The sequence below is a fragment of the Schistocerca nitens genome, chromosome 7 (genome assembly GCF_023898315.1).
Source record: "Schistocerca nitens isolate TAMUIC-IGC-003100 chromosome 7, iqSchNite1.1, whole genome shotgun sequence".
Taxonomy (NCBI): Eukaryota; Metazoa; Arthropoda; class Insecta; order Orthoptera; family Acrididae; genus Schistocerca; species Schistocerca nitens.
The window spans coordinates 447,801,573-447,945,751 of NC_064620.1; the positions used below are offsets into that span (position 1 = coordinate 447,801,573).

The window sequence follows — 144,179 nt, forward strand, 5'->3', positions numbered from 1 at the left end:
TGTGGGTCGGGAGAATAATTTTGGGTATTACAGCTAGTTTTAACTTGCTTATGAGAGCATTTGGTCTTAATAATTTGCATGATTCTTGTAACTTGTCTCACTTCACGGTGTGCCTTTGCATAATTTTACTGAATTTGGGTGCACTCATTAGCACTGCCCTTGTAAGTTCCAAGATAGCTGTATTAGACGTGTGCCAACTTTACCAGGATTTACTGTTCAACTTTTCAGGACCACTTATTACTATGACTTGTTCTTGTTTTCATTTATAGTGTTTAAATTATTTAAGGACTTGTTGTTGTTGACTGGCCATTCAAGAGTTAATCGCTCTATCTGTAACACATAAGCACTGCCGCTTTAACTCGTTCTTGTTTCATCTGTGGGTTTAAAATTTTTTATTGATACTTTGAAAGTTTATTCTAAAATATGTCTGCCTTCAAGTAATGTAATATCGAGATATGGGCAACTGGAAATTGCCATTCATCTTGTAAACTGGTTACTGTGTGTTTGCAAAATATATTTTAATTCTATGTTTTAGGAGTGCCAGTCACTGCGCTACTTGGCCAGACCGTCTAGAAAAGTATGCCTGTTTTTATGAACTAGTGACTGGTTTGAGTCCTGCTGTAATCTTACTCTCCCACACATCACCATTAAAATTCAGTGTCTTAATTAGTTTCAAAAGCTTCGAGAGGCGTAAGTCATATAAAAGAGAAACTTTTTACTTACCTCCATTTTCTCTTCTTGTTGTTGGCTCCACTTCTTGCGTCTAGGAGTACATTCTTGCGGCTGAAATTTTGACTTTTTGGCTTCCTGATGACTAAATAATTGATGAAGTACCATCTATTTTATTTTTATTTTATACCATTCTTCTATATCACACTTGTTTCACAATCTCCATTTTCATACAACCATAAACTACATTGCTGTAGACAAAATTAAAAACAAAACGTGCTTTTCCATCACAGGCATGCCTACTACTACTAACATTCTGCGGTACTCACAACATTCCAAAGAGTGTAAAAAACAAAAAAGTTTACAAAATTTCTTGATAAAAGAAGAATCTTCAAGTCATATCATTATTTTATAAATGAGTCCAGGAATAAATTTAATAATTTGCGTTAGATTAGACAATTAATAATAAGAATTTTAAGTATGCCAGAAATTTGGTAATTTCAGATATTTATAAAAGAAGAATAATTTTAACTGTACATACAGAGTATAATAAATTAATTTCTTTTTATTAATTTTAGTCTCAAACATAATACATCGTATACAAAATCTTATGAAATTCTTTTATTTAAACAGCTGACATAATGTTCACCTATAAAAGAATCGAGAGTACAAATGCTATCGATTATTTCTATACGAAAAGTAATGTTAGGGGAGGGTGTCCAGTTACACTGTCCATGTTTATTTCTTTGTAGAGGCAATGTAACTGGGCGTTTGCTTGCATTTAATTGTATTGTTAACTGTTATTTTGTGGAGTGCTAGTTTGCTTAAATAAAAATTTTTTGATGGTGGAAATGATGTTTATTTGAATACCTGTTCCTACCACCCTCGAAGAACCCTGCGCTGTGCTATCTCACAGGAGGTTTGCTTAAAGTGTAATGTACCAACAGGCAACTGTATCAGTGTGCACCAGACTATGGACAGGTTTTCAGGTGTATCACATCCACCGCTAGGATGTGAAGCACATGCATCTATACGGTGACTGAAAAATCGAGGTAATCAATGCAAAATTGATGGAACTGGAAAGTCTTATCGAAACACAAGCTAAAAAAGGTGAGTGCTGAATGACAGAACTGAAGAAGTCAACGCGGTACTAATGGGGTACTTTATATTATCAGGGCAATAGATATGGAAGTTGCATCCTGTCACCACCAGTAGTCACAGAGTATGTGTAATTTCTATGTCGTCACTAAATCAGTTTGGTATACTGCAGCGTATCGATGACAAAGCGTACAGTTAGTCTGACATGGAAGGCTATTTAACAGAAATTACGATTGCTACAGTTAGGACAGTTGCATCAAGTACAGTCTCTCTCGATCTCTCGGTAATGTTTAAACCAGTAACAGAAAGTCTGAAAAGTCTCACAAACTACGAAGACAGAAGAGCAGAAGGAGAAGAGGAGGGAGATGAAGAAGAAGAATAAGAAGACGAAAGATTAACCCTAGCAATACCAAGACATTGTCCATAACACCCTTTACGAAGAGCAGGTGGCGTACTTGATGGCCAGCCCTCCTCCCCCCCCCCTCCCCGCAAGAAAAGAAAAAAGAAACCAAAATTAGTTAGCTGTTGCTCAGTTACATTAAAAACTAATTTTTTAAAGACGTACAGATTTGTAAGTAGGGCCCATAACCGGAAAATACCCTTTAGCACACTCCTAGCAGTAACGTCTCACAGAAACCCGTACCACACGCTTCATGATGACCACAATAAAAGATTTTAAAAATTCAAATTTTGTATATTATTGTTCACTTTTATTCGCAACGTAGTTTCTAAAGAGATCCTGATGTGTAAGCAAGGCCCTGAACCTGGAAATACCGAATACGACATTCACTGGAGAAACTGAAATTTACTACTGAGGCTTAAATTCTTGGGTTAAGTTTAACAGAAAAATTTGGAACATGCATGGAATCCATTAAAAGAATTCAATAAAAACAATAAGTACTTTTTCTCAATATTTTAAAGTATAAAGAAACTAAGAAGAATACAATATTTTCAAAAAGTTGGCATAAAGTACCCCCCCCCCACCCCGCCCACTTCGTCTTCGGTATTACGAGAATTAACTGTCACATTGATAGTGGGTTACACATAACATACGGGGTTATTTGGAATAAACCAAATAGCCCAGGTCAGTGGTTCCCAACAGGAGGTCCGCAGACTCCCAGGAGTCCACGAGCTATGCCAGAGGGCTCCGCAAGATGCTATTAGAATTAAAAATATATTAAATGTATTTCGTATGATAACAGAATTTTTTGTTTCGGCTGCTTCCTGCATGAGCAGAGCTTTAGCGAACGCTAACTTCTGCGTGTAGCGACTTCCTAGAGCCAACTGCCACTAGCACACTCTAGCGCAAAACTAGAATTAAATACAGGCAAATAGTTAATAACAATTATGGCTAAATTGAAAAAGTTTTAAGCTCAATATTTTTTCAATACTGAATATGTCAATGTTTTTCTAAGTACCAAAAATAGAAAACGTACAAAACGACTCTTAATTTGGTTTTTTTAGGTACTTGATACTGTGATATGACAAGGTACCAATGATGCTCGATGAAGGGGTCCTCGAGAACATTTTGTTGGGAACCCCTGGCCTAGGTAATCACTTTATACATTTAGCCAAGGCTGCAATATAGGTCGGGAATGTGAAATATGAAGGAACACCAAGGTTATGCGCACTAATATCTTTAAAAACTTTGAACCTTAGCCAGCACTCATTGAAAGAGACCGAACTGTATGTCGAAATACACTGCGGGGACGAAAGTCATGGGATAGCAATATTCACATACGCGGATGGCAGGTAATACCGCGTACACAAGGTATTAATGGGCAGTGCATTGTGGGAGCAGTCATGTCTACTCAGAAGAGTCATGTGAAATGGTTTTCGCCTTGGTTGTGGCCGCACGACGAGAATTAATAGTCTCTGAACGCAGAATGGTAGTTGGAGAGAGACAAACGGGAACTTCGACTGCGGAGATCGTTAGGAAATTTTCGGTATTCTGAGGTCCACAGAATCAAGATTCTGCCGAGAATACCAGATATCAGGCACACCCTCTCAGCATGGACAAGAATGGCCGACGGACTTCTCTTAATGACCGTTTGTATAAAGTTATCAGTGCTACCAGACATGCAACAATGGGTGAAATATTCACAGATATCAATATGCCACGTATGAAAAACATATCCGTTAGGACATTGCGGCGAAATCTGGCGTTAATGCGCTATAAGAGTTGACGACCAGCGCGAGTAGCTTTGCTAACAGCGTGACATCACCTGCAGAGCGTCTCTTGGCCTCATGACCATATCGGTTGGCACGTAGATGACTAGAATACCTTGGCCTGACTTGATGAGTCTCAATTTCGGTTGTTGAAAACTAATGATAGGGATCGAGTGTGGTGCAGACCCCAAGAAGGCATGGGTCCAAGCTGTCAACAATTCACTGGGCAAGCTGGTGGTGGCTACGTAATGGTTTTGGCTGTGTTTTCATCGACTGGACTGGGTTCTTTGGCCCAACTGAACCAATAAATAACTGGAAATGGTTATTTTCGATTACTTGGAGACCATTTGCAACGACTTAAAGATGGGATTTTTATGGGTGACGATGCACTATGTCACTGGGCCACAGCTGTTCGCGATGGATTTGAAGAACAGTCAGTACAATTCTAGCGAATGATTTGGCCAGCCAGATCGCCCGACATGAATCAAGCCGAACGTTTATGGGATGTAATCTACAGGTCATTTCATGCACAAAATCCTGCACTGGCAACACTTTCGCATTTCTGGACGGCAGGATGGCTTAATATTTCTGCAGGGGACTTCTAACGATTCGTTGGGTCCTTTCCACGTCAGTTGCTGTACTATGACGGGCAAAAGAATTCCGACACGATATTAGGAGGTATCGCATGAATTTTTTAACCTCAGTGTATTATGTATGACTAACAAACACAGACAAAACAACAAATCAAAGGGATGAGTAAAAATCTCGAAAAGTAATAAATACAGGAATATTATTTGATTTTCTCTTTTTTTTTATCATCGGTCTCCTGATTTTCTCTACCTTGTGAAAATGGCAGCGGCGAAGGCACTGACATTCAGCTTAAAAGACTGAGTTCTCTACCTCTCGAGTATATACACTATTATGACCCAAGCAAAATCATAGAATGGTTACAGTTACTCACAGCATTGCTCACAGCAGGGGAAAAGGCTGATGTGTATGAAATATTAGTCACTTCAGAGCTTCAAGAAAGATGTATCGTCGTATACCTGTGGAGACAATCGTTCATGAGCTTCACAAACTTCCATGTACAACACTGCCACGTAGTTGTGTTGCTATATATCAGTTTCAGATTATACATGGCAAGCCGAGCTCATAGATATAAATATGAGTTTCAGATTATACATGGCAAGCCGAGCTCATAGATATAAATAAATATTCTCATTGAAGTAAAGGCCCGAATTATATTTGGTCATTGACGCATGTTCCAAATTCGCCTGGACCCTATGTAGCCAAAAACAGAGACGAAACTACGCAGGGTTCTGAACACTTGCTGCAGAGGGGTTAAACTGTACTACTGACAAACTTCAAACTGTTTATGAAAGAGAATTTTACAACTGTCATTTCAAGTCGGCAACGGAACGATATGGAATAAGAAACAACTCTACATACTCCAACAAGAAGGTGAGTATTGTGTAACATTTGAAAAGAACGATTAAACACCATATGTTGATGAAATTTAAACTTCAAGAGTCATACAAATGGCAAAACATTCTCCCACAAATAACTTAGCTGTGTAATCGAGCTAAGCACCATACTGTTGAAATAAGACCTAATGATGTACATAATAATGGACTTCGAAGTGCTGCACACAAGGGCTGAACCCAAGCAAGCAGATATTTGGTACACGTAGTATCATACTTATTGATAAGGTATATATTCCGAAATCCAAAACTACGTTTTAAAAATGTTTGGTGAACGGAGGTAGTCACTCTTTCCAAAATACAACGCACTAACCCGAAAAATTACGACTTAAAGGAAGGCGAAGTTAAAAAAATTGCCAGAAATCCTTACAGAAAAGCTCTGAACCACAAGTGTTTCTTTTGTAGCATGTAATTAGATGTCTAGGGAGCAAGGCTGAAGTCACTTGACCTTCCATTAAAAAACAAATGTTACATTAATGTTCACAATTTGTTGTATAAACACGTCACATAAACCTAAAGCCTCGCAGTAGTGTGACGCTAGTGCTAGGAAGCACATCAGATTGGTGGCAGTATTCTTGACGAGTTACCACTTGAACTGCATATACTTGGATACAACAACTATGGACGTGGTAGAAGCCTGAAAAAGTGTCTAGCTCATGGCTATAAGGGAGTTAATACAGTATACAGGATCACATCTGTTAGGATCACGATGTTGCTTACACTACAAATAAAGATCATCGTTGTCAGCTATTGGCTCGCTGGACAGCTGCTGCTATATCCCAAACAGTAAAGAATGCAGAGAACGATAAAAGAACAACTACTGGAATATAATATGCATAATAGGATGGTTGAGGTCACCGCTATCAGTAAAAGACTATATTTAAAACTACATGCGATACGACTCGGACAGTTTATAAAAAAAGAAAGCCTTCTGTATTACATTACACACCGCTTACTAATACAGATCTATTTAAATTCGTCAGGAGAATCAAAACGCCTTAGATTTCATGGAGTGTTTATGGGGAATAAGTTGCCAAAAACGATGTTGAAATGCAAGGAATGTAGGATTGTCAAATTAGAGGCCAATTTCGTTGCAGGAGCACATGGCTACCTTTATTTTGCGATTGTTAAAAAGCTGAAATATCATATAATGCTGGCTCATAGCGTGATTTAAGATCGTCTGTTGAACTGCCTCAATACTTTACTGACAAGTACCTGGTGTTCTACAATTTTCGGCGGTACCAAGTGTTCAGTTCATATCTCTGCAGTTATCTTTGTCTAGTGTTTCCCCTCGGGAATGGATTAAAACAGGCAGTATGCCCATCACTGTAACAGTTGAGCTTTCAATATGATAACATACACTCTTACTTTAAAAGAGCAGTCATCGACAGGGTAGCTAATAAGGCATTAGACAATGGAACGACATTACGTAGTATGTACATATCCGTTTTATTCCTGCATTACAAATTCTAAGTTGTACATACAGTATGACTGCACATCTGGCATCTTTTGTAAATTCTCTTGTGCACCATACATTTTCCTATAGTGACAGAGTGGTGTAAGTCATACTATAACGTAACTACCACTGCTTGGTTTTATGTATCTGAAGATGGTAGTTTATATAGCCAGAACTATTAATCCATTAATGTGTTAGCTATCATGGCAAATAAGCAAACGGTTTTCCTAAGAAGACTACGGCATAAATTTATAGATCACCAGCTGATTATGTGTGGTAACCATAACGAACTAAATCTTGGAAGGAGTGAATCTGTAGAAATACTTCACGGTTTATATGAGTTTAGTACTTTGAATGCTTGTATGGAGCGAACTGTACAGGGCTTTTTATTATCATTCATCATGAATATTTCTCACACAAGCTTATTGCTTTGATAACCTTTATTAATAAACATAAGAATTCTCATTCAGCTTCAAGATGAGTTAACACCCTCAAGCAATAGTTTCCTTTATTCTGAAGCAAGATTGGTGGCTATTAAGAAGGGCAGAAACACTTTGCCACCAACAGCTTCACAGTTTACATACGAGGGCCGTTCAGAAAGTAACCTCCGGTTGATTTAAAAAAATACACCAAGTTAAATAAAAATATTTTAATATATACATCTTACAACTACATCTTTGCACTATTTTTCTACATAGTCTCCATAGCGATTGAGGCACTTATCGTATCTCTTCACAAGCTTCGAAATTCCTTCTGCATAAAAATCACCCGCTTGTGCCTGGAGCCAGCCTGTGACCGCATCTTTGAGCTCTTCGTCGTCATCAAACCACTGTGACCCGAGCCATTTCTTCAAATGCATGAAGAGGTGATAATCACTTGGCACCAGGTCTGGGCTGTAAGGTGGATGGTTGATAACGTCCCACTTGAAGGACTCAAGAAGGGCCGTTGTTCTGCGAGCAGAGTGAGGAAGGGCGTTATCGTGCAAAAAAACGATACCGGAAGTCAGCATACCACGGCGTTTGTTCTGTATAGCCCGTCGTAACTTTTTTATTGTTTCACAGTACACGTCTTCATTAATGGTCGTACCACGTTCCATGAATTCAACCAACAACACCCCTTTGGCATCCCAAAACACCGTTGTCATCAGTTTTCTGGCAGAAAAATCTTGCGAGGCTTTTCTTGGTTTGGTAGGCGAATTTGAATGTGCCCACATCTTTGATTGTTCTTTTGTCTCAGGGTTCACGTACTTAATCCAGGTTTCGTCACCGGTCACGATTCTGTTTAACAATGGTTCTCCTTCGTCCTCATAACGTGACAGAAAGTCTAATGCAGAGGCCATTCTTTGAGTTTTGTGGTGGTCGGTAAGAATTTTGGGCACCCATCGTGCACAGAACTTACGGTAACCCAATCTTGCTGTCACTATCTCGTACAAGAGAGTCTTAGAAATCTGTGGAAAACCAGTAGACAACTCCGACATTGAGAAACGTCGATTTTCACAAACTTTTGCATCAACTGTCTGAACGAGTTCGTCAGTCACCAATGATGGTCTACCACTCCTCTCTTCATCATGAACGTTTTCTCGTCCACTTTTAAATAAACGTACCCATTCACGGACAACTCCTTCACTCATAACTCTTGGTCCGTACACGGCACAAAGCTCACGATGAATAGCTGCTGCAGAATATCCTTTGGCTGTAAAAAACCTTATGACAGCACGCACTTCACATTTGGCGGGGTTTTCTATTGCAGCACACATTTCAAACTGCCACAAAAACTAAACTAGCGCAGGTACGACGTTCACTCGACCACGGCTTGATGCCAACTGACCTGTTGAGTGCGTGAACGCACAGATGGCGTCGCTACTCCCCCCACAACCCGCACTGTGACCAATCGGAGGTTACTTTCTGAACCGCCCTCGTATAATGCAATCACCTTTCAGTTTCAAGAAATAAAATACAAACTCAATGCTATCGAACTCAATTACACAAGAAATGTTGTAATCTCATCAAATCTCAATACACTTGTCTTTGCATCAACTTTGGACCTGAATACATTAGAAAATGCAGCATGGTTCATAGATGGATCAATAGATGGCAACATTAGCACCTGGATCCCACTCAAATCGTTAATGGGATTCATTGAGGACAGTAAATGTGTTATTTTGAAAGCTGAACAGTAACTAATTCTAGTTTGATGTGCTTCTGATAATAGCTCATACACACAAGGAGACCTAGAAGAAGAGACTGAAACTATGATGGATAAATTGGTGTAGAAACTACCTCACCTAGTAGTAACAGACGAAGAGTATCTGAAACATTGCCTGTAATGAGTATAGATCCTCAGCTACCATTAATGTTTTGTTCTTGGGAACTTGAAAAGTATCCAGTCTTTCCAGTGATATCAACATAATCATAGAAGATTAAAACAAAAAAGGATTCAAGTGTATTTGACTTGTGTAAGCTAACCATTGCTAGACTGCACCTAATTTCTACGTATTTCCCATATACTTACTTAAATCTCGACTGGGACAATAATACTGTTGGTCTGCTATGTGAAATATACGCAAAGTTACGCTCTTCCTAATTTTTTGAGGCCAATGAATTTGGTTGTATGTTCTGTCCTGAGAAGTTAAAGAATCAGAACCCTTAGTGGTAATTAACTGTTCAAAACAAAATGGGGCCATCAAGACTGGAACTGTAGATGTGCGAAAAGAATTCGAACCAACACAAATCTTCTCTGCAGGCAGCGCAGCATATCCGTTATTGCCGCATAGTTGTCTCATAAATTACACTCCTCTCACAGGTATTGTACAATGTATAGCATAAATAGATATATGTTGGACCATATGCATCATGTCTCACAATGATCTCTTAGAGTCAGTCATTGTTGTGGATGTTCATGGGTTCTCTGATAATTGTGGACAGTTTGTGTTCAAAGATGTTTTACTCACTGCTTTCCTCATTGCTTCGCCCAAACCATTTAGTACAGTACACTGTGCTAAGACTGGTCGAACCATTACGTGGCTTACTCAGGAGATACAATAAATGACCTGTATTTATTTATTAATTTAAGGGTTTCACGTACGCATTTAACATATCTTGAGTCGTTCTCTTTCATGATATATCCTTCGCAGATGCAGTGCCCTGTCACAGCAGACTGTGTCAGCTGAGTGTTGTCAGAATGGCGTTTATACTTACTGCAACTCTCCTGTATAGTCCAAATAGTCTGGCATACATACACTGGCAAAGTATGTGGTAGACATCCGACTTCTGGAGTCATATGTCATTCTTGTCTTACCCAAGTAAAGTTTTTATCTTGGATGGTGGACAGAACGTGCACTTGATGTTGTTTTTCTGGAGTATCCTTCCGATTTTTGCTAATGTGTTCCCGACGTAGGGAATAAACACCATCGGAACTGCTTCATTTTCCAAAATTGTTGAGGCTTTCGTGGCCACTTGTTGACAAACTGCCTATTGGCTTCTGTCTCGGGTTCTTCGGCCGACGTTCATCTAATGATTTTTCTGACGTTTCGCCAGCACGAGTGGCTGGCATTGTCAAAGCTTCACCCTCCATTGCCGGTGGTGAACTGGAGCCGAGCTCGCGGGCGCAGACTATATGTACCTGGCGCGCCAACGTCCGAGGGCTTCTCCGCGGTCATTTCCGGTGCGGTTCTCCTCTTGCTACCTGCGACGGTCGTTCGCTGCAGTACGGGAAGCCAGGATCCGTTGACCTTAAGGCTTTCCTCTTTCTTGTTCAAACTGTTCGCGTGTTTTTGTATTTCTACAGCTTCTCTGAACAAGCGCGTGTGATAGTGGTTCTCTACAGCCAGAACTTCCGTGTCGGCGAATTTTATTACGTGGTCGGTCTCATTCAGTGCGTGTTCTGCCACGGCCGATTTCTCCACCTGCCCCAACCTGCAATGTCGCTTATGCTCCTTGATCCTGGTGTTAATGGATCGTCCAGTCATCCCGACATAAACTTTTCCGCATGTGCATGGTATGCGGTATATTCCCGACATTGAAAGTGGGTCTCTTTTCTCCTTCGTCGATCTAAGACACTCTTTGATCTTCCTTGTCGGTTTGAAGATCGTCTTTACGTCATGTTTGCGCAATATACGGCCGATTCTGTCCGTCACTCTGGGAATGTATGGCAGAAAGGCCGTACCCGACATTTCTTTTTCTGGTTCCTTACTTCGCCGAGTGTTTGGCTCAGTTACACTTCTAATATAATTTGTGGAGTACCCATTGCTCCTCAGGACTGTTTCCAGGTGTTGCATTTCTCGTTTGAGGTGTTGCGGCTCACATATTCGTCCTGCTCTCCTTACGAGCGTACTAATCATGCCCCTTTTCTGGCTCGGGTGGTGGTTTGACAGTTTGTGCAGGTATCGGTCCGTGTGAGTCGGTTTTCGATACACGCTGTGTCCCAGGTTTTCGCCGTCCCTTGTGACCAGCACATCTAGAAATGGCAGTTTCTTGTCCTTTTCTACTTCCATGGTAAATGTTATGTTGGCATGGAGGCTGTTCAAGTGTCTTAGGAAGTCACCGAGCTGTTCTTCACCATGGCTCCACACCACGAAAGTATCATCGACGTGTGGTACAGGACGAATATGTGAGCCGCAACACCTCAAACGAGAAATGCAACACCTGGAAACAGTCCTGAGGAGCAATGGGTACTCCACAAATTATATTAGAAGTGTAACTGAGCCAAACACTCAGCGAAGTAAGGAACCAGAAAAAGAAATGTCGGGTACGGCCTTTCTGCCATACATTCCCAGAGTGACGGACAGAATCGGCCGTATATTGCGCAAACATGACGTAAAGACGATCTTCAAACCGACAAGGAAGATCAAAGAGTGTCTTAGATCGACGAAGGAGAAAAGAGACCCACTTTCAATGTCGGGAATATACCGCATACCATGCACATGCGGAAAAGTTTATGTCGGGATGACTGGACGATCCATTAACACCAGGATCAAGGAGCATAAGCGACATTGCAGGTTGGGGCAGGTGGAGAAATCGGCCGTGGCAGAACACGCACTGAATGAGACCGACCACGTAATAAAATTCGCCGACACGGAAGTTCTGGCTGTAGAGAACCACTATCACACGCGCTTGTTCAGAGAAGCTGTAGAAATACAAAAACACGCGAACAGTTTGAACAAGAAAGAGGAAAGCCTTAAGGTCAACGGATCCTGGCTTCCCGTACTGCAGCGAACGACCGTCGCAGGTAGCAAGAGGAGAACCGCACCGGAAATGACCGCGGAGAAGCCCTCGGACGTTGGCGCGCCAGGTACATATAGTCTGCGCCCGCGAGCTCTAACTGTCACCACACAGAGAAGCCGTACCGTACACTGCATGCAAACAAGCTCCACACATCCCCACACAGTGAGACGATCTATGGCCGATCTCCCACTACTGTATAACGATCTTGATTGTTCCAGGAATGTAGCAGCTGCAACCACTGGGATACATCGCCATCGCTTGTCACGGTAATGATGCATGATACCCATACTAACAAATCCAACCTTGCATGAGCTATCGCAGCTAGTAAGCCACTACTGCTCTTACTACCCATCCCACTGTCGCAGAGGTTTTTTTCCCACGGCACGAGCCATGGCACTTTTTTCCGTCTGCTCTTCAAATCGCTACCCTCACTCGCGTTTCGTCCACTATCTATCACCTGATGGACCGTGTTAATGCGTAGTCTTACCCAGACGCACGGACAACATCACAGCCCAGCATTCTGTGATCCACTTACTAGATAACTAACATGTTTTACGGAGGTGACAGTAGAACTTTTGGTTTGGTCACCACGTTGGTGCGGGCGTGGAGGGGCCCCATCTTACCAGCTCGGCTCCAGTTCACCACCGGCAATGGAGGGTGAAGCTTTGACAATGCCAGCCACTCGTGCTGGCGAAACGTCAGAAAAATCATTAGATGAACGTCGGCCGAAGAACCCGAGACAGAAGCCAATAGGCAGTTTGCTTTATTTTCATCTTCAACAGGCTGTGGTCTTGGCTTTATTAATCTTAAGGTTCAAATGGCTCTGAGCAATACGGGACTTAACATCTGAGGTCATCAGTCCCCTAGAACTTAGAACTACTTAAACCTAACTAACCCGAGGCAGGATTCGAACCTGTGACCGCAGCGGTCGCATGGTTCCAGACTGAAGCGCCTAGAACCGCTCGGCCACACCGGCCGGCTGATCTTAAGGAATGTTGTATCTGGTGACTGCTGTAACAGTTCGTACAGAACATGGCATGTAATTGTTGAAATTCATCAGCTATACTGTCACAGCCCGGAATTTTGTGAGCTCTGTGCGCTAGTGTGCTTAGGAAACTTTCTCATTTTGAAGAGTTATGACAGTTGGAGCCATAAAAGTACAGATATTTATGAGCCAGCTTATGGTAGACACTGTGTTCTAGTCTCTAGTCTTCGCTTGACAAGCACGTCCAGAAATGGGAGGTGACGGTTTTCTTTTAACTCTATCATGAATTTTCTGGTGCAGCGAGTACAGGTGTTGCAGGAAGGCTTGTAACTGATGTCGTTCTTGTGGTCAGGCTATGAACGTATCGCCTAGATATTTAAAAAAGCACAAGGACTTTTAGACTGCTGACTCCATCCTTCTTCTTCACATGGCTCCATAAGCATATTGGCCCCACCAGTGACAGCGAGCAATCCATCGTTACTCTGTTTGTTTGTTGGTAAAACTTTCCCTCAAATAGAAAGTAGATTGACGTAAGCACAAATTCAAACAGTTACGTTCTTTGACATACATTGCTTATGTTGCTCATGAAGAACTGGAACAATAATTTTAGATGTTTCTTGTATATGACGTTGGAAATGGAAGCGGTACACATCAGACAATTTTCCAATTTTGGCCTGCCTGTATATTGGAAAATTCCAATAATTTAATATGTGAATTGATGTACACATGTCATCTAAAAACTGTACTACGAGGGCTATTCGGAAAGTAAGGTCCGATCGGTCGCGAAATGGAAACGACTATGAAAATCCGATAAAGCTTTGCACAGATGTGTTGGGTAGTGTCTCTAGTATAACCCCAGTTAGCATCACGTCGCTCTTCTCATTTCTGAGCTCGCAGTGAGTGCGTAAAGATGTCTAGAAAATAGTGTCTGCCGCCAAGTACGAGGGCCTGGTGAGAAATTTCGCCTGAAGCTATGCAGCTAACATTACATAACTGTCGTGCTGTTTCTTCTTCAAGACAATTCCCAGCCTCATTCTGCAGGGGCAATGAAGATGCTCCTGCATCGTTTCAATTGGAAATGTATGGTTACCCACAATACAGCCCGTAATTGTCTCCCTCTGAGTTTCATCTCTGCTCACACGAACCGCTGGCTATGAAGACAAGATTTTGGCACAAGACAACGAGCCGTAGGCCAGCGTAGAGAATTGGCGGAAAGCACTGGCGGCTGCCTTCTATAGCGAGGGTATTGGAAAGTTGGTACAACGCTACGATACACGTCTAAGTCGGATCGGCGACTATGGCGATAAGTAGCTGCAAGGTGTATCTAACTGTTGCAAATAAAACATTTTTGATTTTTACCGTGGTTTCCATTTCGCAACCTATCGGACCTTACTTTCCGAATAGCCCTCGTACTTTTCTAACCTTCCATGTTCTGCACTGACGCACCCGAGCATGTGGAACGTGTTTAGCATGAATGCTGATGGGTCAACAAGCCAATGACAATTAGTCACAAGCAGAGGCCATGATTTCACTTTCTAGGCAGACGTCACAGTGGATGATGCTGGATGTTGAGCAGCAGATATGTGAGCATTACTATTCTAGCACTTTTGCTACCAATATTAATAATAATTAATGCCTTAATAGAGTGCTTATGATTTTTTTTTTATTTTTAGACGTACTTGATGACAATATAGCCACAGATGTGAGTGCTTTATTTAGCAACAGAAAAAAAATTGAAATGTACATGTGATATGCGAAACGATGAAAAGAACGAAATGCTAAAATCACTTATTGGCGTCCATGAAGTGCAACACAAGTCTCAGAATTTACTATTACGCGGTGATTGTGGATGACTATTTCTATTGTTTGTGTTCGATACTTATCAACCTAACTTCTTCCTTTTCAGAAGTATTGGAGCCATGTGGAAGTGGACTCTGCACACTGCAGCTAGACCCAATGATGACATGTTCATCCCACATTGATAACACTAAAACAGGCCGTTGAGATACAGCTACTTTCCTTGGTGGCTGCACAGCTGTATTTGAAAGGAAGCCCACCGAGATAGTCAATTACCCCAGATATCGCACCACTGGGAAAAGCAGTCTGTACTCTGTGCTGACCTCCGCCCCCCCCCCCCAAAGAAGGCATTAATGCTGTGGACAAAAACATTGTCGAAATATGGGGGAAGGATGACGTGATAATATGGGGCGAGTGTCTTTTACTGAGAGCATCATACTGTGCAGTTTTCTTGACAGACAGGAAAGAGGGCCTGGTAATGCGCTCAGCTGTGTATTCCGACTTGATATTTAATCACAAGTTTTCGATTCAGTTTATGAGGAGTTCATTTTCCTCCCGCTTCAGAAAGATAGTTACGTGCTGCATTGATCAACCTCTCGGTAACCGTTATGATGTGGAACGAGTCAAGTGCATAAAAAATACACAAATGAATGAAGTTTTTTTTTAAGAAAAACTTAAAATTTTTGTTACCTACGCCATGCCCTTAAATGGCACAAAATACATGTATTATACCTATAGATTTATTTATTGCTATTCAAGAATTCATCCATGGTATAGAAGGAGTCGGCTGTAAAGAAGCGTTTACTAGTCTCCTGAATGCTAAAGAGGAGAAAGAATATTGCTCCGCATGGTAGTGGTAAATTGTGTTTTGTAATAGAAAGTACTTAAACCATGCGTATCTCAGAGATATGTGAGAAACAACTAACTTCTGTGATCATTATATCTTCTAAGGCATCTAATTCCCCATCACAATCCGGGATCTACCAAAATTCGAGAGGCAGAACCTTAATTGTTCACTTCACATTCACGGTTTGGCCATAGATGAGAAAAAAAGCAAACGAGGAGCGGTAAAGTAGTCAGACCCCTTTACTTTTCCAAAGTACCCAGTAAGCGTCTCAAACAAGTGAATTCACTGCTATTCTTTGAATGTGCGACGCATCATTGGGTCTGGATTAAAAGCATGTCCTGCCTACTTTCCTCCCAACTGAGCAAAAATGAATATAAATGATAGTTTTGCTGCAGATGCCTCAACTCTTTCATTACAAGGAGTATTTAGAAAAGCATCTAATTGACTGGTCGAGCCAGGAGTAGGTGAAAATACCCACAGTCCATAAGAAGTTCTTAAAGTTTAAGAACACCTACCACCGGGAATCCTGTCCCCGTGCTATGCACTGACTTTGAATGGATACTAGTTCCTGTAGCACATGGGAAGCTGATCTTGCTACATCTCACGCCACCTTACAGAATGGCATGTTCTGCATACAGCAGCCTATCTAGTTGTTTGATCATATGATCCCAGTCTCAACAAATTCGAAACAGACGTTGTGGGTAATCCTGCGAGATGGTTGCTCTCTGAATAGGAAAAGCTTGTGCTGAATGTGTAAGTAGGCTGCTTAGGTTTTCTCATTGGTAACGCCACGTAGCGCTCTGTATGAAAATCACTGGCTGTGCTGTGTGCAGTCTGTGGCTAGTCTGCATTGTTGTCTGCCATTGTAGTGTTGGGCAGCTGGATGTTAACAGCGCGTAGCGTTGCGCAGTTGGAGGTGATCCGCCAGCAGTGGTGGATGTGGGGAAGTGAGATGGCAGATTTTTGAGAGCGGATGATTTGGACAGAGACAGTAAATTTGTAAGAATGGATGTCATGAACTGCTATATATATTATGACTTTTGAACACTATTAAGGTAAATAAATTGTTTGTTCTCTATCAAAATATTTCTTTTGCTAACTGTGCCTATCAGTAGTTAGTGCCTTCAGTAGTTTGAATCTTTCATTTAGCTGGCAGTAGTGGCGCTCGCTGTATTGCACTAATTCGAGTAACGAAGATTTTTGTGAGGTAAGTGATTTGTGAAACGTATAGGTTAATGTTAGTCAGGGCCATTCTTTTGTAGAGATTTTTGAAAGTCAGATTGCGTTGCGCTAAAAATATTGTGTGTCAGGATAAGCACAGTCCTGTATAATTTTTCTAAGGGGACGTTTCAAATGTTACTGTTCTTTATAGCAACAAGGTGTCTGTAATCGAATCACATCAGAATGATGCTCTCTATACAAAGGGAGCTGAATGTGATATTTATGGGATGTCATTGTATAGAAAATCATAAACTCCATGTAGAGACTAATGTCATCTAACAGGTTTGTGCAACAAAGACTGTATTTATATTTCAAATTTTACATTGGTTGCCATACCAGCCACAATGACAGAATGGAAGAACTTTTTAACAGGGAAATTCCACATTGTACATCTAAATATATACAACTTGAATTATCAACTTTCACAACAAATAACCATCTCCTTCCATAATATGAACGTGATTTTAGGTTGGAGAATGGCAAAGCCACTGCCATACGTGACATTGTCCCAAACTGCATATAATTCTCCAAGTATGTCATGAGCCTCTGCCTTCTGGATTCCTTATGCTTCATGCAAGCACCTCTTCAGAGAGTCACTGAGACAATACTTCAGGCGATATGCATATAATTCTCCAAGTATGTCATGAGCCTCTGCCTTCTGGATTCCTTATGCTTTATGCAAGCACCTCTTCAGAGAGTCGCTGAGACAATACTTCAGCCGATATGCATGTCACCAGAACCACATATCCAGACGATGCAGAGTTTGAGCTTGTGACAAAGAAGAAGGCGCCTTTCCTTAAGAATACTTGGATTTGATGGAGAAACTCCCTGAAACCACACTGCCCAATGTAACTGCATTCATTAGCAAGCTCACAGGCACTCCCATAGTGGATCCGGATTGTAGGCATTTGATGAATGTTTGGCAGGTTAACAGGGATATACTAAACTGTACTTAGAAGCAGATGTGCAACTGCTTGCTGACATTTTTTCAGAAAACTAGAATGTAGGCCTGAGCACGTACACTCTGAATCCTGCTTTCTATTACACTGTGTCAGGGTTTTGTGGGACGGAATGTTAAAAAAGACACATATCAACGTCGAACTGTTTAACAATATAGACGCACTGATTTTTCTCAAACCTCATTTGCAGGGGACATTTCCCGCGCATGCAGAGGTCCACCAAGCTGAATAACCCGTGAATGAACGAGGAGTGGTGGCCATCAGAGGCTTAGATTTAAATCCTTCACTTGGAATCGAACAGTCTGACGACAACACGAGAGAAAAAGTAGAGATACATCTACACTGTAGAAACATCTTGCAGTATTTCAGGTTGGGGATGAGACTTGGATTTCTATAAATTAATGAATAATTCTGTTTCCTGTAAATCAGTGGAATATGTAATGAACCGTTACGAAATTCGGTCAGTTTACTGTTGGAAGCGGCGTTACGGCACGTAAGATTACATCACCATGCCAGATTTTAAGCAGGCCACAATGTCCAATTAAGGAGTATTAGCAATGGAGGTGGCTAAGAGCTCAACGGAGTTTACAAAGTCTGTCTTTATAGGTATGTATAATCTGGACTCTCCAAACTCCTCATGTACCAGTTCCACTCACGAAAGATCAGGTGAGTGGCTTGCACATTGTGGATTTTGTGGAGTTAAGACCCAAAATGAATGTATACCATATAGACAGAGTTGTCACCCAAAAGGTAGGCTAGGAGACTGCACTGCATGGCGCCACAGGATCTCATGATTGTGAACAACAAGGAGTGTCTGCACAGTAGTGATGTATCTCTGCATATGGTGTGCCAAGTAGTCTTTCAGCTACAGGGTCATGGGGTACACAGCACACTACAGTTGAAAGATAGCCTGTCGTTTTGTGCTGACAAACACTTTATCTGTACAGTTGGACTCAGAACCCTCCTTTTCTCACACCTGTTGCTTGAGAGAGATTGAGTTTCCATATTATTTGTGCTTGAACATATGCAGGTGTGTGTATATGAGCATTTATGTGTAAATTTGGGAATAGATAGTGGAAGCATTTGTTGTGTATATATATATATATATATATATATATATATATATATATATATAATATGCACAATATTATTTTGTAGGGTTACCAGGCACACATAGTGTACAGTCCTTCAGTATATATATATATATATATACTGTTTAACAATATATATATATATATATATATGTGTGTGTGTGTGTCTGTGTGTGTGTGTGTGTGTGTGTGTGTGTTTGTGTGTCTATACAGTGTAAATACACTATATGACTATATGAAAATCTGTGTTACAGTATTAGTGTGATTTATCATACCATATAAGCAGTTGGTCGCTGTTATCTGCGTAAATAATGTATACACAATGAATTTCATTATTGTGACATATCTCTGAGTATGTAAGCATTCAATAGTCCTGTAAATATTATATCAAACAGTGAATGTATATTAAGTCCTCCTCCTATTTCTTAGTATTTGTGTGAAGCCTCTCTGCATATGTGAAATACTTTTTAGAAAAAAATTTCTAAGTAGAATAACTTCGAAAAATGTATTGTTAATGGCAATGAACTGTAAGTTACTTCGTTGTCTCATTGTAACTATTTACAAAAGACGCTGATTGTGACAGTATGAAAGGTAATATTGATCGAAACAAATAACAACAAATTCATTTTTTACAGAACATATTTTTACACATATATCTATATAGTCACTCAGTTTTACAATATTGTCCAAATAACTGCTTTCTATGTACCTTAAATTCCTCCTGAATCGTATCAGATCTATAGGTGCAATTACATACACAAACAGTCTTTCAGTAACATTGGCTACCACCGATTTTATGCTTACAGGGTTTTTCAGGTAACATGTTTCTATGTTGAATGAATACAAGCATCTAAACAGTGTTCTTATTGGTACATGTCACACTCTGCTCCTACAGATAGTCAATTAAGTCACGGAATGCAGCTCTAATGTAAGAACACCAGTGGCTCAGTCAGTCTGTCTCAGTCAGTAAAGGTTCAGACATACCATTATACACCAAACTTACATATTCAATGAATATGGCTGCACCATATGATTATAACTCAAGTACTGCCTCTCATTACATGTCAGCGGTTGATGTTAACAGGAGTATGTGATGGGTTTCATCTCTTTCTCTACAAACTGTATCATACTGCTGAGATAGTCCAATTCGAACCACATATGTGGCACTCTAGTACCAAGATGTTGAACAGTCCGTGTTTCAATTACCATGTCGACGTCTCTATGGTGTTCTAGCCTTACATTCACATGTTTATATCCACTTGCGGTTAATGTGTATGTACTGTATGTATCGCACTAATTTACTAACACCTAGCTGAGACAACTGTGCTACTGCATTGTCAAATGACAGCATGTCCCATAGGTTAGGAAGATATCCTGTTAAGAGTGACTGATGCTGCTGCTTCTGTAATTCCAGGTAGGACCATCTCCATGTCCTCGTCTGTAACAATAACAAAAAAGCCCTAAGTGTAATTCAACACATACATAATAATAATAATAAAAATATATTTTTTGAGACATCAGTCTTCTGACTGGTTTGACGCGGCCTACCTCGGATTCCTCTCTGCGCCAACTGTTTCATCTCAGAGTAACACTTGCATCCTTCAACCTCAATTATTTGCTGGATGTATTCCAATGTCTGTCTTCCTCGAGAGTTTTTACCCTCCACAGCTTCCTCTAGTACCATGGAAATTATTCCCTAATGTCTTAACAAATTCCCTATTATACTGTCCCTTCTTGTTCTAGTGTTTTCCATGTATTATTTTCCTCCGTGATTCTGTGCAGAACCTCCTCATTCTTTACCTTATCAGTGTATCTAATTAACAGTATCCGCCTGTAGCACCACATCTCAAATTCTTAGATTCTCTCCTGTTTCAGTTTTCTGGCAGTTCATTTTTCACTACGATACAATCCTGCACCCCAAACATACACTCTCAGAAATTGAATCTTCGGATTAAGACATATGTTAGATACTAGTAGACATCTCGTGGCCAGAAATACCCCTTTCGCCGGTGCTAGTCTACTTTTGATGTCCTTCTTACCACATCAATAACTGGTTTTTCTGCTGCCTATGTAAGAGAGTTCCTTAATTTCGTCTACTTTGTGACCATCAACCCTGCTGTTAAGTTTCTCACTTCTCTCATTTCTGCTACTTCTCATTACTTTGTTTCTTCGATTTACTCTCAACCCATATAGTCTTTATGCAATTCATTCCCTTCAGCCTATCTTGCAGTTGTTCTTAACTTCTACTGAGTATACCAATGTCATCAGCGAATCTTATCATTGATATCCTTTCACCTTGAATTTTAATTCCACTCTTGAACTTTCATTTCCGCCATTGTTTTATAGATATACACTTTGAACAGATGGGACGAAAGACTGCATCCCTGTCTTACACCATTGAATCAGAGTACTTCGTTCTTGGTACTCCACTCTTATTGTACTCTCGAGGCTCTTGCACGTATAGTATATTATCCGTCTTTCTCTATAGGTCACCCCTGTTTTTCTTAGAATTTCGAACATCTTGCACCATTCTACTTTGTCCAACGCTTTTTCCAGGTCGATAAATCTTATAAATGTGTCTTGGTTTTTCTTTAGTTTTGCTTCCATTACCAACCGTAACGGCAGAACTACCTCTCTGGTGTCCTTACCTTCCCTAAAGCCAAACTGATCGTCATCTAACACATACTCAATTTTCTTTTCCTTCCTTCTGTACGCTATTCTTGTCACCAACTTGTATGAATGAACTGTTAAACTGATCGTGAGATAATTCGGATGCTTGTCAGCTCTTGCATTCTTCAGAGTTGTGTGGGTATTATTTTTTTCGGAAACCAGAAGGTATATAGCCGAATTCTTACACTCTACTCACCAATTGAATAGGGTTTGTTGCCATATCACCCAATGTTTTGTGATATTCTGATCAAATATTTTCTATCTCTTCTGCCTTATTTGCTCTTAAGGTATCCAAAGCTATTTTAATTCTGATTTTAATACTGGATCCATATGTCTTCTATGCCGACTCCTGTTTCTTCTTCCTTCACATCAGACGTATCTTCACTCATGTAGAGGCCTTCAGTGTACTCTTTACACCAATTCTCTCTCTTCTCTCTATTTAACAGTGAATTCCCATTGCACTTTTAACGTTACACCCTTACTTTTAATTTCACCAAAGGTTATTTGACTTTTCCATATGCTGAGTTAGTCCTTGTGACAATCATTTATTTTTCGATTTCTTCACATTTTTCATGCAACCATTTCGTCTTAGCTCCCCTACACTTCCTATTTATTTCATTCCTCAGAGACCTGTCTGACTACATTCCAAAATTCTCCTGAACATTTTTTACTTCCTTCTGCCGTTGGTCAACCGAAAGTATTTCTTCTGTTACCCATGGTTCCCTCGAAGTTACCTCCATTGTACCTATGTTTTTCTTTTTAGCTTCTGTGATTGCTTTTTTTGTCCATTCTTCTTCAACTGAACTGCGTATGAGGTGAGATATTCCTCACCGCAGTGTCTATCGCCTCAGGAAACTTCAGACGTACCTCTTGATTCCTTAGTACTTCCACAGCCCACTCTTCTGGATATTGATTCTTCCTGACTGATAACTGAAACTTCAGCCTACGCTTCATCATTACTACGTTGTGATGTGAGTCTATATCTGCTCCAGAGTACACCTTACAATCCAGTATCTGTTTTCGGAAACTCTGTATGACAATGACGTAGTCTAACTGAAATCTTTCCGTATCTCCTGGCCTTGTGGCAAGTAAACCTCCTCCTCTTGTGCTTCTTGAACGAGTATTCACTATTACTAGCTGAAATTTGTTGCAGAACTCAATTAGTCTTTCTCTTCTCTCATCCCTAGTACCAAGTCTATATTCTCCAGTAACCGTTTCTTTTGTTCCTTCCCCTACAACCGAATTCCAGCGCCCATGACTATTAAATTTTCATCTCCCTTTACGTACTGAATTACCCTCTCAGTATCCTCATATACTTTTTACATTTTGCGACGTTGGCATGTATACTTGAACTATTATTGTCGGTGCTGGTTTGCTGTTGATTCTAATGAAAACAACTCTATTACAGAACTGTACACAGTAACTCATTCTCTGCCCCACCCTCCTATTCATAACGTACCCTACTCCCACTATATCATTTTTGACGCTATTGATAATACCCTGTGTTCATCGGACCAGGAATCCTTGTCTTCTTTCCATTTAACTTCACTGATACCCACTACAGATTAAGCCTTTGTATTTCTATTTTCAGATTTTGTGGCTTACCTACCATGTTCAAATTTCTGACTCAAAGCCCTCACTCGTACAACGTTATCCTTTCTTTGGCTATTCGACCTTTTTCTCGTGGTCACCTTCCCCTTGGCAGTCTCCTCTCAGAGATCCGAATGGAGGACTATGCCGGAATCTCTTTCCAACGAAGAGATCATCGTGTCACTTTTTCAAGTAAAGGCCGTATGTCGTGTGGATACACATTATGTGTCTTTAATGCAGTGGTTTCCATTGTTTTCTCCATCCTCATGCTATTGATAATTGCTGATTCTTCCACCTTTACGGCAGTTTTCCCACCCCAGGGCCAATAATTTGAAATCATCTGACCTCTGCTGCTGACGGCGTTTGTTTCTAATTATCTCACTAAAACGTAGAGACAGCCAATGGCGGTACTCACGCTCTCGAATTATAAAAATTAAAATTGCTTGAGAGATGGGTGTCTAACCTTGCACTCCAATGGCTGAAACGTCTTTGTTCTGGCGCTCCAACGCAGTTGGCAAACAGCATGGGGATGTCGACGTGTATGTGTGACACCGTTGGTAACAGTGGCAGAGGTGAAGAGATGAGGGAGAAGAATTTCCGGGAAATGGGGAGGAAGTGGCAGTGGGATTGCAATGACAGTGAGAAATTCCAGGAGTGCTGATGCTGCAGTCAGCGATTTTGGCCAGAAGTGGAAGAGGTCGTCTACTTTCGACTGTAGTTTGTTTTAAGCGAACATGACGATGACACTACATTTGTGAAGCGCTGATTACCGAACTGAACATAATCCTAAAATTGTACGTGAACAGATGAAACATTTTCAGTCGGAAACTATTTCCGTTTAATTCAATTTAATTTCCTTCTAATTTTAGAAACCTTTATTCGCAATCACATAACTGAGCATCGCTGAAAAAGTATTTTGTGTCCTGTCTCTTGCATTTTCGTATGTACGCTGTCAGGGTGTATCGCCCATTAAAATAGCTGCAAGAGTTTGTGAAACTAAGTTATCAATAACGACTTATTACTGTGTACAGTTCACATTCCTTTGCGCTACCTGCTTATCCTTCACTGAAGTAAAAACAGGGAATTTCCTCAATATTCACTTGAGGGGATAATAAATTATTTCATTGCTATATTTCTGCAACAAGCATTTTTTTTTCTTTTTTTGGCGAACGCTTTGGAAACCGAACTTTGATATTAGCGACACAGTGACTTCTTTTGGCTGCCGTTATATTGAAAGTAGGGTATGTTGTATTTTAGGAGTCTGTACAAGGATGCTGCATCATCAGTCTGAGCACCATTAAGCCCTGCCAAAGACGGTTATTATTCACTAATTTTCCAAAGAAAAATTAATGTAGTAGAGGAGAAAAAAGTTTTTAGCTAGTTCTAAAACTATTTCTCTTTCTCTTTACATGTTGGAATCCACGAGGAGTTAAAAAATGCGATACACAACATTGAAAATAAAAGAAAACATGGAGAAAGAGGCTCAGAGCGGAGTGCAGGGGTTGCTAAGCAAAGCTTTAGATAAAAGCAATTCTCTTGCAGGGCGCCCGGACGGCGGCTTTTGGACAAATCCGGAAGTGAGCCCTGAATATTGTACGCTGCTCGCAGACTCACTCAGTAGTACATTATTTCGGCGTTTGAGTCCAGTACAGAGAGCTGTCAGCTGCACTCTTACCTGGAAATTCTGGTCAATGGGCAGCTCCTAACTCAGATATCGTGACCTGAATTGCTTTTCCTGCTACTCCAACTTAATCCTAGTCGTACAAACTAGTTCGAGTAGCGGTCTGGTAAACCACAGAAGTTGTACTGTTAGAGGCCGCCTGTTGGAATTAGAGCTGGATCGACAAATTCAGAATTACCAAAACAGAATGTCGCGACCATAGAAACTACGTCTTCGAAAATATTAATGTGCGTAGGTTTCTGACTGTCTACAAGCGAATTTAGAAAAAAAAAAAAAAAACAGAAGGAAAGTAGCTACATCATCTGTCGTCGAGTTCCGCCCTTATGATAGGTACTGTAAACTGATCCCGTATGTTCTCTTTTTCCTGGCGTTAACGCAGTTTAAGGGAACGTCGCAGTATGAGCCTCATCTGCCCACTACTTTACTTCTCTGGCCCTGTGGTGCTTATATTCCCATTTTACTATTTACGACTGAAAGGGAATGAGGCTTGTATGCAGTATCTGTCAGTAAATATCGTAAAAAGCGATTTGTTTGTTTTCATGATTTTGTGTTATGGATAATGCTCTCGATTTGTGACACCAACACGACATGTTATGGATAGTTATCACTTATTGATGAAAAGTACCTTACATATAATTTATGCTTACTTTGTTAACATTAATGTTACATTGTAATTTTTTTATTGTACATAATGGATATTTTCTACTTTTGTGTTATAAAATTCTAAACTATGTATAGTGGAACTGTAACAATTGAACAGAAAAGGCTGACGAGACATCCCTGTGTTTCAGGAAGCCACAAGTGCTCCAGTAGTAAAGATGGATGGCGTGAAGGGAGCACGAAATCTGAGGTTAAAATACCAGCCCCTCCTTAGCAATCACAACCATACACATTCCAGTGCAGAGGCGAGGTCAAAGCATCTCCAGTTCCAAGGACTTAGAACTTCTGATTTGGAACTGTTTCTGCGTTTAAAAACGTGGAATACTCAACTTCAGTTCAAATGGCTCTGAGCACAATGGGACTAAACTTTTGAGGTCATCAGTCCCCTAGAACTTAGAACTACTTAAACCTAACTAACCTAAGGACATCACACACATCCATGCCCGTGGCGGGATTCGAACCTGCGACCATAGCGGTCGCGCGGTTCCAGACTGTAGCACCTAGAACCGCTCGGCCACTTCTGCCGGCGAACTTCAGTTCCACAGCAACTGGTAACTGGAAGAATTACTATGAAATGTTGAGGCAATATTAATAGTGTCTTAGTGAGCACACAAGATAACCTTGGCCCTGACAAAGCAATCATTCCGGGAATCCTAACACACTCATGCAGAACTGCTTCTCATAATTCACTGACATCAGCATCAGGGCTTTCGGGCATGTGCCAAGGCTATGGAAGTGGGGAGGGGGGGGGGGCGGAGCATGTGCCAAGGCTATGGAAGTGGGGAGGGGGGGGGAGAAGCGAAAGGTAGATGGGTCACTATGGCTCCTGCCACAAGCATTTCGCTGAGCAGCCAGTTACGATAGATCATCTGGATTGACTAAAACACCAAAAAGTTCAACTATGGTTAACCAGTCACATTGGTACATTTCATTTGAAGCTATATATCATTTGCAATGGTATATTGAAATGATTAGATAGCATATTTCTTTATAAATAAACAAAAATCAGCACTTAGGTACAAAATATAAATAAAAAATTAGCAATTCTTATGTGAACACGAGTTTTACCTTAAATACAATCCCACAAACCTTGAAAACAAGCAATAAAATCCTCTTTCATATCCCAGATCCAGACGGTTGCACTGAAAAAACGAGGATACTTCGATCTTCGCACTACGATTTTCTTTGAGGTTATTACCGTCGTCAACAGAGGGTTCCACTGTAGAAAACTCAGATTCTTAGTTTGTTGTACCACTGTCACGAACATATGGCTCAACTGCTAAAAAGCACAACGTACTCGTAATGTAATTTTTTACATCTAAGATGCTGCAATATTCTAAAAGTCTGCAAAATACGTCCGCACCACAAAAAATGTTTATATCAATGGTCTGGGACTTAGTTAACACGATGACAAGAAAAAACGCTTTAGGGCTTAAATCAAATACTTTACCAAAGCTGCTGTCAAAGTATTGTAAAATATGTCGGAAAGTTTAATGTAGTACCTCAACACCCTAATTCAATCTGAACATTTCAGTAAACTATGGCTCATGAAAATAAAACCTGTAACCACACACAAATGAATACATGACTATTTATGTACGATTAGCAACATACCAAGGAAACTGCCCGTTTAGCCTGGCAAGTATGGCATTAAAATTTGGGTTTGTGCTGATGTGAAGACATCTTACATATTACGGATCCAAATTTACACAGAAATGGTGGACAATACTCGGGTATTGAATCAAGGACAGAGAGTTGTTTTGGATCTGATGGAACTATTTCTGAATAACGGTCATGGTGTAACAACTGATAATTTTTTCACCAGTTTTCCATTGTCTGCTGAACTACTAAAACGAAACACGACATTGGTTGGTACCTTGCGTTCCAATAAGAAAGAGATTCCGAAGGAATTCTTGCCAAAACAGAAAGAGAGAAGTTCACTCTTCATTGTTTGGTTTCACAAATGACCTGACCCTAGTTTCCTATGTTACAAAGAAGGGGTAGCCAGTAATACTACTCTGTGCTCAGCATAATGAGAGACGAGTGAGTGGTGAAGAAAGTTAACACAAACCCGAAATCATACTGCACTGCAACAAAACCAAAGATGCTGTAGATAATGGGGACAAAATGACAAGAGAATACAGTTGTGTTAGAGGAACGAGGCGGTGGCCACTAAGAATCTTCATGGAAATGATAGATATTGCACACTGTACACTCAAAGATTCCTAATTGGCAGAAGAATAACCGAAGCCGACGTAAACTCTTCATAGCTGAACTGACATTTGGACTCGGAAAAGGCTACATGGAAGAAAGAGCCAAAAATATCAACGGTCTTCGTAAAGATGTACAAGATGCATGTGATATTGCTATTCCTGCAGCAGTGATCCAGACCCAGTGTTCCAAGTCGCCAACGCCACAACGATATCAAGATTGCAAGAGAAACGAAGATCTGAAAACTAGATTCTGTTGTGTAACGTGCAAGAAACCTGTTTGTAATATACACAGAGGATAAACTATTACTGTGAAGGGCATGCAGCGCAAAAATGTACTTGACTGAAAAGTTGAAAAACGTCTTGTATTATTTTACTGCAGTGACTGTTGAGGTACAATGGACCCATGTTGCGGACTCCGCAGAATAAACGGGGGACAAACACTGAAGGAAAAGAAGAAGATTAAAGTTGTCGCGCAAAACATAAACAAAGTTCTTTCATTTTTCAGCATTTTATCACTTGTATGGTTGCTCTAATAGTATCGGACATTTCCAGATTGATACGAATATATAGGTGCGAATATATATATATGAGTGATTGTACACATTAGCTGTTGTGAATAGCGTGTAAGCTGAACTGTATTAATGTATTTTACGAGATAGAGGAAAAACTTGTTTACTTGAAAATTTCTATCATTTTCATTTTTAAATTTTTTTTGTCATGTAAAGAGGTAAAAACAAAGCTACAGACACTACTATTTTCTATTTATGTGACGATGACGCATTATTTACTTCGAATTTGCAGCTTTTCTTTGGATATGTTCATATATTTCACTTATGTGTTTGTATGAGTCTTCAGTGGTTGTTGATAGTTTACTCACTGTACATTTCTTTCCATGTATCTGTGCACAATTTTGCGAACGTAATCATATTAATATACAGACAAATAAACATACACTGAGATGACGAAACTCAGGGATAGCTATATGCACATATGCAGGTGGCGGTAGTGTCGCCTGCACGAGGTATAAAAGAACGATGCATTGTTGAAACTATTATTTGCACTCAGGTGATTCAGTGGAAAAGGTTGCCGCCGTGATTGTGGCCTCAAGACAAGAATTAGCAGACTCTGAACACGGAATGTAGTTGAAGATAGAAGCGTTGGAAACTCCGTTTCGAAAATCGTTAGGAAATTCTATCTATATTCCGAGGCCCACAGTGACAATAGTGTGCCGAGAACACCAAATTTCAGGCATTACGTCTCACCATCGACAATGCAGTGGCCGACGGCTTTCATTTAACGACCGAGAGCAGCAACGTTTGTATAGTGTTAAGACACAAGCAACACAGCTTGAAAAAACCGCAGAAATCAATGTGTGATGTACGACGAAAGCTTCCGTTAGAACAGTGCAATGGAGTGTAGCGTTAATGTACACTGTGCAATCTAGTGATGGCTCCATAACTGTGTGGGTTGTTTTATTATGGAATGGACTGGGTCCTCTAGTACCATGGAACAGATCATTGCCGGGAAATTGTTATTTTCCGCTACATGGAGACCATTTGCTGCCATTCATGGATTTCATGTTTCCAAGCAACGATGCTCCATGTCACCGGCCCAAAATTATTAGCGATTGCTTTGAAGAACATGAAACATCCCATTTGAAAAATTATAAATGACTGTGCTGGTAAACTTCTAAGTTATTTGATTTTCAAACACCTGAGCAAAACTCAATGTACCCAAACAGTTTTCTCTTTACTTATTCTGATCATCACTAAACGGATAGACAATATGTTTAGCGCAATGCAGTCTGACTTTCAATAATCCCTACAAAAGAATGGCCCTGACTAACAATAACCTATAACTTTCAGGAATCACTTACCTCACAAAAATCTTCGTTACTCGAACTACTGCAATACAGAGAGCGCCAATACTGCCAGCTAAATAAAAGATTCTAACTACTGAAGGCACTAACTACTGATAGGCATAGTTAGCAAATGAAAGATTTTTATACAGAACAAACAATTTATTTACCTTAATAATGTTTAAATATCATCATATATATCTATCAATTCATGTCAACCAACTTTACAAATTCCTTTTTCTGGCGGTAACACGTGCAGATCGTCCGCTTGTAGTAACCTCTCAAAACTCTGACATCTCTGTCTCCACATCCACCACTGCTGGCGGCTCACGTCCAACTGCCCAACGCTATGCGCTGTTCACATCCAACTGCACAACACTACACAAGCGACTATTCCAACAATGAGTCCAACCAGACACAGACTGCACACAGCACAGTCAGTGATTTTCATACAGAGCGCTACGTGGCGATACCAACATAAAAACCTAAACAGCCTACTTACAAACATTCTGAACAATTCGAGCGAATGGTGTGGCCTCCCAGATCACTCGAAATGAATCCCACTGAAAATTTGTGGGACATAATCGAGAAGTAAATTCGTGCGTCGCCAACACATCCGCAACTACGGGCTGTTATATAGGTAGTGTGGCTCAAAATTTTTGTACGGGACTTGCAACTACTTGTAGAATCCATGCCAACGGGAGTTGCTGCACTAAGCCGGGTAAAGTTTCTTACCTTAACCAAAAATAAGAAACGACAGTCAATGAACACTGTGGAGGGAATGACTAGCGGGGAATACTTTGAAACAGAGAAATGGTGGTGTCAGTTTAACCAGTCAATACTATATTGACTTTAATTAACACACTATTGTGACTAGATTTCAACTTTACGCTTTACGGCTTTCAAACGTGAAATTTGTTTCCTCTCATACTTCGTTACTACATTTCCTGAACCTATGAAAAATTCAGCGCCTAGCTCAAGAACCATATGTCACCTGGAGGAGCACCAGCAGTAGTAGCAGTAGCTTGGCGGCGGCGGGGATATATCGTTGCCACAGCTCGGCTACGGTTTGCTACAGGCGCTTTGAAACATCTGCGCCAGCTATTGCGTGTGAATCGCCCCTGAAAATCTGGCGCTGGACACTCGATTCTCTTTCTGTTCTCTGGTCATATCGGTTGTGTGGAGAGGCTGGCTACACGTTCGTCATATTTTATTTTTTCGATTCTACGGTTTCCATCACGATGAGACGCATACAGCCTACACGTGAGAATCCAAATACATGTGCCAGACTAAATTTTCTGTTATGGGTAAAAGAATTACGAAATGGTAAGAGGACTCGCATAAAGGGTAGAAGCACTGAAGAAATCTAAATCGGAGACCTGAAATTTTAGCACAGCAGGATGTAACTTTCTGTATTACTTCAAATTTTTGTTGGCAACTCATGAAGTGACACAGAGACACTCCCAATTCAGTATCAGTTTAACCTGTTATTTACTGACACTTTTACTTTCTTCGGGTAGGTACACTGAAGTACGTTTCAAATCAAGATAAGTACAAATATTTTCAGAAAAAAAGTGTTGTACTGTATACTGTTGCAGTTTCACTGCAAAATCAGTGGCACAGTAACGACTGTTCAAGTCGGTGGTTATCTGAAAAAACAGGCATACAGAGCTGAACACAACATGTCTGCCGGCCGCTGTGCCCGAGAGGTTCTAGGTGCTTCAGTCCGGAACCGCGCTGCTGCTACGGTCGCAGGTTCGAATCTTGCCTCGGGCATGGATATCTGTGATGTCCTTAGGTTAGGTTTAAGTTGTTAGTCAAGGGGACTGATGACCTCAGGTGTTAAGTTGCGAGGTGCCGGGGCTAGTAGTGTATTTATCACTAAATTCTACTAGAATCCACATGTGTAAATCATGCTCTAAGCCCCCCCTATTCTAACTCCGACTTTTGCTGTTGCACAAGGATAAAACAAATACGCGAACTGACTCTAATCAACCCTGCTAGTGGAGTAGAAGAGAGTTTGGCACCTGCAATAATTTAATTTGATAAATAAGTTAAATAAACAAAGGTTTCATTAGCATAGTGAGGAATGATAGGGTTGCTCTATTGATTAACAGAAAGAAAGTTCTGTACAAAATAACAATATGATTTATTAAGATTAAACGCAGAATAGTAAAAGAGACACAGGAAATATAAAAACATCAAATCGGCTAAAATTGGAGATTCATACAAACACAGTAAAGGTGAAGTTGTCCCTAACTTAGATCGTGAGGTTTAAGACGAAGTGGTATGTGGAGCCAATTCCTTTCCACTCAAATCTCAAGAGAGACACACAGCTAACCCAATAGTAATTGCTGCTACTCGAAACTGAACAAAGTTAGAAAAGGATGAACAGGCGCGCTCTGCTGAGCTCTGATTATCACCTAGGAAAATCCCTATCTGCCGGTGCTGCGGACGTACATTACCAACAGTCTTCTTATCTCCCAGAACACGATCTGGCGTACCGCAGGCGAGGGCTGGTTGCTCAGACGTCCTCGACCGAAAGGCGACTGCCGACTACGCAGAGCACCCGTACAGGCCGAACACCGAACATTCCCGCCCCCACGACAGTGGCCGTGGTTACGTTCCAATCAGCAACTCGAAAACCGGCGGAAATTCCACTCCATTGCCGGAGCACTACCATTCCACCAATGGAGATTCTTGGCGCCAATTTCTGTGCTGATTTTGCAGAAAGTGCGGGAATTTTCCCGCCACAACTGCGTGGGTACACAAGTCATTCCCACGCCTCGCTGGTAGCCCGCCAGAAAGTGTTTTCGCAAAGTTTCTCTGAAGTAACGGAACCTCTAGCCCAGCCGCTACTTCACACCCCAGCGGGCGTGTCTCTTGACAATGTCGGCGTCTGAAAAGCATTCACTCGACTGCCTCACACACGTCGGCTTAACTCTCTCCAGTTCCACAGAGCCCGCCTGTCACCGGCCCACCCGGGTGACGAGAGACGCTGCGTGGGAAGTACGCGTGTTAAGGAAAAGCAACCCTCCACCGCATGCAACTAGAGAGGAGAATCGTAAGATAGAAATATGAGAGGGGGCTCATGCCACCTCTCATTGCCCCTACGCCATTTTAGATTGTAATTGGTGAGCGGTTGGCTCACTTAGGAGCAAGGTAGTGAGTCAATCGCCCAAGAACAATCTTACAAAGTGACTCCACATACCGCACTCTATAAAAAGATCATTGCAACTGAAAAATGCAACTCATAGAGGGAGGATTATTTATGATGTAGCCAACTTCACCTTCTTAATATGGAACACTAACACTCACATCACACATCCATACCCAGGGAGCCCCTTCCAAACACCGATTCACGCAGACATTCACGCTCTAAACATGGCCCGGGCATCTGAGCCAAATATGGAGCAGTTTATTCTTTACAATCAGAGTTGGAGTGCTCCGCAATTAAATGCCCAAGATGTTACAACAATTTTAATCATTAAACTAACCTGACCTCACTCACACATGATAATATTTAAGTTAACAATCTCTTTGTGAGTTTTCAGAATCTAGTTACAACCTCCGATTCATTCTGTCTCCCTGCAGCAAGAATAACCTTTACAAAATGTTCCCTGAACTGATGGTCCATTCACAATGACAGTGGTGGTATCTGCTTCAGTTTATGGGGACTTCAGGCACACTGTTAGCATACACACAACAATAAACACAAAATACAAAAAAAAACATGATGTGAAGAACAATACAGTAATCTGTAATAAGAATTACAGTGTAAAACACAAACGCATACAAGGTATAACATACATTACAGAAACAACATAAGAGAAAGAAATTTAAGAAAAACAAAAAAAACAAGGTTCATGGGGCATCAAATTGTGCGTGCACATTGCACAAAGTTCACGACTGTGCTGAGAATGAGGCACTAAATCACATTGTTAGAAATATCCGTGGCACTTCAGTGATTCCACTGTACTGACATCACATAAGGCTAAACGTCGGTTGTAGTTGCTACGTTGTGGCAACAGCAATAGGGAGTTCTGGAGTGTCTGCAGTACGCTGTTGAGATTGTAGTCAGACCCACGCATATGATCACGGCCGTATGGTAGGAAGACACAGTGATAGGCTCTCCTCACGTCGATTAATTGTCTCTGAGGTCTACTCGTTGGGATACATCACTAGTCTAGGTCTCTTCTCTCGCTGGACAGAACTTTATGTTTCCCAATATTGCAGTTCGACGAGGGATGATGGCACGTGGAGTGACTCCACAAGTGTGTGAGGTCATCCATACAGGATCGAACTAGGAGCGACTATTGTTAAAAACTGCTCTCTAATAGAGAGGAGAAGTAAGACATGAGACCATACATTTGTTAGTGTGGCACGATACTGCTTTGTGTATGCAGATCGGCCAATGCTAGTGAGTTGTAAAAACCCAAACAGGTGAGTATAGAGCGTCCCTTTCTGTCCTGAGGCACATGAGGCGCAGGTTCTGACACGATATGTGATCTTCTTCGTGTACTCACGACAACGTGGTCTGCCGCAGGGAATCCCTCCAAGCGGCTGCCGCGTCCGGAGAGCTAGCAGGCTGTCGCGTGTCAGGGTCAACGGCCAGCCCCACTTTCGCTTGTGGCGGGGCAAGGGTCCCGTGTAATCCCTCAGGTAGGCAGCCGGGTGACTGTCAGCGTGTAGGACGGGACGCTCGCCCTCTAGCAGGTAGCCGAAGACCTCTTGTTTTTGCGCTGGCTGGCCTCTGCATTGCCACGTTCCTCGTCATCTGTACAATTCTTACAAAAGTCTTATGCCTAACTTTTTCCCATGACCTTCTATGTTATAATAAATTTACCTAATGAAACATTGATGGTCTGTCATTTCAGACACTCTTATTTTACTTTTATAGTTATTAATCTATGGCAATCATTATAACATCTAATCAAGACATGGAAATAATTTATTTTGATATACGTGTAGAGACCGATCTCAGTAAGTACATGGTGTGTGATAACTGATGCTTTGTAATGGATGAACAACTAAATGTGCGGGCCCGCACTAATATTACTATTAATTATATAGATCGACAGTAGACATGCTTCAAGAATTAACTACCATATCCCAACGATCTACATTCTACGTCTTTTAATTAAATTATGTTGTTATGCAGGTCTAAGTTTTACTGTGCTATAAAGAACATGCAACTACGCTACTTTCGCTCGCCCGTCGTCCCTCCATCTCGGGTCTGTGGTTTGGTGACCTGAAAAATAGCAACTCAACAGGCGCGCGCCACACTTGTGGTAGAAAACCCCCACAATATTAATCTAGTTATTGTTAAATCCTACAGTTTAACTTATCCTAGTATCGTACTTTCCCTTTTATTTATTTATTTATTTATTTTATTTTATTTATTTATTTATTTATTTATTTATTTATTTTTTTATTTACCTTATACAATACCCTTACATAGTTCCTGTTACGCTGAGATGTCTTGCTGCTCGCCGCTATTGACGACAGTGATGTGCGCGCCGTACGACATGACCTCCGAGTTTTCATTACGCCTCACTGAAACTCCAGAGACTGGGTTAGCCATGGCTATACACGACAATAAATTTATAGTTGCAACTTCCTTCTCTATGTGAAGCGGTTTTCGCGATCGAAGTACACCTTTCCAGAAGCAATGTAATATGACCAAGCCAGGACTGGTTCCTGTTGAGGATTCAGACACCCAACACACGCCAGCTACACAGTATGTCACGAATATCCAAGTACAATTCCTTGGTGATTCATCTGTGACAAAAACGAGCAGCACGCTAAATCCCCAACCAGCACATTAGCATGGTAGGCTTTTATGCCCTCATTTCTCTCGTCTAGGGCACCATTAGGGTCAAATGCTCACAGGTTCACCCCGACTTGCAAGACAACGATACCGGCGCAGCTCTGCAAAAACTATACTGCCCATATTCACCCTCGAAATCGCGCAATATACCACAATCGTGCAGTGCACTGACGCGTGCCTGCAAGCATTGGTATGAACGTCTCACGAACTGGTTGTGGCCGCTATGGAGCGTATCACGACCTCTCAGAACGCTTCTAAGAGCACGTTCTTGTATGCGCCCGTTTGTGCGACGTCTCGTCACTCATCCTTATCCCTTAACATGGACACCAGATAGGAAAGGACAAAAACATTGCTCATGAAAAGGTAGTGTCTCCTACTCCATCGACATTGGAGATCGCAAACATAAACAAAAAGAGGATAGCAGCAGTAAATTCTTATGCAAGACAACGCAGCGTGTTAATACTTTAGCAATCTTAATCTATTAATGTAACGATTATTGTTCCCCGAACAAAGGTTCATATATTTGCCTATTCTACTATGTACATTTCTTACACTACTACTATTCTACGAACTCCTTTATGTGAGATATGTGGTGGAGTCCTATGGACTAGCGTCAATCCCTTCTTAGACTCCCCCTCCTCTGACGTGCATTAGGATTTGGAGGTCTAATTTCAATCTCCTGGTTCTCCTGTTGTCCTTGATTTCGCTCCCTCCAATTACGGTCGCTTTGCCGTTCGTCATTCCTCCTGTCCCAGATTGCTTGTCTGGATTGACCCTGTTCCCTGACGTTCTGGTTTCCGTGTCTCTGGTTTCCATAACCTTGAATAGCGTAACCTTGATCTCGGTAACCCTGGTTTCCTAACTGACCAGTGCGATTATGCGATCTGTTGTCGTCTTCCCTTGCTGGCCCGTGGTATTTGTTATTTTGCGCCTTCTTCCTGTCCTTTGCGTCTTGTTTATCGAAGACTACTTCGAGTTCGCGCAGTAGACTCTTGAATGCATCTATGTCAGATCCACACTTCCCGACAAGTGTCTGTTGATACCTAACTGGCAATTTCGAAAAGCAAAATTTAATAATTTCTCCGTTGCTGTATGGACTATCTAAAAACTGATTCTTCTTGAGTAAGTCATCAAAAAATTTGGTTGCGCTCTTATGCCCGGACACTTCCAGTTCAGGACAAAATATTATTTCCTCTTTAATCCTGTCTTGCGTTTCCTTTGACCAGTAGGTCCGCAGGAATGCACCAACAAATTCCTGATAAGTCCGACACGTCGCTGCCACGCCCCGCATCTTTTCCGCGGCTTGGCCTTCGATGTGTCCACACATGAATTCTAATTTGGCCTGGGTTGGCCATGACGACGGTAATGAATTAGTAAATTGCATCACCCAGCTCTTCGGATGCATCGACCCTCCATTATCTTTGAACTTCTGGAATTTGAGTATCGACAGGAAGTGATTGTGATCAAAATTCTGTCCGATCCTCGCACTGGTGTTGTCAGACGTTTCCGATACTTGCACGTCTGCGGAGTGTCCTGATCTATCTTGCTGATAACTGTGATGTGCTACGTCTGTATCACAGTGGAAGTGGCATTCAGCATTCACTCTTCTAAGTGGGCTGCAATTATTGGAGCTATTACTCGCTGTTTCTGCGTGTGCATTGTTTGTTCCGCACGCTGTCACTGGGCTAGAGCACGGCGGGCTTTTCCTCGGAGACACAATCCTGTGTGCTCCATCATTGGTATCCGAACGCGCAGTGCTCGTGTGCCCATTTCGCTCTAGTTTTGCTATCCGACTCTCTACTTCTTTCATTCGTTTCGTGATGTTCGTAACCGCAATATTACCTTGAGTCTTTAAGGCCGCTAGGGATTTCGAGTGGACTTGTGTCGCACGTCGCAAGCGCCCTGCGAGTTTAGAAGTTACTCTTGCGATTTTCATTGCCCCTGTTGCTGCAGTTTTGGCTAGGCCTGCTACTTTTTGTGCTACCATTGACATTTGTTTTGCTTCTCCACATTCTTTCTTTATTGTTAATAATTCCCCACGAATTGCCCCTATATGCGAGATTATTGCCTCAGTGTCCCTCTTACGCTGTTCGTCAGCTTCTTCCTTCTCCTTCTTACGTTGTTTCTCCTCTTCTTCCTTCTCCTTCTTACGTTGTTTCTCATCTTCTTCCTTCTCCTTCTTACGTTGTTTCTCATCTTCTTCCTTCATTGATCGTAGGAAGCTCAGTATTGGGTTTACGTCATCTTCTTGATCCTCTTCAAACATGGGCGATGTAACCCGGGACACCTGGGCGCTAGAGCTCTGACGTGACCGAGCTGGCCTCTGTCTGCACTCGTTCGTTTGACTATAAACTTCTGCTACCGTCTCGACCTGTGTGCCTGTCTCTGTTTCATCCTCTACTTCACTATCATAATCACGGCCGCAACGCTGCTCTGAGATCGCGTCCAAATCACCTTCCTCATCAATGCCCCTGGCGTCCTGTCCTGCTAAAAATGTGCCCATCTCATCTCCGAACCTATTCCCGTCAGTAAACTGCCCCTTATCCATTATGCTATCCTCTTTTGTTTTAGCTTCGCCCGATAATAGTCGTGCCTTACTTCTCGTTATCATTCATAAAAACAAATTCATCTAAAATGCACAATAAAATTAATCTACTCCATATATTTTTTCACATAAACATAAAATTTCAACAACGCTGTTCCAACGCTGTAATCACAAACACAATTTGATGTGGTACAGAAACCGCACACAAATCCGACAAAGTGCGATGCGGTACAGACACCACATCAGCGAAACACAAAAAAAACAATGAACAAAAAATATATACACTGAAAACAAAAACTGTAGTCATGCGCCGCTACTTAAAACTAAACGCGGAACTACCAAAAAAAACTTGGGTATTAATCATTAAAAAAAAATAGAGAGAAAAAAAATTGAATGTTCCTACTAAGAATCCTGTTTGTTTATCAGAGATTCACAGGAAAGATCCGAGGCCAAGGGTCGCCATATTATGCGAGGTGCCGGGGCTAGTAGTGTATTTATCACTAAATTCTACTAGAATCCACATGTGTAAATCATGCTCTAAGCCCCCCCTATTCTAACTCCAACTTTTGCTGTTGCACAAGGATAAAACAAATACGCGAACTGACTCTAATCAACCCTGCTAGTGGAGTAGAAGAGAGTTTGGCACCTGCAATAATTTAATTTGATAAATAAGTTAAATAAACAAAGGTTTCATTAGCATAGTGAGGAATGATAGGGTTGCTCTATTGATTAACAGAAAGAAAGTTCTGTCCAAAATAACAATATGATTTATTAAGATTAAACGCAGAATAGTAAAAGAGACACAGGAAATATAAAAACATCAAATCGGCTAAAATTGGAGATTCATACAAACACAGTAAAGGTGAAGTTGTCCCTAACTTAGATCGTGAGGTTTAAGACGAAGTGGTATGTGGAGCCAATTCCTTTCCACTCAAATCTCAAGAGAGACACACAGCTAACCCAATAGTAATTGCTGCTACTCGAAACTGAACAAAGTTAGAAAAGGATGAACAGGCGCGCTCTGCTGAGCTCTGATTATCACCTAGGAAAATCCCTATCTGCCGGTGCTGCGGACGTACATTACCAACAGTCTTCTTATCTCCCAGAACACGATCTGGCGTACCGCAGGCGAGGGCTGGTTGCTCAGACGTCCTCGACCGAAAGGCGACTGCCGACTACGCAGAGCACCCGTACAGGCCGAACACCGAACATTCCCGCCCCCACGACAGTGGCCGTGGTTACGTTCCAATCAGCAACTCGAAAACCGGCGGAAATTCCACTCCATTGCCGGAGCACTACCATTCCACCAATGGAGATTCTTGGCGCCAATTTCTGTGCTGATTTTGCAGAAAGTGCGGGAATTTTCCCGCCACAACTGCGTGGGTACACAAGTCATTCCCACGCCTCGCTGGTAGCCCGCCAGAAAGTGTTTTCGCAAAGTTTCTCTGAAGTAACGGAACCTCTAGCCCAGCCGCTACTTCACACCCCAGCGGGCGTGTCTCTTGACAATGTCGGCGTCTGAAAAGCATTCACTCGACTGCCTCACACACGTCGGCTTAACTCTCTCCAGTTCCACAGAGCCCGCCTGTCACCGGCCCACCCGGGTGACGAGAGACGCTGCGTGGGAAGTACGCGTGTTAAGGAAAAGCAACCCTCCACCGCATGCAACTAGAGAGGAGAATCGTAAGATAGAAATATGAGAGGGGGCTCATGCCACCTCTCAAAGTCTCATAGTGCTCACAGCCATTTGAGCCTTTTGGATCATGATAGTTCCACGAACTTTAACGATTGAGTCCTATATTTCTTACAGCCCAGCCACAACATGTCTGGGTCACCCACTTGCTTTGGTTGGTCTGTCTCACTGGGTTACGCAATGCACATCTTCTTGATGTTCCCTTTTGCAGCCATTTGACCCCTTTATCTCGCGAAAAAGGCAGTTTGCAACAGATATTTGTTATTGTCGGAGAATATATTGATGGTCCCAGAAGCCCTGCAACGTCAGCAGCTCAGGCTTCAAATCTATTCTATCTTCTACATTTATTTCGCTAGTGAGTTTGCTGGCATTCACAAAACATCCACCAGGAAAATGCCAATTTGAGCAGTACCACCACTTCACTTTCATTGTGATTGGCAGACGTTAGTGACTCGTAGTCACCTGTCAGTCCAGTAGCTGATGCACTGTGTCAATGGCCAGGTCATCATCGCACAGATTCCATTATTCGAGCACTGAGAAGAAACGATGATTCAACTCGTACTTCCCAGTGGTTACAGATAGAAACATGATTATTTTGTTCAGCAGTAAAGCAACTGGTAATAATGACTTGTGGCACACAAAACTTATTTTTAAGAACATAACAAGGCTTACCATCGATAAGAAATAAAAGTTCTTTGAAATTTATGGTCATAAACAAACAATTTACTGACAGCAGAGCTAATAAGAAACGTGAGTTACAGAGATAACTTCACATCCAGGGTAGGCAGGGAATATGAGCTCTTCAACACTGTGTAATGAAGGTGGCATATAGAGGTCAGTAGTTGACAGTAACTGTCATGCTTCCACTATATCACTACTGAAGAGGCCGCGAAGGATACAGTGGCCGATGCAGAGTGAACGGTTTTCGTCTAAAGCGCAGGGCGAGTTCATTCGTTTGTTTGGAAAGTTTTTTGCCCCTTTTCGGCCGGTCCACGATTACGGAATACGCTTACGCCCCACAATTTTCCTCAACCGATGTTATAGAAAATATTCGGTAAAACAATTTTATTTTTGCGTTATTTATAGCTTTATGATAATGTGCCCATCATTTCGTTAATGGTCATAGTTATTGTGATATTTGCATGGAAGTAAGAGACTGAAAGAAATTGGAAAACGTTTGCAAAGAAAAACAGGGATCGCTATAATTTTGCATTTGGTAACTACTACATAAGAAGTTGCTGGGTATGAAATTTATCTAACATACTGAATTTTTCTCTAGATTTGGGTGGATGTGTCTGTCACCAAACTCGAGATAACTGATCTGATGTAGCACGCTGATTTGCGATCGCCAGTGGCAGAGATAAAGCCACAATATTCCTCACATTTCATAACTGGTTTGAAATATCGAAATGAGATTTTGGCAAATGTTAGCATACAAAGAAGAAAGTATAAGAAAGTATTTTGTCGAATGATTATCATGCAAAACTTTATAATCTGCCATGTTATTACTCTAACTACGGCGTTTTTCGATGAAATAATGTAATTTGTAAGTGCCATCAATAGCTGGTGAAATAAGAAATGCTATGAGTTCTGGAACTATGCAAGTAAGGATATTGCACATTTATATTTCTACTGAGGATGCGCTTTTTGGTAGGCTAGTGGCCTTGTTTTTTCTCAGTTCCTCACTTAACCAACTTAATGAAGCACAGTTTCAGGCTACTCTTGGAACTACATCTGCACAACATATTAGTGAGGTGACACTGTGTAAAAGTTGCTGTGCTTTAGCAAAAGAAGCAGATTTGAATGTGGCAACAAGAGAAATGTGTAAGTTTTACTCAAAATTTGGCACTCAAACTACTTGTTACCAGTTGTTAACAAGCAACGAAAAAATAAATAATTGCTTTTGCGGTATTTTTCTCGGAATTGTTTGTAGTTGCCAACGAAATCAGATGTGATAGAACTTTTTGAATGATTACTATGCAACTGCGGGCGTAGAGGCACTCTACTTACTACATGCAAGAAAAAAAAATGTGAATGTGGACTTCAGTTCCAAATGGCGCTTCCCCTCCAGGGCTTGGCATTTCCCCTACAGTGCCTGCCCATAACCCCCACCACTATGGCTCTCCCCATACAAGACCTGTTGACAGCACATCTACTGGTCATGTTATTCTGTGTGGGCTCTTGCTGTAGGTAGTCGACCTAAATAAAGAAGTTCCGCACAATATCCACCGCTAAACAAAGGATTAAGTAAATTATTCATCATACTTATTATTGAAAATTGGATTAATGAACATCAATGCAGTCGGGTTTCTCAAGCAGTGAACATACCTTTACATTGGAAGAAAGTAGCTTGTCTTTGTATAATTGATTTGCATCGGTTACTAAGTAATGTGTTTGCAGTTTCCTACTTCATCCCCCAACTATAGATCCACACACAGCACAAAAGTTAGACGTCTGTGCCTCTCTGCCTTGGATCACATGCTGACACTTGCAGTTAGCCAATTCGTGTAAGAGTGTTTGACAATACTTTGCTCACAGGAATATGATTACTTTTACCACGTATTATTGTTTTCACTATTACATTAATGAAAACACTTGTTCTAATAATTTATAAAACCAAAATCATTCACACATGATTCCATTGTTTACGGTACACCATGAATTTTTTCACTTGTCAAATACATTCCCACATAATTGAGCTCTCCACGGTATATCGTGAGACATATGTTGACATGAAGGTCAACTTTTTATATGTTACTTTCAAAACAGGCTTGCCACGAAGGCCTCGATCACAACAAACTTCGCACCTTTGACGGAGCAGTGTGCTTCTCCGTTGGCTTTAGTTGGGCTGGAAAAACGTCCCTAATTCCCTAGCTTTGGTCTTGAAGCCTTACTGGATTTTCTGCTTGCCTGGTCTTCCCTTACAACCGTAGACAGGGAGAGAAACATTCTCCAAGAGATGTTCTACCGCAATGAGATGGAATTCTGGAGTCTCAATTCTTTTTTTTTCTTTTTGACCGGTTCTTTTGACTAGCAGCTTTTCCTTTCTGTTACATTAGAATTCAGACAGCAAAATACACTTCAGTCTCTAAGCTGGTCGTAGGCTGTGTTCCAAAAATGAACAGCATAGAGACAGAAGTGATCACACTTTCAGTAGGAACTGACCATCATTCTGCAGGACCATGTTCAAGCACGTACAGTGCAAGCTGTTACTGATTTGTTTGACTGATGGGGCTGCTAAGTGCTATACCAACTACTGCACTCCCCTGACTTAAGCCTTCGTGAGTTCAACTCGATTTTTAAACTGAAGGAGACACTTCACAGTATTTGCTTCAGAACTGCTACAAATTCGTTGGGCTATACCACCTACTGCACTCCCCTGACTTAAGCCTTCGTGAGTTCAACTCGATTTTTAAACTGAAGGAGACACTTCACAGCATTTGCTTCAGAACTGTTACAAATTCGTTGGGCAATAGACAGCGCCGCTCGAACTGTCAACGCAACTGGCACTGCTAAGAGTATCCTACGAATTCCACATCACTGGCAACGGGTTATACACAATGCTGGTGACTATTTTGAAGGTCAGTAAAACTTTGAAACACGTATCTATTTTGTATGAGCTGTAAATAAATAGTTGCCACTATTAAAGTTCCAATCCTCGTATCTGAGACGTGTATACACAGGCAAAGCCATGGGCGAAAACCTCATCCTAAACGTCTGGACCATTTCAACCAAATTCGCTACACATATTAATTACAGTCTGCAAAAGAAACAGTGTTAGGGTAAAACCATCAACATCCCATCTGGGTAGGTGTGATAATGCAGAGAAAGAAGAAGGAAAGGAGGTGGACAGAGGGGGGAGGAGGAAGGAGAGGAAGGTTACAAATGGGGGCTGTGGGGAGAGAGGGAGGGGGGAAATGGAAAGAAAGAGGGGTGCAGAGAGAGGGAGAAGGAGGAGACAGAGAGAGTGAGGGGTAAAGAGAAGTGGAAGGAGGAGATAGAATTGGTGAGGAGAGGAGGAGATGGGTAGAGGGGAAAGGACCAGAGGAAACGAAGGGGAGGAGCTGATGGTTGGTGAGAGAGGGGGGAGGGTAGGAGGAGATTAACAGAGGGAGGCGCAGAAGGAGGGTAGCCATTAAATCATAGAAGCATCCTTGGTCGGCCTTCTGGGTTGCCGAAGCGCATAAATGTTAAGTGTCCTCTAATTGACCATAATGGAAGATTGCTACTGAAAGGATAGCATATGAGAAGAAGACCAGTGTGCAGAAACCCAGATACCCCTGACGTCCTTCTGGAAGGGCGACGTCACTCACTGTTGAAATTATTTATTTTTGCCAATAACGCATTGTTGCAACGGACTGTGACGCATTGTTATATGAAGTAGGCAGAGTCAGTTGCGCGCCGCGACAGTTTGACGCTGTCGTTCATAGTGATTGAGAAACTGTGTCTTGAAAATAGGGCCGATTTTACCATGGACGAACTGACTGACCTTGTCATCGATGGGTACATATATTTTCTTTCATATTGCGTCAATAATTCTGAAACTTGTCATGTAATATCTTAAAGAATTATCCTATACTATTCATGGGTTCATATTACAATTGAAAGTTTTCGTCATCTGTAATTCAATAATGTTTTCAACCGTCCTTCCAGAAGGGCGTCAGGGTAATATGTTGTCATTTTGTATTCACAGAAAACGATGTACACTGATGGAACTTTTGGACATGTTAGAATCAAAAGATGAGGAAATACCTAATACTGTTGTGAATGTAACATTACACCCTCTTCTAAATTCAACTGATGACGTAACGGATGAAGAATCGGGTGCTGAAGAAAATCCAAGTGTAGATAAATTACCAGCAAGTCAGCACAATGCTACTGCGATTTGTGATTTGACCGTTTCTACCAATGGAAATGCTGTGAATGCAACAAGGAAACAATCTTTTACCTCTGATGTTATTCCAGAACCTTCCAGTAGTACAAAAACAGCAACAATAACAACAACAACCACAAACAAACCAGCAAAGCTATCGAAGAATAAAGTTCTAAACCTCCAGAAATATAACTGGAAAAGTGGTGAAATAGTTAATCCAAAACCTGTATGGCCTCTTATGTTCACAGTTGCAATGAAGAAAGGGCGAACACCGCTTGAATATTTCCAACAGTTTTTTGATAACGAAGTGCTTCAAATGATGGTCACTTACACAAATAAGTACGCAGCCAAGAACAAAAGAACAAGGGAACAAAAGAAAAGGGTTAGCGTGCCTCAACCTAACTTATTACACTCCCACAATACTCATATGGGAGGCATAGATAGAGCTGACCAAAATGTATCCCTATATATATGCTCTATAAGAGGGAAAAAGTGGTATTTCCCGATCATTGCACATTTTACAGACATTGCAGGCAACTGAACTAGGTGATTGTTCAGAAGATGAGATGTTGGTGTTTATTGCAATACTTCTGCTAAGTGGATATGTAACAGTGTCACGCAGAAAGATGTACTGGCAATCAAATAAAGACAGTCACAACGACCTTGTAACAAATGCCATGTCCAGAGATCGATTTGACTTCATCTTGCATGTACGCAACAATGACAATTTAGATAAATCAGACCGTTTTGGGAAAATCCGCGCATTACCGTGTATGTTGAATGTTAGCTTCAAACAATTTGCGCCTCACGTGTGGCATCATTCTGTCGATGGTCCCATACTTCAGAACACACGGGTGCAAACAATTCATGAAAGAGAAACCAATGCGATGCGGATTCAAATTTTGGTGTGAAGGCACAAGTGATGGATATATTATTTGGCTCGAACCCTACCAAGGAGCTGGCACATGTAGTAAGGATTATGAAACGAAAGGTATGGGGTACGGTGTGGTAATGACTTATGGTGACCAGTTACTTCCACATGTTCCATATCGAACATACACTCCTCGAAATGGAAAAAAGAACACATTGACACCGGTGTGTCAGACCCACCATACTTGCTCCGGACACTGCGAGAGGGCTGTACAAGCAATGATCACACGCACGGCACAGCGGACACACCAGGAACCGCGGTGTTGGCCGTCGAATGGCGCTAGCTGCGCAGCATTTGTGCACCGCCGCCGTCAGTGTCAGCCAGTTTGCCGTGGCATACGGAGCTCCATCGCAGTCTTTAACACTGGTAGCATGCCGCGACAGCGTGGACGTGAACCGTATGTGCAGTTGACGGACTTTGAGAGAGGGCGTATAGTGTGCATGCGGGAGGCCGGGTGGACGTACCGCCGAATTGCTCAACACGTGGGGCGTGAGGTCTCCACAGTACATCGATGTTGTCGCCAGTGGTCGGCGGAAGGTGCACGTGCCCGTCGACCTGGGACCCGACCGCAGCGACGCACGGATGCACGCCAAGACCGTAGGATCCTACGCAGTGCCGTAGGGGACCGCACCGCCACTTCCCAGCAAATTAGGGACACTGTTGCTCCTGGGGTATCGGCGAGGACCATTCGCAACCGTCTCCATGAAGCTGGGCTACGGTCCCGCACACCGTTAGGCTGTCTTCCGCTCACGCCCCAACATCGTGCAGCCCGCCTCCAGTGGTGTCGCGACAGGCGTGAATGGAGGGACGAATGGAGACGTGTCGTCTTCAGCGATGAGAGTCGCTTCTGCCTTGGTGCCAATGATGGTCGTATGCGTGTTTGGCGCCGTGCAGGTGAGCGCCACAATCAGGACTGCATACGACCGAGGCACACAGGGCCAACACCCGGCATCATGGTGTGGGGAGCGATCTCCTACACTGGCCGTACACCACTGGTGATCGTCGAGGGGACACTGAATAGTGCACGGTACATCCAAACCGTCATCGAACCCATCGTTCTACCATTCCTAGGCCGGCAAGGGAACTTGCTGTTCCAACAGGACAATGCACGTCCGCATGTATCCTGTGCCACCCAACGTGCTCTAGAAGGTGTAAGTCAACTACCCTGGCCAGCAAGATCTCCGGATCTGTCCCCCATTGAGCATGTTTGGGACTGGATGAAGCGTCGTCTCACGCGGTCTGCACGTCCAGCACGAACGCTGGTCCAGCTGAGGCGCCAGGTGGAAATGGCATGGCAAGCCGTTCCACAGGACTACATCCAGCATCTCTACGATCGTCTCCATGGGAGAATAGCAGCCTGCATTGCTGCGAAAGGTGGATATACACTGTACTAGTGCCGACATTGTGCATGCTCTGTTGCCTGTGTCTATGTGCCTGTGGTTCTGTCAGTGTGATCATGTGATGTATCTGACCCCAGGAATGTGTCAATAAAGTTTCCCCTTCCTGGGACAATGAATTCACGGTGTTCTTATTTCAATTTCCAGGAGTGTACTTTGATAACCTCTTTACCAGCGTTGAACTACTACATGACCTAAAAGAGAGGGGCGTGGAAGCAACAGGAACAGTAAGAGGAAACAGAGGTAAGAATTTTACTCTATAATCTGTAGATAAAATGATAAAAGAAAATAGAGGATCATATGAAGTTTGTTCTGACTCAGCATCCGGGATTTCCATTGTACGTTGGAATAACGACAATGTTGTTACTGTAGCCACCAACTTTGACAGACAGCAACACTATGCTCTGTAGCAAGATTTTCCAGGGAACAAAAGAAAAGGGTTAGCGTACCTCAACCTAACTTATTACACTCCTACAATACTCATATGGGAGGCATAGATCGAGCTGACCATGCTCTATAAGAGGGAAAAAGTAGTATTTTCCGATCATTGCACATTTTACAGACATTGCAGAGCAAAATGCCTGGGATCTTTACAAGCACGACGAAGGACCCATAGATCATCTGACATTTCATCGTCGAATTGTCTTTGCAATTCTTGAAAGCAACAAAAGACTCACTACCAGAAGAGGACGTGCTAGTAGGAGGGCAAAACTAGATTCTAGATCTGCTGGAAGATAACATTATGTTGCTGAATTACCAACGGACGAGATAACAAAAAAAAGAAGAAGCAATTGAAATGTCATAGTTGCCACCAAAAAAAACTACTACTATGTGCGTAAAATGTGACGAACCACTTAATGTTTGTTGCTTTCTGTCTTATCATACTAGTGCATAAAATATGTATATAGGTTATTATCTTTGTTTTTTTGTATTTATTAGCTGTTTTAGCCCGTAATTCAAATTTATTTATGTTTATTTGGAAGTATAAAAACCAAAACAATTGTGCAATGTCATATACTTTAAAAACATGTTCCGTTAATGTCCTGACGTCCTTCTGGAAGGACGCCCATTTTTGGAAATACAAATAAAAATAAATACTCAAAATTGTTTTTACTTTCTTTCTTACAACCTTGTGAATGAATGTAGATAAGATATAAATCAATTTTGAAAAACAAATAATTCAGGATCATCTGGATTAAGTTTGGAAGCTGTTTTTCACCTCGTGATGTGCACAGATCCAAAACGACTGCTGTTTAGTTTTTTGTTCATTCTGTTAATGACAGGAACGGCGGTGCACTGGTGAAGAAAGCATGCTACGGTATATGATTGTCTGTTCTAAAATTATACTAGTTGGTAAGCGTGTTTCTATCTTCGATTCAGCGTTTTTTCCCCCTTTGCCAATTGATTGCCACTTTGAATCGTCTGGTTTAATTTAAAACCAAACTCCGAACTATCGGTGTTTTTCCAAGGCGTAAGTTGTAGTTTTCTCACAAAGGACTTCAAATGTTTTGAAAAACAATTACCTTGCTGTCCCTTTCAATTTATTTACTTAAACTGAAACAGCAATTAAGTCTTACCGTGTTTCCCTTTCACTTTTAATTACGAATATTTGTGGAAAAATGTGTAAGTATTTCTTTTGGATCTGCCGTACTATATTATCACTGTATTTAATATATATATGTGTGTAGCTTATTCCCATTTTACTTGTGAAATGCCAGACCAGATGACATAGTAGAGAACTATATTTATTCGCTCTTAAGTGTGAAATCGTTTCTTTAATCTGTGATTTGAATGTTATTTAATATTTGCTCCTGAAAACCAGTTTTACTGTCAAGCTATCGTAATGCACATGTCCCACGCAAAATAATTATTTACTCTATAAATGAGTTTAATCATAGAATGATGGCCACTCCCTAAAATTTATGTATTTTGCAAGCAATAGGGTACTTCAAATTAATGTAACTGGAATTTGCTCGTTTTACCTGAAGAAAATTTCTTAATGAAGTCCATCTTGCCATGTTACTATTTTTTTCAGTTTTTATTTCCACAGATCATAAAAACTACGTATTCTTTAAACATTATATAACATGCACCCATTACATATTTTTCACAGGAGCCCTATCTCCTCTATTTCGCTGATTACTCCAATGCGCAAATATTCCCAATAACAAAATACCACCACCACCCCCCCATCCTTCCCGCACTTCCCCACATCACGCTTCCATCCTACAGTTGTTTACTGGTAACTGAAAGTTCCGCGCAGTAATATAACGTTGCATGGAAGGGAATCAGATAATACACTGACATCCTCGTGACCACCACTACCATGCAGTCCTGTACAGTGGATATATTCCTGAAATTTTGCAATATTGCAGTAGAAACGTCCAGCCTCTCGTAGGCCTGTTACAAGACCTCGTTCAAACTCAGTGAGATGCTGATAATGGCGTCTTTGGCGCCTAAAAGACGTTCTTAACTAAAATCAAGTCACCACGTCCAACCTCAAAAGTAACTGATACTCACGTGTGTTTAAAGCGAACTTGACTTGCATCCTCATAGTGGCGCTACTTGCGCCACTCTTAAGCTACTAGCCCTAAATCTAAATAGACATCATCATTCATACGTAGAAACATGGGTACCAACTTTTATTTACGTCGCACACCTCCTTCTTGGTGTACCGATTCTTTTTTCCAACAGTGTAGTACTATAGACAAAATTAAATTCAGACTCAAGCTTACTAGTGATAATACTATATCAGAATAATTAGTAATCGTGTAAACTGTATAAAAATAGAAAAAGAAAACCGTGCTGATGCACTCAACGCCGGCCGCTGTGGCCCAGCGGTTCTAGGCGCTTCAGTCGGGAACCGCACAGCTGCTATGATCGCAGGTTCGAATCCTGCCTCGGGCATGGATGTGTGTGGTGTCCTTAGGTTAGTTAGGTTTAAGTAGTTCTAAGTCTAGGGGACTGACGACCTCAGATGTTAAGAACCATAGTGCTTAGAGTCATTAGCACTCAGAATTTTGAAATAGTTCCCGTGAATATAACCATCAAAGAACGAAAAGTTAGTGTCAGATATCTATCGCTTGTGCAGAGATAATTTCATTAATCAACACTAACGTCCATGTGATTAGAAGAATGTTTAAGCAATAAATACACACTAATGATCATTAAAATTGCAACATCTTGAAGACAGTATCAACAAATGTCAAATGGGCAAGAAGTGTCCTGCATGCTCCATATGTAAATAATTAGCCCTTTAACGCAAATGTCCATCGGAATTAAGTAAGCAGCTTAAAATTAGCTTATGACCATGGTAAGTGGATAAAGGTGACCGGCTTAGTAAGTGAGATATTGCAACGGTATTATAAGGCTGCATGCTAACACTGAATTGGATTTACATTCCATTGTATTCAAAGTCACTGTTGAGTTTAAATACAGACGAATGTATTCTTATTAGACTCAAATGCAAACATCCACCCAACGGTCTCAAAAAGTAATGATGGTTAACTTCGATACAGGCAAAAACTGAAATATTAATCGCCATACCTCACGCTGGTGATACGTAAGCGGGCTATTCGTTTATTAAGATCCGATCGGCCGCGAAATGGAAACCACAGTGAAAATCTAAAATTTTACATTTGCAGCACATTGCTACACATTCCAGTTACTTGTGGACATAGTCACCGCCCCTACTTAAATGTCTGTCATAGTAAATAAAAACACCCGAAGAAGGTCACTTGCAACAGTGACCGAAACGTCGGTAGTCTTAGATTCTGACAATGCGGTCACAAAAACAGAAAAATTTTATTGACTGTGACAATGGCCGCGGACGCTTACGTTTGTATCTATCATAGTGTTGTACTAATTTCCTAATACACTCGTCACAGAAGGCAGTCGCCTGTGCTTTCCTACTTTACTACTTTCCGCCAATTCTCTACCCCGATCTACAGCTCGTTTCCATCCCAAAATGCTGTTTTCATAGCCAGAGATTTATGTGAGAGAAGATGAAAATAAGAGGGAGTGAAGTCCAGGCAGTATGGTGGATTATCAAACAATTCCCATAGCAAGTGCTGCAGGAGCTTTTTCATTGCTCCTGGAATGCGATGCCGACAATTGTCATAAAGCAGGAAATGCTTGAGAGTTATTTTATGTGGACTGCATGAAATCAGGCGAAGACTCTGAGCAGGCACCCATACTTAGTGGATGACACCAGTTTGAAGCCGTCTTTCCGTGCTCACTGCCCATCAGAACTGAGAAGAGCGAAGTTACGTGATTTACGGGAGAAGTAGATACACAGCCAAACGATCGCATAGCCGTCGGAGCAACCCAACACTCCGTTCCAAGGTGAACTGCAGCCCAATAATTACCATAACACTGCTGTAACATTCGCTCATACACTAATTACACAGTTCTTCTTTATTTCCACTCTTAATAAAAATGTACTTCAGCATTAAATATTGTAGTTAGGGCTATTGTTGAGTGTCTGCCCATGACGCAAGCGACGCTACTTTCGACCGGAACTCACACTAAGCTCCGCAGCAAGATTACTACTAAAACACAATTCCATTTTGCAATCTGACTGCTGCTGCTGAAAAGTCAGTGTCATTTAAACCACGATGTGCAGGTTTGGGCTGTTTGCCATTTTCAAGGGCATGCTTCTTTACTTGTAATTTTGCATTGCCATTCCTTGTGTCCCATACAAATCTAAATCTGTTATCTTAATACGGAACTGCTGTTGTAGTAAACAGAATGAGAGAGACGTTCGACATTCACCAACGCTATAAAATAAACTGCTGTCGCATTACCGTACCTATGTAACAATAAAAACACATGATGTATTGCACAGAACATTTTCCTCTTTGTGTGTCGAGGTCAACTTGCCAATATTTATCCTCAACTGCTTCCAACACTTATCTCAGGAGATGGCTTTTAAAATGGTTCAAATGGCTCTGAGCACTATGGGACTTAACATCTACGGTCATCAGTCCCCTAGAACTTAGAACTACTTGAACCTAACTAACCTAAGGACAGCACACAACACCCAGTCATCACGAGGCAGAGAAAATCCCTGACCCCGCCGGGAATCGAACCCGGGAACCCGGGCGTGGGAAGCGAGAACGCTACCTCACGACCGATGGCTTTTCTATAATGTATACTGCGAAGTGCAGTCAGTGGGAACCCTACGCTGAAATCAATATTTAAGGTGTAAGTAATGTGAAAATTTTATTTTAATTTCTATAATATTCACATTTTACAATTTTTAAGTGTTGTTTAAACATTCACAAACATTCATAATTGAATCAGTTGCATTAAAAATGCCTGCAGTATTTTACTTTTTACATCGCAAAATCACGCACTTTTTCACAATTTTTTAAACAGCACGCATAAACGAACATTTAGAGAACTAAATTTTACGTATTGAAAAATCAAAGTATCTCTGAGTACATTTTCACGTAAAACTCAATTCTAGGGTTAAATTTGCACATAGAAATTGCACTCGACGAGTACAAAACGGAAGGCTGTAAAATCGACTTTCAGTAATGGGATCTACAGTTTTCCTTACCACCACTCAGAACACACTTGATTTTATCCAACACATTTTATTGTAGAAACATGAAGCCACCCCCCCCCCCCCCCCCTTGGTCCGCTGAATGACACTCGTTCGCTGCAACAAGGGAGTGGTGTAAACAGTGGCAGTCTTTTCATAATTTCTCATGTTTTACTCTACTGAAGACAGTTTAAGGGAGGGGATGTTTAATATATCTTGTCTTTTGAATCGAGACGGCCCAAAATTCGGAGTTTCAAGTTGTTTGAACAACTTGTTCATCATAAAAAATAAAAAATCGTTACGCACGAAGAGCAAGTTCAGTCCCAATACTAATGTAGAAATATTTCTGACTGTAATTTTCCTGCAAAATTTAAGCTTAAGAGCCTTTGGTGTTTGTGAAGAGTGATAAAAGAACATGCAGGACGCTCAAAAATATCTAACATTATCTAAAAGTAAAGTTGAGGTTTTTGAGGGATCCGGGATTAACAGACCACTAGAGACGAATTATCTGCTCTTTTGTTGCTCAATGAAAACCTCAAATAGTAAATCTCATGAGCATGCTTTACAACTAATTCAATGAAGGAAGAAGGTAGATTAGGACTTAAAGTATCCCTTCGTGGCAGAAATAATTAGAGATCGGTTACAAACTTGGACAGGACAAGGATGGAGAAAAAATTGTCCGCATCCTTGTTAAATAAATCATTCCGACACCATTATTAGTCCACTGACAGAAACCGGGGAAAACCTGAGTCAGGTTTGTCAGGACTGGAATTTGATGCCATCTGCTGCTGAATACAGATTCACTGCCTCAATCACCTCGTGCTACTTATTTCAATAAGGGAGGTGAGAGGAATAATTCTTAGTGTGGCAACATATTTTGTATATATGCATTAAATTAGGTGATATTAGCCAGAGCAATTTGTGGAAGAAGTTTCCTCTGGCGACGTTGCTACAGTCATGGAAATCCTTATAGTCTGTACTCTGCATTCCGCATAACAGACAAAACACCGCTGCCAAAAGCCACTTTGTTAACCTGCCGGAACGAGTTTACTGCACCTTGCATGATATTCTTTAATTTGCGCGAAGGTATTGTTGGTTTAGTACTTTCTTTCGGTGGACAGAAAATTAAAATTCATTGTCAACGCAAGCCGTCCCAAGGAAAATCCTGCTGTGTTTGCAGAACCGTAATGAAGTTATTTCCGCAGTTGATTCTCTTGAGCTTATCGCCCGCAACACACTCTTCAAATTAGAAAAGAAATTCTGAATAAATTCCTCTCCTTAGGAACACGCAAATCTTCTCCAGACGCATGCTTCAGAAGGAGAAGTAGAGGAAAATTGCTGTATTTAGCTAAGTTACATTTCAATTGCATATTGAGCGTCATTTGTAAAGACTTTTCCTTAATACACAGCAGAACAATGAATTATGACTCAATGAATGGATCAGTTACATTAGAAGTTGCATCTTCCTCATTGAGAAAAGGTGGCTGGACGACGGACGAAGGAATGTTGGAAAGTACTGCCTTCTAATTGATTATGTGAAAGCTGTTAAGACTTTTGGAATAAAACATACTTACTAACATCCCGTATCATTATTCCTCATGTGTACATGTTTATTTGTCAACGAAGTCACCCTGGAGACGAATAAATTTCACACAACGAGAGACCAGTTGTTGAGACAGTTATTTTATAATGTTCGACTTTGTTCACGGAGCGGCAAGTGCCATCTACTTGCATCGCTTCATCACTCTCGAAGTGAAGTCCTCGAAAATGTTCCTCAAGTTTTGGAAACAAATGAAAATCAGTTGGAGCCAGGTCTCGACTGTATAGAGAATGATCGATGACAGTGAACCCAAGGCGCCGTATTGTTGCAGGTGTCGCAGCACTTGTTGTGTTGTGGCATTATCATGTTGAAGGTTAAGGTGCTCCATGTGTGAACGACTTCTTCGAAATCGTGAAACTCGATTACAGCACGGTGTTTCTCACGGGCCGACATTGTTACGTTACACACTGTCATATAACCACGCTACAGTCCGCTGCCCTCTAGCGGAAGATGGTTTCAACTTGCCCCAACAAAGCGGGAAAGTCAATTGAGTAACATGCATGACATTTAATACCTTACCCAGTATTGAGAACAGAATAAAAAATTGGTGGCACTATTTTTCAGCACACCCTCATCCAAACAAGACAAGCCTATGCATATTAATCAGTTCTAGGTCATAAACTCTCTATTGCTTTAGTATATAAAGGTAAGGAAAGTCCGTCCGAACACATCTTGGTAGGCCCAACGGTGCCGACCGACCGCCGCGTCATCTGCAGCTGAAATGCACCACTGGGTTAGATATTGAAATGCATGTGGTCAGCACACCACTGTCCCAGCCGTTGTCAGTTTTCGTGATCGGTGCCGCTGCTTCTCATTCAAATAGAACCTCGACCTCACAAGGACTGAGTGCACCCCACTTGCCAACGGAACTCTGCAGACCCGGATGGTCACCAATCCAAGTTCTAACCAAGCCCGACAGAGCTTAATTTCGGGGATGTGACGGGAACCGGAGTTACCATTGCGGCAAGGTCGTTGGAAAAGATAAAACAGATAATAAAAATCTATTACATCTAAATATTCGAGTAATGCATTTAGTCATAAAAGAAACATACAGATATACTGTAGCATATTATTTGTACTGCTGACCATCAAAACTGCAGCACCATCCTAGTGAATAACGAAATGTAACTTTTTGTACATATAGAGTGTAGTGGAAGAACACATGATTAAATTTGTTAGTGAACTGGATGTATAAAGTGTGAGAAACTTAGTATGAAGATATGCCACGTCTCGTAGTATGAACAGCTATAGTTGAGCTGTTTGTCAAGTCGAACTAAGTGTACTTGACAGAGTACGTTATTCCATGCTGACTCAGAGATCATAAATCGTAGTGACAAGCGAACGCTGACTTGCCAATTCCTGGGAAACTCATAACTAGTTATTTCCAGTAAGAGACATATTACAACATGCCACTCAAGGCAACAGTTGACAGAATAGACAACATGTGGTCTTGCAGTATCTAGTTCAAATCTAAGTTACAGTGACAGTTAAGATTATCTTAATGTGTCTTAAATGTAACGGTTGCTGTTCAGATTACCGCCTGTGTGAACCAGAGATGATCGTTTTTGTACCCAATGGAACCCATTCACGCCAGGTGCTGGATCTCTATGAAAATGACGAACGTCTGACAACTTTCGTTCACCAATGATTTTTGACAGATGGATCTACATCAACATCTACATTCATACTCCGCAAGCCACCCAACAGTGTGTGGCGGAGGGCACTTTACGTGCCACTGTCATTACCTCCCTTTTCTGTTCCAGTCGCCTATGGTTCGCGGGAAGAACGACTGTCGGAAAGCCTCCGTGCGCGCTCGAATCTCTCTAATTTTACATTCGTGATCTCCTCGGGAGGTATAAGTAGGGGGAAGCAATATATTCGATACCTCATCCAGAAACGCAACCTCTCGAAACCTGGCGAGCAAGCTACACCGCGATGCAGAGCGCCTCTCTTGCAGAGTCTGCCACTTCAGTTTCCTAAACAACTCCGTAACGCTATCACGGTTACCAAATAACCCTGTGACGAAACGTGCCGCTCTTCTTTGGATCTTCTGTATCTCCTCCGTCAACCCGATCTGGTACGGATCCCACACTGATGAGCAATACTCAAGTATAGGTCGGACGAGTGTTTTGTAAGCCACCTCCTTTGTTGATGGACTACATTTTCTAAGGACTCTCCCAATGAATCTCAACCTGGTACCCGCCTTACCAACAATTAATTTTATATGATCATTCCACTTCAAATCGTTCCGTACGCATACTCCCAGATATTTTACAGAAGTAACTGCTACCAGTGTTTGTTCCACTATCATATAATCATACAATAAAGGGTCCTTCTTTCTATTTATTCGCAATACATTAGATTTGTATATGTTAAGGGTCAGTTGCCACTCCCTACACCAAGTGCCTATCCGCTGTAGATCTTCCTGCATATCGCTACAATTTTCTAATGCTGCAACTTCTCTGTATACTACAGCATCATCCGCGAAAAACCGCATGGAACTTCCGACACTATCTACTAGGTCATTTATATATATTGTGAAAAGCAATGGTCCCATAACACTCCCCTGTGGCACGCCAGAGGTTACTTTAACGTCTGTAGACGTCTCTCCATTGATAACAACATGCTGTGTTCTATTCGCTAAAAACTCTTCAATCCAGCGACACAGCTGGTCTGATATTCCGTAGGCTCTTACTTTGTTTATCAGGCGACAGTGCGGAACTGTATCGAACGCCTTCCGGAAGTCAAGGAAAATAGCATCTACCTGGGAGCCTGTATCTAATATTTTCTGGGTCTCATGAACAAATAAAGCGAGTTGGGTCTCACACGATCGCTGTGTCCGGAATCCATGTTGGTTCCTACAGAGTAGATTCTGAGTTTCCAAAAACGACATGACACGCGAGCAAAAAACATGTTCTAAAATTCTACAACAGATCGACGTCAGAGATATAGGTCTATAGTTTTGCGCATCTGCTCGACGACCCTTCTTGAAGACTGGGACTACCTGTGCTCTTTTCCAATCATTTGGAACCTTCCGTTCCTCTAGAGCAGGGCCGCACATACACGGAAAACCGCACGCGTGCAAAGCGAGGTGCAGCGAGTGCCTGCACAGTGCATCGGTTCAACTCGGCATACTTCGCCTCAACTCGGCTTGCTAGGTGAGGCCGACGCTGTGCGCTGCCGAATGCGCTGCCAGACGGCTTAGTCAACATTGGAAAACGTAAGCGCAAGACAATTACCGGAATAATGGAACCATCTGCTCCAAAAAAAAGGGAAAATTGCCGAAAGTCAATTTAAACCGGAATGGGAACTCCCCTACTTTTTTGTGCGTTGTGACGGTAAAGCCAAATGTCTAATCTGCGGTACACTAATTACGTGTGTTAGAAAATCGTCTATTGAAAGGCACTACAGCAAATTCCATTCAGAAAAGTATAGTGATATAACAGGGGATGCCAGAGAGGAAGAATTAAGGAAGTTGTAAACTCTTGCAGAAGAGAATTCTGTATCTACAAACGAGGTTTGTTGCAAGTACTTTAGCATGTATATTTTGGTTAAAGGTCATGCGAAACGAAATAACATTTGTTTAGATTCCTTAGTTTTCGTTTTCACATAAATTATTTCTAACGTATCTTTTTTTTCTCTACTTTAGGTTGAAGAAGATGAGGGGTGTTGCGAAAGGACTCTCAGAGCTAGTTACAAAGTTGCTCTACGTTTAGCAAGACCTGGGAGGCCATTTATGGACGGGCCATTAATAAAAAACATTATGTTGGACGTAGTAGAAACCATGAATCCCACATTAGCTCCCGCGTACAGCAGAATACCACTTTCCAGAATGACAATACATCGGAGAATCAACGACACTGCTGAGAATTTGCATGAACAACTGGCAGCCAAAACTGAAAACTTCCTAGCGTACTCCATCGCACTTGATGAGTCCACGGATATTAACGACACGGGTCAGTTAGCAATATTTCTGCGTGGCGTGGACGACGACCTACATGTAACGGAAGAGCTCCTGGATATGATTTCGTTGAATGACACTGTTACTTGGGCGGATATTTTAGCAGCTGTTGAAATGGCAGCTGAAGGAATAGGACTCCCTTGGGAATAGCTGTTTTCCGTAACCTCAGACGGGGCACCAGCAATGTGCGGTAAAGCAAAAGTGTTTATTGGCCTACTGCGGAAAAAACTTAACATGCCGAATTTACCTTCCGTTCATTGTTTTGCACACCAAGAGGCTCTTTGTGCGAAAGTTATCGGTCTTCAAGATGTGATGAAGATAGAGGTGCGTATCGTGAACTACATTCGTTCTCATGGACTCACTCATCGCCAATTCAAAGAACTTTTGATTTCCTTTGAAGAGGAGTATGCAGATATTCCCTACCAGGCTGAGGTGCGCTGGCTGAGCAAAGGGAAAGTGATTTCTCGAATTTTTCGACTACGCCACACTGTGGCTCAGGTTTTGGAGAGCAAAGGACGTCCGGAGCCACTTTCTCATGACCCTGAATGCGTAGCTGATTTAGTATTTTTAGCACACATTATGGCTCTCCTAAATGATTTATGTCTGAAACTCCAAAAAGAAAACAATCTCATCAACGATATGATCAGCAAAATAAACGCTTTCCAGTATAAACTGAAGCTCCTCAAAAACAACCTTTCAGAGAAAAATACGCAAAACTTTCCTGAACTAGGTAAGCGAGATATAAATTGTACCTTTATTAAAACAGCCTGATTTTTATAACCGCTCTAATCAAAACGGTACTATGTTTTTGTTTGACAGCATCTGTGCAGGAAGGAGCGCGCTTTGAAAAATACGTCGAGGTGCTACAATCCCTTGAAATTTCGTTTAACGACCGATTCCAGGTAATGTGCCGGTATATGACATAAAGCTACATAAAGGAGATTGCGTTACATATGCAAGTGTAACATTACATTAAAACCAATAGTACACATTACATGTTTATTAAAATCTATCGCATTTTAGTACTTCGAAACAACGGCTTACATTACTTTCATTTATTAACATTGGCTTTGTTATTGTTTCAGGAAATTACCTACCTGCAGCCAATTCTCGATGTTGGTTCCACTTATGTATGTGAAAGATTTTTTTCTGTTTTGTCTTGTACAAAAACTTGATTACGTGCGAGTATTTCTAATTGTAATTTAAAAAATTCTCTCAGAATTGCTGTCAGCCAATCTCTTGTTCCAGATCTTAGTAGCATAATTGCAAATAAAATAAAGAACACATAGGAAGATACATTTGTGTTGAAACCAAATTTAAAATTGTTACCATTACAGTTATTATATAAATCTCTTTTGTACCCGTACACCAAACTAAGCTTTCCACCTAGTGAACATAAGTATTTGGCAATGACGAAGACAACAGGGTAAAGGCTTTGAGACAGGTCGAGACAGGCGGCGCGAGCGACACAAGCTAAGGCCCGTCTCACACGGAGCAAGGTTCGCTGTAAGTTCCCTTGCTGGCTCGCGCGGCGGCTTCCTTGCGGGCTCCGTCGTCTGCTAGCGGGCTACCTTGCTGGGAACCTTGTAAGATTTCCAGGATGGGTCCGGTGCTATTTTTCTTGCAAGGTTCCCTGCGTGCTACCTGCGTTGGCCAATCATGAGACGTTTCTTTTGTGACGTCAGTCGCGGAAAGCTTGGGCGGGAAGCCTTTGTTGATAGTCGCTTTTCTGCTGTTGTGAGGTGCGGTAGGAAGTTCGTATAATTATTAAATAATGGCACCGCAGTGGTCCAAGGAAGCGATTAAAGCATTGATATATACTTATAGGGAAGAACAGTGTCCGTACGTCGTGAAAAGCGCAAACTACTATAATAAACACTTGCGTGCAGAAGCACTCGGAAGAGTTGCAAGTGACGTGTGTCTTCTTCGACCATATCCATACATATAAAATTTGCAAAGGATGTACGATCTTCTATCCTATAAAATAAAGTCGTATATAACAGTCATTATTGGTATATTTATGAAGTCAAACAGTAATGAAATGGTGATACTTTTCAAACAAAAGTAGGTGTTATGCGAACTAACCTCAACTCTTTATGAAGCATGGAGAGCACACCTATTCCAGCGTTTCTCCTCTTAATACAGTTTTTCGTCAATTCTTTCTTTCTTCTTCTCTCATTAGCATGCATTTATGCATCGTTTAGCACCAAAACAGCTAATAATGGCAGTTTGCTCTGAACATCTGTACCTGAAGCAGCCATCTTCGTTCGATACAACATGCAGCTGATCGCAACACAACTAGCTGCCGATCTTGCACCGTGGGAGAGCTTCGACATGGAAGACAGCCGGCTCCCTTCCCTGCAAGCCGGCGAGCATGCACGCCATCTCGCAAACTTGCGGCGAACCTTGCTCCGTGTCAGACGAAGGAAGTGAGAGAGCGCAAAGCCGAGGAGTGGGGGGTCTGCACCGTCGTAATCATAGCGCAGCCGTCTTCTGCACTCTGCACCGGTGCATGCACCTTGTGCGGCCCTGCTCTAGAGACTTGCGGTACATGGCTGTTAGAAGGGGGGCAAGTTCTTTCGCGTACTCTGTGTAGAGTCGAATTGGTCATAAAAGTAACATATTATTTGTACTGCTGACCATCAAAACTGCAGCACCATCCTAGTGAATAACGATTGCGATATCGTACACACAACCAAAGAGTTGGGATGGCTTGTCCAGAATTCTACTAATGTGGTGGCCTGTAAGCTTTTCAATTAAGGGCGCACCGTAGTAATCATGACTTAATTGAATGAATTAGTTTGACATACATATATAGAACTATTTAAGTATATTTAACGTTTATAATTCGTCGTATAACATTGCGAGGAACAAAATAAAATGAAAGTAACTATGGTAGCAGCGAGAATCAAACCCAAGCTGATCAACTGCCAGCCGATGTCTTTGATCTCTGGGCAACCGCACTGATACATGAACTACTGCTCGAAAATCCCTCACTTTTAGAAAGCGTTTTACCTTTTTCTACAGTCCTCTCAGGGGAAAATTTCTACGAACTTGAAAAGGGCATCTATCTGCTTCTACTCACACAGTTTGAGTCAAATCGGTATGCCGGGTCCCGCGCCGTCCTGTCGTTAGATTTAAATGTGAAGTATACTTACATAATTCTTTAATATTCATTTTATTCTCCAAAGATTTTCTGGAAAGGGCCTCTGTAGTAGATTATCTACAGGAAACACCTTCGTACTAAATTTGATCTTATATTCGCTTGTTTACCACCATTTAGCCGGCCGCGGTGGTCTAGCGGTTCTAGGCGCGCAGTCCGGAACCGTGCGACTGCTACGGTCGCAGGTTCGAATCCTGCCTCGGGCATGGATGTGTGTGATGTCCTTAGGTTAGTTAGGTTTAAGTAGTTCTAAGTTCTAGGGTACTGATAACCACAGCAGTTGAGTTCCATAGTGCTCAGAGCCATTTGAACCATTTTTACCACCATTTATAGTCTTTTGACTTACAAGGGAAGTAATCATAACTAAACTGGATATATTTATTTTACATAAACTGAACTGACTGAATATATATTCACACCTGGAAATAAAATAAATGAAAAAAACTCGCAGCAGTTCCAATCGAATTGCCAGTGATTGGACTTGTAGGGCAGGGAAGAATGGACACACCCAGCTTCAGGATGGGTGGAACAAGGTGGGCAAAGGTCGAATCCCGAGGCCTGATCACAATTCCTCACACCGCACCCCCTGCCTGTCACTGTGCTGGTCCCTCACACGCCCTTTTTTGCTACTTTCTTATTTTTATTTACTTTTTTTTTGTTGAAACCTTACAACATGCTACGCAAAAGAAACAAAATTAGACTTGAATCTACATGGTTTCCAACACTTAAAAAAGAAAAAAAGTCAAAATTTTGAAAACCACAGCCCTCACTCGCGAACACAATTAATATGTAACCTAGGTTTCGGTGTCACAAGGAATACCTTCTTCGGACAAAATTAAAACTAAATGTTACAGCATAAGGTACCAAAAAATACAAAAGCTGCGATCATACCTGATAGCGTCAGATAGTCAGAATTAAAATAAAATGCAACAAAGGTGCAAGCCACTAGGGGCTGCCATGTGCCCTCTGCTACAGTCAACACAAAACAGTTTTGTGTGATGTCCTAGGGTTAGTTATATGTAATTAGTTCTAAGTCTAGGGGACTGATGACCTCATATGTTAAGTCCCATAGTTCTCAGAGCCATTTGAACCATTTGAAGTCCTCCTCCCTTCATGTCTTCCAAAAATCCACTATTCGTCCATCGACTGTGCCTGTCATTTCTCTATACCTATACTCAAATTTCGTATACCACTAAACACCTATTCTCCCTCGAACAACAGACCATTTTTTCCCATTGCAGGTCTTCCAAATTTTAATGAAAGTGCAGTACGTCGTTTTTAAAATCATCTTCGTTACAACTTGTTTTATTAGTTCTAAACGTATCCTCGCTTTAATTTCAACTATTCTGTTTTAATTTTTGTAAACGAAGAAAGGGTATTCTTTTCTATAAAAGCTTTACTATATTCATCCTATACAAATTTTAAAACAATTTGTTAATAATTCAGATTTTAGTATATTGTTTTCCGTTTTACCTATGTTCTCTATCCTTGGCTGAAAAAAGGGATCAGCTGTACAGTTAATAGTCCACCTCCCGCCAATGTGGGAAGAGGGCTGAAACACCAATAAAGGAAAAAAATGAGTTATCATTTGACAAGATGATCAAGGCATGGGCCGCAGTATTGTAGACATTTATGCACGTGAGTTATTTTTGTCATAGATATAAGAATATTTTTTGCTATCGCGTGTGAGAATGTTTTCTTTCTTATTCCAGTTTATAATTGTTTGTTGTTTTATGTTTCACATAGTTACAGTTATTTTAGTGTGTGGCAACAGTTGCCACACAATAAAGTTATTTCTATAAAAAGACGTCAGTTTTGAAAACAAAGGAATTTTTTAACAGTCGTGGTGAAATCTATTCTCTCAGGAAATTTAGTGTTAGTGTGGCATCCTGGTAAATTTAATTACGAGTAATTACTCTGGTCTATTCCTGTTGCATACTGCCTCAGTGCGGCTGTATATTATTAGTAAATGCGAGGGTATTCGTGTGACCTAAATTCATACCAGTTACTATCTGAACTACACCTTGTTTGTCAGTGTCCCTCTTGCCCGGTTGCCGTAGCTTTCTGCTACTGACAGTAGGTGACTACAGAGGAAAGTCGACGTCATTCTTAGGTTATCAAATGACACTTCAACGACACTGTATGCGATTTGAGCTCATATTTCACTCGGTCTCTGCGAAATAAGTATACACGCTTAGCTGATTGAAGAATATTATAGCGGACTTAATAAAAGAAATAATATATCCTGACAGATCCAACACGTAAAATGTTTTTATTGTGCGATCTCTTCATGTAAAGAGGTATCTTGGTAAGGTCAGCTGTGAAAAACGTTCCTACGATAATCTCTCTACTCTCTAATAACGGCATCTGCCTAGAATGTCTAAACTTGGTTGAGTCGTCATATAAAAAAGGAATACTATTTTAATACCTATTTACTTTTCTTTAAGTTCTTATTTCATTTATTAGATCAGGATCCTAATTTGAAGCTTACCGTATCTTTGTAGGGGTAAAGGAAAATCTTATCTTACTTGAATCATGCAACAGAAAAACCACCACGAAAATCTATTTTATCATTTAGTGTCGCATTAAGGATTTGAATGGATCGTAACATGTAAGAGCTGTTTGTCTTTTATGTGCTCCATTCAAATGTTTTGTCTGACATGGTTGATCTCGTTGAATATACACAAAGAAAAGATATACAACAACACAAAGCACATACATGGTCCCCACTTTAAATAATATATCAATAAATTTACCAATGTATGAACAATAAATAGCTAACATTTTTACGCACAATATGTATTATCACACAGGACATTGTGATATGGGAAGACCTGGATAAGATTACAAAGAAACATGGGGCTTAGTAAGGAAAATAATGTGACCCCGCACTCGTTCCTCATCAGACAATTAGAAACCTAAGTGTCTTTTCACTAGCCGTCTGTTCCAGGAGAAATATCACCCCAAATGAAGAAACCTACAAATATATTACATGATTGCTGAAGGTGCAAGTATTTACTGGCGATTATGAAAGAATTGTCTTGGTTTCTACTACCAGTGATATGCAATCGTTGCTGAACTGAGCCATCAACCTTCAGCTCTCCACAAGTTAAGAAAAACCTCAAGCCTCAACCTTGCGTGTTACACAATTCTGCTGCAGGTATTTACTCTGTACAATGAAACCAATTCCACTTTACTATCTGTACACAAGAATAAAGATTCTTTGTAGTGTACTCGATGTGACAGCAAACCGACTAACACGCAACGTAGTCCCCACCAAAAAAGTAATAATAATAAATAAGCATACAAAACTTACCCTACACTAGCACGATTTCCCCCTTGTATTCAGAATATCTGAGTTAATAAGTACAAATATCACACAGTAAGTACACACAAATACCTCATTCTGCAATGACGTAAGGACACATCAGTCGTTATTGGAATTCAGTGGCAGATTGTTCTACACCGGACGTACCACAACCGCTGTCGCTTTTCAAGAGGACCACAGCACCCCCTACCCAACATGCGTCTACTCGGTAAAGGACCTGCATTCACAGTAAAGTTACACTTCTTGCCTTTTCGCTTATGTTACCACTAGCTGCCAAAATTTGTCTAGCAGACTACAGATAATACCACCCTTTTGAATCTCCCATTCGCTCACCTCAGTATGCACACTGGATTAAATTATAGCAAAAGAATATAGGAAGGACACAGCTAAATACATATTAATGTAAAGACTGAGAGTAAAACGACGAACTTCCTATCAGAATGCTTAGTACCTTCGCCTACAGGTAGCGAATGGCATCACAAAACAGGTATGACTTAATGTAGCAGTAAAACATATGAGATAAATCTGACTGATGTGTTTCAATACCTTTGTCGAATGGCCGCCTTCAGATCCCGAACAGCTCTTTCTTTCGCACATTTTTCCTGTGCCGAATTATGACAGGTTTGTATTATTGTCCTATGGAACACCTTGACGAATTATTCTTTTGATGTTGTTGGTGTGCGGTTCGTCAACCGACCCGCAACTGTGGATGTAGAGCACGTATGAGCCCCCCTTGACAAACATGGAGCGTTTCTCCCTGGCATTCTCTTTGGAAATCCAAAGATATTTGTAGGAAATCTGCAACTGTTGCATAGAGTCAGTGGTTGTATAGAATTTTAGCGATACACACAATAAAAGCCTGTTTGAACAAAATCGCTTAATCGTACGTTTCAAAATTGAATTACTTTCAGAAAATCCTGAAATTATAACACATGGGGCATTATCTCGAAAGCATGATTTAAATAGTACTAGTAATTAGTGATATAATTTTAATTTCAATGCACTTTTTGGGTTTAGTAAAATATATCGCATTTGCAAACTTATCATGAGACAACGACTTTGAAAATTGCTCGTCACAAATGAGAGCTTCCAGCCTTTATCATTTTCCTTATTTTATAACTCGCGGGCAGCTTGCTGAGATACTCTGGTCGCAGTAATCGATGTCTGAAGTGAGGACACTCTTTGGCTGAACGTGAATGGAAGTGCAGGCCGCTTTCTTTGGCGATCAGATCTCTCCGTAGTGTAGTCCAGAGAGAGATTGCCTGAGCTTCCTGTTCAGCGCTAGAGATATGGCCCTGTGAGTGCAGCTCTTGTTGATACGTCCTTAGTGGAGGTGACTAGTGTGCAAACTTGCCATAAAATGGCTTTCCTGGAACTCTTGTTACGAGCTATGAGACACAGTGAGACAAGGTCCAGGGGTGCATTCACAGCACATTAAGTCAGTGGGACGAGGTTTGTGAAGAGTCATTAGGAATGGTAGGATTGAATATCTCGTGTACTTCGAGATGCTCCCGATTTCTGTGCGTAGTAGTACAGCCGACTCGCAGGCGAGCTAAGAAAATAACATTCTCCTTCATTTAACCATTTCCGATATCATAAAGTTATTGTACAGCTTGTGCGTCTCTTCTCTGTTCTATGGTGGTATAGAATGCCACATGGCTCATCTATGAATAATTTTATTCTTCCCAGGGTGACCCATATAAACCTGAACTACTTCAACGGGTCATAATTTCCTCTGAAAGCTCGTGGAAACGGGAATGTTGTTTTAATGATCTCAGTGGCTCTGGGAGAATCAGAACTATCGCCAGTTGTTGGCTAGTGGGTTTTTGTTTCTGCGCGTGAAGTCCATTGTCCGTTACAAAGCCGTGCTTCCTCGGCTTCTGTTCTCGTTTTAGTTCGTTCGTAGCCTCATCGGTCGCGGTTTGTGAAGTCTGTGAGTTTGTAGTTCCGTCTGTGTGGCAATAACCAGCAAAGTAAGTGATTCGTTAGCAGTCTGTAGCTGGCAAAAACATGCAATATACACATCGGGAGGTTTTTTTATTCAAATGCTTCAAATGGCTCTGAGCACTGTGGTACTTAACTTCTAAGGTCATCAGTCCCCTAGAACGTAGATCTCCTTAAACCTAACTAGCCTAAGGACATCACACACATCCATGCCCGAGGCAGGATTCGAACCTGTGACTGTAGCGGTCGCGCGATTCCAGACTGTGGCGCCTAGAACCGCTCGACCACCCCGGCCGTTGTTTTTTTTTTTTTGGGGGGGGGGGGGGGGGGAAGCGTATTGGAAGACAGGCTCATTGGTTACAACACAACGGGCACTCCGGAGAGATTACAATAGGCGCGATGTTCGAACAACGGCAACAATTTATTGACTATAAGGAAACTGGAGATAACAGATGTACTAAACAATGAGAGTGGTAAATATAAACCATCATTGAGTGCTGAGGTTACTGATAATGTTCGAAAACGCTTGAAGAACTTACTAAGGAAATCATTGCCTTGACTGAGCCAGAGGACAGGCATTTTATATGGCACATGTCAGAGAGTTGCGAAGAAATCAGTACTGCGACCATACAGAGTGCACATGATGCAAGCATTGCAAGAAACAGACCATGAGAAACAAATGCGTCACTGTCGATGGTTTCTTAGTCAACGTGCAGGCGTTCATTCCATGACTTGGTTTACAGATGAGGCATCGTTCCACCTGTCAGGTTACATCATTATACAAAACAGCAGATACTGGGCTGGTATAAACAACCATATCAATCACGAAAAACCACTACATGATGAAAAAGTTGGAATGTGGTGTGCGGTATCAGAATTTTTCGTCCCCTTTTGTTTGGTACGACCACAGACACTACAGTTCATACGAGCGTCTTTAACACACTTGTGGAGCAGCTGGATGACGAATGTTATTTCCAACAAAATGGAGCAACGTGTCACACGCCTAACGCTACCATGGATCTCGTTTCTTTGGTGAGCTTGCAGATTTAACAGCACGCAGTCACAATTCAAAAAGAGTCAAGAGCTGATACTCGGTGAAGCAGGACACTGGAGGGATCGTGGAGCGCTGCCCACATGTTGTCCCACGTTGGCAAATAGCCAATTCAGCCGACATCATCAGAAAGCAGGAACCAGAGTTCAGTTCCACCTAACAGGCAGCGGTTGTTTGCGAAAGGAATATGCAGGCAGTATTTTACTATTTGCCGTTATACTATGCATAGCCTTGTTTGTACTAATTTCAGTGATCCGATCCGTTTCTTGTGCTACGCTGAGGTCTTTTAATAATCTTGATTTCAGGCAAAGCACATTTTAAGAATACAAATTTAGTAATATGCTGATATCTGTAAGACTTCAGTACAAAACGTAAAACCTAATGGTGATCCTGTTTACTGCCTTCGAGTACCTCTGCCATTTTTACTTCCTTCTATTACCACACTGGCGATTCCCTGATGCCTCAAGATGTATCCTCTCAACAGATGTCAAGAAATGCCATCGATTTCGTTTATCTCAAAAGTGATTTGGTTTTCCGCACTATACATATAATCTTCAGCGGTCTTTGTAGCATAAAGTTTAAAAAGCTGTTCTCTACTTGCCTAAACTGTTTGTCGTTCAGAGTTACACTGCAGGATAGGTAAATTTTTATTCGATATTAATAGAATAGAGAGTCTGCATCTTAAATATTCCTCTTTCGGCCGTCGTCGGTTATTCTTGTGCTTAAATACCGAAACTCATCATCTAATGTAACTGTCTTATTTTCTGATCTGATTCCCACAGTATCACTTGATTTGCATTTGACTACCTCCCATTACATTTGTTTTACTCTTTTCACAACAGTATCAATTCCGTTCAACTCACGTTCCAGGTCGTTAACCATTCCTGATGTTCAAGCTCCGAAAGCAGTGATGAAAGTAAACTTCATACGAGTTACCGATCTATGTGTGCAATAAAAAGACCTTATAAAATTAAGTATAACGTAAAAAACGTTAAATGTTTTACTTTTACCTTTCAAAATGACGTTAGCTGTACAGGGAAACAATGTCTCCAATAGTCGAACTAAATAGGAAAGAGCTCTGAAGTTCGTACACAGAATAGCAGTAGTGGAATCAGACGAACCAATGGTGGAGGGGGGGGGGGAGGGGGGTGGGAGAGGATGTTGGGTCACAGTCAATTCTGTAACAGTAGGTATTAGTTTTGTTGCTTTGTAAAGCTAATATTTAGCAAGTCATAACAGTTGCAAGACATGTAAAGGCTATCACGAAACGTATGGAGTTCTATCAGTTACTTTCTGAAGCAAGATGATGATGGGCTGTAACAGTGAAAGAATAAATATACAAGCATATAAAAGTTCTGTAACCAGCGACCTCATCACTTTGTCTACATGGGAAGAGTAAAGTTACACAAACTTAGGTATACATACAGGGTGGTGAGAAACAGCTTGAAAAGCTTAAAAGTGTTGCAGGATAGGTTGTGTTGAGAAACACCTCATAAAAACATTCGATGTGTTGCGCCATTTCCGATTTAATTGACACTGAAGTAAGCCTATCATGCTGTTGTGCATGCAAATTCCACCGGCCCGCCAGATGCAATGTCACTTGTAATAACACTAACTGTAAAAATATACAATATAGATCGATAGATGCAGGAAAGACATTATTTTTATTGTATGAGATTACAATGTGTAAGTAATTAAAAGAAGTATTATTATTTTTGTAAGAGTATAAAACACAATGCAATGCTCATTCTTCTGTCTGGTACGTTTTGTATTGTTCATTCTGGTGTTAGCTGGAATAAGGTACGAAAGCTATTGTGCTGCGCTAGCATTTGTTTCTGTCGTAACGTAATTGCAAATATTTAATGGTGTAAACTGTGTCCTAGTAAGAATATATTAGTATAAAGTGATCTCCGTGTGTTATTTCAAGAACCTACGCCACATTTATCTTATGAAAAGAATATTTAATGAAAATTATTTATCATGTTTCCAGCTGCTGCGGAGCGAGTAACAGTGATCTCTGACTGTTAACAATTAGCCGCCATTACGCGGTACATTTAAAAATATTTTTTCACAGCACAGTGTCTGATAGCCGGAGCGGAAGAAATTATGTAAAAATATTCACTGAGATTAGTTGAAGGAATCCAGTGAAATAACTTTATTAAAACTTGTCTATTTTGTGTGATATAAATAATTTCAGATCAGTGAACTGGAGCTGAGTAATACTACGCTATTGCATTTACAGTAATTTGTAGAGAGCCTGGCGCTCGATAAAACCGAATATAATAAGTAATTGGCAACCTACGAAATTAATTATTTTGCTTATTATATCTCTTTTGTATTTTTTTAAAGCTAAACGTAAAAACTAAGTACACTAAAAATCACTAACAGATCACGACAAATCAAAGGACAAACAAATTTACTAGGAGGGTGTTTCCTCTAAAATAAATAGTTACACATTATTTTTTAAGAGATATAATAGGAGCCTGAACATGGAGCAATGCATCACCGAAACTGGTAGTCCAATAAAATAACAGTTTGGAAATTAGTCGCCTGAAAGGTGTTTGATTTGACATTCCGTCTTTTTCTCTTGTGTTTCGACAGGTATTTGTCATATCGTTTTTGCATCATATGGTAGGAAACAACCGAAACAAATGCCACTCATACACCATTCATGAGACACCCATTCTTTAAAGCGGCCCCAAATTAGTCTCGTGCGATATTCTTTTATCGCTATGTATTAGCAGAAACAATAAAACACGAAGAATGACCAATACTGCAGCAGCGACTGAGCATCACTGCTCCATAGGACTAGCGGTCAGTGCAGGCCAGGGCAGTGCTGCCACTGCTGGAGTACTGGTTATTATTTGTGTTTTACTGTCCCAATTAATACATACCGATAATCGAATATCACACTAGACCAGTTTGGGACTGCTCTGTAGAATGGACACGCAAAATTCCGCTTTGAAAGCAATTATGTTTGTTCCGTCAGGACTGGACGTCGCATGAAATACATCGTGAGCAACATTTGTTTGGGCTGACTCCCACTACTTATTGCAATAATGAGATTGTAAATATCTGCTCACACATCTCAGAAAATACCTTTGACGATTCTTAGGAGGGATGCCCAGTATACTCAGGGTGTTCCATTTTAAAAATTTGGGAGACTGAAGAGGATGACATTTTGAACATTTTGATGTAAGGAACATACAGCCGGAAAAAATGAAATAAAGTTTTCACAGCCACAAATGGGCTGTTGGAAAGCCACACATCACCAATACAAGAAGTTACCAGGTGAGATCCTCAGTGAACATTTCGGCTGGAATTCTTGGAGATCACCTTATTGGACAATACATTTTACCAGCTTGTTTGAAAAGTGCGTGGAATGTGAAATTCCTGGAAATGCTCTCGCTGAAGTTCTGGGAAATATTCCTTTGCAAATACACACTGGTTTGTGGTTTCAGAACGATGGTGCTCCGTCGCACTTTGATCGTCGGGCCAGGGCACATCTCACCGACAACTTCAGGCAGAGAGAAATTGGAAGCAGTTGCTCAAAATGTCGGCCTGTGTGCTAGGCTGATCTCGCCCCTCTTGACTTTTTCTTGTGGCGTTATGTCAAGTCCCATATGTACTCAAAACCAGCAATAACAGTGCCTACACTTATTGAGTGCACCTTTATAGCGTTTGATACTGTAACGGGTTGTTTTTGGAAGCTGTGGACGAGCGGGTCTCTGCTGGAGGTGCAGGCAGTTAACGCAGCCAATCAGTTAAAAGAAATTTTTTTGACAGTGCCGATGACAGTTTCATTGTACCAGACAGCCTGCAGATGGCAGGAGATGATCCTCGGTCCTGACCACATCAGTACAGATATTGTAGCGCAGGCGTTCGCCTTGCAAGCTGTCGGGACAATATCGTGGCATCGTGGCAGGGGGCGGGATGGAGGAGTGGCTGGAAGGTGGCGCCGGCCGCATTGGCCGAGCGGTTCTAGGCGCTTCTGTCTGGAACAGCGCGACCGCTACAGTCGCACGTTCGAATCCTGGTTGTGTGTGATGTCCTTAAGTTAGTTAGGTTTAAGTAGTTCTAAGTTCTAGAGGACTGTTGACCTCAGATGTTAAGTCCCACAGTGCTCAGAGCCTTTTCAACCAGCTTGGAAGGTGACCAGCAGCCAATACGGGACAGTCTCGCTCACTGAGACCAGTCGCGTGATGACACTGCAGGCTGGAGTGTGAAAGCACTCATCTGTGGTCTTCGGTTCTCTGCCTGTTGGTGGCACAGTCGTAGTGCGGGGACGACTCACAGAACTGCATCAATGACAGACAAGTCCTGGGGGTTTTAAATTCTGCTGGCCGGCGCTGACGATCGCGGAAGAGACACGTTTCAGGGTTGCATCGAAGCATTTGGAGTGGAGCAGTGGCTGGGACACTACGCAAGTGGCAAAAGGTCAGCCAAGCCGGAGCAGGTACGTGACGACCGCAGCTGACTTGTGGAAGCATCGACAGCGGATGTTGTGCCTCTGCCGAATTTGCTTTGTTAGCACAAGAATCACCAAAGAGCTGCAGCCTCATTCCAGCACAGGGCTGCTTTCTGTGCTTTTGGGTTCTGAAACAGTAGATTTTCTCCCTAATCCGTCCCCTAGATTTCTGTTTGTTGGTCTAGGTGCAGCAGAGACTCACACATCTGTAATTGTTTCTACCCCTTCCAAACAACCTCTACCGTTGTTCCCACAATCAGCGAAATCTCCTTCTTGCCATTACGATACCATCAGAGAGGAACACGGAATCTGAAGGAGAATTAGATAAAGCCTGTTTTGTCGCTTCACATAATACAACACAGGTGATGCTCAACGAGTATTTACTCTACAGCAGCGAAGCTACAAATTCGGTTTACGGTATTAGACTATAAAATCAACAACCATTCTCAAAACAACAGTACTTTGGTGTTTCATTTAGCCTCCTGAATGTATTGAATGTGCATAATGATGTAGAAATTTCATTTCATATTTCCGATTGTAGGTTCCTGATATCAAAAAGTTCAAAATGTCTTCCTCTACAATCGCCCAAATTTTTAACATTACGTTCTGTAACACCCCGTACGTGTACACACTGTCCACCCACACTAATGTGACCGTCTCTTAAAAGTATGAGCATGCACCTTTTACACTGCGCACCGTTGCGAGAAATGCAGGAAGAGAATCAGTGAGGTTATGAAAGGTACCGACAGGCATGTGGGGTCATGCCGACTCCAGTGTACCCGGTTGAGGATCCATTACGCGAATAGCCCTATCGACATGGTCCCACAGATTCTCTAAAGCTCCTCCCGCAGAGGGCCATGAAGGCCCAAAGGTACTAACAGGCCGCCGTGTCATCCTCAGCCCACAGGAGTCACTGGATGCGGACATGGAGGGGCATGTGGTCAGCACACCGCTCTCCCGGCCGTACATCGGTTTCCGAGACCGGAGCCGCTACTTCTCAGTCAAGTAGCTCCTCAGTTTGCCTCACAAGGACTGAGTGCACCCCGCTTGCCAACAGCGCTCTGCAGACCGGATGGTCACCCGTCCAAGTGCTAGCCCAGCCCGACAGCGCTAAACTTCGGTGATCTGACGGGAAACGGTGTTACCACTGCGGCAAGGCCGTTTAAACTCGAGGAGTTTTGGGGTCGAGGGACTATGGTAAACTCATCCTGGTCCACGTACACTGCAAGTCTGTGTGATATGTTGCACTGTCTTGCTGTTACACACCATAGTGTCGACGAAAAACAAACTGCATGTAGGGTGAACATGAACCCTAAGGATAGGTAGATACATTTGTTGATTTGTTGTCTCTTAGAAAATCCAGAGATCGCCCAGGAAATGCGACGAAGTCTCTCCCAGACCACAACGCACGCGAGGTGTTCGCTTCCAGATTTTTTACGCCGCACACGCCAGCATCCATCTGTCCGATGGAACAAAAAATGTGCTTCATCTGAAAAGGTCACCTGCGCCAATCAGTGGACGTCCAGTTGCAGCATCGGCGTGAAAATTCCGGCCTTGTTCAAATGAAATCTTGTGGTACTTAACTGCTAAGGTCATCAGTACCTAAGCTTACACACTACTTAACCTAAATTATCCTAAGGACAAACACACACACCCATGCCCGAGGGAGGACTCGAACCTCCGCCGGGACCAGCCGCACAGTCCATGACTGCAGCGCCTGAGACCGCTCGGCTACTCCCGCGCGGCATTCCGGCCTTCTTCGGCGATGGACAGCAGTCAATGTGGTTGCATGAACCAGGCATCTGCTTCCGAGAGCCATACGCAGTAACGTTCGCTGAAAGGTTGTTGAGAAGACACTGTTGAAAACCTCTTGGATCATCTGGACGGTCACTTGATCAAGAGCTGCACATCTATTCGCCCGTACACATCTTCGCAGCCGCTGATCACGCCTGTGATCTACAGCTCATGGTGCACAATTGCCTCGGCGCTGGTTTTGGGTAGTGGCATTTTTCCATGTACGGTATACTTTAACCTCGGTGGTATGCGAACGGTTTACAAACTTAGCCGCTTCGAAAATACTTCTACGCTTTATCCGAAAGCCGATGATCATACCATTTTGGACGTCAGATAAATAGCTCTACCGCCGCGGTACAGCAACGGCTGCAGTATTTTCTGCCTGCTCTATGCGTTCTATATACCTCCACTGATGGTGCTGCCACATGTCGTCTGTGTGTGGTTATTGCACTTTGATGTCGAAAATAGGCGGTGGTCACATTAATGTGCCTCGACAGTGTCTGAACCGGCTTTGATAGTTAAACACGTCGTTCACATTACATACATACAATAGCGTCATACGCCATCGACTCTACCTTCTAAGTTTGGAACAAATATTTTCACATACACTCAGCTTTCATGGCTCGGTATAAAATTAAAAGTCATTCCTTCTCCTTAGTTCCGACCAAAATTAGTGGAAGGATTCCCTTGACTGTAAATAAATGCAGCACCTGGAAAACTCTTCCCAAATTTCCACAATCAGAGCTCGTCCTGCCTCGTTACTAGCTCCACTAATCTACAATACGTCGTCTCTCGAACACATCACTTTACTTATATAGAAAAAATAGCATTACTTTATGTATTAGTATTAGTAATTTGTTCATTAATTAAAACTGTTAAAATCTGAGAAAAATAAACTTATATTTTCCGTCGTTTTTAGAAAGTAAGGTTTTTGTTTTCAGATGCAAATAACTGCATAAATTTTCTCCAATAACTTCTTAATGCCAAATCCTTCATAACACGAAAGTAGATAATCTCCGTCACTTTTACGCAATGATATTGGAATACAAATATAAATAAAGAGTTACACGACTGCCTCCATTATGGTAACTGTGTTGGTAGAAAAGGAAAGCCTTACGATAAACAAAAAAAAAAAAAAAGGCGGCAAGCTTCCAGTTAATTACGACTGGTAAGTCGCGAGAGAGCTCTCCCGGGGCGCACCTGGGTGTCGGCATCGGCAGCCTGCGGGATTTGGTCGGGCGGCCCGCTGCGCTAGCGACCAGCTCCCAGGAGATAAAGCCGATTTAATTCCGCCAAAAATGTGGGGAATCCTTCTAATTGCTTGGCGATATATATCTGCGAGTTCCCCGCGACTCATTTGCCTCCGATGCAGGGCGATTAAATTAATTTGTAGCCGCACCTCGATTAAGAGGTGGACGATTGGAAAAGCTCTCTTCAGGGCTTTAAACCCTTGTAGTTGGTGCGGCCCAGCCGCTGCATGACGACTGTTTTAACAATAATCTCTAACGGCTCATCCGAGTAATACTGTACGATCGTTATAAAATGTTCATTATGTTATCAGTATGAATACGCATTTGTTCAGACAGCAACGTTAAAGTTCCAGAAACACTAATGTTCTACCCCTATGCGCACTGTTAGTACCAGATCTGCATGGACAGAATACTGAGAGGTACCTCCCAATGCGCATATATCTTTGTCGAAATATGTATCAAATAACTGTGAACCCGCTCTTTTATATAATACCGTCGTTATATTCGATAAACTGCACCTAACACTACAGATGGAAAACGTTTAACACGATATACCAGTGAATATGAAACAATACTGCCTTTTAACATGAAACAAAAATAGTTTAACACAAACGATTTCTGCACGAGCGAACAGTTGTACATGTTTTTTTGCAGTTGGAAAATCAAGGGGATTTTTATTGAAAATATATGATTTCGGAGATCTTCTCAAGTCTCACGTATCTGTTTTGTACATATGCAGACTGATGTAGCGAATGAAAATTTGTACCAAGTTTGGGATACGAATCAGGGTCTCCTCTTCACTAAGCAGATGTACGCAAGCCTGACACAGTGGCTTTGCACAAGTGCATGGGCTACCGTAACACCCCTCACTCCTAAATCCACATTCCCATTCACTCCTCAGACCACTTGGTATTCCCCCTAAACTCGAGAAGCATTGCAGAAGTACTCTAAATGTGTTGGAATAAAGCAAAAATGAAACTATATGTGGGCCGTGTATAGACTCGTGCTACACCTTGTATTTAGATTGCATTGGTTTTCCTTTTCTTCCCCTGACATGTTTGTTTGATATGTTGTCTGCCATTAAGTGGCTGCTCGGTTGTCTTTTCCCTCTTCTATCGACATCTGCGTTTGCTTCCGGGAAACTTCTATGGAGGAAGTGAGATCTTTGACCGGTGGTAAATTCGTGTGGTGGTGCGGAAGTAGGGTGCGCTCAGAGAGAGAGAGTTTGGTGGACACGGGAGGGCAGTGTGGCTCTCCAGCGCGGACAAGGCGTGGTCGGTTGTACCGAGTCGCCACGTGATGTATGTCGGTTGTGTGTAACGAGCGCGTCGAGTTGGAAGAGCTCCCCGCGGGTTGGTTGTATACAGAATCGCCCCACGAGTAGTTGCTGTTCATTTCACCTTGGTGAGACGTTGACAAGCTTCTTTAAGTCCTCCGTTTCAACAATGGAGTTTAAAAAGAAGATACCTAACATGAAGGAGCGTCTCTACCCGTCAACGTTGCAGAGAAGACGTGAACTCCGGTGACAGAGCGTGTTGCCGCGTGACCGTAGCGTGTTGGGTACGCTGGCGACGCATGCGCGGTCGGATGTGTGGATCCTTGCCATCGATGAGGTCGTGTACGGCCTGTTCGAGCATAAATGCAAGTTAAGTTAGTAGAAGGTTTAATCATTAAGTAATAAGTATGAGTAACCAGTGTCTCTTCTGCCTTGTGGCCTCCGGCGATCGGGTTTCCTGTCCCCGGCACCGGTGTGATCTTTCCTCCTCCTCTCGTTACTGCCCGATGGGAGGTGTAGTTTTGGCAGTTTATTGTTTCGCTATTCTGTCGTGTTATGAGTAAATTCATGCTTCTTGTTGGTTGATCATGTGGTCGCTCATTCAGGACTGTGTGGTGTAATGTTTCCTTGCACGAGGTTAGCTCCTGCCAGCAAGTCAAGCCATCTTATTACAAGTTTTCGCTGGCTAAAGGTCGGTGCAGTGACCAGCCTGAGAGTGGCAATTGTGTTTACGGAGGTATTTAAATTGGTCAGTATTCTGCCTAGCCTGAGCATCCCTGAGTGGGTGATTTGTGCCCGCCTTGCACATCCGTTATATCTGTTATGTTCTAATGATATTCCAGGACACTTTTGTTTAAAAACTTTTTAAATTCCTCCATTCTTTTATTGCCAGTAATCGTGTGTTTGCTGAGACCTTTGATTTTTTTTAATGGCGGTGTTGGTAGCTTCACTACTTCACCGTACTTTATTAACAAAGTTCTGTATTTACTTTAGTAGCCTGTTTACTAATGTTCTTTAATTTTTTTTAAACTGTTGTATTTGCTATAAATTACTTGATTGCCGTTAGCGGCGTATTTTGAAAGGCTGTTATTGAAGTTATGTTAGCATCTGTGTTTTTAAGAAATTTTAAACTGTGGTATTGCTATGAATGCCTGGATTTCCGTTTTTAAAAGAAATTTTTAACCTGTTGCATTGCTGCAAATGACTTGATTGCTGTTAGCGGCGTGTTTTGAAAGGTTGTTGATTGCCGTACTGGTACTTCTGTTTTTTTGAAAAAAAGCATTTTTTTAAATTGTTGTATTGCTATAAATGATTTGCTTGCCGTTAGCGGCGTGTTTAAAAGGTTGTTTATTGCCGTACAGTTAGTTTCTGTAAGATATGAATAAAACATTTGTGTGTGAAAATCTCAACACGACAGTAAACTATTAGAAATTGGCCTCCGTTTCCCAACTTGTGGTGTGGCTTGTAGTAACCGTAACCACCTGTGTCAATATGGTTTCGGAGACGTTTCCACGTATCAGGCATCGGTGATGAATACGTGCAGACTGAAGTGACGAATGAAAATTTGTATGAAGGTCAAGACTCGAACCCAAGTCTCTTGGTAACTAGGAAGATACGCTAACCACTACGCCACCCTGGCACAGTGGCGTTGCCCAATAGCACGAAGTACCCTAGCACGCCTCCCTACTCAATCCCATTCACACTTCAATGTGCTGGTATAGTCCACGAAGTTGTGCAAAGCTACTGACCAGGGTGGTGTAGTGGTTAGTTCACCTGCACAGTGAGCGGGAGACCCTGATCAGAATCCCAGCCTTGGTTAAAATTTTCATTCGTCGCTTCAGACTGCATACGTACGTCACTGATGTTTATTCATTTATTTTCAGTTAGTCCCAACAATGCTGTCGTTATGTCGCACGTCTTTGAGTTCCAACACTGTACAAATATTTCAGTCAATTTTAGAACTAAGGATGGATGTCTCGAAATCGGCAAATTGTGAATATTCATCAGTGGATTTTGTGTCGAAACTGTTTGGTGTGTTTGCTTAGAATTACAGATACCGCATATTTTTAAGAGCCATGACAGAGAACTCGGGATGAAAGCAAACCACTATTTCTATTAAAATGAAGACGGAACTCCTTAACGAATTTATTGAAAGACGGAGGTGCGAAATGGATTTTCTTTTTGCTAACCCTATAATGTCAACGATAATTTTAAAAAAATGAGATAAAATTACGCCAATGTTTGGGTGCAGTGTGTTAGTCAGAGAGAAAATATCTGAGAATGGCTAAAGATGAAGATGTAGAGACTGTGTTACCTGTACAGCCCAAACAAGATCGGTTGGCGCTCTCATATCATGAACTATATTTATGAAAAGGGCTAGCGAACTTGTAAAATCTGCAAACCCAGGCTAGTTTTAACTTTTCAAGGAAAGGAATGGTATAGTGTTAAAAAATATATGCGGTGAAGGTACCCGAGGTTTGCCGAGTACGACTACATAGTGGTTGTCATCTACTTTGCCCTCAATACTTGACGCAAAGATTTATTCAGTGTCCTTTCGAATGCGTGTCAAGGAAGTAAAATAAAGTAAAGTAAGAAGTAATATTGGTACAGTTCTAAACTCTGCATGGAATTTTTGGGGTGCTAACGTGACGTGACACATCACTTACAACTAGGAACTTTTGTATACACAATGTATGCTATGACTTGAAATTTAATTTTCATTAATTGAATGTTTCACCCTCGAATGGTCGATCAGGGACCAAATGCAGTACAGGAAGAGAAAGATAGTGGAGGGTAGCATTCCTATTTCTTAACTAAAAATCACCCTCTCACACAACTTAGCAGTGACTGACGCGGATCTAAGGTTCTAATCTGGTGGGCGATGGAGGGGATTGACAGTGACTGTTACTCTCTCCCCTCCCCCCCCCCCCAGGGGTCCTCCTCCGACCCAACCACACTGTTAACTTGCCGTAAGAATAAAAAATATATAAAATGTTTTGATAAAATAATAATAATATGTACACGATAATACACAGTAGCGCCAAAAAAACTGTTATAAGCATGCGTATCCAAACACAGAGACATGTAAACAGGCAGAATACGGAGCTGCGGTCGGCAACGCCTATATAAGACAACAAGTATATGGTGCATTTGTTAGATCGTTTACTGATGCTACAACGGCAGATTATCAAGTACCCTTGATGACTGCGCGACACAAAGCTTTACGCGTCGCATGGGCCCGTGAACACCGACATAGGACTGTTGATGACTGGAAATATGTTGCCTGGTCGGACGAGTCACGTTTCAAATTGTATCGAACGGATTGACTTGTACGGATGTGGAGACAACCTCATGAAACCGTGGACCCTGCATGTCAGCAGGGGACTGTTCAAGATGGTGGAGGCTCTGTAATGGTGTGGGTCGTGTGCACTAGAAGTAATATAGGACCCCTGATACGTCTAGATACGACTTTGACAGGTGACACGTACAGGAGCATCCTGTCTGATCACCTGCATCCATTCATATCCATTGTGAATTCCGTGGGACTTGCGCAACTTCAGCAGGACAATGCGACACCCCACACGTCCAGAATTGCTACAGAGCCGCTCTTCTGTGTTTAAACACATCCGCTGGCCACCAAACTCCCCAGACATGAACATTGTTGAGCATATCCGGGATACCTTGCAATGTGCTCTTCAGAAGAGATCTCCACCCACTCGTACTCTTAAGGATTTATGGACAGCCGTGCAGGAGTCATGGTGTCAGTTCCCTCAAGCACTACTTCAGACATTAGTCGAGTTGATGCCACGTCCTGTTGCGGCACTTCTGCGTGCTCTAGGGGCCCTTCACGATATTAGGCAGGAGTACCAGTTTCTTTGGCTCTTCAGTGCATTTAGTATATCGTTTTAGCATAACATTTCAGAAATAGCAAATCAGTGAAAAATACACTACTTAAGCAGGAACTGGATTCACATTCGTGAAGACGACTGTTGAAACCAGCGTTCGGCCATCCTGATTTAGGTTTTCCGTGATTTCCCTAGATCGCTCCAGGCAAATGCCGGGATAGTTCCTTTGAAATGAAACACTGAAACGCGTATGTATTTAGTACAGCGATGGCGAGGCATGACAGAATCTCTGACCATAGAGTTATTTATCGTTGCTAGTCTGCGCTTGACCGCGCGAGAGTTCTGTTGCATGTAGGGAGTCGGCAGTGGCAGTTGCGGTAGAGTTGCGAGAGAGTTCAGTTGTACGTAGCGAGTCGCGAGAGCATGTAGTAGCGCGCGAGAGACAGTCGGAGTTGTGTGTGAGGAGTCGGCGGGCGTCGACATGGGCCTCTGGTCAAGATTCAGGACGAGGTATATTTTTTAAATAAGGTAATGAAGCAGCATTGCGCTCATCTGATAATGTAATGCATCTTAGCTGTAATTAATTTGTTCAAGAATCGCCTCAACAATAATTTTATTTTCAAAGCAAATTTTTAAGAAAACAATCATTTCAATTGAAAGAAAGTTTCCCAAGCATTTCCTTAAAGAAAAAAATTTACTGAAGTTCAAAGAATTTTTGCGATGCATTTCCTCCAAGCTATGGCGAAAAATAAGAGCAGATGCAATTTTACTGAGGTAAGAACAGGGCCTAAGATCGACATTTTGGTCTATTTGCGTTTTCATTGTCACTGAGATTTCATTATCATTGAATTGACTTACATTTTTGTGGGAGCTCAACAACATTTGGGTCATTATTATTCAGTAATCTTGTGGGGAAATAACTTTTGGCACGTTTTCATTATCATAGGCTTTTCTTTTATTTTTGCTGGGAGGTTGCGTTGAACACTATTTCCATTCACATTTAAATTATTGATTTTTCATTTATTGCGGGGAGGTTACACTTGGCGACATCCGGTCCAGGATCGTATTTCGTTGAGAATCTTCTGAAACGTAGCCAGATATCTGCTCTTATTTACTTAATATAATTAGCATTTGGCGCAACGCTTTTACTAATTTTGTGACTTTCTTTCCTCAGATGATTGGCAATTCGTTGCTCTGTTGTATTTTTATTTGTTGCTTTTTGCATTGTGCTTATTTCATGTGTGAATAAGTGACTATAGTTAAAATGCCGCGAAAGACTATGAATAGTGTATCGCGAGGTATAATGAATGAAATTACTGACTTAAGCAACTTCACTGATAGTACTTGTGACAGGCAGTGTAATGATGACAATCCTGCGTTTACTGACAATCAATGCATTCCAACCACTAATGATGATTTTTGTCTTAATGATGAACAAACGAACTCGGTTATGTCCTCTGTTGATTTAACGACAATCGATGACGCGAGGCGCTCTATTGTAATGAGCGCTGCCCAGCTTAACACACCCAGTTTGGAGAATTCAAATAACGTACAGACAAATTTTTCTAATGAAAATGGACAGTGTACTGAAAGTACGACGGATCCATTTAATTCCGAAATAGTGACCGACAGTGTACATTCGACTGGGAAACGTTTTTGTAAATCTCAGAATAACCAAATGGTTACAGAAAGCGAGACAATTCCAGATCCACCACTAAACAGCACAGAGAATAGAAATGTTATTTTTGGCTTGGAACAAATTATGGCAAAATTGCTACAACAACAATTTAGTGAAAAGGACAAAAAATTTAATAAAATTGATAAAAATCAAGACAGTCTTAAAGAAGATCTCAAACAACAACTTAGTGAACAGAACGAACAGTTAAATGAAAAATTAGATAACAATTCTAGACAGCTTAGTGAACAGATCAAACAGCTTAATGAAAAACATGACAGCCTTAATGAAAAATTAGACAACAATTCTAGACAGCTTAGCGAGCAGATTACAGCCGTTGCCGCGCAGTGTCATGATACTAAGGAACAGTTACGCGAGGAAATTGAGGCTTGTTCAAGAAAAAGTAGCGAAGAAATTAGATCTGTTGCGCAAGAATTAAGGGAAATGCAAACAGCTACAACAGAAACACTTAGAGACGAAATTAGCTGAGTCGCTAAACAATGCTCTGAAAAGGCTACACAATTACGCGACGAGTTTAGAGCAATGACAGCAGAACTTTCGCGCACAATGGATGAAAAGATTGACGCGAAATTCGACCACTCAGATTGACGAACGTTTTAATCTTCACATACAAAACAGTGATACGCGTTTCCGTAAATTTATTCAGGATCAACATAAAGTAAAACGTCAAGTTATGGAAACAATCACTGCTCAGAGATAAGACAAACGTAAAATGTTTGCGAAGGCAAAGACATATGTAGACAACAATATTGCTACAGTGTCCGACGAAATTAATACCATCAAACAGTCGAACACAGAATTACGTGACGAAATTTGCGATCTTAAATCGAAAACACACATACACAACAGATTTTCAGACAGTGACAGACAGACTCGAACAATTAGAACTAACACAGGATTCCGATGTAATTAAAGCAGACGTGAAAAAATTGAACGAAACCACACGTAAAATTCAAAAACAAATTAATGCTCGTGACATTAAAACCGATGATCAGGTAAAAATACTGACTGAAAAGTGTGATGAACTGGCCAGTCGTATTGACGTTATTGAAAGTAATAATGACAGCAAATCAGACGATACTTCACCGGTTTCATTTAACCAAACGCCTGAATTTCAAAATTTACAGCAGACGATTAATGAGATCGATTCGTCTAATAACACGTTGCGTAGAAAACTGTCAAGTTTACAGCAAGAAGTAAGAGATGAAAAATATTTCAGTTAATAACACATCACAGCAGACGCCACTTTGCGAACATTTGTCAGACTCACGCAGTGCGTATAATTTAGGTAATCAACAGAGAGTATACTACTTAGATTCCGAACAGACACAGACAAATAGATTCTCTTACAATCATGAACCTGTCCCATAATACAGAGACGATAATTTCGATTACAAACATTTTCTATCAGTGAGAGAATTTAAAGTGTTTAAAAATGACAGAACACAGATTCACCCACTGGATTGGATACAATAATTTAGCTTTGCTTTTCCACCGACTTGGCCCGTAACACACAAACTTGAATTTATTTGCAGTTTTTTGGAAGGCGAACCGGCAACTCGTATGAGAACGATCGCGAGACAATGTTACTCGGTAGAATTCCAGAATGCTTTTCTGTCAGCGTATTGGTCGAAGACGACACAACGGGAAATAAAAGATCAATTAATTAGTTTACCAAATTATGAGAACTCAAATTTTCCTAGTGTCACGCAATTTTTTGAGCACATGGTCCAACAAAACCAGTACCTAAGTGAACCATACAGTGAATCTGCACTTATACAATTATGCATTTCTAAATTGCCACGATCATTAAGAGTGTCACTTTTAACGGGTCAGCAGAAAGAAAATATTTCGGCATTCAGGGATCTGTTGCAGCTTTTAGAAGTACAACAATCTGATTATTCTTTTGTTGCAGCTTTTAGAAGTACAACAATCTGATTATTCTTTTGTAAACAACCAAGGCCAACAAACGTACAGCAATTATGATCAGACACGTAATTTCAATAGTAAAAGTAACAGACGCTTTAGGCACGACAACTACCAAAACTTTAATAACAGACAAAATTCTAATTATCAATATCGTCAAAATCTTCAGCAACAGGAACCACATTTCAGTAACAATAAACGTTTTCCACCACAACAGTATGAAAGTCATCCGGTTAGCATACCTAACCAACAATGTAGAACACAAGGTCAACCTGACTTCAATGTTTCGCCGCGTGGACGTATAGTCCCTGATACAACAAATAGTAAAGCACGGCAGCAAAGGAACAACTACGTACAGAAAACAGTGTTTCAATTCCTATCGCAATGCAGCGTATAGAAATGACTATCACGACAGACGTAAAAAGGATGAGCACAATTATCAGCGTACGTACAATAACAGTCGGTCTTACGAGCAGCAAAATGATCAGCAGCAACATATTCTCATGAATGAACCCGACAGTAGGTATCATCCAGAGCGTAATACGTCTGGAAGAAGTAATAGAACAGTTCAAATAGTAGAAATGCCGCAACATCCTCCAGAAAATAACACGTCAGATAGAATCTGACTAGATACTGTACAGGACGCATCTTCCAGTAACATAAGCACTACTTTTGACACGCAGAATGTTGTTCACGAAAATGTAATTACTTTTGACGATATCAGAGGCACTCTTTTGCAGGAAAGACCAGTTGTTCAAAAAACCATTTCACATCCTGTCATCGAAATTAAAATTGGTTCATCGAAATTTTCCGCAGTAATCGATTCCGGATCGCCTATGTCAGTAATAAACGAAGAAACTTTTAACGAGTGTAACAAAGAGAATACCTATCCCACATTACCATTAGGCAAAACGAAAGTGAAAGGAGCAGTATCGAGTAAAGGAGTAGACGTTAAATTACAGACGCATTTATCATTTTGTATTGCAGGTCACACATTTCACTCAAATTTTTGGATTGTTCCTTTATTGACAACAGACGTCATTTTAGGTACGAATTTTCTCGTACAACACGACGCAGTGGTTGGTTTTCAGAATTCTTATTTAATGTTGAAGGACGAAAATGTGCAATTGGCTTTAGAATTTCAGCACTCATTATCTGCGGAAGAACAAACAATTAATCGCACAGAGGTCATTTCCGCAACACGTAACATAGACTGTAATTCCGCATTGTTCAGACACGTACGTACATAACTATAATACTCCAGACGAAGCTGACTACGACGTAATACAGATGATTTCTGATAAAGTTAAACAGAGCAGTGCAAATACAGACGACGAACGCACGCAACTACGCAAAATTCTTTTACAGCAAGCTCCAGTTTTTGACAACATTCCTGGTACTATGTCCGGTTTTATGTATGAATTTAAAGTCAAACACCACGACACATTTAAAGCTAAACATTATCCCATTCCGTATATCCATAGAGAACAGGTTAAGAAAGAATTGCAGGATATGCTTGACCAAGGAATTATTGAACCAGCAGTTAGTCCGTACATAAACCCGCTACATATTGTTAAGAAAAAAGATGGCTCACTTAGCCTCGTACTTGATTCACGTCACATTAATGACATTATTATTAATGAAACAGATCGACCAGACACTAGAAGAACTACTACAGAAATTTCACCGTACGGCTATTTATTCCACACTAGATTTGAAATCGGGATTTTGGCAAATTCAGCTTCATCCGAATTGCAGAAAGTATACAGCATTTCTGTTTTGGCGACTGTTATCAATTTTGTAAATTACCGTTCGGATTAACTATTTCTTCAGCAGCTTTTATTCGCGGTTTGAATACAATACTTCCGACAGAACTTAAAGACAGAATTACGACGTACGTAGACGACATTCTTATCGCAGAAGCTAACTGGTCTGAACACAATATGATTCTTGAACGACTGTTACAAACTTTTCATGCACAAGGACTCACAGTTAATCTCAGTAAATCGCACTTTGGCAAAACTTCCATAAAATTTCTTGGACACGTAATTTCAGCAGAAGGCATTGCGCCTGATCCGGAAAAACTTCAAGCTGTTCCTACGACAAAGAAACAATTACGCAGTTTTTTGGGCTTAATTAACTTTTTTCGTAAATTTATTCATCCCTCTGCTTTAGACACACCTAGATTATGCCAATTAACAGGTAAAAATGCTATTTGGTCCTGGGATAAGCAAGCACATTCTGAATTCATGAACCTGAAAGAAGCCTTGTTGAATGCTCCACTTTTATCGCACCCAGATCTTACCAGAAATGTTTCCATTGCCACCGACAGTTCTAACACCGCTTTAGGCGTACACTTTTTTCAGGAAATTGAAGAAGATGGCTCTACAGTAATTAAAAACATCGCATTTGCAAGCCGCATTTTGTCGCCTGCTGAACGAAATTATTCCGTTACAGAACTGGAAACATTATGTGTTGTATGGGCTTTTACGAGATTTCGGCACTTTCTTTATGGCAGACATACCACCGTTTTCACAGATCACAGAGCGATACAATTTTTACTTTCGGCTAAATTCACTCACGACAGATTAAGCAGATGGAAACATTATTTACAGGAATTTAATTTTAAAATAGTTCACATTCCCGGCACACAAAATGTTATAGCAGACGCACTATCTCGTTCTCTCAGCAACAATCAGCATGACATCGCAACCAACTTTTGCAAAGCAAATTTCAGCGTTATGTACATTCAGCAAGTTGCATTTGAAAATTTTATTTCATCGTCATTACAGGACATAGCAAAAGAGCAAAGTAAAGACAATATGTGGAAAGAAATTAAACACCTTTGGCAAGATAAGAATAATGTTACGATTAGAAACCATTACACTGTACGCAATGACATTCTATTTCGCCGCTCTCATCCTGACAGCAACAATTGGTTATTATGTATTCCTGATGAACTGGTTAACAAATTAATATGGTATACTCATTTAAGTTATGCACATTACGGAGCCAGAAAATGTTTTCTTATACTGAGACAGAACTGTTATTTTGCCAACATGGAGAAACGTATACGACAAGTTTTAGCGTCATGTAAAATTTGCCAGAAAGCTAAGTCAGACACGACTTCACATATTCCTCCATTATATCCCATTGTACCTGTTAAATTAAGACATATGGCCGCAGTAGACATTTTTGGTCCAATTCCGAGAACTAACAGAGGTTTTTGCTACATCTTTGTCGCTGTTGAACTCACTTCGAAATTTGTTACCTTCACTCCGTTACGCAAAGCTACTGCAAAAACTGTTTCGAGAGCATTTGTAATTTCTATTTCATGTAGGGCATGTGTTGAAAGTAATTTCTGACAATGGATCACAATTTCTTTCTTCTATATGGACACGCATGTTACGAGCTAGAAACATTTCTCCGATCTACAAATCCAGGTACCATGTTTCTTCGAACCCTTGTGAACGATTAATGAAAGAAATTGGTAAACTGTGTAGAATATACTGCCACAAAGGATATATTGATTGGGACACACACATATTCTCATTCGAAGATGTAATCAATTCTATACCAAATGAATCCACTATGCTATCTCCGTCTGTTATACTGAAAAATGCTGAACCACCTAACAAAATTAAAGAATTAGTAAACTTTCCTACATCTAGTCGATTACGACACCACGAAATAATTAACATTGCGCTGGACAACATCAAACGTGCCGCAGAGCGCCGAAGAAGACAGCAAAAACAGGTTTGTAAACGCCGTGACTTTCACATTGGTCAGAAGATATTAGTACGTACACACTATTTATCCAGCAGAATAAAAGGTAAGTGCAGTAAATTTGAACTTCTATACGCATGTCCATATCGGATTCGCAGCATTCCTCACCCCAATGTTGTACACGTCGAAACTTTGAGAACCAGGAAAAGTAAGGGCAACCACCATGTGTCGAACATTAAACCCTTTATTGAATGAAACCACTTTATGATTTAACATGCTATGATGCCATTTACTAATTTTTATGACCACTTATGCAATTATAATTATGTGACTACTTATTGATGACTGCCGTATTTTTTTTCTTGGCAAGTGCCCGGCAAGGTAAGGTTAGCAGGACGCTTTTCTTGTCGTTACACATCAGACCGTGCATATTTTTCCAGACAAACTTACGTATTTTATGAATAATTATACAATTCTATGTAGTGACATATTAATTTTATCAAATTCTCTCTCCATTAAAGTCTTTAATTCTCGCCTCTATTAACTACACTGCATACAAGCTGAACACAACGAACGTCACATTTTGTCTTTCTTATGTACACTCCTGGAAATGGAAAAAAGAACACATTGACACCGGTGTGTCAGACCCACCATACTTGGTCCGGACACTGCGAGAGGGCTGTACAAGCAATGATCACACGCACGGCACAGCGGACACACCAGGAACCGCGGTGTTGGCCGTCGAATGGCGCTAGCTGCGCAGAATTTGTGCACCGCCGCCGTCAGTGTCAGCAAGTTTGCCGTGGCATACGGAGCTCCATCGCAGTCTTTAACACTGGTAGCATGCCGCGACAGCGTGGACGTGAACCGTATGTGCAGTTGACGGACTTTGAGCGAGGGCGTATAGTGGGCATGCGGGAGGCCGGGTGGACGTACCGCCGAATTGCTCAACACGTGGGGCGTGAGGTCTCCACAGTACATCGATGTTGTCGCCAGTGGTCGGCGGAAGGTGCACGTGCCCGTCGACCTGGGACCGGACCGCAGCGACGCACGAATGCACGCCAAGACCGTAGGATCCTACGCAGTGCCGTAGGGGACTGCACCGCCACTTCCCAGCAAATTAGGGACACTGTTGCTCCTGGGGTATCGGCGAGGACCATTCGCAACCGTCTCCATGAAGCTGGGCTACGGTCCCGCACACCGTTAGGCCGTCTTCCGCTCACGCCCCAACATCGTGCAGCCCGCCTCCAGTGGTGTCGCGACAGGCGTGAATGGAGGGACGAATGGAGACGTGTCGTCTTCAGCGATGAGAGTCGCTTCTGCCTTGGTGCCAATGATGGTCGTATGCGTGTTTGGCGCCGTGCAGGTGAGCGCCACAATCAGGACTGCATACGACCGAGGCACACAGGGCCAACACCCGGCATCATGGTGTGGGGAGCGATCTCCTGGCCGTACACCACTGGTGATCGTCGAGGGGACACTGAATAGTGCACGGTACATCCAAACCGTCATCGAACCCATCGTTCTACCATTCCTAGACCGGCAAGGGAACTTGCTGTTCCAACAGGACAATGCACGTCCGCATGTATCCCGTGCCACCCAACGTGCTCTAGAAGGTGTAAGTCAACTACCCTGGCCAGCAAGATCTCCGGATCTGTCCCCCATTGAGCATGTTTGGGACTGGATGAAGCGTCGTCTCACGCGGTCTGCACGTCCAGCACGAACGCTGGTCCAACTGAGGCGCCAGGTGGAAATGGCATGGCAAGCCGTTCCACAGGACTACATCCAGCATCTCTACGATCGTCTCCATGGGAGAATAGCAGCCTGCATTGCTGCGAAAGGTGGATATACACTGTACTAGTGCCGACATTGTGCATGCTCTGTTGCCTGTGTCTATGTGCCTGTGGTTCTGTCAGTGTGATAATGTGATGTATCTGACCCCAGGAATGTGTCAATAAAGTTTCCCCTTCCTGGGACAATGAATTCACGGTGTTCTTATTTCAATTTCCAAGAGTGTATATACAATTGTTTCATGTTTTGTTTGTATGCAATATGAAATGGTTAAGACATAGCAAACACCAGTTAACTTTAACATTTTTGCCCTATGATATCTCAACATCGTGACTGTTTTACATTTTTTTTTTTTTTTTAGCTGCTGCATTGTGATATTCTCTGTACATTTTTGCCTTTGAACACTGTCTATGCTTTTGACATATTACGTTTTGTGTCATGTTATGCTGTATGCTTAATTATGTCACCATAAACCAGTCATTATTTAGTGAGTATATGATGTAAATGCAAGACATTAATCTTTGTTCATCAATTTCAGAAAGAAATGATGCGTGAAAGAAATAAATTAAACAGAAATGGGAATTTCAACTACGGAATAGACGAAAGAAGATACAAAAACCTTATGAGGAAGAGTAAATGGATCAGAATTAACAAGCATTAACAAAAATATACTATACATCGCAGAATAGCAGTCTTAACTAATTTTTTCTTTCAGGATACAAGGCGATTGATGCAGGCTGTCAGACAGAACTACACATCTTAGTTTTAGTGATGAAATATGCTAGAGATAAGGAATAGTTGTGTAATGAGTAATGAAGTGATTTTTTTGCAGATGATAATGAATGCTGATGAAAAGTAATGATGAAGAATATGCTACTATGAATAATGAAGTTTTTCTTTACAGATGATGATAATAATGAAGTTATGATAATATGGATAATGAAGTGATGGATAATGAAGTTTTTTCTTTACAGATGAGGATGATGTTGAAATTTATGTATTTATGCTATGTAGTTATTTAAGTATTTGTTGCAGTTTGTTTTGACAGTATGTTTTATATCGTACGGTATGATGACTGACTGTTTTGGAAAGGACAGCTATGGAACTAATTTTTTATACACATTTCACTACCTGTTAATTCGAAGTTCACTACTTTTCAGCATAGTATGCGTTTCTTCTTTCAGCTCAATAATCCATTTTGTATTTTTTTCCAGGAGAAGCCTTTCATGATACTTACTAAACTTATTTATTAAACCTATACTAGTACTTGCATTTTTTTTACCCAGTTGTATCTATCATTTATAAATGTGATCACATATACTTCCTTGTTTCATAACCTTGCTACAGCTGACTCATGACGAATGACGTTACACATTTTTCATTTACAGGAACAACACAGAAGCAATTTTTTTTTTCTTTTTCTCTTCTTGCTTTCCCTTATAATTACCCAAAGCAATGCATTGCTAACAAAAAAAAAATGTATCACCAGTTCCAAATAATGCTACCCATTTAAGAGTTCTGAATAATACTAAATGATGAACACTGTTTTGTACTATTCAATACTTGCTGGCCAATGAGTGCCAATAATTAGTATAACTAAATGCATTATGTTAATACTATGCCATTCATTAGCTCCTGTTTTCAATGATGACTTTTGATGTTTTGTAACTGGCCACTGAGTGCCAATAATTAGTGTAACTAAATGAATTATGTTAATACTATGCCATTCATTAGCTCCTGTTTTCAATGATGACTTTTGATGTTTTGTAACTGGCCAATGACTGCCAATAATTAAAAATGTTGTACTATTCAATACTTGCTGGCCAATGAGTGCCAATAATTAGTATAACTCAATGAATTATGTTAATGCTATGCCAATAATTGACTCTCCTTTCCAATGATGACTTCTGATGAACATTATTCTGTCATACTAAATATGCTTTGTAACTGGCCAAGGACTGCCACTGTTTATTGTAATACGATTACCCATGATGCCAATAATTGCTATATTCAGTTAATTTTATGAACATTATTCTGTAATACTAAATACATGGTACAGAAATGTTCAATAACTGGGCTATGAATGCCGCAAACTACTACTGTAATTCTCAATGAAGACTACTATGTGACTTAACGTCCTTCACCTTCTGAGCTAACTACCCTGAATTACTACAATATCCATTTGTCCTGTCCATCCTCATGATCATGGAGCACTATATTTGGTTTTTGCACTAATTCTACGTTGGTGTGCCTTGTAAGAGCGTGGTGTTGACACGACATGCTGTCCACCACCGTGAGCGATGAAGACGTTATTATGGTCCCACTGTTTGGTGTACCTGATGTACTGCCAAAATGATAACAGGGAATATTACTACGACATTTCAGTGTCTTGGTTACGCTGATAAATACTTCTGGGAAAAGAACTTCCGATTGTCTCACTTGGTGTTGTACTTCTGTGGAAAGATATGGACTTCCAGTGCAGATGTGTGCAACCTAAAGTGCTACAACCATGACGCAATCCTTCCTATTCCTTTCCTAATTCTTGTAAAATGAAAAAGTCATATACAGTGCGTGTGCACTTCCTTTCATTTGTTAATAACATGAGTTGTCCTGAAATTACTAAAGACTTCTATAGTGCATGTGCACTTTATTACACTCCTTGATTTGTTTGTTTGTTGTAGAAAAATACCAGAGAGCATTACAGTGCGTGTGCACTCTATGCCATTTGTTAATATGATTTGTACTCGTTGCCTATACATTTGTGATTTCCTGATATGTTCACTACTACAGTGCGTGTGCACTTTTGTCATTTGTCAATATGATTCGTACTCATTAGGTTTATTTAACGTAAAAATATGAGGGAGTTTTACAGTGCGTGTGCACTTTATGCCATTTGTACTCATTACGTATACATTTTGTGGTTTTATGATCTGTACTACAGTGGGTGTGCACTTTTGTCATTTATTAATACATTTTGTGATTTGCTCTCAACTGCAGTGCATGTGCACTTATGTCACTTGTCAACATGATTTTTTACCATTGCGTTTATTTGTTATGAAATGCTAAAGTTTTTTCAGTGCGTGTGCATTTTTGTCATTTTTGTAACATGATTTATACCCATTCTATGTACATTTCTTTTGATTTGTTTTGAAGTACAGTATATGTGCACTCTTGTCATTTACATTGTATATACATTTTGTGATTTGATGATATTTTGCTATTACATTTATTTGTTGTGAAAACGTTGAAGAATTCTTCAGTGCATGTACATTTGTCATGTGTTAATGTTTTGTGCTGAACGTCAGTAACTGTGCACTTATGTCATATGTTGTGTACTCATTGTCATTGTCTGAAATGTTTTGTACTCGGTGCATGTGCCCCGCATTTAATTCATGTACTACATCTGAATAATCTGTAAATTGTAAAAGTTAATTAATTAAGAAAAAAATTGTTGCTCATGGCAAGTCCAAATGACTCACCATCGCTGCCAAATTTTTGCGCCCCCCCCACCCCCCAGTGGACGGTTATGAAACGCGTATGTATTTAGTACAGCGATGGCGAGGCATGACAGAATCTCTGACCAGAGAGTTATTTATCGTTGCTAGTCTGCGCTTGACCGCGCGAGAGTTTAGTTGCATGTAGGGAGTCGGCACAGAGAGTTATTTATCGTTGCTAGTCTGCGCTTGACCGCGCGAGAGTTCAGTTGCATGTAGGGAGTCGGCAGTGGCAGTTGCGGTCGAGTTGCGAGAGAGTTCAGTTGTAGGTAGCGAGTCGCGAGAGCATGTAGTAGCGCGCGAGAGACAGTCGGAGTTGTGTGTGAGGAGTTGGCGGGCGTCGACATGGGCCTCTGGTCAAGATTCAGGACGAGGTATATTTTTTAAATAAGGTAATGAAGCAGCATTGCGCTCATCTGATAATGTAATGCATCTTAGCTGTAATTAATTTGTTCAAGAATCGCCCCAATAATAATTTTATTTTCAAAGCAAATTTTTAAGAAAACAATCATTTGAATTGAAAGAAAGTTTCCCAAGCATTTCCTTAAAGAAAAAAAATTACTGAAGTTCAAAGAATTTTTGCGATGCATTTCCTCCAAGCTATGGCGAAAAATAAGAGCAGATGCAATTTTACTGAGGTAAGAACAGGGCCTAAGATCGACATTTTGGTCTATTTGCGTTTTCATTGTCACTGAGATTTCATTATCATTGAATTGACTTACATTTTTGTGGGAGCTCAACAACATTTGGGTCATTATTATTCAGTAATCTTGTGGGGAAATAACTTTTGTCACGTTTTCATTATCATAGGCTTATCTTTTATTTTTGCTGGGAGGTTGCGTTGAACACTATTTCCATTCACATTTAAATTATTGATTTTTCATTTATTGCGGGGAGGATCGCTCCAGGCAAATGCCGGGATAGTTCCTTTGAAATGAAACACCCGACTTGCTTCCATAATCCGATGAGACCAATGACCCTCCTGTTTGGTCCCCTCTCGCAAATCAACCGACCAATACAATCAGAAGTGAACGGAAAGCCCTACGTAATGCAAAAATGTCCACTAGGTGTCATGAGACGCGTAGCTGCCACTGTAAAAGGAGACGAGGAATATTGTGTTGTCAGTAGAGAAGCATGCCTTGGCCATGAGAGCCCGGTGACTTCGAACGTGGACGTGTCATTGGATGTCATCTGAGTAGGAAACCATCAACGACACTTAAAATCTTCCAAATCACCCCACCCGTAGTCGACTGTCGGTGGTTTGACTGTGAAGTGGAAACGCGAAGGAGCAGCCTGTTAAACCAAAACTGGGCATACCTACTCTACTGACGTACAGTGACGGACAAGCATTGCGAAGGGAGGTTGTACAAATCTCGTGAAACCAGAGGAAGGAATTACAGTTCCGAAGTGCTAACAGAAGTACAACTATCACGATGATTGTGTGCAGCGAGCTAAAATGAAAGGGTTACAAAGTTGGAGCAGTTCCTCACAAGTTCTGTAGCCAAATGATGAACAGAGTAACGCCATTGCTTAGTGAATCAGTAAAGCCTATACCCTACGGCAGTCAGACTGAAGGATTTGATGAATGCCTGGAGAACATTACCTGCCCTCACGCGTAGTGTCAACAGTGAAGAAGGGAGGAGTCTGTGTTATGTTTTTGGGTTTTCTTTCTTTTTTGAGACGTCACTCTTCTGATTAGTTTGATGCGGTCCGCCACGAATTCCTCTCCTGTATCAGCCTCTTCATCTCAGTGCAGCACTTACAACCTGCATCTTCAATTACTTGTTGGATGCATTCCAATATCAGTCTCCTTCTACAGTTGTTGCCTTCGACAGCTCCCTCTAGCACCATGGTAGTTACTCCCTGATGTCCTAACGGATCTCATATCTTCTCGCTACTCTTTGTCAGTTTTTACCACTTACTCCTTTTCCTCTGCGCACAACCTCCTCATTCCTTATCTTATCAGTCCACCCAATTTTCAACGTTCGCCTGCAGCACCACATCTCTAATGCCTCGATTCTCTTCTGTTTTGGTTTTTCCACAGTCAATGTTTCACTACCATACAATGTTGTGCTCCAGACGTACATTCTCAGAAATTACTTCCTCAAATTAAGGCCTATGTTTGGTACTAGTAGACTTATCTTGGCCAGGAATGTCCTTTTTACCAGTGCTAGTTCCTTGAATTTTGATTCCGCTCCTTAACCTTCGTTTTATTTCCATCATTGCTTCTTCGATGTACAGGTTGAACAGTCTTTTTAATCCGAGCACTTCGTTCTTAGCTGTCCATTCTTGTTGTTCCCTCTTGGCTCTTGTACACATTGTGTATTACCTGTGTCTCCCTATAGCTTATCAGGGTTTTTCTCAGAATTTTGAAAATCTTGCACCATTTTACGTTGTCGAATGCTTCTGCCAGGTGTTATGTTACGGGGGTGTTTTTCGTGGTTGGGGAGTGATGCTTGTATTCTTTCTTTTTTTTTTTTTTTGTCGCTTTCTCCTGCCTTGATGCATGGCATTGTTAATTAAGTGGTGGTTGAGTCCATTCTTGTCACTGTTCCGTTACCTTCTGGGAGGTAACATTTGTTCCCCAATATTATCTGTATACATTGTTATACATGTGGAAGTCGAGAAAAGTTTTCTAAATGTTTTCGAATTGTGTAACAGAGGCGGGACCTCGGTACTAGATGGGTGTTCAAGTAATGGGATGTGGGAAGCCTCTTAAAAATCATATCCAGATTGACCGGCACACCAATCCTCAGCATTGAGCCACCAGGCGGATTAGAAGCCGCGCGCGGTAGCAGCGTGGTTTAGACGCCTTTTCACGGTTCGCGCGGCTCCCCCTCCCCCCCCCCCCCTTACCGCAACACCACCACCACCACCACCACCACCACCACTACCGCGGATTTTATTTACACTTCCCGGTTCTGCCAGCAGCGTTCAACACGCACTGCTCTCCTGGTGGGTTCTTGAGATCCAGCCGGCCGCTGTGACCGAGCGGTTGTAGGCCCTTCAGTCTGGAACCGCGCGACCGCTACGGTCGCAGGTTCGAATCCTGCCTCGGTCATGGCTGTGTGTGATGTCCTTAGGTTAGTTAGGTTTAAGTAGTTCTAAGTTCTAGGGGACTGATGACCTCAGATGTTAAGTCCCATAGTGCTCAGAGCCATTTGAACCATTTTTTCTTGTGGTCCGTTCCTGTTGTACGTTTATTACGCTTCAGAAAAAGATAAATGTGGAGGGATGTGAAAACACTTTGTAGCATTATGTAGGGTACTACGCACAGCAGAGAAACAGCTCGGAGACAACGATTGTTCGTATCAACATGGTAATGCTCCATGTCATAAGACAGATTCTCTGAGGCTGGACTGTGAAAAATAGCAGTCCTGAAATAGACTGCCATGCCGAGACCTCCGATCTGTACCCAATAGAAAACAGTTTGGATGAGTTAGAACGTTGTATTGTCTGCTTTCAGCTGTTGAGGAAAAATTCAGACACGTTAATGAAAGTGTATCCAGAAGTTTTCAAGCCGTCACAAAGGCGAAGGGTGGACACATTCCGTTTCAGTTTCCACTAATGGGTACTTTCGATCAGACAGTGGACATCCAGCAAGCAAATGTCCAAAAATGGAAAAGAACATGGGTCACGCAGTTAATTGAAGAACAATAATAGTGAACCGTGGATTTGTTTTCAAAGAATTTTCTTGAGAATTTATTCTACTTACTAGCGATTCATCAAGAATATTAACACATTTAATCACACTATGTGAGCGTGGAAGTAGTTGCCAGGGAGTAACTGATGACATCATAAGCAAATTCCTTTTTGACAAATAGTAATTTATTCACTTTAATGGTGCCTAAAGCATTCTTTTTACAAGAAACAGATTTAAAATTATAATCTGAAAGCACCCTCTAAATATAAAGTTACAATTTATTCAGAGGCAGAAAGAAACAAATATTTGACTGAATGAGCTTTCGGGCAGAGAACCTCGCCACTCCCTTTTGACACGGCAGTAGTTGCGACCGCTCACAACAGCCCCTGAAAGACTACACTGGTGCAAAACTGCAACACACCAGATTACTTTAAACTAAAAGTTTTAACAATTTACACAAGCACACAAACTATGCACCCCCATAGGAGGGATGGAAAAGGTACAAAACATTAAAAATTAAAATATTAACTTTTCCGCTGAAGGTGCAACTTGATTTTAACTTATAAGAAAAGTCTTACGGTGGAAGGGTGGCAACTTTATATACTAAAATGACCATTTAAATTAAAGCTCATGAAATGCAATCTTATATAAAATCATACAAGGTTGGCCAAACAAGTTAACATGCTCTACAGTACACAGATACTGCCTCTCAAGATGATAGGCAAGATCAAAATATATTTCAGAAATTAGGCCGTTACACTCGAAGCAATAAATTCGTTAACACACCGAATCCGACAAACATGACAGAGGCAACTCCGAACGACAGACAAACACTAACTACCTAACAAATGCGGACGAGGGACAGACGAGCAAGCTGGGGACGAGAGACTGACCAAGAAAACAAGTAGAATTTAACAAGAGTAAATCAAACAAGATATCACCAATCACTTAACTTATAATAAACTGCGATTTCTCAAGAAAACCTGGCGCAACACCCCCAAACTGCTCTCCCGAACCGTTTGCTGGCAGCCGCTTCAACTGACGCAGGAAGGCGCGCCGATCTCCCGTCTTTCCTGGTCCGCACCAACCGACCGACAGCCGCTGCTCCGTCCGCGACTGCAGCTCCGTCGCGACTTCACTGCTGGTGCGTCTCCCACTCAGTTTCAGACACACGACGGCGGAAATACTGGCTCTGATCCAACCATGCAGAGGAAACACGCCCACTAGCTAAACGACATCCCTGCTCCAGGAAACGACCGAGCCAAGCTCCACAAGATGGTAACTGAAGGGGCCGAGTAGCGCTCGGAGAACCACTTACACTACGGCGTCGCAGCTCGCACCGGCCAGACTGATTTCGTGGCTCTCGTGTCGACCGCGAAGTCACAAACCCTCACTATACGCCGCAGCCCACTGGACTCACGTGGCAACCTCATACGCGCCGACGCTCAAGACGGACAAGTCATCTTGTGTCTCAGTGCGCGACCGACCAACCGATCGATCCAACCGCCAATGACCATTGCCTGAGTAAACTCGAGCAGACTGGCGGCGTAACGCGCAGACCCATACAGGAACTAAGCCCCGACCGCGCGACCACTCGCTGGGTTCTTACCGGCGGAGTGGAAAGACTGTGGGTGGGGGGGTTTAGATAGACGAATGGAGAACTTCGTCTCCGCATGGCGGCAACCTGGATGAAGGCTTCAGTCGTGACCGCTTTGTGTCACGAAGCAGTTCATCAATGGGATAAAACCGGGCTAACAGGCTGAGAGTTGCTGCGGTAAGGGGAAAGTAGGAGTGGTGATGGGCAGGTGGCGACTTGAGCTGCCGCGTCGCTGCACTACGCTGCGCGGCCAGATTGGTTTACGGGGGCGGGTGACCGCGGAGCGCTAACCCATTTAGACCCGATGTGCCTCATTCCGTATTCTCGCAGGGTGGCTGCTAAGCCAATTACGATGCTCCGCCTCCACGACGGACGGACAGAAGGAAACACATTTCTGCTACTCAGCCGCGGTCACGGCACCGAGTCCCGGCGACGAAACACGTCCCAAACCCAGCGCTCTGTCTCCACCGGCGTACCTGCCGCAGGCGAGGGCTGGTGTCACACGGTGGATGCTGCGGTAGGTGGTATCCTACTGCTGGGCACAACAGCTCACGTGGCTTAAGGGGAACGAATTAACTGCATATAGTAGCCGGGGATGGGTGTGGTTATAACACTGGACAAAAACTTTTTTTAATATTTTTTATGTTTCACAATAACTTCTTTTATAGAAATCTGATCATGCTCAACGTTACGGTACTTGTAACCGACCTAAAGCCAAAATCATTATGTTGGAGTAGAAAAAACGATCAAAACAGTCAACTGTTGGAACATTCAGTTAAAAAGTGTAACGTGATTGTGGCTCCAAACCATGTTAAAACTATCAAGAACAGTATTGTTGCAAAGAGTGTAAACGGTGTTCTTTGTTAACTCGTGGGTGCTGAAATTAAAAATGCGACGACGTTATGCTGTTGTGCTCAATTTCCCTATGACGCGCAACCTTCTATATATCGCAATCCTTGAAAACACTGCATACTGGTTATTCTGCCTGTTGAAAAAGGAATTACCACACATAACCATCAGTTCAGAAACACCCCTCCAGGAAATAATAATAATAATTAAGACAGGCCATGATTTCAGCATAAATGATTGGCGCTTTTTCGTGAATTCTAGCAAAGTTAGTTTGAGAGCAACACTTTCCCACAATGGGATAAAGTTTCTGTCTTCCGATTCCTCACGCAGTTAATCTGAAGGAGACAAATTAAAACTTTGAACTTCTACATAAACTTACATAGCATGAGAAATATGAATTAGGTGTAACTAGAAGTCTCACGCTCGGGTACGCAGAGCATTGTCGATCTCTATCCGAGACATAGACAGAAGTAACTAATAACATGGAAAAACATTACCTGTTCGGAATGATCTACCGCCAGGGAAGGGTGTGGTGATGACTCCACCTGTTCAGCCCAAACATGTGTATCCACCTCCACTGCACTTGAAATTTTCTCTCGTCAGAATCTTTATGAAGTCTATTTGGATCCATGTGCCTGAGAGAGAGTTTTCCAAAGATTAGTGAAACGAAAATAAACGAAAGAATATTTGTACTACCGCAAACTGGAGAATTAATGTGGATGAATATTTCCTTGTTTTGTTGAGCGATGTTGAAAGAATGGTACGGCTGTCTTTCACAAATGTTTGCAAAAACTTTTAGGCACCTATAGGGAAGAGAAGTGTCCCGAGTAGATCATACAACCTTACGGACTGTAACACGTTACTTGAAGTACTTCTCTGGACTGATCATCTGATTTTTCCGTGATATCCTTGCGCCGTTAGTGACGGACATGGAGAACACTTCCACCAAGACAAAAGCGTTAACAAGGCAAATGGAGTAACGCAATGTTGTTGAACCACTGCTGTTCCCTATGAATCGACGTAACTGAGGCAAAGTGTCGCAAGAAATTGCAAAGGAGATATTTTAGGTGTAATTCCTAACTTTCATATACTCGTATGTTCCGGCTTGACAACAAGGGGTCATGGTCTGGGGTGCCATTTCTTTTTTCATAGCTGGACCCCTTTGATTGTCATCCGCAGCACACGTAAGGAGAACGTCGATGATATGTTGCGCCCCTTTTTGTTGCCTTTCACGGCATGGAAAGCCATTCAGAACGATAATGACCGCGTGCACACGGCGAGAATTTCTACTGCTTATCTTCGTGCATGCCAAACCCCACATTGGCCAGCAAGATCGCTGGATCTCTCCACAAATGAGGAAGTTTGGAGCGTTATGGGTAGGACTCACGAACCAGCAGGAGATTTTGACTATGTAACTCGCCAACTGGACAGAGTTTGAAACGGTACCCCTCAGGATGACATCCAACAATCCAGACAGTCAATGACAACCGAATAAACACTCACATAGAGACCAGAGGTGCATCGGCACGTTTTTGACTCTCTGTTTGTGAGGCTCTTGTTTTTGAACAAATCCAGTTTTCCTGAAATTGTAATCTTTTGTTTTTTTATACATATACATCACATCTACCGATTTCCTTTGTTTTCGAATAATCCCTTCGTGGTGCGTCTTCTTTTCATTTTTGTCTTAGAGTTTATTAACATCGAAAAGCACGTATACGAAATTGGAAATAGAAACAGCTTCATAACTTCGCAGCAGCTGCATTGACATACGGATATACTCGTATCAGAGACGAGAAGCGGCCGCTGATGCCATATGGTTGCATAAACTCTAATGAGAACATTTTCTAACCGCCTAGGTGATAAGTTTAATTCTGAATTCCTAGCCTGACCCAATGTAATCAAAAGAGTTACTGAATATTTATTACTTGAAGTTCACTATGTAGAGCAAATCAGGGCAAGAAATTGTTGTATCATACTGACTGCAGACCACGTGCACCCTCTCATGACCATGTTTCGCGATGGCAGTGGCATTTTTCAGTAAGATAATGCGCCATATCGCAAGACCAGAAGTGTGATGGAGTGATTTGAGGAACACAGTGGTGAATTCCAGTTGATATGCTGCCCCCCCAACTCGCCATATCTGAATGCGATCGAACACATCTGGGGTGTGAGTGAATGTGGCGTCAGAGCTCATCGTCCCACTTCCCTGATTTAGGTGACTTGTGTGTGCAGATGTGGTGCCAACTCCTTCCAGTGACATACTAAGGCAGAATAGGTACATGGAGGGTGTAGGATCCTTTCGTGCCTTGTTCTACATATCCTGAGTCTTTTTTCTGACCATTTCACACAGCCGTATTTGAAAATGCCATCAACCGCCCAATTGTGTCATCAGAAATGCAACAAACAAGTAAGCTACAAAAATTTACAAACTGCCTATTGGCTTCTGTCTAGGGTTCTTCGGCCGACGTTCATCTAATGATTTTTCTGACGTTTCGCAAGCATGAGTGGCTGGCATTGTCAAAGCTTCACCCTCCATTGCCGGTGGTGAACTGGAGCCGAGCTCGCGGGCGCAGACTATACGAGGTGTGGCTAGAAAAAAACCGGACTAGTACTGGTGAAACAATAAAACGAATGCAATAAGGCTGCAAAGTCGCGTGGCCTGTCACGTGACTCTCGCTCCGCCTACTGCTCGAGTTTCATCTGCCTCCTGCACTCAGTCTGCCCGTGGCGTCTGTTTTAAGTAGTTGACGTTTTGTCTGTGCGTCGGAAAATGTTGAGTGTACAGAAAGAACAGCGTGTTAACATCAAATTTTGTTTCAAACTAGGAAAATCTGCAAGTGAAACGTTTGTAATGTTACAACAAGTGTATGGCGATGATTGTTTATCGCGAACAAAAGTGTTTGAGTGGTTTAAACGATTTAAAGATGGCCGCGAAGACACCAGTGATGACACTCGCACTGGCAGACCATTGTCAGCAAAAACTGATGCAAACATTGAAAAAATCGGTAAACTTGTTCGACAAGATCGCCGTTTAACAATCAGAGCAGTGTCTGAGTTAACAGGAGTTGACAAGGAAAGTGTCGAACAAGTTTACCGATTTTTTCAATGTTTGCATCAGTTTTTGCTGACAATGGTCGGCAAGTGCGAGTGTCATCACTGGTGTCTTCGCGGCCATCTTTAAATCGTTTAAACCACTCACACTTGTGTTCGTGATAAACAATCATCGCCGTACACTTGTTGTAACATTACAAACGTTTCACTTGCAGATTTTCCTAGTTTGAAACAAAATTTGATGTTAACACGCTGTTCTTTCTGTACACTCAACATTTTCCGACGCACAGACAAAACGTCAACTACTTAAAACTGACGCCACGGGCAGACTGAGTGCAGGAGGCAGATGAAACTCGAGCAGTAGGCGGAGCGAGAGTCGCGTGACAGGCCACGCGACTTTCAGCCTTATTGCATTCGTTTTATTGTTTCACCAGTACTAGTCCGGTTTTTTTCTAGCCACACCTCGTATGTACCTGGCGCGCCAACGTCCGAGGGCTTCTCCGCGGTCATTTCCGGTGCGGTTCTCCTCTTGCTACCTGCGGCGATCGTTCGCCGCAGCACGGGAAGCCAGGATCCGTTTACCTTACGGCTTTCTTCTTTATTGTTGGAGCTATTCCCGTGTTTATGTATTTCTATAGCTTCTCTGAACAAGTGAGTAAGACAGTGCTTCCCTACAACCAGAACTTCCGTGTCGGCGAATTTTACTACGTGGTGGATGTCAAGCAGTGCGTGCTCAGCCACTGACGATTGATCTACCTGTTCCAACCTGCAATGTCGCTTATGTAGTTTGATCCTGGTGTTGACTGATCGACGAGTCATTCCGACATAAACTTTTCCGCATGTGCGTGATATGCGGTATATCCCCACATTGCAAGTGCGTTTACGCCACCGTCATGACCACAACATCTAGAACTGGTAGTTTTTTGCCCTTTTCTACCATATCTAGACGTGCTGGTCTCAAAGTACGGCGTAAACCCGGGACACAGCGTGTATCGGAAACAGACACACACGGACCGATACCTGGACAAACTGTCAAACCACCACCCGAGCCAGAAAAGAGGCGTGATTAATACGCTCGTATCGCGGGGAAAACGAATATGTGAGTCGCAGCACCTCAGACGCGAAATGCAACACCTGGAAATGGTTCTGAGGAGCAGTGGGTGCTCCAAAAGTTATATTAGACGTATGAAAGGTCTCTGTTGGATTCCTTTCATGTTTAATTCTCAAATTTGTTGTCTTTTATGGAATAAATTCCTCTTCTAAATTTACTGTGGCGTTTCTGACTATCTGGGAGGAGACTGAGTAGTGGAACGTGTTACTTTTACACGTAAACAAGAACGATCTGTCACACTACTACACTTGAAAACACAATTAATATGTAATTCATGTCACACAGTCTCATACGGAACCTACATCCGCTTTCTGTGATATACAGTATATGATAAGATACTGTCATCCCCCTTCCCTTCTGTGTGAGAGGATGAATGATCAAATGTGTTTGTAGTTGCATGCTTGAGGGTAGCAGACAAGGCTGTCTGCTAGAGAACAGTGGGACCAACGTCGGAACAGGTAGCTACGGTTCCTAAAAGCAAAGAGGTTTCTATTCTTAGTATGGTCCGGTCCGTCCCTTGTCATGTTGGTATAGGAAGCTGCCCCTCTGGCCCCTTCCGTTTGTCTTTGTGAGCGACTCTCGGGAAGCACGCTGGGTGGTAGGCAGTTGCAGTCCAGTGGTAGGCAGTTGCAGTCTGGCGGTGGCGAGCGTCTGAAATGGTAAGATCTCCGGCTAAGCGCGTGTCTGCTAAGTCCGTAGGACAATGGATTTGTTAAGTTCAGCCTAACTGAAAGTTTAATCACCGTGATTTCAGGTTTTGCTCTAAAATATCTAATGCTATCTTAAATTGCAGCGGTGTGTAATTCTCGTGTCAAGTTCAGATTATTTTGCGGTAGTTTGCTTTGTCATTACTTTGTGAGACCAGTACCACGTGTTTATATAACTGTTTGCCCCATCAGGTTAACAGTAAGACGTTAGTAACCAGTTCAAGGTTTTTCTTTTGTCAATTACTTTTCGATCTAATTTATTTTTATTATCTAAATTATTGTGGAGTTATACGCTTTCTGTAAACCAAGTTGACCATGTGAAGCATGTGGTGGAATCATCAAAGTAGCCCTCAGCTATTCTTCTTGGGAAGATTTCACAAAGAGTTCATATGAATTTAGTATACCAGTGTGTGGTAATTACATGACGGACAGGATTGTGCTACGAACGTAATTTCTTTGACTGAAAATTTGAATCTGTTGGTTGTGGTTAACTTTCTCTTGCATGTGTCTCAATGTTCTTGGTGTGTTGTTTTATGAATGCAGTGTTGTATCCAGTCTCCCAATCTTGGCTCCATATTTTATGTGTTCCGTAAGATTCCAATCTCACATTTTCACAATCGTAAATAAGGCACCAGCTCAGTATAACTCACGTATAATATGCTGAAATTTCAATGATCAATCTTAAAATAAATTTGCAAATATAAACTGATTTCTTTCTTTTTATTTAATTCTCCTTTATATATATATATATATATATATATATATATATATATATATATATATATATATATATATATTACCGGTTGTTGTATGACTATTAAAATATTATAATTAATGTTTAGTCTGATTGGTAATGGGGTAAACCTAGACTAGTTACCTGCTGAAAAAGTTGCCCAGTAAACGCACGGTTAATCCCCAGACAGCTCACGGCTTGTAACCCGGTTTCATTGTATATTAGCACCGATTTCAGCATAGCAAATTCATGTAGAAATATTACACGTATAACAGAGCAAACACTCGGCGAAGTGACAAATAAGAAAATGAAATGTCGAGTATGGCCTTTCTGCCGTACATTCCCAGAATGACGGACAGAATAGGCCATATATTGCGCAAACACGGCGTAAAGACGATTTTCAAACCGAAAAATAAGATCAAAGAGTATCTTATATGGGCAAAGGAGAAAAGAGACGCACTTGCAATGTCGGGAATATACCGCATACCGTTCACGTGGAAAGTTTACGTTGCAGTGACTGGTCGATCAATCAACACCAAGATCAAAGGCCGGCCGGAGTAGCCGAGCGGTTCTAGGCGCTACAGCCGGAACCGCGCGACCGCTACGGTAATGGTTCGAATCCTGCCTCGGGCATGGATGTGTGTGATGTCCTTAGGTTAGTTAGGTTTAAGTAGTTTTAAGTTCTAGGGGACTGATGACCTCAGCAGTTAAGTCCACTAGTGCTCAGAGCCCAGGATCAAAGAACATAAGCGACATTGCAGGTTGGGGCAGGTGGAGAAATCGGCCGTGGCACCGCACGCACTGTGTGAGACGGACCACGTAGTAAAATTCGCCGACACGGAAGTTCTGGTTGTAGAGAAGCACTGTCACACCCACTTGCTCAGAGAAGCTATAGAAATACATAAATACGGGAACCGTTTCAACAAGAAGAACAAAGCCTTAAGGTAAATTGAGCCTGGCTTCCCGTGCTGCAGAGAACGATCGTCGCACGTAGCAAGAGGAGAACCGCACCGGAAATGACAGCGGAAAAGCCCTCGGACGTTGGCGCGCCAGGTACATATACGAGGCCTGTTCAGAAAGTAAGCTCCGATTGATTGCCAAATTGAAACCACAGTGAACATCAGAAATGTTTTACTTGTAACAAGTAGCTACACCTTTCAGCTACTTCTCTACGTAGTCGCCGTTCTGACTTAGACTTTTGTCATAGCGTTGTACCAACTTTTCAATAGCCTCATCATAGAAGGCAGCCGCCAGTGCTTTCCGCCAGTTCTCCACGCTGGCCTACACCTCGTTGTCTGTGTCAAAGTGTTGTCTTCAAAGACAGCGGTTCATGTGACCAGAGATGAAACTCAGGGGGAGACAATTGCGGACCGTATTGTGGGTAATCTCACATTTCCATTTGAAAACGATGCAGGAGCATCTTCATTGCCCCTGCAGAATGCGGCTGAGAATTGTCTTGAAGAAGAAACAGCACGACAGTTATGTAATGTTAGCTGCATAGCTTCAGGCGAAATTTCTCACCAGGCCCTCGTACTTGGCGGCAGACACTATTTTCTAGACATCTTTACGCACTCACTGCGAGCTCAGAAATGAGAAGAGCGACGTGATGCTAACTGGGGTTATACTAGAGACACTACTCAACACATCTGTGCAAAGCTTTATCGGATTTTCATAGTCGTTTCCATTTCGCGACCGATCGGAGCTTACTTTCTGAACGCCCCACGTAGTTAGCACCTTTGCGCTCGGCCTCAATTCACCACCAGCAATGAAAGGTGAAGCTTTGACAGTGCCAGCCACAGGTGCTGGCGAAACATGAGTAAAATCATCAGAACAACGTCGGCCGAAGAACCCGAGACAGAAGCCAATAGGCAGTTAGTCAAAAATGCGCAAATTAGCCGTGGTGTTCACGCTGTGCAATCTCAGGTGAATCGTAACCCGTAGCTGGCTGAGCTTCGTATTCTAATTCGTGTCGCACCTGAATGTGATACGTCTTTTTTTTTCCTTTAGTGCAAAGTGTAACACTTCCAAAATCGTAGATGTTGGCACGTATACGTTGGTGCTTCATAGTCTTCTTTCGATTCCTTCTCTGATTTGATGTACAGCCACTTGTGGTACAGGATCTGTCCTGCTCTTGTTGGTGCTGGGCTGTGAAATACCCGACTGAACTCCTGTTGTGACACCAGACACTACAAATCTCGCAGTTGCGCACTAGCAACAGCAACACGTGCATCTATCCTAATCTTCCTACTATCCTGAAAAAAAAAGACAACAGCCCCATGTTATCACAGGAATGGATTCTAATTACATATTATATAAATGCATTATTTATTTCTTAGAAATGGTTCAAGAATTCATGACAATCAAGTCTGGGGAGCAATGGATGCTCCACAAGTTATATTAGAAGTGTAACAGAGCCAAATATTCGTCGAAGTGACAAATATTGCGATATAGAAACAATGAGTTCGAATGAAACTAATGCATATAACAACTACATAATGTAGGGGCACGTTTACGCAGAAGACTTTTCTCGGGAACCATTCTTGTGAGAGCGCTATCGACAGTGAAAGATTGCTGGAAGGCTTTCACAAACTTCAGGGCACCAGGATGGAGAACGTCTTAGGCGGAAAACGTATTTCTGTAAGATGATTAGACTCTGTTACTCAAATACTGAAGTTCTTAGGGAGCATACCTTTTAGAAATGAGAACAGATAAATGTAAGTTCATTTACAGGAGATTTTTCTACGTTACAAAGTACGTTTGAATAATATGAAAGCCAGAAAGTTACTACTGTTGTTCCGAAAATACAAAAAATTGGGCACGTTTACGCAGTTCTGTTGGGACACGTTTAAGCACCACCATTTCGAATTACCATCGTAACTGATACCTTAGTCAAGGAAACTTTAACACAACAGGTAGCTGGAAACAGAATCTAAAATTAAAAACGTGGACAAGCCGACTTCTGATGTCATTATTGTGTTCTACCAAAAGGCAGGATTCTACTTTATAACTCTCCTGTCTTTTGTCATCCTCTTCGGGTGTGCATGATTTCTGCTTCCCTTTATGTCGTCTTTCATTTTGTATCTCCTTCTTTCTCGTAAACTCCGCTCCAAACAGGTCCTTCCGAAGCGTATGTTAGAAAGAACTCCCGTCTCAACGAATGTCCCATTCGATTCCTCTTCTTTTCTCTTATAATGTACTGTCGTATGATGAAGAGGTTAAAAATTGTCTTTGTATTTACTGCCTGAGACGATATAACCAATGAAAAGGAAATGCAGAATGTCTCTAGTGCGTTAGATGAGAAACGTGGAGTCACGACGGTTTTGATTCAGGAAACACATTATGTTTTGTGCGCATAAACTGCAATTCGGACAATGATGATGAAGAGGCCTTTAATTAACATTCAGGCTTCTATGTGGGCTTCTATGTAGGCTAACAGGTGGAACATTACGAAAAAGGAATGTTTAGTGACAGTATAATTCTTATGTTTACTGTGTTACGTGGTGTAACTAAAACTATAATTCTGTTTACTGCCAGCAAAAAATATTTTGAAAAGTTTAGTAGTGTGTTACATTTACCAGTTATTGTGTTCTATGATATACGTAAGTGCAAGGTGCGAAAACCTGCCCTTTATTCGGGGCACGCTTATGCTCTCGACTTGAGGCTACATAAAAGTATGCTGAGTTAGAATTACATTCTAAGACAAACCAAAAAGGAATTATCTAAATGAGACGGAAATCGGTTGATAAGATGTACATGTACAGATAAATAAATGATTACAAATTCAGAAATATTGGATGATTTATTGAAGAGCTTCAGAAATCGAGCAGGTCAGTAACACGCTGGTCCACCTATCACTCTCATGCAAACAGCTCTATAGCTTGGCATTGACTGAGAGAGCTGTTGAATGTTTTCCTGAGGGGTATCCCGCCAAATTCTGTCCAACTAGAGCGTTAGATCGTCAAAATTCCGAGGTGGTTCGATAGCCTTGTCCATACTACAGAGCTATTCTAATTGATGGACCCATTTTCTAAAATTCGTATGTATTCAAGTATTATTCCAAAATGAACAAGCTTTATACCAATGAAAAGAGGAGGTTGCAACGTTTTGGCGGGAGCCAATGGTTTCAGAAGCAGCCGATAGAGTTCGCGGGGCAATAGGCCCGTCATTCCGTTTTACTGCCAGTTGTGAGTGGGATGGCGACTGTGGAGCACGAGGTTTTCAGCGTTCTTGAGTTCGCGAAAAGTGAGTCGCAAATGGCAGTGCAGTGGGCGTTTCGTGCCAAATTCAACCTCCAACTAGCAAAGGCATTAGCCGTTGGTTTAAGCAATTTAAACGGACTGGGCGTGTGTACATAAGAAAAACCACAGGCCGACCGCGTGTGTCAGAGGATGATGTCCGACGGATTCAAATAATTTTTGTGCGCAGTCGCAGTACGTCTACCTATAGAGCAAGTCGAGAACTTGGAATACCCCAACCAACTGTATGGAAAGTTGCTGTACATCTACATATACATTGATACTACGCAAGCCACCCAACGGTGTGTGGCGGAGGGCACTTTACGTGCCACTGTCATTACCTACCTTTACTGTTCCAGTCGCGTATGGTTCGCGGGAAGAACGACTGCCGAAAAGCCTCCATGCGCGCTCGAATCTCTCTAATTTTACATTCATAATCTCCTCGGGGGTATAAGTAGGGGGAAGCAATATATTTGATACCTCATCCAGAAACGCACCCTCTCGAAACCTGGACAGCAAGCTACATCGCGATGCAGAGCGCCTCTCTTGCAGAGCCTGCCACTTGAGTTTGCTAAACATCTCTGTAACGCTATCACGGTTACCAAATAACCCTGTGACGAAACGCGCCGCTCTTCTTTGGATCCTCTCTATCTCCTCTGTCAACCCGACCTGGTACGGATCCCACACTGATGAGCAATACTCAAGTATAGGTCGGACGAGTGTTTTGGAAGCCACCTCCTTTGTTGATTGACTACATTTTCTAAGGACTCTCCCAATGAATCTCAACCTGGCACCCGCCTTACCAACAATTAATTTTATATGATCATTCCACTTCAAATCGTTCCGTACGCACACTCCCAAATATTTTACAGAAGTAACTGCTACCAGTGTTTGTTTCGCTATCATATAATCATACAATAAAGAATCCTTCCTTCTATGTATTCGCAATAGATTACATTTGTCTATGTTAAGGATCAGTTGCCACTCCCTGCACCAAGTGCCTACCCGCTGCAGATCTTCCTGCATTTCGCTGCAATTTTCTATTGCTGTAACTTGTCTGTATACTACAGAATCATCCACCAAAAGCCGCATGGAACTTCCGACACTATCTACTAGATCATTTATATATATTGTGAAAAGCAATGGTCCCATTACACTCCTCTGTGGCACGCCAGAGGTTACTTTAACGTCTGTAGACGTCTCTCCATTGAAAACAACAAGCCCTACCGATAATAACTTGTGCAAGCTCTCAATTATTAAAAACTTATTAATTACGTATTATTAAATTTATATCAAACAGTATGAAAATAACCTTGAAACTTTCTCTTTTCATTGGTATAATGCTTCTTCATTTTTGATTTGTAGTTGAATAAATACGAAGTTTTGAAAATGGGTCCAGCATTTAGAATAACCTTTTACTACAAATGTTGTCAGTTGGGGAGAGATCGGAGGACCTTGCTGACCAAGGCAGGGTTTGCCAAGCACGAAGACAAGTAGCAGAAACTTTGTCTCTGTGAGAGCGGGGACTATCTTGCTGAAATGTAAGCCCAGGATGGGTTGTCACGAAGGGGAACAAAACGGGAAGTAGAATATCGTCGACGTATAGCTGCGATGTAAGCTTGCCACGGGTAACAACCAAATGCGTCCTGCTGTGAAAAGAAATGGCACTCCAGATGGTCACTCTTGGATGTCAGACCATATTGCGGGCGACATGTAGGCTGGTATCCCGTCGCCTTCCGGGGCCTCACCACACATCTCATCAAATGGAGTAGAACTGTCTTCAGTAACGAGTTCCGCATCGAACTGATCTCTGACGACCAGCTAAGACGTGTCTGGAACCGCCTCAGACAGCGCTTTGATATAGGCCTAAGTGTCGCCTCTCATAAGGCCAAACAACCAGGAGTGACGGTATAGTACCATTTCAGTTCATACGAGGACCCATTTGGTTGTCATTCCGCCGTACCTTAACAGCACAGCGGTACGATGACGATATTCTGCGGCCCGCTTTGTTGCCCTTCATTGCATGCCAATACTGGTCTCACATTTCAGCAACATATTCCTGCCCGCACACAACAGATTCCACGGCTTGTCTTGGTGGTTGCCAAGCTCTGTCTTGTCCAACCAGGTCGCCGGATCTCTCCCCAGTTGAGAACATTTGGAGCATTATGGCCAGGGCTCTCTAAGCAGCTCGAGATTTTGAAGATCTAATGTGCAATATACAGTAAAGTACAATGTTGACTGGAATACTCTTTCAAATTCTGAAGGCGGCAGGAGTAAAATACAGGGAGCGAAAGGCTATTTACAATTTGTGCAGAAACCAGATGGCAGCTACAAGAGTCGAGGGGTATGAAAGGGAAGCAGTGGTTGGGAAGGGAGTGAGACAGGGCTGTAGCCTTTCTCCGATGTTATTCAATCTTTATATTGAGCAAGCAGTGAAGGAAACAAAAGAAAAATTCGGAGTAGGTATTAAAATCCATGGAGAAGAAATAAAAACTTCGAGGTTCGCCGATGACATTGTAATTCTGTCAGAGACGGCAAAGGACCTGGAAGAGCAGCTGAACGAAATGGACAGTGTCTTGGAGGATATAACAAAAGCCAAACGAGGATAATGAAATGTAGTCGAATTAAATCGGGTGATGCCGAGGAAATTAGATTAGGAAATGAGACGCTTAAAGTAGTAAAGGAGTTTTGCTATTTGGGGAGCAAAATAAATGATGGTCGAAGTAGAGAGGATATAAAAAGTAGACTGGCAATGGCTAGGAAAGCGTTTCTGAAGAACAGAAATTTAACATCGAGTATAGATTTAAGTGTCAGGAAGTCGTTTCTCAAAGTATTTGTATGGAGTGTAGCCATTTATGGAAGTGAAACGTGGACGATAAATAGTTTAGACAAGAAGAGAATAGGTTTCGAAATGGGGTGCTACAGAAGAATTCTGAAGATTAGATGGGTAGATTACATAACTAATGAGGAGGTATTGAATAGAATTTGGGAGAAGAGAAATTTGTGGCACAACTTGACTAGAAGAACGGACCGGTTCGTAGGACATATTCTGAGGCATCAAGGGATCACCAATTTAGTATTGGAGGGCAGCGTGGAGGGTAAAAATCGTAGAGGGAGGCAAAGAGATGAATACACTAAACAGATTCATAAGGATGTAGGTTGCAGTAGGTACTGGGAGATGAAGCTTGCACAGGATACGGTAGCATGGAGAGCTGCATCAAACCAGTCTTTGGACTGAGGACCACAACAACAACAATGTGCCAATTGGACAGAAACTGTCAGATATCACGGAGAGGGACATCTAACAATTCTGTCAATTAATATCAACCCGAATTACTGCTTGCATAAGGACCAGAGGTGGAGCAGTGCTTTATTGACTTGCTCAGTTATTGAAGCTCTTTCTCTTGAGTAAATCATTCAATGTTTTAGACACTATAAATGTCACCAATAAATTTTAAGAATTCCGAAAAGAATTTCGCGTAAATCTGCCCTGTTTCACCTACTGCACATAACGACATAAAATTGTGTTGTTAACAGGAATAGGTAACGTTAAATTAATAAGTGTGTGTATTGTTTAAGTTACAAATTGCTGTAACAGTCGTAACCTTGGTTCCGACTGACGAGAGGACACAAGTTACAGGCAACCTGAAGCAGAAATACTACAACAAGCAGGACTCTTGACGTGATGACCATTCACAGGCAAAAGACTACTCTCCAGAGCGAAAACACGTCTTCTCGTCAAGGAAACGCTCAAGACGCAATAGCATACGAATGCTCTGCTTACGAAAGACGAGGACTTTGAGTTTGTTGGAGTGAGTTCTTCTGTCTAGGCTCTAGTAAACGTTACTCCGGAGCCCAGTCGGCTACGCTGTGTCACTGTTCCTCGTTTCAGAGTCGTGAAGAGGGAGCGAAAGGGACTTCAGGAGCAGATGGTCGGTGGCCGCGAGCGCTGATGGAAAAACGTCAGAGCGGCCGGATTGTCGCTGTGGCGGGCGCGCGCTCGTCACTTTATCCGGCCGGAGTGAGTTACAAAGGGCCGCAGTACGGCCGGCGTGTCCTCCGCAGGTCGCTCTGTATGCGACGTCGCCGTCGCGGCCGAGACGTGCGCCGCATGCAGCCAGAGCCCGCCAATCGGCCACGCATATCAAGTCGCGCCGCCGCCGCCGCTGTCGCTGTATGAATATGGCGGCCGCTCCGGGCTACGTCTCCTCCTCCTCTTCCTCCTGCTGATGCCGCCGCTGTAGGCGGAGGGGCAAAGTGGCGGGACAAAGAGCAGCAGCATCTTCCGCCAGCAACTGGCGCCACTATAACTGCCTCGCCAGTCCTTTGACGAGAATACTTACCAAGTCTTTCTCCTGCTTACTAGCACTAACAAGGGTATCGTGCCTTATGATCGCTACCGACTCCGCCGAAACCTGTGGTATATGCAGGGGTTGGCCAGATGTGACAGATTTTTTCGTGCGTCAGGCAAGAAGTGATCCATGTACCTAGAGTGTAAAACTGCAGTAGGCTACCGTACTATCCTAGTAACTATAGCTACGGTAATTTTCCGAGTAGCTTCGGTCAGTAAAGGTCTTACCTGGATGTTATGTGTATTGCATACCTATCAGGCGTGACGTCATAAAGATAGCTATCTCTACATATGCGATCAGCTTCTTATTAAATTCCATCAGAAATTGAAGTGAACCGTCTAGAAACTGAGGGAGGATACATAAAGGGCCGCCTAACCTACGCCACATTTTTGTTCTACATAGTTACCCTCCCATCCTTTAATTGAAAACAAATAGTATTTATAGAAAAACTGAAACTGTCGATGTTTTCCTCGAAAAAACGCAAAACAAAGAAAAACTGTAATGCAAAATTATATCAAATATAGCTTCAATACTTTGTCGAACTTATATAAAACATGTCTCTGTTATTCATAACGATTTTTGCATTTATCAGTAATAACAGGAAATTCTTGCCTTTGATCAAGGTGGAGAACATTCTCTTAAGTGCAAAATAACAACAATAATTATATATGATTGTGCGTGTAAACTGTAATTGCATCAGAAGTAACTGCTTTTGTTACATAAAAGTGTAGACGTTCCACGATCAAATAATTTTTATTACTTATAAGTCGTAAAATAAATTTTATGTTCTGTAAGGATTTTAAATACAAAATGGACTAGCACTGAATGATGTACGGTTCCAGTTATGTGCAAAACAAGCAACCAGACAACCACAGAGAAGTAAAAGTCGCCGGCTCCCAATTTCTCTCACACATTCATTTCTCTTTCCCTACCAACACTAAAGGAAATCTTACATTCTACCACGTCATTTGTGTAATCTACCAGAACTACAAAGTCTTAGCTTTGGCAGAGCGCAACTCTGCTTAGCTTCGAGACAGCGGCTGACGCCGCTGTAATAATACAGAAGAGTAATCCGAGATTAGTAGGGGGCGAATCTGTAGGCGGAAACATTTTTTTATTATTATTTTCAATATTTACGTTACACTGCAAATAAACCGACAATATGCTCAGTATACTGTATTTATTAATATTTTCGTTAAAAGTATGAAGATGAAATGCAAAGGAAAATTTCCCATTGCAAATAAATTTCCAACAAAGGGTTAAATTTAAAGCGTCCACAAGCAATCTGCAAATATCTTTCCAAGAATGGATTGTAATTAAAACGTAAAGAAGGTCCGTATTCCATTTGTTTCATTTTTACCTGCGACCAACTAATGCAACCGCGCCATGTCCACTTTCATCGTCAGCAAAGAATATGTTGGCAAAGTTTTAAAACCGCTTAATATCATCGAGAGAGAGAAATAAATCACATCCCGAGACGCCTGCGTTAAAATACGTCCCGCTGTACGGGGTGGTTGTAATTAAACTTTCGCTATTTGAGAGACTCCATGAAAAATGACTGATCGTAATACTATGAAACTTGGAAACAGTTGTAAGGACACGCGGAAGAGAAGTAGCGAATAAACCATTGAAAGAAACAGATTTTAATTTCTACATGAGAGGGTAACATTTGTTAACTGCGTACCAGGCTTACAAACCAGGTTACAGACGTTGCGCAATTACACGATCATATGCATCGACGATAGCATGGAACAGCGTTGGAGATACCGTTTTCCAATTGTTCTCAGCACTTTCGGAGAGGTGGATCATGGAATGTTCAGCTCGCGTGATACAGCCCGTGCACTTCCTAAAGATCGCCCAGCGTGTCCATCATTCACACCCATGGCAACGATTTGTAGTGCAGTTGGCCGTTGGCCCCTCCCAGCAATTCCCAAATCAACAGTTAAGTCCACCACCTAATGGTGAAAACTGTGGTGTTTATAACGAGTGAAATATGCCAAGAAAACATCAGCTTCCCCTGCTTCATCGATGAACATCAGCCCAGAACGTGTAAATTATCAACCATAAACTAATGAAAGTGTATAATTTTCCATATCAAGTTCTAGTGTACGCCTTACAATCCCTTCCTGCAATTTCTTCACAACCTCAAATTTCCCTCTGTCGTTCCTCTTTACGCTTTTCATGAAAATGTTAATAAACACAATGAATTGAGCATATTTTCGGTTTATTGCACGGCCTCTGTATTACCGTTTTATACTCTTTTCGCAGCGCTAACCGCTGTCTGTCAAGTTATTTAACATAAATGGCTCGTACCTCGATCGAACTGCGCGAAAAGTTGTATGCTTCCCAAATGCTTGGTCATCTGGAGATCACTTCAATTTGAGGCCAAGCCCTACATCTACCTTTAATCTCCACGAAATCGGCGATGTCCAGTAGCAGCGTTCCCCTTGTAAGGATTGCGTTTAAGTTATATCACTTCTGACTCTTTTTCCTCACAAACCAATGAAACAAAAACTGTGAAACTTGTCATTTCTCGAAGTAATCTCCCCGCAGCCGTCCCCTTTTTTCACAACATCTACATCACGATTCAGCGGCCGTTGCGAGCGCACCTTTAGAAGTCTGGTTTGACCACTGGCAAATCACTCACTCAATAGCGGCACGCCGAGTAAATGTGCAACCACTTAGAGTATCTTTCATGACTGAAAACAGTGAGAAGTCAGTAGGAGCGATCTCAGGCTGGTAGTGAGTATGATAAATAATCTGTGAGTTGCTGTCTCGAAGAAACTGAAGCGTCGCATTCTCCCGATATGCGTTGTCTTGGTGAAAGAGCACACGTGTAACTAGCTCCGATCGTTTCTCACGCAATACTGGAAGGAGCATGTTCTTCAAAACATCTAGGTTGGATGCACTTGTCACCATAGTGCCCTCTGGAACTCAGTGAGTAAGAATTACGTCATCACTGTCCAGTCCCAGAACATGGCCACCATCGTCTTTTCGGCACTGGTGTTCACCGGATTATTTCTTTTTATTTTTTTTTGTAGCCTTGAGTGTGTGTGCTTCTGTGTATCTGACTGATGCTTCGTTTTGGGATTGAGAAATGGCATCCATGTCTCATTCTTTGCCACAGTCTACGAGAAGAAAGTACCATTCACGCCATCCTCACAGTCAACACTGCCTGGTAACGCGCCAAGCACGCAGCCTTGTTGTAGTCCATCAACATTGGTGGCACCCACCTGGGTGCCAGCTTCCGCATGCGAGACTGGGTGCACAGATGCCACGGAATTGGCAACTTCGGAGGCCACGTGTTCCACACTCATTCAGGGATTCTCCAAAGCAACTTTCTTCACTCGCTCAGTCATGTCGACGAACCTGCTGGTTCGAGGCCAAGATTGTCTTCGTTTGTAGTCGCACGACGTTCTGCATTCTATGAACTGTCACATCCACGAACACGCCTTATATACATCAATGACACCATCACCATATGTCTCAGTTAACTGGTTATAGTTTCTGTCAGTGCCATACCACGTAAACTGAGAAAACGAATGATTACACGCTGCTCTTGTAATGAAAAAGTCGCCATTCTAAATACCAAAAAGTCCTCACTCATGCAGCTGCCGCTGGACTTACGTGTGCCGTACGGTACTGCCGTCTGTTGCGCATTCACAACGAGTGCTTGCGTATTTCAAAACAAATGACTTGTTTCTACCTATTTCCATTCCTGAGAAAAAAAGGAGGCTTTATAATTTAATTACAGCTCACACTAATATCACGCTGTCAGGCTCAGATCGGCTGGAGAGATCAAGGAAATTGTCAGTTGTTGCCACTCTTGTTATTGTGACTGCATTACCTTCGTAAAAAAGAAACCAAACTTCCTTCACCTGATTTCTGTTTCAATGCTCGATATATTTCGCCTAGTCGGGGCTTCTCATCGTGTGTGTGTGTGTGTGTGTGTGTGTGTGTGTGTGTGTGTGTGTGTGTGTGTTGAACCGGGGACCTAGAAACGACCGAGAGGCTTCGTCCAGTCCAGCCGTAGCCCTCAGTGGTTCACAACCCCAAACAGGTCACAGCAGTCCACTCACCCCCACCTCCACCCCACACCAAATTATTGTGCGGATTGGCAACCAGTGGACTCCCCCCCCCCCTCCCCCCGGGATACCTCATACCAAATGAGTGTAACCCCAAAATGTTTGCACAATAGAGTAATTGTGGTTTACACGTACGTGACACAATGTTTGTGCAGCATCGCCGACAAAGTGTAACTGAGGCGGAATAAGGGGAAACAACGTGTACATGGAAAACTGCCTTAAAAACCATCCAAAGGCTGGCCGGCACACCGGACCACGACACTAATCCGCTGGGCGGATTCGTGCTAGGGACCGACACGCCTTCCCGCTCGGGAAGCAGCGCGTTAGACCGCGCGGCTAGCTGGGCAGTCTCTCATCAGGTACTTACACATCAGTTTACTTCACTCTTTTAAAAACACTTTATCACTCGATCTTGTAATCATAATAACGTCACTTACATACAGTACATCTAACCCACATCTACGTCGTACTCCAGAAGCCAACTAATGGTGTGTGCAGGAGGGTATTTTTTGTACCACTAACCTCCAACCCTGTTCCACTCGCGAGTAGTTCATGGGAAGAATGATTGTCGATAAGCCTATGTATTGGATCTAATTTCTCGAATTTTCTCCCCATGGTAACTACGTGAGACGTATGTAGGGGGAAGTAACATGTTCTCGGACTTCCCCGAAAGTGCTCTTTTGAAATTACAATAGTAAATCTCTCCATGGTGCGCAACGCCTTCCTTGCAACGTCTGGCAGTGGAGCTTGTTGAACATTTCCGTAACGCCCTCTTTCCGATGATGAAGCGAGCCGCTCTTCGTTGGATCTTTTCTATCTCTTCTGTCAGTCCCATCTGGTAGAGATCCCAGAAAATGAACAATACTCAAGAAAGAGTCGATCAAGCGCCTTATAAGCCACTTTATTTGTGGATAATTTACATTTCCTTAACATTCTTCCTATGAATTTGAGTGTGGCATCTGCTTTCCCACTATTTGTTTTTTATGGCCATTCTACTTGAGGCCGCTCCGTACTCCTAGATATTTTGCGGCAGATACTGTTTCCAACGGTTTGTCATCAATAGTGTAGCTATACAGTAGTGCATTCCTTTTCCTGTATATGCGCAATGTGTTACATTTATTTACTCTTACATTCAGGGTTAACTGGCACGAGCCTGCACCATTCATTAATTCTCTGGAGGTCATTCTGCAAATCGTTACTATCTTCTGGCGTTGCTACTATATTACAGACAACCGCGTCATCTGTGAACAGCCCCAGAGAGCATCTGACACTTTCTGCCAGATCATTTATATATGTTGTAAACAGCAACCGTCGTAGCACACTTCCTTGCGGTACACCGGAAACTGCCTGCCGATTTTGATCCGTTTACAGCGACGTGTTGAGTTCTGACAATAGAAGCGAAGCACCCGGAAGGGGAGGAGGAATCGAAGTGAAACCTCACATATGGAGATGACATGTAATTTTATTTCAGTGGTTACAAATATAGAGCCACATTTACAATAAACATGGAAATAGGAGCCCACTTCAATAAATTCTTCTCGCTTTTCAGGCCGCGTCAATTCGGGTAACATTCTCGTGCTTTCGATGGCTATCTCCACCATGGTCGTCACGAGTGAAGCTACTGACTGTCAGTGCTTTTACAGTCAGTAGTTTTACTCCTGACGAGGATGGCAGATAATCGTAGAAAGTTTGAGAATTTTATTCGAATTGACGCGGTTTGAAAACCGGGAAGATTCCATGCCGCCACGAAAGACTCCTAGGGCACGTGAGCTCACTTACCCGTATTACGTTCTTCACACTCTGGCCTGATTACCTGCAATGTTTCGGTTGGGAAGAGTACCATAAAGCCAATTTACCCTCTTCTGAGGCAAGCTGAGACAACTGTTATAACTGGTGCTTGATACTCTGGATACTTTCACTGGGACGAAGTTTCCGTTTAAGCTGGTTCAAATGGTTCAAATGGCTCTGAGCACTATGGAACTACTTAAACCTAACTAACCTAAGGACACCACATACGTCCATGCCCGAGGCAGGATTCGAACCTGCAACCGTAGCGGTCGCGCTGTTCCAGACTGTAGCGCCTAGAACCGCTCGGCCACTCTGGCCGGCTTTAATCTGGTATTACACAATTCCATATAGGACAGTTGTGGAAATCTGGCTGGCCATAGCACTGCCTCAGTGCAAGTAAGCACGCAGGATGTCTGTATCTTGCCGTTGTGTCGTCTGAGTTCTCTCTCTCACCACCACCAGTGACGTCAAGTCATACCTGATGTTCTTCCACAGCATATCGCCAGTAGTAACACAGCTATGTCTCTCAGAAACATTAGAGGACCTCTACCCAGGTCCTAGCTATGCTATTGACATTTGGGATAGTGCAGAGACACAATTCGTCGCTGGTCCATTGCCCGTACTCGCTGGTCACAGTATCACGCCAAACACAGCCCTTCGTACCTGCAACCAATGGTGAGATATGACACAGAATACTACAGGGAGTCCATTACACATTTTTGGGAGACAGCCACCGATGGGAAGGGGTTACGATGAGCCTTGTGCACAATAGGGTGATCGTCCCTTGTGATGGTCGACGTCATCTGGGGTGGAAACTTGATTACAGTGCACTTGCCCACACGATCCCATACAGTCCAATATCGGACCACTGTCACAGCTGAATGTTCCACAAATGTGGATATTGCTAGATTCGACCAGCCAGCCAAATGGAAACCCACAACGAGGTCCTTTGCGAACTGTCAAGAGATCACAGCACTGTCCCACACGAGTACACGGCATCTCGGTGTCCTTCAAAGTGAACACTCAACAACTGACGCCTTTCGCGACTCTTATATGCCCTACCAGACCTGGTACCGTACGGAACACAATCAGTAGTAATGTACTCTGACACCCGTTCTACCTGCCACAGAGAACTGCAAATATATTCTTTTACGTAGCTGCTGACGTTTGCAAACGTCCCGTCTTCCCTTACTTTAGATTAAGTTTTGCGATTATCAGAGTACTGGATTAGAGTGTAGAAGCCTTACATGCTTCGTTACATATTGACCCTGTGCCTAATACCAATACGCACCTCATGTTCTCAAATATTAAGGTTACACAACTGAAAAAAAGGAAAACGCCACTAAGATAATAACAGTACGAGAAATTTACTTTCCTTCATTGTCCATTTAGCTTGTAGAACCCTTCCCTAACAGTGCCTAAATTCATCAAGTCTTGTACTAACAGTTAATCTCTTTCCGTAATCGTATTGAAGGAACAATTGCTATGTTCCTTTTCCACATGAATTAGACAGGAAAATAACGATCGCGGAAGCCTTTTCATTTTCTAATATCAATATGATCCTCCACGAAAATTGATTCACTGACACGACACTGTTTAAAACACGATTTTGACAGCTGCAGAAGTTTAGCAGCAGTAAAGATATTTGTAGATTAGTTCAGGGCTATTTAGAACCAAGAAAACGTAGATGCCCTTTGTTGTAACGTATTGGGTAAATTAGAAGCAATATCTTCTATTTGAGACACCATTGTATTTAGTGAAAAAGTGAAAAGTGATTGCTTCATACTGTTCGGTTTTGTCAGGATACAGTTTGTAAGTAACCTGTTTGTATGTTGGCGGCGCTATAGACTGTGTTAACATCGCTGGCTACGCTCTGCGCCTTCGGCAAGAGATTCTGTGGTTGGACGGACCAGCAGTTGGCGAGTGAATAGAGAAGTCTATGGACATATTTTTCGTTAGTGGAGACTCTGTGTTGGTAGACACGCATTGTAAAGTGAGATGAAATTTCTCATCGTGAAATATGCTAGGAAAGATATGATAATAGATGTATGGTTGAATTATTGACAACTATATTAATTTTGGGAACTAGATGTCACATGAATAAGATCCATTAAATAATAATTTGACCATCCACATTCTTAAAAAAAGAGCACTTGGAATGCAAAGATCAGTAAGAAGGACAAGGAACTAGTAACAGGAACTGCACACATAATTTCCTTTTCAACAACTTGGTAAAATTGTTTGGTAGAATAAAATTGTTTGGTAGAATAAGTTGTTGTGGTGACATAGTCATTGCATTTCACATGAGAGGTAGTATAGATCTTGTTCCTTGTGCTGGCGCTTTGCATAGTTTTGATGATCACACATGCTATATTTCCCTTATATTCATTGCTGTCTTTACTGTAATGTTTTTCTGTTTGTGTTTTGTCATGTTTAGGTATAAGTTTTATATAGGCAGCTGCTTGCTTTGCCAACTTGAATTTTTGTCGTTGTATGTGTTAATTTTTTTTGTAGTGCTGCATTGCTTCATTCTCTAGTTTATCTGAGCTCAGTAGATTTAAGTTAGCTTAAGAGGGGGTATGCTGTATAAGGAAATGAGTTGTGATGATTTGGGAAGAAATGTACTGAGAAGCTATAACGAAAAAGTCTGGCCAAAGTGTGTTTATAATGAGGAAAAATTATTTTGAAAAAGGAAATGAACAGATATAAGTAGGGTTTAGTGACAACAGGTTTATGTAGGATTTTCTTGGAAACGAATGATGAGGTAAGAAAAATATCGAAGTATAAGTACTGGTTGACAGTATCAATACAGATTTTTTTGAGGAAACAAATTTTGAAGTAAGAGAGGTCTGCGAGAATTAAATGAAGTTTTGGTTGGAAAAGGAGTAGTTCTGGTTGAAAGTAAAGGAGGTATGAGCATGAAGAATATTACTGAAAAAAATGAAATAGAGTATTAAATGTACACCACAAGTACTGCAGTATCAAATGTTAAATTTACACTTACATTTTGACACATTTACACTTGAAAACAGATCCTGTCCTTTCCTTTTGTGTTATTCCGCTATGTTTATGTGTGCCCTTGTCTCTTTGTTTTTCCTATTACCTGATAAGATTAATTCGGTAGAATTTTTTCTTCTTCTAATACTAGGCTGCATTCACTGTGATGAGGAATACTGTTATTCTCAAACATAATCTCTGTTTTTGTACCATATTATTTACTTTAGGAAGATGTTCAGACATTATTTATTCTGTTTTCTTTTGATATTCATGTACCAAGTTAATGTTTCTCTTGATATTCTCTTTTTTCATTTATTTACTTATGTCATAATTCCTTCATATATGCTTACTTCCATTTTTTTTGTAAAGCCTGTATTACTAAAAATGTTACCTTTATTATGTTCATTCTTCTTCTTCTTCTTCTTCGTTTCACCCAACTTTGGGGTACGTTGAATCAATCACTTCTGTGTGTTCTGTGCCTTTCTTTTCGCCCAGTACTGCTTCATTCTTTCTGATCTTGCTTTTCTTTCCTCATCAGGGATGACAATCGTTCTTTTCTTCCTATTTTGGAGTTGGAATCCCTCTTTTCTGTCTTTGCTTATCATTTTTGCGGTCCTGTCTGTGAGCATTTTTTCTGTGATGTGTAGTTCTCTTAAGTCTTTCTCTGTTTGGATAAACCAATTTGGTTTGGATTTTTTATTCCTGAAGTAGTCAAACATTCTTTTTGTAAGTCTATTTGGGTTCATTCTGAGAATGTGCCCATAAAACTCAATTCTTCTTTTCCTCATTGTATCCGAAAGTTTTTCTGTGGTTTTGTAGAGTGTTTCATTTTTGGTATGAATTAGTTTGTCGTTATGAAATTTGGGGCCTAAAATTTTTCTCAATATTTTTCTTTCTTTGATCTCTAGCCTTTCAATTGGGCCATGGTTAGTGATAGATAATGTCTCAGCTGCATATAGTGCTTCTGGTTTAATGACAGTGTTGTAATGTTTTATTTTTGAATTCCATGAGAGGGACTTTTTATTATAAGTATTTTTAGTAAGCTGAAAGGCTAGTTCAACTTTGTTTCTTCTTAATTCTATTGCTTTTTTCTCAAGGGCGTTCCAGCTAATCCATTCACCAAGATATTTGAATTCTTTAACAATTTCGATCTTTTGGTCTCTTACTTTGATATTTCATTGGCTTTTTTATATTTGTGATTATTTTGGTTTTTTCAAAAGAAATTTTAAGGCCTATTTTCTCTGCTTGTTTCTGTAATTCGAGGATCTGCTCTTTGGCTTCTTCCCATGTTTCAGCTAGTAGGGCCATATCATCTGCAAATGCTAGGCAATTAACCTTGATGCCTTTGTTTTTTGTTCCTAGTCGGATTCCACTATTGATTTTCTTGTTCCATTCTCTTACTATTTTTTCTAGGGCACAGTTAAATAACAATGGAGAGAGTCCATCACCTTGTCGTACTCCAGTTTTTATCTCAAATAGGTCTGAGAGTTCTCCCATAAATTTAATTTGGGAGTATGTGTTGGTGATGGTTTCTCTAATTAGGTTTGTAGTTTTATTGTCTAGGTTCAATTCTTTTAATATGGAGATTAGAGATTCCCTGTCTATGGAGTCGTACGCCTTTTGAAAGTCAATGAATGTGATGACATACGCTTTTGCTCTCGATTTTTGGTAGGCCATAAGATTTTTGAGGTTTAGAATTTGTTCTGGGCAGGATCTGCCCTTTCTGAAGCCTGCCTGGTATTCTCCAAGTTGACAATCTAGCTGGGGTTCTGCTCTGTTCAAAAGGACTTTAGACAGTATTTTGTATGTTACGTCAAGGAGCGAAATCCCTCTGTAATTGTTGGGGTCTGTTCTGGATCCCCTCTTATGAATTGGGTGAATGAGGGCCATCTTCCATTCATCCGGAATTCTTTCTGTTTTCCATATTTCTTCAAATATGTTTTGGAGAGATTCTATGGCATTTGTATTGACATTTTTTCACAGTTCAGCTGTAATTTGGTTCTCTCCCGAAGCCTTATAGTTTTTGAGATTCAAAATGATTGATTGTAGTTCCTCGACGGTGGGTGGTTCTGAGTTAGGACTTGTTGAAGTTGAGTTGCTGAAATCCATTTTTTCAATTGGTTCTTTACAGTTGAGAAGGTTTCTGAAATATTCCCTTAAAATTTTGCAATTATCCCTGTTGTTGTGTGCAATATTACCATTTTTATCTTGTAATTGGAGTGTCGGTGGGCTGTACTTGGTTATTTTTTGTTTAAAAGTTCTGTAAAAGCTCCTAGTCTTGTTTTTGTTGAAGTCTTCGTTGATCTGCAAAAGGAGTTGATCTTCTTGTGCTTTTTTAATTCTTTTGAGGTTTTTACTCACTAGTTTTCTTACACTCAGGAAATTTTGCCTATTATATTCATTTTTCTGAGATTGCATCTGTTGCCATGCTTTCTTTCTTTGCTCAATAAGTTTGTCACATTCCTCTGTCCACCATGCGTGTTTTTTGATTTTGGTTATAGGTGCTATTTGTTCAGCTTTGGTTAGTAGGCTTTCCTTCATTTGATCCCAATTTTGGTTCCTTATATCTTGAGTCGCGAGGGGAAACTCCTTCGAATTCATTATCTTTTCTGGATCGTATCTTCTGCTTTTGGGTTTACTGTTTCTATCTTTCCTTTTGGGGATAATTTTGAGTTTTATTTTAGAAAGATAGTGATCAGAATCCAAGTTTGCTCCTCTGAGTACTTTGACATTTTGTATTTCTGTATGGTGTTTCCATTTTATCGCCACATGATCAAGTTGAAATTCACCCAAGTGTGGGTTTGGTGAGGTCCATGTCTTCTGTTTTCTGGGTAGTCTCTTAAAGGCTGTGGATTTCAGGATCAAGCCATGCGCTTGGCAGAGTTCTACTAATCTGACTCCATTTTGGTTAGTTCTATTGTGCGCTGGGTAGTTTCCAACAATATTTTTGTATTTCTTCTCTTTTCCTACTTGAGCATTGAAGTCCCCCGTAAGTATGATGTTGTGTTTGTCTGGGATCTTTTGCACCGCGTCATCTAGTTGTTCCCAAAAACGTTCCACCTTTTCCTTATTTTTCCTATTGTCTTCATTTATGGGGGCATGTGCATTCACAATTGTGTATACTCTATTAGCAGATTTAAAAGTGAGTGTGGAGAGTCTTTCCGATTGTGATTGAAAGCTGATAATGGAGTCTAAAATACTTTTATCTATTATAAAGCCCGTTCCGAGGTGGGGTGTGTTTTTCATTATTCTTTTGCCTACCTTTCCTTTGTATATTCTGAAACCTCCGGAATCAAAATTGTTTTCATCTATGTATCGAGTTTCTTGTAGTGGTGTTATGAGTATTCTATGATGTTTGAGGGTATCTGTAAGATGTTTTAATTTCCTGTTTTTAAAAGAGAGTTTACATTGAAAGTAGCTATGTAACTTGTTTTTTTACATTTCAATTTGCTTGATGTCTTATCATGTCCCGATTCATCTCTGTGCAATGCTGCAGACTCCCCAGAATCCGATAGTCTGCTGGCGCACCTTGGTGCGGTGGATTGTCCACCTGGGGTAATTTGTTTCACATTACACTCTTCCATGATTGATAGTATTATGTAAGGGGTGACTCTTCGAGCCACAAATTTACAACCACGGTTGTTAACCCTGGAGGTTTTTCCCAGCCGCCCCTGACCTGGGGAACAGACGCTGACCAAAGACCGCACAATGTGAGACAGTCGCCTTTGGATTTCTGGTCCTGTGTTGGTCCACGGGTGGTATTTTATTTCCCACCTACCCTACATATCTGTAGAGCTTTCCCCTATCCGCCACCTGGGGACGCGCCCGGTAGGGGAACAGGTTCCCCCTCGGGATTATGTTCATTATTATAATCATGTTTTCTTTACATTTGTAATTGTAATCTTATGCCATAAAATTGTAATTGTATAGACACCAGTTCTTCAAGTTAGGTAAATAGTAGGAACTCTTTTTGTCTGCTGGTCATTCTATATGTATCAAACCTCAGAGATTATATGACTGTGTTAGTGCTTGCACATGCGTTGGTAATTCAGAAATAGATTGGTTGAAAGCATTGCTGATTGTAAGGACATTGCAAAGAAAAGTTAGTGAGTGCGCAGTCGGTGGCTCAGGGAGCTGTAATACGCATCAATACTGATTACACAATGGTGGTTCATGGACTTACTGTATTATCCTCAAGACTCTACAGTTGTGAAAGTTCACCCGCACAGTCGCAACGGATGGCTGCTGACCATCTCTACAAGGTCTACTTTGGGTCTACACCTTTGGTGGACCACTACTGTCATAATCTCTACTAAAGCTATAGTGGGTGTGCTGTGTTGTGACCCGCCAATACTACCAATATTCTTCAAGACTTCGATTGATACTACAGGGGGTCTACTCTATGGTGACTCACCAATTCTACTAAACTTCTTCAGGACTTCGACTGATACTGCTGTGGGTCTGCTCTGTTGCGGCCCATTATAGATCTTATGAAACCAACTGAAAACTTCATGTCACGAGTCGGCACTGTGTTTCCGTGGGGAGGACACTACTTCTTCAAGACTGGATGGTTGGCCACTACCTATTTGTGTATTTTCATGTACTGCTCAGCCTTTGTGCGTAAAACTAGCGTAAACTTCTCTTCTGATGAATTATTAGGACTGCCTTTAGAGACTGTAATGAGAATTTTTACTTTGTTGACCAACAGCATATTACTTAACCTTTGTGTGCATATGCTCTATTTGATATGGTTAATATAAAAGACTTTAACAACTTAATCTTGGGCACTGCCCAAAACATTTGTAAAATTTTTTGAGGGGAGCAGGGGGGCTATGTAAGCAGTTTGTTTGTATGTTGGCATCGCTGTAGACTGTGTTGCATATTATGGGTCATAAATGAATAGTTTATGTTTGATTTGTCTTTGTCAGGGAAAATTCTGTTGGTCGGTGCTTAGTAAAAAAAAAATTAAAGAGTTAGTTTCATGTTTTTCAGCTGTGATGAAAATGCACCTCAGTTGTACCAATGTGATACATCTATCTTTGTGAACTTATCATTTCTGAGAACGCATGTTGTTACAGCGTGATTACCTGTAAATACCACTTTAATGCAATAAATGCTCAAAATGATGTCCGTCAACCTCAATGCATTTGGCAATACGTGTAACGACATGCCTCTCAACAGCGAGTAGTTCGCCTTCCGTAATGTGCGCAAATGTATTGACAATGCGCTGACGCATGTTGTCAGGCGTTGTCGGTGGATCACGGTAGCAAATATCCTTCAACTTTCACCACAGAAGGAAATACGAGGACGTCAAATCCGGTGAACGTGCGGGCCATGGTATGGTGCTTCGAAGACCAATTCACCTGTCATGAAATATGCTATTCAATAACGCTTCAACCGCACACGAGCTATATGTCGGACATGCATCATGTTGGAAGTACATCGCCATTCTGCCATGCAGTGAAACATCTAGTACTAACATCGGTAGAACATTACGTAGGAAATCAGCATACATTGCTCCATTTAGATTGCCATCGATAAAATGGGGGCCAATTATCCTTCCTCCCATAATGCCGCACCATATATTAACCCGCCAAAGTCGCTGATGTTCCACTTGTCACAACCAGCGTGGATTTTCCGTTGGCCAATAGTACATATTGTGCCGGTTTACGTTACCACTGTTGTTGAATGACGCTTCGTCGCTAAATAGAACGCGTGCAAAAAATCTGTCATCGTCCCGTAATTTCTCTTGTGCCCAGTGGCAGAACTGTACACGACGTTCAAAGTCGTCGCCATTCAATTCCTGGTGCGTAGAAATATGGTACGGGTTGTTGTAGCATTCTCAACATCGTGTTTTTGAGATTCCCTATTCGGGCGCATTTTGTCTGCCACTGATATGCGGATTAGCCGCGGCAGCACGTAAAACACCTACCTGGGCATCATTATTTGTTGCAGGTCGTGGTTGACGTTACACATGTGGCTGAACACTTCCTGTTTCCTTAAATAACGCAACTATCGGGCGAACGGTCCGGACACTTGGATGATGTAGTCCAGGATACCGAGCAGAATACATAGCACACGCCCGTTGGGCATTTTGATCACAATAGCCATACATCAACACGATATCGACCTTTCCCGGAATTGGTAAACGGTCCATTTTAACACGGGTAATGTATCACGAAGCAAATACCGTCCGCACTGGCGGAATGTTACGTGATACCACGTACTTGCACGTTTGTGACTATTACAGCGCCATCTATTACAAAGCGAAAAAAGTGGTCCAACTGAAATACTCATATTTGTTTACGTACTAAACGAATATGTAATAAAAAATTAGGGTACCTATTTAAAAAAACGCAGTTGATATCGGTTTGACCTATGGTAGCGCCATCTAGCTGGCCAATCATAGCGCCATCTGGTTTCCCCCTTCAAGCAAGACGAGTTTCGTTTTCTGTAGTTCTTTCTTTTGATGCTTATTGAGATATTTGGCCCGGTCGCTATCAATGGACCACCACACGGTGGTATTCCAAAGCTAGAAAACTCTAAATAACACAGTAAACACTACCATGAAGTCACAGTCAGCTGCAGACAGAGAGCCTCTGCTGGCATCTGTGTTGTTCATGATCAAGTGAAGGCAATACCCCCTAGCGGTTTCCCTCATTGTTAGTGCTATATCCGTGAGGAGGCGTCAGGACCCAGGAGACGGGATCCACGAGAAATACGGGCTGCGCAACTAACTTGCGTCGTCACACAAGTCGGTTTGTCCCCCACATTTGTGAACATTCGGCTCCATGCAGGTTCCACAGGAAGTCAATATGTATTGCAGAGGTACCCACTGAAGGTCTTACATTTGTCGTAGGCCATCGAGAGCTTGCATGTCAAGAATTGTTTAACTCGTCTGAAATGGTTACTCGCTCCGCTGCTGGCACTCGTAAGACCTATAGTGGCACGTGCTGTGAGGTATGCGCCACGGCCTTTCTTTTTCGAACGCCTCACCAGGAGAGAACGGATAAGCCTGCATGGCGGAAGAGCCGCCTGTAGAAGAGAGTACGACACCAAGCTGTAGTCGAAGTAAACACGGCTGACCAACAGCGAACATGACGCAGACAAGAACAAGCCCAAAGTAACCTATGCAACAATGAGGTGCAAAGCGGAATCCTGCACCCAACATGTTGTCAACACACCAAGAGGGGAGAGAAATGCAATCCGAATGACTACCAGACAGGAAGACCAAGAGACAAACTAGGTTGTTATCGAATAGTCTGTAGTACACTGATGACACGAACAGAAAGGAGTAGAGAACTGGCTCTGAGCACTTCTGAGGTCATCAGTCGCCTAGAACTTAGAACTAATTAAACCTAATTAACCTAAGGACATCACACACATCCATGCCCGAGGCAGGATTCGAACCTGCGACCGTAGCGGTCGCTCGGTTCCAGACTGTAGCGCCTAAAGCGCACTGCCACTCCGGCCGGCGGAGTAGAGAACTGACTGATCGTTCACTGGAAGACCGTATTTAGTGCTGTGGCGATACTATGCTCTCTAACGGTCATCTACGTCCATTTACTGCGGTGGGTGTCAGCTTTCAAGGAGCTATAAAGTAGACTTGAAGAGTTGAACCAGCGGGAAGAATTGTACGCTGCTTTAAAAGTTTCTTACTTAAAAAAAAACTCTCAAGTGTGGGCGAGATTAAATCCCTTTATGGGCCAGATGTGGCAGATGGTCGTATTTCGGAGACCCCTGACCTAGAGTATAAAACGAAATAGACAGGGCATTGGCAGACAGTATACACGGACAAGCTCCAACGGCACGATAGCAGAAGAACGGCGTCAAGTAACTCCGATACCCGAGGCTTACGGCTTAGGCGAGAAACACGGCAGTGCAGTCGTGGCAGTTATTGTGCCGAGGAGACAGCGAAGCGCGGGCACGGTGCCCACCCAGACGCGCTGCGTGGGAACGTCGCGTCGCTAGGCGACTGCAGACGGCGGAGCCAAGGAACTCCGGGCGGAGCGTTGCTCCCTGCACGGCACACGCTGCCAGGGCGCCGATGCACCGCGGCTCTAAACGCGAACTGCTGAAGGTCATCTGTACATTTTCTAGGTGTTCAGTCGTTCGGCTTGGTTCTTCAGTTGTCACCTGTACATACTAGGAAAGTAGCGGAGTATTCTTCCTTTTCACGATGTTGACTGTAAAATGCAGCCAGGGCGGATCATATTCTCTTTTTTTCCGACTGGTTTGATGATGCCCGCCACCGCTTCTGATTCTGTACCAACCTCTTCATTCCAGAGTGGCATTAGCATTCCACCGGCCGGCCGCTGTGACCGAGCGGTTCTAGGCGCTTCAGTCTGGAACCACAGGTTCGATTCCTGCCTCGGGCATGGATGTGTGTGATGTCCTTAGGTTAGTTAGGTTTAAGTAGTTCTACGTCTAGGGGACTGATGACCTCAGATGTTAAGTCCCATAGTGCTTAGAGCCATTCGAACCATTTTGCATTCCACCTCGTCATTTACCTGCTACATGTGTTTCAGTGTCTTCCGTTACAGCTTTTAACATCCTAAACTATAACCCATATACGGAATGTAAACTCATCTAAAACTGCTCCAAAACAACAAACGTAAGACTATGCAACTTAGCTCTTAGTATAAAACAGGATAAATTTCCTGTACTCCTGTCTATACACAAAATGAAGCGACTCCACCTACTCAGTTATCTGTTGGAAATGTTTCAATGCGTTCTCCTACAGTTTTTAACTTTTTATACTGTTGCTTGTATACTAAATGAAACGATACCAAAAACAGCTTCAAAACTTCTCTGAAACTACACAACTTCGCTGTTACTTTAAAATAGCAGGAGCTTCCTATACTACTAACTATAAAGAAAATGTAAAGTTTCCTAAAAAAGCTTCAAAACAACAACAGTAAGAAATGTAAAGTAACCACACTAAGAATGTACTAATTAAAAAAAAATGTTGAAATGTGTGTGAAATCTTATGGGACTTAACAGCTAAGGTCATCAGTCCCTAAGCTTACACACTACTTAACCTAAATTATCCTAAGGACAAACACACACACACACACACACATCCATGCCCAAGGGAGGACTCGAACCTCCGCCGGGACCAGCCGTGTACTAATTCATTTGAGTTTTAACGTAATTGTACTGAAGAGACTGTTACTCTAAAATAGCACAAATTTCCTATATTCTTGCGTATACAGGATGTTTCCGTAAGCCTGCCAGGTTAGCTGAGAGCGCTAATGTGCTGCTTCCTGGATTCGGGTAGGCGCGCCGGCCCCGGATCGATTCCGCCCGGGACTTAACGATGGAGGCCGGTGTGCCGGCTAGCCTGGATGTGTTTTTAGGCGGTTTTCCACATCCCCTATGTGAATACCGGGCTGGTCCCCACGTTCCGACTCAGGCACACGGCTCGCAGACATCTGAACACATTCGCACTATTCCATGGATTACACTAGACACAGACAGTTGGGGTACACTAATTCCGTCCTGGGGGGGGGGGGGTATGGGGTGGCAGCAGGAAGGGCATCCGGCCACCCCTTAAATTAACCTTGCCAATTTCGATTAACCATGCCGACCCTGCGTCATTGCGGGAAAAAGGAGCAAGCAAAAGAAATAAAAGACAGGGTGTTTCCGAAAGGGCGAGCAAAAATGTAACAGAACATAAAGAATGCTTCACTGGACAATTTGAGGTAGGCAATCTGCGGTCGGAGAAGCCAGCTTAAGAAGATATGGAAGTAGAGTTGTCTACCGCTTTGTGTAGCATTACTGTTTTCCAGCTTATTTACAAATAACATGCGTACAAGTTTACACGTATTGTGCTGTTTATTTACATGTTGAAACATTCTCTTAGAAAAATCTATAAATGATAGTGCTGGAAAACGTCTACGTTATTTGATTTTCAAACAGCTGAGCAAAACTGAATGTAATCAGACATTTCTCTCTTTACTTATTCTGATCATCACTAAACTGACACACAATACTTTATTTTATTTATTTAATTTAATTTAATTTTTTTTATTTTTTTAACAGGGACAAAAGGATGACCCTGACTAACAATAACCTTTACTTTCATAAATCACTTACCTCACAACAATCTTTGTCACTCAAACTACTGCAATACAGCGAGCGCCAATACTGCCAGCTAAATAAAAGATCCTAACTACTGAAGGTACTAACTACTGATAGGCATAGTTAGCAAATGAAAGATTTTGATGGAGAAAAAACAATGTATTTACCATATATCAGACATCCAGTCTTAAAATTTCCTTTTTCTGACGGACACACGTCCAGATCGTCCGCTCTCAAAATTCTGCATCCCTCTGCCCACATCCACCACGCTGGCGGCTCACCTCAAACTGCGCAACGCTACTCGCTGTTCACATCCAATTGCCCAACACTACAATAGTGAATATCCCAACAATGAGTCCAGCCACAGACTGCACACAACACAGTCAGTGATTTTCATGCAGAGCGCTACGTGGCGTTACCAACATAAAAACCTAAACAGCCTACTTACAATGTAAATTCTTTATTTCCTGCAAGGATACAAGGAGGACGAACCTTTATATCTTCTACCTGGCTGTCTGGATGGTCACGTGTATCAGAGGTTCGTACAAAGAGTTCTACCTGAGTTGTTGGAGTAAGTACGCTTGGCTGTTCTTGAGAGGATGGGAATACAACATGGCGGTGGGCCTCACTTCAGTGTGGATGCCCGCAACCATCTCAATGCTCAATTTCATGGTCGCTGGATTGGAGGGGCAGGTCTTATTCTACGGCCTGCGTGGTCACCCGACCTGACCCTCCTTGATCATTCCTATGGGGATATCTAAAAGTCACTTGTATATGAGACCCCAGTGGATACGGAGATGAAATTAGTTGCCAGAAATGTACCGCCTGTAATGTGATTCGAAAAGACTAAGGATATTTGTCAAAGCGCGTCACAATCTTGTTCGCCGATGCATGCTTGCATTGAAATGGATGACCGTCAGTTCCAGCACATTTTGTAAGATACAGTACAAATGTTTCCTTTGAAACGAGTCTACTGGGGTGCACTTGTATGAGGCACCCGAATATGATGATAATACTGATGTGAACTAAAATGATACTATTGTATTATAAACGTTGTATATCTCTGATAGGCTATATAAAGCGGATTGCTGACTGTATGCGACCACAGAGCCAAAGATACTGCTTCTGGTCTTAGATTGTAGTGTTGCAGTAAGATAGCGCTTGGCGCACAGTGGTGGGTAACTGTCTGTGTGCGAAAGAGGGTGGAGTAGGCAGTTTTCGTGGTGTCCTTTGTGAAGGCACCAAGTATTAGATTATAATGTAGGAATTACGAATACATTTTTGGAGGTACGAATCTGGAAGCAAAAGCCTTCACGCAAGCAAGATAAAGATGTTAAATATTTACGTGTCTCGTTTTGCCAGCGCGTTAGTGTTAATGAGTTGGCTGATAATTTGTAATTGTTGAGTAACCCCAGAATGTACATAAACTGATTTTATGTAAAAGCTAGTTAGATATTTCCTTTTGTAATGTTCTAAGATTTGTTAAAACAAGTATATGTAATTTGATGATTTGTATTTATGCTTTTTTAGTGAGGTTAGATAATATTTGCGGTATAAATCTCACTGTTTGTGAATAAACTAGCAAAAAATGATGGAATTTATCTGAGTGATGCAATTTCAACTCTGAGGTTTTGAAAATCCAAACTTAACTTGGAATACAATTTCACTAAAAAGTCAATGTCAGTAACTAACCACATTCAGTACCGCCTCCCTGTTCTGGTTATATGTTTTTCAAAGACTCTATATTTTTCTTAAATGGTTCCATTTATCAGCCAAAAGAATTTCATGTACATTTCAAAGTATTGCGGCCGGCATTGTACTCCGCTGATCCTGTAACTAGTATATTTCATTTTTTCATGAGAGACCAGAATATATCGCGTTCCACCGTTGCCGCTTTAGACATAAGACAATTTAATTTATTTGTTATGTGCACAGGGACCCAATTTATCAGCAGTGAACAGGGCTAGAGGAGTCAGAGCATAAGGGGCTGGAAGTATTTTGCCGTGACTGTATTTCTTAATTGGTATTGGGAGTTGCATTGCCCAATCAGTTCGTATAAAGTTTTTTCTAACACTAATACAGAGTAAGTACATCATTTGCAGTTACAACACGCTACACAATAACTCGAGTTTTGTATTCATTCCTCAGCTCAGGCATTCATTCATTGTAGTACTGAGCAAATCATTGGAGAACGATACGTGTTAATTGTGTCAATGATGGTATTTGCAGTCACCTGTAATTAATGTAAATGAAAAAATATACGGTAATGTGCTTTTATTCCTATTATCTCCTTAAGCTGGCTTCTGAGGACCTCTGGCTCCCTACCTCAAATTGTTCAGTGGAGCATCTTCTATGTCCTGGTAAATTTTTGCTCACTTCAAATGGTTCAAGTGGCTCTGAGCACTAAGAGACTTAACATCTGACGTCATCAGTCCCCTAGAACGTAGAACTACTTAAACCTAAGGACATCACACACATCCATGCCCTAGGCAGGATTCGAACCTGCGACTGTAGCAGTCGCGCGGTTCCGGACTGAAGCGCCTAGAGCCGCTAGGCCATAGCGGCCAGCTTTTGCACACTCTTAGGGGAACACCCAGTATACAAAATGTTACATAAAAACGCTTCAAAACAACAACCGTGGAACAATGCAACCTAACTAACGGCGTACCAAAGCCCCTACCGTAAAAACGGAATCATGCTGTAGTCACATTGCGCCACGTTGCTCAATATTGCGTATTAGATCGGATGACGATGAAAGGTGCCTCCACGGTATTTACGATGTCTCAGACTACGTACAGTACTCGTCTATGCTACACAGTCCTGCAAGGTAATTAATTAACATCTCCTTCCGTATTCTTACCCATACGGACCAAAGCCATCGTAAATCAAACTGCTATAATTTTTCCATATTTTAATTTGTTTTATTCATCCATAGGTTATCAGGTGTTACGCTTTTAACATAAAACGCGAGCACGTACCTGCTTCGATTTACTTTACTATATATGACGAGTGCAGTCTATTTTTGCCGGTACCTTAATCGTGGGCACCCACAATCCACTTACAAACACTATAATGATAAGATTCAAAAAAATTTTAAATTTTTAATCTTTATAGTTGCAGCTTAGGATCAAGCCTTTCTAACACAGTTGTAATTCTGCAACCAAGACTTGTTTTCACCACACTCTACAGCTCTCTTTATTACCTTTCCTTGTAGATTTCGTGGAGAACCTCCTCACTTGTTATCTTATCAGTGCTCCTATAGTACCACACCTCAAACGTTCCGATTCTCTTATTTTCTGCTTTTTCTATAGTCTGTGATTCACCTCCACACAATTATTACTGTGTTCCGAACGTACATTCCCACACATTTATTTTTCATATTAAGGTCCGTGTTTGACACTACGAGACTTCTTTGGGTCAGGAATGCCCTCTTTGCCTGCGCTAGTCTTATTTCTATATACTCTTTGTTTCGACAGTTACAGAATTTCTTCTGTTTGGCGATTACCAAGTTTTATCACTAATTTTCTTTCTCGTTCCTCTTTCTTTGGTTTAACCTCAATCCGTATTCTATAGTTATTAGATCGTTCATTCCATTCAACTTATCTCTTACTCTTTTCACAGTTCGTGTCATGGTTTCCCAGTTACTTTATTTAACTGACAATGTAGCTTTATAGCTGAATCCTGTCACATAATTTTGTACTGGGGGAACTTGTTTTTCTCCCAGATGTCAGGTGATGCTCATGTGAGAGTGGAACGTGTCACTAATTAAATAAATAAAAAACCATTTTGCAACCGATACTGCCTTTTTTTCTCTTCAACAGATCCCGTAATCCTTCTGTACTTTTGAGATGCAATTGCAACAGTGAATCGTATAACTAATATGCTTTCACACTGAATTTTAATTCCACTTCTGAAACTTCCTTTGATTTTCGTCATTACTTCTTCGTTGTACAGATTGCGTAATAGTGGCGAAAGATTGCATCCCGGTCATAAACTCTTTCTAATATGGGCACATGTCCTTGGTCAATTCTTATTGTACATATTGTACATATTGTACATATTATTTATTTTCCGTCTTTCTTTATACATTCAAAATGCGGAAGGAGTGTTAAAAAGTTTCTGGTGGGTATTTACCTTTTCCCGTTCCTACATGACTGTGAGGGATCACATTTACGTTCGTCTACTCACATTCAGAGCCCTGCTCGCACGCCACAAAATTTAGATTAATCCTAGTGAACTGGCCCAGTAATTAAAGTTATTGTCGTTATTTCTATGCACAACTAATAACTAGAATGATACTTATCTATTTTTCTAGGAAGAAGGTAAAGTTTCTGACGATCCGTTAACTTCTTCGAATTGCTTCCTAATAAAACACAGGCACCATGCATACCAACAGAGCTAGGGCGTCGTAAGCACGGATAGAAAATTGAGTCTGGTATGTGGATTGCGTTAGGGTAAAAATGAAATTCATTAACGACAGTGCGAATTTATTAATCGCATCGGTGTATCGTCTAAAGGACAGCTCGCTACAGATTGTCATACATTTAGAAGGATAAGGAGGGTACGCAGTTCAAGAAACAAAGGAATTCTACGACGAACTGTTGCCCAAGCAGTCCTTCAATAAACAGCCACGGAAAACAGTAACATAATAGTAAAACAACGGCACACAGCCAGGTTCCAGGACGTGATAGTCAATACAATAGTGGAAGCGGAGAATCAGGAATCCAACAACATTTACCTTTACAATTTGTTATCTTTCAGGCAGTTCCCAGAACTATCAGGAATGAGAGTCGCGAAATACATCTATGACCATCACATAAAAGGAAACGAAAATGTGGGACTCAGAAACTAAGATAAATTTTCCACATTATACTTAGGGTTATACGTCCATTAACGCAGTTTGGAAACACGTGCCCCCAGTGACCGGATTCTAGACAGATGATGGGCTGAAGGCCAGAATTTACACTATTTTCAAGAAATTCGAAGGTGGGAACATTCCGCACACGTGTAGGTATTCATTAGATTTGCTGCTTTGAGATGTACAGTTTGAACAACACCATTCAACAGTAGCAGCAAAATGTTGAACATATGGGATGCTAATGGTCAAAAGTTACTCTGCCAGATACAAGAGTATTTCCGTCACGGTACTGGCAAACCATGAGCCCAAAACGGCATGCGGGTTACCAAAAAATAGAACCACATCATGACTAAAATCGTTCGTCGTACCGTAACGTTTAGGAAAAGAGCACGCCGTCGGTAGCTCCTTTATCTGAACGAAACCTCTCATTCCCAGTTAGATAAAAGCACACGTAATTACGCGAAACTCAAAATAAAAGGAGGCTCGGGAGCCTCTCGCCTATTCGCCACAACTGTAGTAAATGAAGTTAGTCATAGTGTCACGTTAAACTAAGCAAATCTTATGCTTTTGTACGTAATACCAGAGGATCACTTATTCAAGCATCCAATAATGACAGAGCCATATAAAAGAATGCCCTAATGCGCTCTCGTTCGAAACTTACACCCAGCGGTTCGTGGTGGAGGATGTTCTCTTTAGGGCAGACGCTGATTGCCTACCACATTCCTGTGGCATACTAGACTGACTCCCGCCTCTGTCACTGACCGAATCTCTCTATTCACTGCTGAGCCGTAGTAAAGTTAGCTTTGAAAAGCGCGCCATAGCGCGTAGCGTGAAGCAGTCGCCCTCCGTTTTCTGCCGGTGGCGCCTTCGTCGCAATTGAAGGCGTCGGTGTCTCCCTCTAGCGGGAAAGGTGAAAAGTGGGCGGTTCGCGTGGATTTAAGAAGTGGCCGTATGGGCTGTCGTGGAGAGTTGGCAGTCGGGGCATCAAGAAGCGACTTCTCTGCCGGTGCTAGAGGGACAGCACGCAGACCGCGGCATCAGCGTAAGCGACGCGAGCAGCGGCTCCGTGGTGTGGGGCGTTAACTGCTCGTCGCGAAAGGAATCTTCCTGAGCGTGGGTCCGCAAGGGGCCTAATCTGCAGTTCGACCGTACGCTTTAGATCGGCGAGGAGGTTCTGAAAATCGGCGCGCCTTCCTGCGTCCGTTGACACGGCTGGCAGCGGGCGGCTCGGCAGAGCATTTGGAGGAGCTGCGTTGGTTCAGTCCTGGGAGTCGTAACGCACCAGAAGTTGAGTTTTGATTGTTAACAGATTTTATGAAGTTTAACTGAATTCAATACACTTACTGTTGTTAATTACACCAGCCATATATTTTGGGGGGTTTCCGGCCATTCATTCTCGTCTGTCCACCCGCAGGAAGGTGGTAATGTTAGAAAGGGTGGTCCGTTTGTACCCTTTTGAGGACGAAAGGGTGGAAGTCGGAGTAAATCTGTGGTTCGGATTTATTCTTTCCCCTACCAGCTTACCTACTGGTTTATTCGACTGTTTAGCCGGCCGCGGTGGTCTTGCGGTTCTAGGCGCAGCAGTCCGGAACCGCGGGACTGCTACGGTCGCAGGTTCGAAACCTGCCTCGGGCATGGATGTGTGTGATGTCCTTAGGTTAGTTAGGTTTAAGTAGTTCTAAGTTCTAGGGGGCTGATGACCTAAGATGTTAAGTCCCATAGTGCTCAGAGCCATTTGAACCATTTGAACCATTCGACTGTTAGCTTCTGCCATGTCTGTGAAAGTCTAAGGCACCAATGGCTGTAATGTTTAAAATGCAAGGCACTAAGACTGATCCATTCTCTCGCCTGCCATAACTAGTATTACTAGACTCCCGTGTAAAAGGTACTCTAAGAAAGAAGAAAAATTCCTTTTGCCTCGTCGTGTGAACTAGTCAATTGCATAACGAATTCCTCCTCATCTGGAAGCTGTAACTTACCTAAATTTGTGTTTATGTATATTTGGCTATAATCAAGCAGGGTTAATGTGCACCGTAGTGGGTTTCTTATATAGTTTCTAGTCAGCAAAAACTGTTGTGTGTTTTTCCAATACAATACCTTTTAAGGTTCAAATAATGGTTCAAATGGCTCTGAGCACTATGCGACTTAACTGCTGAGGTCATCAGTCCTCTAGAACTTAGAACTACTTAAACCTAAATAATCTAAGGACACCACACATATCCATGCCCGAGGCAGGATTCGAACCTGCGACCGTAGCGGTCGCGCGGCTCCAGACTGTAGCGCCTAGAACCGCTCGGCCACTCCGGCCGGCCGCCGTAAGTTAACTGGCAGAAATTTGTAAAATTTGTTTTTTTTATATATTTAGTAAATTTTAATGTTATTAACTGTGAATGTCCCCTGTCCCCCCGTGTGCATGACTCATTCGTTTTGGTTTTTCTATTTTGAGAACTTTTGAAAACAGGATTGTGTTTATATGTTGCAGACAAGTTAGATCCTGCGCCATTTAATGAATGGAGTGAAATTCACCTGTAATTTAGCTGAGCTTGAAATATTATACAGCGTCGCGTTGGATACGTTAAATTGCTTGCCTGTACTTGCCTTTTACTGGCATGAGATTTTTTATAATAATTTAACAGTTTATGTGGTGTCACCGTCAGACACCACACTTGCTAGGTGGTAGCCTTTAAATCGGCCGCGGTCCGTTGGTATACGTCGGACCCGCGTGTCGCCACTATCAGTGATTGCAGACCGAGCGCCGCCAATCGGCAGGTCTAGAGTCTTCCTAGCACTCGCCCCAGTTGTACAGCCGACTTTGCTAGCGATGGTCACTGACAAAATACGCTCTCATTTGCCGAGACGATAGTTAGCATAGCCTTCAGCTACGTCATTTGCTACGACCTAGCAAGGCGCCATTACCAGTTCTATTGATGCTGTAAAACATGTACCGTCAAGAGCGATGTTCACCATTTATGGATTAAAGTTAAGTATTCCACAGCTACGTCCTTTTTTTTGCTAGTCTCATTTCCTTGACCTGTTCCAGACCTCACGCCAGCCAGCGTGAGCTAAAACGCGTGCCTTTCGGCTTCCTCTCATAGTGGGTTGGCTCTCTCGTCAATCCACAACAGTTTAAAAGTCCTTTCCTATCGTAAATTGTGATTTATTTGTTAAATGATTGTTTTTTTTAATATCGTAAAGTCTTGCACCAAATTTGAATAAAGAGTGTTACTGAAAATTGTGTGTAATTTCACCAGTTATTCATTGGCACGTATTTCCACTTTACATTTTGTGTACTGATTGAGAGTAATAACCTTTGATGAACCAGTAGTAATTTTACGGTTCAACTGCGCTTCCCATCTACGAAGTTACGTTGGTATTACGATCCCACTGCCTTGCGAACTGTGAACGTACTAGATGCAACTACAAAATTCGTTCTCGCCTCCGCTCAATCATAGAAGTAAATAAACAAACAAAACCGCTTTTCCCATTTCTAGAAGCTACGTGTATGCTGCGACGGAGTGAAATGTCAAACGGACTATACATTGTCAGCATGCTAAGGCACCGATGCGCTTAACATTCATGATATGGGTTCAACTGATTTAAAGCTTTAAACTACTTTCCTAAGAATTTCGAATATTTTTTTACATTTTTCATTCTGGAACTCTTTTTCTAGATCGACAAACACTACGAAAGTGCAAGGATTTTTAAATTAGCCTTGCTTTCATTATCAATCAAAACTAACCGTCAGTTAAAAGAATATCAACTTTCTTTTCCATTCATCTGTATACTATTCTTGTTAATAGTTTTGACCCATGAGATGTTAAGATGACAGTTCGATAGTTTACCCTTGCTATCTTCGGGACTGAATGGAGGCTTTTTTTTTTCGAAATTCTAATGGAATGTCTCCAATATAATAATAAGACACATTAACTTGAGTAGTAGTCCATTTCCTCCAATAATCATAGAACGTGTGAAGAAATTTGACCTATTCCTTTCCCGAGATATTAACTACAACTCGCTCAGAAAAGAGGCTGCTTTCCTAAGAGTCGAAGAACACTAAAGGGGGGCTATAATTGAGATGAAGTGGGACAGTCTTTAAATGCGAATATTTTTTCGTTAGGCTTTACGGTAATTGTTACTGACATCAAATGAAAGAACGTGTTTACTGTTACCAGTCACAGTTAATTTATTAGTTTTTCCATCTGCAGATTCATTAACTGTTGTTTAGGGTAACGGAAAACCGCACCATTTGGTGTTGAAAACTTTACCGATTCCACTACCCCTTTCAGTCTTTACGTTATGCCATTACCAAGTGGTTCTCAAAATTATCATAAATAGTATACGTGTGTAAATATTGTACACAAAAGAAGATGAAGAACCAGTATGAGTAATACGAGGGTTGGAACTTAAAAAGTGGCAAAAGAGTTACATGTTTGCACCTGTTACTGTGCTTCAAAGTAGTCACCAGCGTTGGGTAAAACCCGTTGCCAGCGGTGTGGAAGGCGCAATATACCGTTAACAGAGCCTGTTCTGTTGATGGTGCGAATGGAGCGGTCTACTGCATGTCGATTCTCTGGAACACTTCTGAAGCGAATGCCAAGAAGTGGCTCCTTCATCTTCGGAATCAAATCAAAGTCGCAAGGACTTAAGTCCGGGGAGTATGATGGATGGTACAGTACTTCCCAGTCCCATCGACCGAACAGAGCAGCTACCGCTTGCACTGTATGCACCCGCTCATTGTCGTAAAAAGATGGGTGGGTCGCGCAGAAAGTGTGGCCGCATCTTTCGTAAAGCTGGTCGCAGGTTATGTTCGAAAAACGAGTAGTCACAAGGACTTAAATGGTATTCCATTTAAGTCCTTGTGACTTTGATTTTATTCCGAAGATGAAGGAACCACTTCGTGGCATTTGACAGGCAGTAGACCGCTCCATTCGCACCATCAACAGAACAGGCTCTGCTAACGGTGTCAAGTGTCGGAGAGGCCTTACCCTGCCCACTCTATTCTCACATAAACTCTTTTAATTTCCACGATTGTTCTTCCACGGGCTTGTACCAGATTCTCAACCCCGTCCTCCCACATGTCGCGGGATCTTCCTCGTCCAGCTCCTCCCTCAACAGGCACTTCAAATACTTGTTTAGCTAGCCGGCCGCTGTGGCCGAGCGGTTCTAGGAGCTTCAGTCCGGAACCCCGCTGCTGCTACGGTCGCAAGTTCGAATCCTGCCTTGGCCATGGATGTGTTTGATGTCCTTAGGTTAGTTAGGTTTAAGTAGTTCTAAGTCTATGGGACTGATGACCTCAGATGTTAAGTCCCATAGTGCTTAGAACCATTTGAACCATTTTAAATTGTTTATCTTTCCTTTCTGTCGCATTCTTTTAACAAGTCCATACGGCCACTATCGACACTCCTCAACCAACACACTTATTGCTTCCTTCTGTCCAATCTCTCCTCTAATTCTTTATTTCTAACTTGATTTCTTCTGGTCTGTCCTACCGCTCTCCTCATAATCTTCATTTATTTGCCAATATTATTGCTTTCGTGTTTCACTTGTAGTGCCAAACGCTCCAAACCATTTGTATTTTAGGTATCAAACTAACCTTTTTCTTCCCTCCTGTTGTCATTCATCTGACTGTTCGCTGAGAAAGCTTCTTACTTCTATTTAGCACCTCTTCTTCGCTTCTCCCATCACTACTATCGTGCCAAGACATTCAACATTATCTACTTTTTCAAGAGAGTTTCCATTAAAGAATACAAAGTGTTCATCTCCCTTTCTGTTCTATTTCGAAGCCCACATTATTTAACTTTTATCTGCATTCACTATAGCTCCCTTCCTCTTCAGTTCTTCATATGACTCCATCACTATCTGCTGAAGTGATGTGTCAGCTACCAATACTGTATCATCTCCATAGAGTAATGTTTGCAGATAGACTGGTCGTGATCTCTACATTCCAAACTTCGCACTGTACTTTCACCGTCTGCATGCTTTTCATACTTCATTTAGAAAAATGTTGTAGAGTAAGGAGCTGAGGTTATTACCTTGCTTGATTCATTTCTCCATCCGGAATACTCCTGACTTTTCACAATGAATAAGAACTACTCTCACTGGTTGTTCACACGCACTCTTTACGACATTCAAGAATTTTATTATTACCGTATTTGTTGCCAGGGCTCCCCACACGTGCTGCGTTGGCACGGAGGAAAATGCTTTTAGGTTCTAAATGTGTGATAAAACTGCCATTCTTGGCTACGCTTTTCTCCACGATTATTCTTATAGTGTAGTTGCGTCTACCGTTCTTGACTAAATGCAGCCTCGTTCTTCTACATATCTTCTCCCACCACCGTTCTTAGTCGCCTCTCCAACCCATGCATACAGACTTTATAGACTACTGACGACAGACAGACTTGTAGTTATCATAGTCACAACTCCGCCTGTAAGTAGGCTGTTTAGGTTTTTACATTGGTAACGCCACGTAGCGCTCGATATGAAAATCACTGACTGTGCCGTGTGCAGTCTGTGGCTGGTTTGCATTGTTGTTGGCTATTGTAGTGTTGGGCTGTTGGCTGTTACAGCGCGTAGCGTTGCGCATTTGGAGGTGAGCCGCCAGCAGTGGTGGATGTGGGGAAGTGAGATGGCGGATTATTGAGAGCGGATGGTCTGGACGTGTGTCCATCAGAAACAGTACATTTGTAAGAATGGATGTCATGATCTGCTGTATATATTATGATTTTTGAACACTATCAAGGTAAATACAGTGTTTGTTCTCTATGAAAATCTTTCATTTGCTAACTATGCCTATCAGTAGTTAGTGCCTTCAGTAGCTTGAATCTTTTATTTAGCTGGCAGTAGTGGCGCTCGCTGTATTGCAATAGTTCGAGTAAAGGCCGGTTCCCACTAGAGCGCGGCAGCGCAGCGTGCGGCAATGGCAGCGGCAAGCGTTTTCCGCTTTGACGCGGCGGCTTGAGGAATTGGCGTTCCCATCTGGAAGCGGCAGACGCTAGCGGTAGCCAATGACGGACAGCCACTGAGGTACGGGGTGGGACCCACCGAAACGACTGGTGTGTTTGAATAACTATATCTTACACCTACATGAAGGAAAGACGAAGTTGGGTGAAGACATACCAATTTTTCATTTTCTGTACAATGTACTCTTTCACATATTTCATTTTTCATGTTTTCTCATTTCACCATAAACAGATTTCATGACTACCGTTCATGATTGTTTACTATCTCCTAACACATTGAAACAATGTACGATAAAAGAGATTATTCAGATAGTTGAGGGAGACAAAAATTTAA

General features: G+C 41.9%; 1 protein-coding gene across 1 annotated transcript; it reads left to right on the plus strand.

Annotated features, from left to right (window-relative positions):
• The first annotated feature begins 44,459 nt into the window (after nt 1–44,459).
• LOC126195677 (piggyBac transposable element-derived protein 3-like) lies at nt 44,460–112,967 on the plus strand. The gene is made up of 3 exons (XM_049934304.1): nt 44,460–44,990; nt 45,142–45,379; nt 112,789–112,967. The coding sequence occupies exons 1-3, from the start codon at nt 44,460–44,462 to the stop codon at nt 112,965–112,967; spliced, it is 948 nt and encodes a 315-aa protein (XP_049790261.1).
• The last annotated feature ends 31,212 nt before the right edge of the window (nt 112,968–144,179 follow it).

What these genes read in the sequence shown, in the direction of transcription:
- LOC126195677 (XM_049934304.1), top strand. Translation starts at nt 44,460, where the DNA reads ATGTTAGAATCAAAAGATGAGGAAATACCTAATACTGTTGTGAATGTA. An exon ending in CAAGGGAACAAAAGAAAAGG is followed by an intron (nt 44,991 to 45,141) that starts GTTAGCGTGCCT and finishes CAGACATTGCAG; the next exon opens with GCAACTGAACTAGGTGATTG. An exon ending in GAAAATCCGCGCATTACCGT is followed by an intron (nt 45,380 to 112,788) that starts GTATGTTGAATG and finishes TGTCCTCCGCAG; the next exon opens with GTCGCTCTGTATGCGACGTC.